The sequence below is a fragment of the Dermacentor albipictus genome, chromosome 4 (assembly GCF_038994185.2).
Source record: "Dermacentor albipictus isolate Rhodes 1998 colony chromosome 4, USDA_Dalb.pri_finalv2, whole genome shotgun sequence".
NCBI classification, from domain to species: Eukaryota; Metazoa; Arthropoda; class Arachnida; order Ixodida; family Ixodidae; genus Dermacentor; species Dermacentor albipictus.
Genome location: NC_091824.1, coordinates 55,285,828 through 55,417,524, shown reverse-complemented (window position 1 = coordinate 55,417,524; position 131,697 = coordinate 55,285,828). Strand labels below are relative to the sequence as shown.

Here is a 131,697-nt window from a genome sequence, read left to right as displayed (position 1 = left end):
CGGAATGCAGAGCGTTCCTTGTCGTCGACTGTTTCGATCCTGTCGACTGCACCAGTAAATTTTCTACTCCTTCCCACACACGTGAGCACCGAGTGCTCCAAGCTGGCATAACCAGCTTACTTGGTAGAAAACTTTTCTTCAGCTGTCGTCGTTTCTCCTCTTCCATCAGAGGTGGGACGCCATAGACGTTGCATTTGGAGAATAGACTTTATGTACACAATATTTACATTGACAGCTATTTACAGTGGGTCTGACGAATGAACGGTGCTATGCACTATCGGCTATGTCGAGTTGATACGTCAGACCCACTGTATCGGCTATGTCGAGTTCATACGTCAGACCCACTGTAAATAGCTGTCGATGTAAATATTGTGTACATAAAGTCTATTCAAGTGCAACGTCTATGGCGTCCCATCTCTGATGGAAGAGGAGAAACGACGACAGCTGAAGAAAAGTTTTCTACCAAGTAAGCTGGTTACGCCAGTGTGGAGCACTCTGTGCTCACGAAAGTAAGAAGGTAAAGAAAATGTACTGTGATTATCATAATGTGATCAAAATATATTGATTGTAGCAGCCGTGAGCAGGCCACAATGCGGAGGCAAGAGCGAGCGCATCTTCGAACCGTTTTCTCTCTCCCCATCTCCTCTCCATTGGTGGAGAGTGGAAGTAGCGGGGAGAGAGAAACCAGTTTGGGGTAAGGAACTTTCTTTAGGTGGCCTTGTTCGGAGGTGTGCTCGCGGCTCACTCTTGCCTGCACGTTGTGGCCTACTTGCGGCCGCTACATGGTAATCCTATATTGATCAGATATTGATAATCGTACACATCAAATACGCACAAAGGTTTGAAGACTGAAAACTTGCAACCTGTTTTCAGCCTGGCACTCCCTCTAATTCATGCTCCAAATGACTGCCAATGTAAACAGTATCCTGAAGTGCCTGTTGTGGTTCTGGAGGCACTTGTTGATTGAACACAGGTGCCCCTCCCTGCAAGTCTCTTTGCTTGAAGAATATAAAATGAAAGTGGTAAAATACAGCACTGCATATGAAAAGAGTAAGAGGCATAAGCCACAGGAGAGAAAACACTTTATTGTAAGGTAAAGGTGTGGTACTGCCAGAGCCCTCTGTGCCGTGCCTCGCTGACGAAGGTCTGCTTTGATGAAGTCCAGCTACTGTTGGCCATTGAGGCTGGTAGCTAGAGTTAACCACGTGGCTGAGGTATTTAGGGTTGGAGAGGGGTGAAAGTAGGGTGTACAGGATGCATTTTCAGAGTACATCCAAGGTAAGAGGCATAATATCCTCAGTTGGAGCAGGGTGAGGGGCCTTCCACGAGTGGGCCATGAAGTGCATGTATGCGGGCAGAAGGTAATAGCGTGTCTGTCTGAACCTGGCATATCGGCATGCCTTGTCCACGAATGAGAGCTGCATGGTCAGTGTTAGGGAACTTCATCTGCAGATAGCACCTCATTAGCATTCAAGTGTGCAATGGCACCTGTGTCTCGCACTTTTACAAGCCCAATTTGTATGGAAGGGTCCGTAAAGTTTTCCAAATTATCGGGCAACCGGTAAAAACAAATTTCAAAGAGATAAAAAATAATTTTGTTGAATTTAAGAGCTGGCGACGAAAAAGAAGATACAGTTCCGTGTAGGCGATATCTTCACACCGGCACTACGAAGCGAGGCTAGAGATGTAAAATTTCATGAAATTCTGAGGGGCGGGGAAAACATTTTGTTCGTGTTTTTTTTTCAGAAAAATACAATTGAAAAAAAAAAAGGACTATATTGCGCACAGAGCTGAAAAGAATAGTTACATTATTGCGCATCACAAAAGGCCCAGCATAATTTTTGGGTTCAAAATTTAAGCATGATTTCACGTCAAGGCATTGGTTTCACATCAAAGCGTCGAGGGTGACATTTGTATTGATCTGTGATTACCTTCCGCTGAAGCGTCGCCCGAAGTGGGATGACACTTCAGGCAGCAGGGAGCGAACGCATCCGAAGCTTGAGATTATGCAACCACCAGTGCTAAACGCGCGGGAAGACCGCGCAGATGGAGCCACAGCCATCTCAGCCATGGCTCAGCCCGCTCAGTCTTTACACTCATCTCGGATTACTTCCAACATAGGGTGCGTGGGCTGCAACTGCGCTGACAGCCGTGCGGCCGAGGTAAACTCGCGGACAACTTTCTGTGGCTGTGAAGGAAAAGCTATGAAGGCAAAGCACGCAAAAGTAAGAGCGCTTCTGAAAAGAGTCCCACGTTTTAATCCATGTGAGGTTAGGTTTAGGAAGAGCAAACATAAACACCTTATTAGCAACCGTTAAATAAGACGGAACACTGCAACAGAATGGACAAATGGGCTAGTTAAGTGAGTTACTTGCATCTTGAAACTGTAAAAGCGCACAAAGACGACAATGAAGAGAGTGGACAGGACAAGGTGCTTTGTCTTATCCACTCTCTTCGTTCTCGTCTTTGTGCACTTTAACAGTTTCAAGATGCAAGACAGAATACACCACTGAGTGTAAAGGTTTACCTATTATGCGACTTTTCCCTTCTGCATCGGGGCAAATGCAAAGCTGTCGCACGTGTAAGATGGTAGAGCGGGTGCCCCGGAAAGGCGGTGGTCCCGGGTTCGAGTCCCGGACCAGGACGAATATTTCTTCAACTATGAGGCTTTTCTTTCGAGGAACCCGTATGCGTTTCCTTTGTAGCAATTGCTACGAACGGGTGGATGTCTGGTTTTCCCTTTATTCATTACTTCTCTCCACCTTGCGGGTTTCTGCAGAACTACTACGTCAAACTCTTGCCTTTGCTTCGTGTTGTCGACAAATTCGACTTCGCCCTGCCATCTGCTAGCCGCCTGGTTAGCTCAGATGGTAGAGCGGCTGCCCCGGAAAGGCGGTGGTCCCAGGTTCGAGTCCTGGACCAGGACGAATTTTTCTTCAACTATGAGGCTTTTCTTTCGAGGAACCTGTATGGGTTTCCTTTGTAGCAATAGCCTGCGAACGGGTGGATGTCTGATTTCCCCCTTTATTCACGTGTAAGCTGCGTCGATTCATCGCCTGTTCCGAGCAACCAAAAGCACTGTGGTGCTGTCAACGCTGCGGGACTACTTGGTGCCGTAACACATGTGCAGCAGCCATGCGCCCGTAGTGCCCTTAGCTTTCCCTTCATAGCCACAGAAAGCTGTTTGTGAATACAGAATGGGAGACGTGCGCCTCGATTCCCACTCCTCTATCAGCGTGTGATAACAGATTAGCCGTTCGTGCTACATTTTGATGCATACAAGCCATGCCACACTGTCTGCATGCGCATTCGTCGGCACACAGGCGCAGCTTGCGCGTGTCCGCAAGCATACGGGTGGTCTGGGCTTTAGGCGCCCATTCCTGCGGTCATTACTGCAGCGAGCATTGGTGTCGGCATCCTACGTCGTAACCGAGCGAATGAGCACAGCAAAAGATAAGAGCAAATGTGCAGTGCAGTGGGGGATGAAAAAAGCAGCGATGGCGCAGAGAGCACGAGGAGGAAAGCAGAGGAGGAGGGTATGACGAAAGCATGAGAAGAAAAGCGTATACTCGCAGACAACTTTCTGTGGCAATGAAGGGAAAGCTACAGGCGCGTGGCTGCTGTAAATGTGTCACGGCGCCAAGTAGTCCACCGGCGTTTGACAGTGCTTTTAGTTGCTCGGAACAGAAGCTGAATCGACGCAGCTTCATGTGCAATGGCTTCGCCTTTGCCCAGACGTGGAAGAGAAGGCCGGCGTTGGGCGTACCCGGTGGTTCTAACGGGTACGTTGCGTTCACCCAAATAGCCAACTTATTACTGATTTGGCTTGGCTCCCGTTGGATTTTTAAAAGGCGGCGGTAGTGCGCTTTAGACATTTCTTGAATTTCTTGTGAGCGTCTGTGCAATAAGGTGTAACCTTTCTCTATGGTGAAAACTTTACGAGGTGTTTCTGCGTTGTATGTTCGATTTAAGTGGTCTTCGCTGCCGTGGTTAGTTAGTTTGGCTGGTTAGTACATGTGCAAACGGTCTTTTGTGATGTTCTGGAGTTGTGGAAGGTCGTCGCCCCTATTGCAAGTACTTGCGTTGTCGCGACATCATTCGAACACTATACGATCAGAGCAGAAACAAGTGCTGTAACCTACCCCGGTTATTGTGTAGGCGTCAGCTCTCGAAGTATTGGTCAATGCACGGTGGGAGCCCGTTTTATCTGCGGATGCGTGCTTGCACCAACTCTGACGAAACTCTGATCATTCGGGACCTATGAAAGCAGTGCTGTGTTGTTTTTGTTCCCTGCTTAGTTCGCCTGTTTACATACTCGCCTGAATGTGTGCTATTGTGGTTTTTAAGTTTTCCCCCGTGGGTCTGTACCAGATACCTCGCATTCAGCTGCTTGTCACCTGTGGTCGTTTATAACTTTGCTGCAGAATTTTGTCCTTAAGTCGAATAAACTTTGGAAGGAAATCGTGAAGCTTTACTCCCGGAAAGCGCTTGTACGTCCATAGAATTTACAGTTCAAATGCAACACATATCCTCATTTAAATTTTAGAAGAATTTACAGTTTCCGTAAATTGAAATTGCAGATAAACAGAATTCAATAAATTGAAGATTTCTATATGCACACCAAATAAGTTCTGCAAAGTAAAACGGTTTGTTACATTAAAGTTCAATATATGGAGGTCTAATTGTACAAAATTGATTGATATAGGGGTTGATTGGATACAGGGTGTGCATATTCACACGCCTGGTTCCGTAGTCAGTTGTTACGTGCCGCTCTACTTGAGCAATAAACAAAGCAACAATGTTAATGTTTTCGAACTGTTCATATATCGGGAGCACACCAAGAAGGTGATCTAAAACCTCCAGGCATATGGTGACTTTCTGTTCCAAAAGAAAAAAAAGTAATAGTAATAATGTGTACAGTGGCATAGCAGAGTACACAAACAAAAAAGCTGTCTTTTTCAGACAATGCTACATTTTTTTTTTCCTAATTACAGCAGCTGTGCAAGGTGTTCTAGACCACTTAGGATATTTGAAAATTCAGTGTGATGGGCCAGTCTGTTTCCCTTAGTGTTATAATGGCCTCATATTCTTGCGAAGTTAATCATATGACTCCTGTATCCTTACTACATTGAACTCCTGAAATGTTTTATTCCGGCCACTGCTCCTCATCCACCATGCTGCTTCTGCTTAATAGTTCTCAAGGCAATTATATTGCCTTCCTCTCCCTATTATTCAGGCAGAGAAACAGATCCACATGGCCATCACAAACTAATTTTCACTTGCACATGCCCTGACGTTCAAAACATTGCAGTTGAGCTGGAAGCTAGAATCAAGCTAGAAGCTAAAGGGAAGCTAGAATTAGCACTAGTGAAATGTGAAGGTTGTTAGCAAAAGTGCCCACAGTGTGTGAGGCCACAGTTTATGCGAAGATAAAAGTTTTGATAAAAATTGTATAAATTTTGCAGTTGATATTGTTGTTTTATTAATGCTGCTCTTGCTTTAGTTATCCTTTTTTTTTAGTCACCATATGTGTTAAATGTCACAGCATTTGATATTATAGCATTGACATATATCAGTGGGGTGGGGGGTCCTCATCTGGATAGTTCATTTCTAATGCATACACTTTGCATGGCTTGTTCGCGTTGCCAACACCTACTGTATTACTTTGCTATTAAAACCTTCACAATTGTTTTTCACACATAAATAAAACAAGCAGTCTAAAAATGCTCCTTTGTCTCATGCAATATAGCGCTCCTCTCAACTAAAGCTGTATGTTCTCGAGACACAAGTTGACAGCTACATGTTAGCTGCAAAACCTCTTAAATTTGCAACAATATTGAATATATTGCGACAGAAAAGCTATCTTGGTGAACATAATGCTGCAGATGCTGACCAGCACATGAGTAGTGCTTCTTTTATTACAAACATTTAATCACATTGCAGAGAGTGTGTACCACTTAAATCACAATCATTTTATTCAGATATTTTTGTGTCATTTGCATGTGGCAGAAGCAGGAAATAGTAAGCTGACTCTGCCTTAAAGCAAACATATGCATGAGAGAACGCTTAAAGCATTACTTGTTCAAACCGAGGCTTTGGTGTCTAGATTTCACGACGAAGAGAGTAAAATGTGAGGTCACACACGCTGTATTCTGAAACCATCTATGACTGGAAGCTTCATTCCACTGAGATGAGCGCAGTGCCACCCCTTGACTGAAGACGACGCTGTGTTTCACAGTAATTGACATGAAGTTTAATTAAAGCTAAGCAACCGCCTGTGTCAAGGAGTGGGGCTGCTGTGCATTTGAATCCAGGTGGAGGGTTGAGTGGAGAATACAGAAGTTAGTCACCTTTACCGATCCTTGAGCCTCTTAAGAGATTTCCTACAACATCTAAGCTCAGCCTTTCTGTTTTCTTACAGCATGGTTATTACAGGTGGTACAAAACATTCCATTGTACAGTTTCTATAATTCTTTGGGAAAACATACATCACCTCACTAAACAGGAATAGGCTCAATAGGTTCACTGGTATCATCTATAGTGTTTCCATCCAAGACCTATTGCTATTACAAGGCATTGCAGACATTCAGTGACGTAGCCAGAAATTCATTTCAGGGAAGGATTCTCCACTGGTCACTACCACTCCCCCATCACTTCTCTCTCTAGCACTACATAAATGTGTGGAGGGTTTTACATCACACCAAGACAAACTCTAGCACTCCCCGGACAGGAATGCTTTAGCAATGAGGATGCACATTTTTACATTGCCAAAACTTTGCTTAACTTCTGACAAAAGTTTTTCATTGCTAAGACTATATATGCCTAAAATTATGCTATCATCCTTGTGCTGTTTTTAAAAATGACTATATTACCATATTAAAAATAACATTTTGTTTACAAATTGATGTATTCATATAATGTATATTATGACCTTGTTGTTACATTACTTAGGAAAGTGAACTGTGCTAAAAACATGACAGCGCTCTGTCTTGTGTCTTCTTGTTTGCAGCCCAGACTTGTTGCAGCCCAAGTAACAGTGAAGGTCAGCGTTATTTTCTTACCAGATCTGCTAGTGAGTGGTTCAGCCATGGCTGTGTATGGAAGAGAGTGGGCACTATTTTGCAAGTCGCCTATTACTTAATTGCAGGCATTATGGGCATGCTTCCCTGACACCTGCCTATTCTAAAGACTGCAAAGCAGCAAGCACAGCACATGCTATGACAGGGTAGGTGAATCTCGGCTAAGGCAACTGGCCACAGCTATCTGGTGTTGAGCGATCGAGCAGTGATGAGACAATCCCCCTATGTTCCATAATTTTTCACTTCATTCTTGATGCCCTTAATGCGTGTCACCACCCTAGCCCCCTTACTGTATCATCCTCCCCACTCCCTGGAGCTCTCTGAAACTCTTTTCAGCTAATCACTGTCCCACTTTTCAACATTCACGGGGTTGTTGAATGACACAGCATTCTATAACATTCCTATATTTATGTTTCTGTGTGGACATCGAAGCCATTCACCTAGCTCCCATAGTTGTGGCGGCTTCTTAGCTTCCCTGGTCCAGCACCTCGTCCTTGATATAGATTGCCGCGCGCAAATCAGCATTCTGTAGGCCTTTCTTTCTTGTCCCGTTTTCTCTCCATTTTTTCATTCTTAGCAGTGTGTACAAACTAGCCTGAGAGCAAGCTCTTCTGAAGTTTATTAGCATAATGAAAGTCAGAGTCAATGGAAAGTAAAAGAAGAAAGAAGAAGGTGGGGGGAGTGTTTTTTATGAGTTTTCTAAACAAGCAAGTTGATATAAGTAAGTTGTATAATAGCAAGCACCAAGTATGAAAGAATAAAAAACACATTTGCACTTCTCGTCTGACGAAATTTACTGTGCTTTTACAGAAATGAAAATCATTGAAAAGGAAGTAAGTGTTTACGTTGAGATACGAGCACGTAATCTGTAAGCCTCGTAAGCTTATGTCAAGTAAAACAACATGAAATCCTGAGAGATTGAGCTTCTTAAGTACACGTACGTGTTATAATAGGAACACCATCCTTCTTCAGTATGATAAAAGCACTGTAGATCAAGGTTCTCCACGTAATGGAAACATTGTTAAATCTGTTAAGATGTGAATGTGGGCAAGTTGGTAACAAAGTTCTAACTTGCTAAAGCACATTACTGTCCTCATCGAACTAATGACTATAGTTTCTTGTACATGTGTCTTGATCACATTCAGCACAACATTATGCATTTTTAGCTTTCTTTAATACATTCTGTAGCCCCTCAATGGATTCAAGATGCTAGAAACCTATGTTGAACTACAAAGTGCTTGCCATTAAAAAAGACAAGAAGTCAGTTCCTGTGTTAGAAATATTTATTAGTTAGAGAAAGGCTAAAATTTAGTATGAACATTAGCCATGTCTTGAAGTTTTCATCCTACTCATTTTACAGTTGAAGCTAGCTTGCTTCTCAGGTTACTTGTGCTTAGAATTAAAGCACAACAAACAGATGAATGGCTTGCCGGGACGTTATTCACAGAAAGTGGTCACTTTTCTCACTCTCCCCATAGAGTTTGGGCTACTGCTGGTACTGTTGGCCGCATAGCAGCCAGTGCAGAGCCACTGAGTGTCGTGTGCCGATGTGCCAGTTTTTCTTAGCATGTGGACACTTCTCCCACGAGTTTCTTCGATGTTGTCTTGACGAGGGCCGAACAGTGAATGAGCCAGTTCATCTTGAAATTTTATAATTGGCGTAGAGTTTCCTTCAAGCATGCCACGAATGTTCCTTGCATTTATGATGACACATCCAACAAGCAACTCAACAGCTACTTTTCTGTACCACTTGAGTCCTTTTCTAAGGCAGTTGTGGTATAACGTCATTTGGTCACTATAGTCGACGCCCTTTTTTGCTGCATTGTAATCGAGACCGGCCTGATGTTTCATGATTGGTGCACCGTCCCTTGTTTTCTTCCCACTGTCCACCAAAGTTGCTTCATATTTGGCGACAGATGTGAGTATCAGAACAGGCCTCTTGTCCATCCACTTCAGTGCCTTCACTCCATTTTTGGACTGAAGTTCGGTAACACTGCCATTTGCAACCTTTACTTCAGTGAGATCTTTTGGCAGCCATTTCCTCACTGAGCGAACTGTGCCACGAATGAAAGTGTCTTCCTTTAGAAGGCGAAAAGTGAGCGGCAAGCTCATGTAGAAGTTGTCTACGGACAGCGGGCACACAACTTCCTTGTAATTTTGCAGGAGTTTCAAGCATACATCTTTGGCATGTCCGATGCCAATTGTTCAGTCACACTTTCCGGCATATACATCAACCTTTAGCCTGTAACCGTCTTTGGTACATGCCTTGAACAGCCTGCCTCTGTAAGAACGAAAGTCTGCCACACCATGGCACTATTGTTTTATCTATCACAACCTCCTTTCCTGGCTCAAGCACAGTGGCAAAAATTTTGGTTCAATTTCTCTACCAGAGGATGGATCTTAAAGACATGATCCTGCAACTCTGCAACCAGTTAATTGTCCGCAAAATGCCGGAACCTCAAAAGTAGGGAGAAGGCGGTCACGGCTCATATTTTGATGAATGAGTTCAACACCATACAGGTTACTTTTTGCCCAGTAGTGACTCGGATAGGAAGATGGACGAGATTAATACAAATTGGTATTCCAACAAATGCTTTCGTTTGTTGGAGATTGGTTTCCATCTAATTTTTCAACTTTGATTTAGATTTGGGAGTAGGAAGACGGAGGAGACCAATACAAATCAGTATTCGAATAAATGCTTTAATTTCTTTGGCATTGGTTTCCGTCCAATTTTTCAAGCGTGATTTAGATTTAGGAGTAGTTGACTTCAACACTTGTGTGAACCTGTTTGTTTCATTGACCATCATTTGCCAAATGTCATCCGTAATAAACAGTGAACATAAAGATGGGGCATAACGGCTAGATGGCAACTGAATGATAGTGGGCGGCCTAGAGTACGTGTGGTGTCACACTAGGCGAAGTGGTTGTTGCCGGTGTCCATTTCTCTAGAGATGGGCTGAGAGAAATGAGAGCATTGTGTCCTGAATCATTCACCTCAGAATCATCAGTCAGGTCTGACTCTCCATTCGACATGCTGGCTGAGGTCTGTGATGGTTCGTAAACACTATCTTTGTCACTGATTTCACTGTCCACTGCTGAACATCTGACACTGAAGCACTTGACTCATCCGCTGGTGATCGCGAAGTTGCTGGTGCATTCTTCTGGCCCAAAACTAAGTTTATTTGTTTCCTCTGCATTGTGCTTTTTTTTTTTCATCCGTAAGGGGCATGAGGATCTATCTATTAGACACGCTGAAAAGTTTGGGAGTAGCAAGAAAAATGCAGGTACTTATTCCAATGGCACGTATTTCAAAGACTGCTGCGAAAGTTTGCAAGAAACCCAACTGAGAAATGCGCCGCCACTCCACTCTCCGAAACAAACATGCCACCCCATGTCCAATGCAATAAAAATATATATTAGTTGCAATTTCAAACCTCAGATGGCAACACAAGAGCAAGAATTCTTGCGTGTGGGTCACTGGTGAGTCACGCCACACACAGCATAAAAACGTTTTCGTTGAGTGCATCGTGGATTGCCAGTGGTTCATAGCATTTAACATCAGTCTACTGGCTATCTATAATCTCACACAACAAAAATCGTACCTCTGAGTTAAAGTGTCATAATGTTATCGCAGCAGCAAGCAGATGAATGCCCGTAACTTTGCTGCTGCATAGGAGCACAGGCTGTGCTGTGATGGCACTCAGAGTGACACGTGACTTAGATTCAAGGCAGCATCAGTTATTTGTTGAATCTGTTGCTGCAGTGAACTAATTAAAGTTTAGAGAAATAATGAAAAATACAACCCGAATGTCTGGGTGCTTTTGTTTTACTTCGCACTGTAGCAAGAGAGATGAATTTCCGTTTCGTCTCCTTTTCCCGACGTTTGCACGCGCGCAGAGAACGAAACTATACGTCATTGTCTACATGTGTTCCAGCATTGCGATCATGAATGCTCTTTTATCCTCTCGCGTTTGCCTCAGTGCTGGGGCACTGACTTATACCGCTAATCACGTGTTCTCGTGTAGAGCGCGCACTATCGTCCGCTACAGGAAACGAGACAAGCGCAACAGCTCGCGCGACACCGTCACCGGAAGTGTGCCGGTGACGGTGAAACAAAGAAAACGGCAGGGTATACCCGCCGCGACCCCTCGGCTCCGGTATGGGGGAACGCAGCGAAGGAAATTTGCTTACACAGGCGAAACGGGGAATGTCGAGAGAGTGTTTATATAGGCGGCGACGCTCGCCTCCTGAAATCATGCGTTCGCGGCACTTCAATCATTCTCTATCTGCTGTTAATGAACCAATTTGAAAAAATGCTTGCGGTAGAACACTTCTTAGAGGGCACGTAACAACTTTCAGTGTATAACCAAAATTTGTTATGTAGCCTGTGAGGCGCCCTTTAAAACAAACTCGGTAAAAATCGGGTGTACTGTGGGATGTTGTTACAGCTGCGTCGAGCTTCACAGCCCTCTACACAAGCATTGCTGTGAAGCCTGTGGCAGAAATAGAGTTTTATTCAATCAAATGACTGCATAGAGCGCGCTCTCGTGTTGTGCTACGTGAATTAAATCATTCGTTCCCTGCCTGCACAAACGTTTGCATCTCGAGTGGATTTCAAGCACACCGTATAATAACGTGCAGTTCCGTCGTGCTTCGCAGCACTATACACAAGCACTGCCGTAAAGCTAGTGGCAAAAGTACGATGTCATGAAACCAGATCAATGCATATACCTCGCTATTTTGGGGCGCTGCGTGAATGGAAACATTGCTTGCCTGCCTGCACAAACGTTTGCATCTCGAGTTAATATCAAACAAATCATATAATATGTGCAGTTTCGTCGAGCGCTTCACCGCACTGCATGCAAGCATTGCCGCAAAGCCTGTAGTATAAATAGGGTTTCATGAAGTCAAATTAAGAGGAAGCTTTAGCTCGGGCCCAACTCCGACGCGGCCTATTCAAATACATGTAAAAACGCAAAAACGTTTTTCTGAGATAACCCCTGGACCTATTTTAATGAAATTTGTTGCATTTGAGAGAAAAAGTTAAATTCTAGTGACTGTTGGAAGTGGAATTTTGATTTAGGGCTTGAATTTTCTTAAAAGGATTTTCAAAAATTCAGACGTTTGAAAAAAATAGAAGCACGAAGTTTACAATCTAATAGCTCTGCATCAAGAACAGATATCGCGATTCTGTAAACGGCATCCATTAGACCATTCAAAGCGGACAAATTTGTTATGTCCGTTTACATCTTACGTGAATTTATTACGTTGTTTACGAGGGTTCTGAAAAAGTTGTAATTACACATTTCCCCATTTTTTGAGGTTCATGTGTAACATATCAATTTTGTCCGCTTTAGATGTGCTATCAGGTACAATTCACAGAATTGCGATATCATTTTTTCTTGCTGAGTTACGGAGTTGTAAACTTGATAGCTTCGTTTTCTGAAAATGTGCGATTTTTGCCAAATTTTTATAAAAAATTGACGACCTAAATCGAAAATTCGAAACCAACAGTCACTAGAGTTTAAGTTTTTCTTTTAAATGCAGCAAACTCCGTCAAATTTGGTGCAGTGGTTGCCTAGAAAAACGAATTCTCCTTTTACATGTATTTAGATAGGAGCACCCGAGCTAAAGCTTCCTCTTAATGCGCAAACCTCGCACTTGTGGTGTACAAGGTAAACAAAGAATTCGTTGCCATGTCTCCGCAGTAGTTGGTCACGTTGATTTGTGTGAGCATATTGGTTCATGTGCCCCATCTACCTCTGTGATGAGAAAATAAGCAAGAATATCAGCTGCTATGTGTCGATGCATATGCTTTTTATTACAAGGTGTAGGAGCAGTACATCTTACTGCATGAGTAAACCACTCATGGAAACAGTACGTTCCTTGAACATTGTAGCTATTTAATAGCCTAGGAAGCGCGCTATATTGGAAGTTGCAATTTTTTTTCTGTTCGCAAAATTCAATAACTCGATGCTTTTTCTAAAAGCAAAAAATTATAAATTTCGCAATGATACGTATGCTGCGTCAGTAAGTTAAGTAGGCAGCACATAATTAGGCTAAACCAGAGGAATATCCGCAGGTATTTATACAAATGTACAAGTATTTAAAAAAAATGTTTTCTAAAATGTTTTCAGTGTGGAGTAAGGAGTTGCATGTGCGTCCAGCGCTGATTTCCAGCGCTTAATTTTTGTTGAACCTTGATGTAACAAAGACGTAACACTCAGCACTCTATTTTGTTACATCAATTTTTTTTTTTACAATGGAACACTGCATTCTACTATACGTGCCGCTCATGCGCCCCAAAATTTTGGCCCCTCTAAGGAAGTCACTGTTCTCTAAGTTTCGCCCGAAACTTAGATATCGCTACTTCCAATTGACACTCGTGAAACCAGCAGCCACGTTGGCTTGCCGCCTTTACACCGGCCGCAAATTACTTTTAAAAAATGTGGCACGCGCGGGCCGTGTATATGCACTCTGCTGCGCGCGGACAGCCATATGCACGGGCATGGCCAGGCAAGAGACGTCGCGCGCTCTCTGACCCTAGCGCGCACTAGCTTGATCACGGGACGTGGACAGCGCGCATAAAGCTGCCATCCTTCTCGGCTCCCAATCGCACCCTTTCATTCGCAATTAACCCCAACATGTGGGATGCAACGGAGCACTATAATTTTTGTCACACTTGGACTTTAAACCAAACATCAGGGCGATGGCGAAAATTCGCTTAGGGTGTCCAAACATTTCTATCGCAATAATACACTATGGAGAAAGGTATTATGTAAATTATCTGTGGATGGGTCGAAACCCCCTAATTTCCCAAACACGCACCCATCCACTGGCACGCTGCACACATGGATCCCGCGCGGCACGCTGCATCATTAAGGCGTATCGTTTTTCGCTAGCTCTATGATCATTTATGCAGTAGTCACTTGGCGAGAAGCTTAATTTCCAACCTATGCGCAAGTGTCGTAGCTGAATTTCGAAAGTACACGGACCATATATATGTTGGAAAAATAATCGGAACTCACTATTTAGACTCGCCAAAATTATAATTAGCTGCTCACTTGAACTCATAAGAATATACTACTCAGCCGAGCTCACTCAGGCTCAAACTCGCCAAAATACTGCTCAGCTGGGCTCACTCAGACTCATGGGATGATCTCAGGGAGTTGACTCATCAGTGAGTTTGCCAGCGTATGATGTGTGCTGAACCACAAACCTGGCTTTCTTGAATAAAAACAGTTGGTCGCTGCAGCATATGGATGCACATAAGTGTAATTCAGAGAGCGCGGCATTGTAAAGGCTGCCACAGTTACCATGCCATGCTGCAGCTCATTTCAATCATGTCAAATGCAATACCCTTGCCAGCTTTTAGTCAGTCGATCAAATGTGATTGCTATTTATCTCATCACAACACCTCATTTTCCTGCCTAAGGCTTTGGGTGAATTTTCCTTGGCATCCATTTTGTTACTCTAACAGGTTACCAGTTATCTGTTGCCTATACGAAATTTGAAGTTGTGCACATGTCATGTGGACTCCATGCCAAACTCGTAGTACTGCATGCGTTTTTGCAGTTAGGTCTAGAGTTACAGAATCGCATGTGGGAGTTACTTTAGTTAGCAGCTGTAGCTTTGGAACAAACACGTGCATGAGAGTGTGCTTAAGTGTTACCTGTCAAGACTGGGAGCACCAAGGCAACTTGTGCAGTAAAGGCATGGGCAGTACGAGCCCACAGATTTTGCTAAGTGTGGCTGAGGTGATGCGTCTAGATTTCACTATGAAGAGAGCCAAATAAAAGGTTGCCTATCCATCATACCTATTCTGGAGTCTTTTCTTGAGCTTTTCTAAAACATTAAGCTCAGCGTGTACACTTTATCACAGCATAATTATTACATGTGATATAAAACATTGTATTGTGCAGTTTCTCCAACTCTTCGTGAAGGCATCTATCCATACATTAAACAGGAATAGGCTCAATGTTGACATATCTCCACAGTAGGATCTCCAGGACCTCGTACTGTCACAATGCATCACAGACATTATTTAAGTGAACTCCAGAAGTGAAGCTCTTCGTTAACATTGGCTAAAATTGTATTTTTATATAGCAAAGTGATCATGCATAAATCTGTAAGTCATGACAGAACACTTCGTTTCTCACGGACTTTAGTTTACAATTGTTTTCAAGATCAGGAAAATTGTGCAGTGTGCTAGTTGGTTCAACATACTTAACACTGTTGTGCGGAGTGACGAAGGGACAGGACTTGAGCGAGAAAACAATAGACACCTGAGCACAAACTATCAACTGGTGATTATCACAAGGCAATGATTCTGCTGAAAAGTAGGAACCAAAGGAAAAGACAAGTCGTGGAAGCATACAACCTCAAGGTGGACCCACAGGGCTCATGTGTCAGTCCGCCGTCTATTTCACTCAGCAATAAAGAGATTAGCATAATCACTGACAATAGAGGGTGTAGGTAGACCGGGAAGAGGACTCCTGTGCATGCGTGTAGGCTTTATGTATGCTTCACTTGCAGAAAAATAAACCAGTTCATAGTTTGCGCTCAGGTGTCATGTGTTGTTTTCTCGCTCAAATCCTGACCCTTCATCGCTCTGCGCAACAGTGTTAAGTTTTCAGGTTGTTCACTATGTGATGTAGGAAGGGTAAAATTGATGGGAAATCCCAATATTCTCGGGCATATCGCGAAAAATATGGCCCAAGTCAAGTGTCATTTTAGGCTTCACTGTCCCCTTATATAGGGCAAATAGTAATAGTTTGAATTCTATGGACGCTGGTTGCTTTTTCTGACTTAACCTAGGCAGTGCTCAGCTCTCAGTTGAAAGGAACAGGTAAACAGGAGGACTTGCCACATAAGCAGAAGGTAGCACTCCAGACTTAAGCTTAATATACTGCGTGCTTCCACAGCCCTAGGGGGCTAGTCTGTAAGTGTTGACTAAGTGGACTGTCCATTCCAGTACACGCTGAATGAATAGAGCACGAGAGCCCATGGTGATGATTGCCACTTGCTGTACCAGCTTATAGCTCTACCTAATCAATGTGTGCTGAAACAGTCCACTTAGTGGATCCTTACAGAATCCTTCCCTAGACTGATGTTTATGTTGGTAGGTTGCAAGTATTGCACTTTCTTTCCTTTGATGTAGGCAGTTCCCATATGGATGCAATTTAACATATTGTATTCATATTGCCTTTGGTCTATACATATCTAATTCATGCTTATAACCAGGCCTACAAGCTCTTGTCCTGCATATTTATATAGCCTTCTTATTGGAGAATGGAGTCATTTTCCATTATACCCTCAAGCACTTGAAGTAAACACTGCAATAACCCCAAGGGAGGGGGGACAGTAACGCAAAAACCTTACTGGGCTTGTGGTGCTGCTGAAGGATGCACACATACCATTTATGCTAAAATTCCCAGCAGACATTCCAAAGTTTGTACGAGTTCGACTTTAGCTGGCTAAACTGAATGATTCATATTGAAGGCAATTCTTGCAACATTTGGTCAAACTGAATGAAACTGGACAGCACAATTAGCTGTATTCATCTACCATTTATATGACTGCTGCCCCGAGCATTTTGCCTGTTACTTTGCCTTTCGTTTCTGTACTATCAAGTTCAAGTACACATGTACTTTATCACTGTACAAGTAGAATGGCTTCAAGGCTTTTCCTGGGCATTCAACAGTCACTATTTATTCCTATAAACCTTCCTGCATGTGAAGGCAAAAGAAACTTATTAATTCATGCTGGAAGTATAAAAAGACAGGTATTTGCACAGAAAATGTTTATTTTGAGCACCGAGGTTCTTGCTGATGTAGATATGGTGCTGGCTCCCTCCTTGCCCGAAGCATGTGCTTGCTGTACACAGCACCAGATGATGGCTTCCTAGGTCAAAAGATCAAAGTGAAATAAGAGGCATTTTGTTTTAGCCCCGGAAAGAAAAAGCAGGATTGAGACATTAACATGTATAAAAAATACTTGCCTAAAGAAAAATTAATACACAAGCAAATTCACTAAAGAGGTTCACTTTCAAGAGCGAAAGTATGGTTACGATGAAAATTACAAGGAAGCTTCACTGCTCATTGAGGTTTCGGTTCAGTAGTTGTTGAGCCACGAGGGTTAGCATGCTACATCTTGCATATTATGTTTTGTAGAACAATATTGCACTTTGAACAATGTAGTGCCTATTTAAATGAACTGACAAGGAACGCTGAAACTCCAGGCTAGTTTGGTCTGCACAAGATATGATACAGACACTGTACTGCATTCATTTAGTGTTTTTATCACTGATCTCGTGCACAAAGGTCATTCACACCTATCCTACATGAAACGCAGTTACTTCTTTGAAGCTTCATCTAGTCCTTGAATTTGCTGCATGCTTATGTCTAAGGGAGTTCGTTTGGTTCCTGTTAATGTAGTACATCTAAGCAACTGTTATCAAATGCCCATAGTGTTCCCTTGCATGTACGAAACATTTTTGGCCCTTTCAATGCACAATACTCATTACATTTGACACTTGGGACTTGTGCAAGGCGCCATTTAGTATTATATGCTTGTCCACATCTGATAATACTTTCATAGCTGGGTCATTCCCATGCCAAATGCCTTGGTTATTACTGTGACCATCTCACACTTTTCCTTTAGAATCTTCTTGTCCACTTTTAAGGAAGCACCCCACGACACAATGTCTCCATCCTAGTGGTGCTATGGAGTTAACTTATGTGCTAGTTGTAGCAGATGACGTCAACTGAAAGCCACTGAAGATAAAACTCTCTGCGACAATTCCTTTTACACAAAAAATGCAAACAATACAGAATACTCAAAATGTAGTTATCTGGCAAGACTGGCTGCATCCATCATCTTTGTTTGGCGCAATTCTGAGGTGGCTCCATGTTACAAGACGCTTGGCGATTATTGCCATGTGACTGTTTGGGACTCTATAAAACACAAGAATTGCCTTACTCCGACCTTTCTCTTTGTGCAGCGGCCAAGGTTATTATTCATCCAATCGCACAGTGTCCTGTTCGTGTGTCCATAGACTAAATTCTTCACCACATTGTTTTTGCGGTATTTCGTGAGTGACCCATGAACTCATCTTGGGGTGGGACTTCTTATCTTTGGCGTTTGCTTCTATCTCTTGTCGTCAGCACCTCACACAACTGGATGATGCCACTGGCAATTCTCTTCCTAACCACGAAGAATGCATTCGTCTCGTCACCTCTTCCGATTACGTTCTTTGGCCACCTAGAGAAAAGATTATAGGTGTCAACTCCTGTAACATTGTGGATGGCGGTGTATTCATTCCACCCTATGACCATACCCTATCTCGAGCAATTCTGATTACCCCTGGCCTTATTCGCTTCTCTGAGGGGTCTGCATTGCTTACTGCAATAAACCAAATCGAACCCCAACTGTTGCCTCGTGGATCAACTGTCACTTGAGCTGTTGACACTCATGTCGTTGCAATTGTCACGAAGACAGCTCAGTGTGTTCTTGCGTCTGTTACCGTGCGCTGAACAAAATCGTGCGCAAAGATGTTCACCCCGTGTCACGGATGGATGATGCACTAGATTCACTCCACGGTGCTGAGTATTTTTATAGCCTTGACTTTAGACCAGGCTACTGGCAAATACCGATGTCCAAATCCGACAAAGCAAAAACGACATTTGCTACCCCTGATGGGCTCTACGAGTTCAGTGCGATGCCTTTTGGACTCTGCAATGTGCCTGCCACATTCGAACGCATGATCGATAAGTCTTGTGTGGCTTGAAATGGAAAACCTGTCTGTGCTATCTCGACGATATTGTGTTTTCAACCATGTTCTCACAACATTTGCAACAGCTTGATGAAGTCCTTGCCTGTCTTGCAAATGCTGGTTTGCAGCTCAACACACGCACACGCGCGTGCGCGCGCGCGCACACACACACACACACACACACACACAAATGCAGTTTGGCCAGCAAGGCCATCAAAGTTCTGGGGCACATAGTCTGCAAAGAAGGTATTCGTCCGGACCCCGAGAAGCTTACTGCCATCCTCGAATTTTGTGTCCACTGCGTCAAAAAGACATGCACAGTTTTCTTGGACTTGCTTCTTCCGGCACTTCATATGCAACTTCGCTACACTTACGTCTCCGCTCCATCAACTCCTCCCCAGTAATGCACCCTTTGTTTCGTCCGACGAATGTGAACATGCTTTCCTGCTTTTGCAACATGCCTTGACGTCAGACCCAGTACTGCGCCACTTTGATCCAACCGCGCCCACCATCTTTCACACCGACGCTAGCAGTCAGTCTCGATGCCATTCTACTACAATGCGACAACACATTCCGCGAACGAGTAATTGCTTAGGCTAGTCGTGCACTAACCAGTGCAGAAAATTACTACACCATAACCAAGCAGGAGTGCTTTGCTGTTGGGCCGTGCTAAAATTTCACCCATGTCTTCATGGCCGCCATTTCACAGTTGTTACCGACCATAACACACTGTGCTGGCTTTCATCGCTAAAGAATTTATCAGGTCACCTGGGTTGCTGTGTGCTTCACCTACAGGAGTACGATTTCAATGTCACCTACAGGGCTGCAAAGAAGCATCAAGACACCAATGCTCTCTCTTGCTACCCTCTGCCGAATCATGACGATTCACCATAACCTCTCCGCGATTGTGTACGTCCTGAGTCCTCTTCATCGGCTTTACCCATTGTAGCCCTCGAATGGCTAAGACACAACAGCCCATCTGTCCTTGTGTCCCACTAACGCATCGACCCATACTGCTGAACTATTCTCCAACGCATGGAAGATTCTTCGTCACCTCCAAACGCCTGACTTCGTCAACAACTTAATCAATTCAAGCTGCACAATGGGGTTTTACATCGCAACATTTATCACATCGATGGCAACAAATGGGTCCCGGTCATACCATGTTCTCTGCAATGTGAGGTGCTTGAAGCCTTTCACGATCATGCGATGACTGGTCCTCTAGGCTACCACAAGACTTACAACAGAATATGAAGTTGCTGCTCCTGGCCTGGCCCATCTTCAGCCGTTGCGAAGTATGCTGCACCCTGCGTTCATTGTCAAAGCAAGCCCAACAGCTCCTTCTGGCTCTTTACAACCTCTGCCTTGTCCCGCTTCGCCTTTTGAAGTAGTTGGAATAGACTTGTACGGTCCTCTTCCCATGATCTCACATGGAAATCGTTGGATTGCAACGGCCATAGACCATCCAACACGCTATGCGGAGACAGCATCTCTACCATCCTGGACTGCTGCTGAAGTCGCCGATTTCTTCCTACACAACATTATCTTACACCGCAGCGCTCCGCGCGTTCTCCTCAGTGACCGCAGCAGTCTTTCTCTCTTCTATCCTTACCGAAGTTCTGTGCGCCTCTAACACAATTCGCAAGACGACTTCCAGTTACCATCCGCAGACCAACAGCTTGATGATTGCGATGTACAGTCACGTGCAATATGAATTGCAACACCGGTGCCCGTGGTCGAAGGGGTTCCAAGGCTGTACGGCTGTGCAGACAACACATGGTAAGTTCCAGACCGAAACACAGCTTCAATTAGTGGTGTCTATTAAACTGCTATTTCGAATGTCAGAGCTGCTGCGCAGCCGTGGAGCCCCTTCAACAACGAACAAGAGTGTTGCAAGTCATATTGCATGCGACTGTACATCTACCCTGGCCACACGAACGGGGATGCAATCCTGTCGTTCATGACATTCGCCTATAACATGGCTACGCAACGTACCACTGGCTGTTCACCAAGTTTCATTCTTGATGTATCATTCCTTTTGACTCCTGTACCCCCTTCAGTTCCTTTCTTGGAACAGTTTGTGTCTCGCCTCGCAGAGTGCAGACGCCTCGCCCCGCTTAACACCGACGTCTCCCAGGACGCTCGCAAGTTTCGTTACGACTCGACCCACTGTGCTGTAACTTTTTCTCCTGGTGACAAAGTTCTTTGGACTCGTCGGGCAGCGAGCACAACCTGTGACACCCATGTGGCCACAGTGACGAGAGGCGGCCTGCGCAGCTGGCCGGTTGGGGTCATCAGGTTGTCGCCGGCCATCCACTGATTATATTGTTCACAGACACGGTCTTTAACAGGCTTGTTGAGCACGACGTCCAGTGGCTGAAGTGTTGACGTCATGCCTCCCGGAATGACGGCGAGTTATGTCCTCCCGTCGCGGAGTGCCAGCTTCAATCCTGCGGTCAAGTGCCCGCGAAAGGCATCCAAGACGAGCATGCTCGGACACCGCAAGAGTGCCCCTGGTTGCCGATTCCAGACGGTCTTAATCCAATTGAGCATGAGGGCCTCGTCCATATAGCCCTTTTCATTCACGCGAACGACATCCTGTGGGAAAGCCTCTTTCGGCAGCATCTTCCCCTTGAATATTATGTATGGGGGCAGCTTTCTGCCATCTGCAGTACACGCGAGCATCACCGTGAATGCTCGTTCCCCGTAGAAAGAAGCTCGTCTTCTTTTGTGCCGCGTTCGCACACTGTGGTGAGCGACGGCATGTCGAACCACACCGGCATTTCATCAGCGTTGCCGATCTGTACCAACATGTAGCCATGCTGCTGCCGGAGACGGATAACATAGCGCTGGAATTCGACCAACTTGTCCTCGTATGCCTCTGGCTGCTTCTGCCAGATTGATTTGCGCTGTCGAAGTGCGAATCCCTTGCGTTGCATGAAGCGACGAACCCAATAAATGGAGCCCTTGAATGCAACCCCTTGGGCAGTCCGGGCAGTCCGGAGTCCGGAGTCCCCTTGGGCAGCCCTTGGGCAGTCCGGATTCTCGGGCGATCTCAATAGCTTTGATGCAGATGAGTTCTGCTGCGACTGGCAAAGATCTGGCACGATGCTCGCGGACAAAATCCGCCACCCTGTCTTTGAGCTCCGGGTGCACTGCGCCATAGAATAAAGAACTTCGTCAGAATAAAGAACCGCGCAGCGCCCTTGGGCCGCGTCGGTCACCAAGGGGGCGATAACAATGTGGATGCCGAAAGGTCTGCGCTCCTACATGCTGCCAGACGACTATTCATGCTGTGCCAAGGGCCGGTATGTAAGTCAAGGGGTGAACTTTTAGTAATATTTTTGGGAAAAAACCTCAACCTATATTCCGCACTATACGGTACTCGCACTGCTGGAGACATATGCCGTGGTCGAGAACCTACGGCTTCCCGACTACTCGGGTGCCACCACCTGTGCCACACGCAGTTGCACTGCGGCACCCTGCCTAGATGGAGTCCATAAGCCAGGAAAGCCACGCACGGCAATCTATGTCCGCAGCACCCTGGCGCGTGCTCTTCTACCTGTTGCTGACATCGCCGGTGGCCCCTTGGAGTCATGCGCCGTTGTGGTACGCCTTGGCAGCCAGGACACGGCTGTGGCGAGCATCTGCATCCGTCCAGGAAAGCCGTGGGATCCCTCCAGCCTTATCCAGCTGGCTGTTCGCCTTAATGGGCATGCAGTCCTGTGCAGTGACTTCAACGCACACCACACGGATTGGGGAAGCCGCAGCTGCACCCGCTGAGGCAAAGGCCTCACAGATGCCATCAGCTGAGCTGGCCTGCTGACCTTGGAACACCAGGGAGCCCACCTACGTCTACCGCAGAGCTCGCACGGCCATTGACCTCTCCCTCAACACTGAGCAGTGCTCCTACTCCTGGGCCACAACTTCGGACAAATGGGGGTCTGACCACTTCCCTATTGTGATCAGCCCCAGGTCTGGGAGAAGGCCTAGGTCAAGAACTTACGTCACAGACTGGTCCCTGTTCCGGAAGCACTGCAGCAAGTTGGACGATGGCCGTGACTTCCTGAGCGCCATCGTGGATTGTGCTCAGGCTGCCACCGTTCAGTGCTCTACCCAACCAGATACCCCCGCTCCGGACCTCCACCTGCTCAACATTCGTGCCTCCAGGCGCCATATGGAGCGTGGAGCAATCCGGACGGGCAAGGCAGAGCATTGGACCGAGTACAGACGTGCAGATGCCTGCTGCAGACGCCAAGCCCGGCGCAGGAGGAGCCTCTGCTCTGCCATCGAGGGCAGGTCCAGGGGACCCCTGGCTTGGAGACTGCTCAAATCCCTCACCAGCAGGAGAGGAAGCCTACAACCTGTCCTCGCCGTGGCCATCACGCTGAGCATCAGCGAAGAGGCCCTTGCGGAGCTCCTCGCCAACCAGTTTGCGCTGGCTGTACCACGCACTGCAGCCATCCTGAAGGTAGGGCAGCCTTCCGTCAGCCTGCCTAGCTGCCTGCACAACCACCACACAGGGTCTTCGCTTCTGTAAATGGCCTGTCATCCAGTCTTGGGAGCCTGGCCTCACAGTTCATTGGCCCAGAAAGCAGTCCGAGCGCTTTTTCGCTGCCTGAGGGCAACAGACTTGAGTGCCCGACTATAGACATCCTACACTTAAGTTCTCTCTCTTCCTCTTTCACTCCCCATTCCCCTCCCCACGTGTAGGGTAGCAAACTGGACTCAGCCTGGTTAACCTCCCTGCCTTTCCGTCTTCCCTTCTCTCTCACCACCCAGGGTGGCCATCGAGCCAGGTTATGGCTATCTACCAGGACCCGCTGACGCTGCACGAGCTCCAAGCATCGCAGTGCACCAGGAGCCCAGTGCACCAGGAACCCAAATGCTTTGCAACCTGGCCGCCAGCGAGCAGCTGCACCTGCTTGACTGCTTGAACATCTGGCAGTCAGGGCAGGTGCCTGAGTCATGGCGCACAGCCTACGTGGCCCCCATCCTGAAGGCCGGCTGAAAAACGTGAGCTCCTATCGGCCAGTCTCACTCACCTCTGCTGCTTGCAAGCTGATGGAGGCCATTGCTTTCTGGCCGATGAGCAGATAGGCTTCCGGCGGAGCTGATGCAGTGCGGACTCCATCGTGGAAGAGGCCAAGGCCTGCGGTGACGCCGTGCTCCTGGTGCTTATCGGCATGAAGGGGGCCTTTGACGGCCTGCCCTATCCAGTCGTTCAGCAGGCCCTGGACCTATTTGGTAGAGGGCGTCCCACAAGGATCAGTGGTGAGCCCTTTCCTGTTCAACCTGGCCCGACTGCCTGCTGTCCTGCAGACTGACCCCCACAACCACGTGAATACCTCCATCAACGCGGACCACATCGCCCTATGTGTGCGAAATCCACCACACAGCCGCAGCAGTGCGCGCTCGGCTCTGCAAAGAGCCCTCGACACTGCCGCTGCTTACCTGATCTGCATTGGCCTTGCCATCTCGGCAAGGAAGACGGAGGCCATGCTGCTCCACCCAAGAGCAACCGCCCGCTGCACAGCTGCAACTGGAAGGCGACCTTGAAGCCCGGCAGTGACGTACCCGGGGCTACACGTTCATCACCGGCTGACCTGGCTGCCTGCTGTCAAGACCCTGCATGTCCAGGTCCTCCGGGTCCACAGGGCAGTCTCCCAGCTTGTTGCCCGAGGACAGAGCTGCACCACTAGGTGGGCTCTGCGGCTGTACCATGCAGTAGCCACCTCACGCCTGCGGTACGTCCTCCCACTCGTGGCACTACCACGTGCCCGTCTCAAGAAGCTGGAGCTGCTGCATAGGGCCGAGATTAGGTTCTGCCTGGGCGCTCCCTGCAGCTCTGAAATCGCTGCAACCTTGGCCGAGGCAGGAGCATGGTCCCCATCACTCCTGTCACAGCCCACATTCTACAATCAGCCACAGCTGTGCACATCGCTGAATGACACTGCGTTCAGGAATATCGGTCACATACCGACCGCACACACAACCCCCAACACATCTGCACTGAGCATTACGCTGCGGAGAAAGCTTATCAGTGAATGGCTACTGACAGCGCAGCGAAATTTTGGTTCTAAAGCAATTTTTCCCGACCGTGCAATGAGGCCGCAATGCGAGACCGCAACGAGGCCGCAATTTGGTGACTTTATTCACTACCGCCCTTAGCCGGCAGATCTGAACCATGCATCAGGAATGTGCATTTCCATTGGGGAACAATAGAAACTCTTATTTAGGCTAAACAAGCGCGCGTACGTACGTACTTACATGCCGCACTCGGGACATCTGCCATTCAAATATTCTGCCATGTAGCAGCACCGTAACCAAGTAATGTTACTGTTACGTGCTTCTGACAAAGACTCTAAATAACTCTGAAGGAGCGCAGTTCCGTGTAATATACGTTCTCTGCATTAGGACACTGTAGCACTGGCTGGCCGGTGTGGCGGTCCCTGCAATGCATCACAAAAGCTCGTGAGGAACCTGGCTATAAAGTATCATCACAGAACACCTATATATGGCATCATGCAGTCGAAAGATTAGCTACGCGTAGTAGATGCACATCAAACGCAAAGACGAAGTATACTTACGAGAAGCAAAAGCCCGAAAAATAAGCGATCCACCGCTTCGTGCACTCCGAGCCTGCCATATGCCATATTATGCCGCCAAAAAGGCCGAATGTGACATCACGGACGTGAAAAAACAAAAACCGGATGTGGCGTCCCGGACGTGACGTTTGGGTGAACCTAACGCTTGCGCTGCGTTCACCGGGTGAACGCAGACACTTTCGGAAGAGAAAAGCCGCAACATAAGTAAACTTTTACATTCACTGATGTGTTTTATTATATTTAACTGTTGCTAATAAGGTGTTTATGCTTTCTCTTCCTCAGCTTAAACTAACGTGGATAAAAACACGGCAGCGCTCTCACTTGTGCGGGCTTTGCCTCTGTAGCTTTCCCTTCATTGACACAGAAAGTTGTCCGCGAGTATTGGCCTCGAGCTCCACCACTGGAAAAGCTGGCGCCACCGTCGGCGTGACGTGCTAGGAGGGATCACGTGGACATAGCGGCCGCGTCGGCTGCTTCGGGCGCGCCGGAGCGAGCTGAAAACGAGTTTAAATTCCCTCGTACGCTGCGGTTTTCATTTAGTGGCGAAATTTTCCCGCTTCGAGTGTCTCCTTTACAACGCTTGAAAGCACTACAATAGGTAGTGGCTGCCTTTGAAGGCGCGCGACATGGTATGCTACTGCTCGGTGCCGCAAGGCCGGACGCACGTAACGGAGGCCGGTGTCAGCCTTATTCACACGTAGCCGCAGGACAAGAAGCTGTGTGAAGCTTGGCTCGCGAAACATAAAACCGGCAAACAGTCATCGGCTACAAATCGGGTATGCAGCAAGCACAGACGCGAGGAAGATTTCTGCTACGGCGCCCGGTCTGCGATGTTCTGAAAACGCGCACTGAGACGCACGCCCGAGTCCGCTGCCCGACTAATGTCACGACAGTTTGGTCTATGAACTTGTCGATGCTATAGATACTGGCAAGTTCAGTGGAGTGGAAAGGCAGCGGTAAGAAGCACATTTAAAGAAAGCATGGCATATGGTCATGTTTGTGTTATGAATTAATGCACTGGATTACAAAAAAGGAGCAGCGGGAAATTGCACGCTGAGAACGCCGATAAACATACAGTGCGACGCAACTCGAGAAATAGTATCGAAAGATCAAAGAATTTTGAAGAAAAAAAAGATTGAATCGTCGCGACGGCACATCACAGTCCCCCCGTAGGCGTCCAAGTCTCTACAATGAAATGATTTTTGAACAGCTCTGATAGCGCCCACGCAACAATGGTTGCTTGTATACTGTCAAATGCTCACATTCTGCGGCCTAAAGCTCATGGCACGGTGCGAAAACGCGCGCGCGGAGAAAGCGAAACAGTGCGCGGACAAGCATACAGACGCGCAGTCGGTCGCTGCGAATCTGCGCGATCGCTGCATTGAGGCTTCATTCTATTACGCTCCATTTAGTTATACAAACACTGTAAGAACATATTTGACATAGTTTGCTCTCAGCGTTTACCTACCTTTCACGCAAGAAGCCGGTTCGGCAGACTCCATCGCGGAGACCGCGCGCAGTGGCGTTCACTGTACGTATTCGGTAAAGAGATAGCGACTGTAAACGATTGTGTGCTTTCAGTTTGCCCAAGATTATTATTTAGCCAGTAAGAAACTTCTCTCGTTTCGAAAGTACTTACAGAAATGTCCGGGAAAGCTCGCGCGTGGTGTTTTCAGTGAGCGCTGACAGCAAAACCTATGAGGAGCGCGCCACGTGATCCCTCATACTACGCCAGCGAGGCGCTTCCGATAGAGGGCGACTCCGTAACTCCTCGCCGCCAATAGTATCCCGCATGAGGGGCTTTGCAGCGATGATGGCTACGAGAGGGCGCCAGAGTAGCATGTATCGTATGTATGGAAACAAAGTGCTGCATGAGTGGAGATTGTCTGCAGTGGCTGCTGTGAATCGCACCCATGTGTCACCCACGCGCTTCCTCTCACGATGTCCCGATTAGCGAGGCTCCACTTCGCTCCATTTGCAACACGCTGCATGAGACAGATTGTCCGCGCCAGTCAATATATTGAAAAATGAGAACATGTATACAGCTGCACTCAAATTTCGCATTAAGGAGTATCGTAACTGTCGGTGAATTTTTTATTAGGCCACAGACGAAGGGATGGAATGTGTAAATCATTGTCAACCTTACAACTGTCCTTCATGTGCCTCACATTGTATAGAAACAAGTTGACCATGAGAGCAATAGCATGCCATTTTCCACAATGCTTTCATCGTGGCAGCTAGCATATTGAGACGCTGTGCAACATTGTACTGTGTTTTTAATTAGCCCAGGCCATAATGGAACAGCTTTAATGTTTCTTCATCGTCATACTGTTGTTGTCACGTTGCTGCTGCTGTCATGCACATGCTCTTCTTAGACAAACAAACATGTTGGTCCATCTGGTAACGTTTTCCAAGACTCCAAACGATGCTGGACAAGCTTTAAAACATGCCTTGCATAACATGATTTCCACAGTGCATGGGATATCTGCACATTTTTCTCTCTTGCCCATTCTTTTCATGCTGGTTTGCATGAAATATCTAAAGGCTTCAATTATGTTCCTGCACTATTCCTTTTCTCCCATAGCTTTTTGTATCAATTCAATGTCTTTGCTCCCATTTTTTACTATATATATGTATGCATTTTTTTCTCTGTTGGGCAAATGTGCAGATATGTTGTGCCTTTTGTGGTGGCAGTTGCCACCCAGCTCTTTCCTCTGTGATCATTTTCTTAAAGTTTGCAACATTAGTATCAAATCCACAAATTGGAGGAAGTGTCCCAAGCTTCCAATAATAGAAGTTGATATTTATATAGTTTCCTGCAAAAATTACTAGAGGGCACTCTAGAGCTAGTGTTTACTGAAAACAGACTGGAAGGAGAAGCGGCAATAAATTACATCCGAAAAATAGCAGCCGAATCTTTCCAAGGCAAGGTTGTATTTGAAGAAAAAAAGAGCATGAAAGAGACCCTGGTGGAAAAGAAGCTGGTGCTGACAAACTTCAGCTGGAAGAAAGCGGAAGAGAAAATTCCTAAGTGCACAGCCACAGGGCTAGACGAGGTTCCCGTTAGGCTGACTAATGAACTAGAACGAAAAAGTAAGGAAACTCTAGTGAAAGCAGTGGAAGAAACTTTAAAAGATGGACGAATACCAGACAGTTGACGACAAAGTAGAATTAATTTAATTTATAAAGGTAAGGGGGAGAAAGATAGAACTCACTCCTATAGACTGTTTTGACCATTACATCGGTAATATACAGGCTAGCAATGTAGGCAATCAAATTAAAGCTTCAAGCATGGGCAGAGAATAATGGCATTTTGGGGGAACTTCAGTATAGGTAGGCATTTAGATAACTTATTTGTTCTTACTCAGTGTATTGAAATATCAAAAGTAGAAAGCAGACCGTTGTATGTGGCCTTTTTAGACATTATAGGAGCCTACGACAACGTAGACCGCAACATTTTGTGGGATATTTTGGAAGGGGAAGGCTTAGGTGACGATTGTCTAAAGCTTTTGTGAGAGATTTACCTAGAAAATGCCGTTTGCGTTGAATGGGAAGGGATGAGGAGTGAGGAGAAAGTTCGTATCAACAAGGAACTGAGGCAGGGGTGCCCTTTATTCCCACTGCTGTTTATGATGTACATGCTGAGGATGGAGAGGGCGCTAGAAGGAGGTAATATCGGGTTGAATCTCTCATACAAACAGGCAGGTACAGTAGTGAAGCAGCAGCTTCCAGGTTTATTTTATGTGGACGATATTGTGTTGCTAGCTAACAAGCAAAGTGATTCGCAACGCGTGGCTAATATCTGTGGACAGGAAGGCAACAATTTAGGTATGAAATTTAGTGTTAGAAAATCAGGTGTTATGGTATTCAATGAAGCAGTGAACAGACAGTGGCGATACAGGGCCAGGAAATACCTCGGGTAACAGAATATAAATACCTTGGCATATGGATAAACGAAGGCCATAGGTATATGGAAACACAGGAAAAAACAATAACAGTAAAGGGGAAGAGAAATGCAGCCATAATGAAGCGCAGAGCGCTATGGGGATACAATAGGTACGAGGTCCTCCGAGGTATGTGGAAAGGTGCAATGGTTCCAGGACTTACTTTTGGAAATGCGGCTGTTTGCTTTAAATCAGGGGTACAATCAGCACTCGATGGGAACCAAAGGTCAGTTCGCCTCGCACTGGGCGCTCACGGGAAGACTACAAATGAAGCTGTGCAGGGTGATATGGGCTGGACTAGTTTTGAATTGAGGGAAGCTCGCAGTAAAATTATGAAAACGACTGAGGAATATGGAAGAAAGTAAATGGGCTGGGAGAGTGTTGAGGTATCTATACTGGAAAAACATTGATTCACAGTGGAGGAAAAGAACTAGGAAGCTTACCAGCAAGTATGCCGCCTGTAGGGTGGGCAACACAGCAACAAAGAATGTCAAGCGGAAAGTCAGAGAGGCCGAAATAATCTCATATATGGTGGCAATGGAAAAGAAACCTGCCATGAGTAACTACTTAAGAGCAAAAAACGAAATCAGGAAAGAAACAATTTATGATAACTTAAAGGGAAGCTCATTACTTTTTGAAGTGAAATCGGGATGCCTTAGAATACGCACCTATAAAGCGAGATACTATAAGAAAAAAGAAGCAGCATGTGCTTGCTGTGGTAAAGCTAGGGAAACTATGAAGCATGTTTTATTAGAATGTGAAGACTACCCAGCAGTCCATTTAGGCACCACTGGCCTCCTTGAAGCCTTAGGGTTCAGCGAGAGCAGTGGAATAGTAAACATGTCCACAATAGGGATTAGTAAGAGGCGATAGGAGGATTCGTGGAATAAAAGTAGGGACACAACAAAAAACGGAGACGTACAAAGGCACAGTGTGCAATAGGTGGTTAGAAAATTTGGTTGTTAGAGTTCATATGGGTGTTTTTTTTCTTGTTTAACCTAGGTAGGACATTAGACAGTGTAATAGCAAGAGCTTGGTGACGCAACCCACCGCCCCGTTCCAAAGGGGACGCTCATAACATCCATCCATCCATCCTATGAGAGCTGCAGGTATGCAGCATGGTGGTTCGGCCAGCACGGAGGATTGATGGGCAGTACATTGATTTGGCTAAACTTTGTCTTTCCGACTTCAAACAGCTTTGCGATTTTGGAAATTGATCATTTTCAACAAAATAGCATGTTGTGAATGAAGAAATTTATAATGGTTACGCACTGTGGCACATAAACTTCTTGCATTCAGAAAAACATGGTTTCTAGATTTTTAAAGAAACAGCATAATGTAAAACACTACAGAAACGTCCGAAGCCAGAAGCATCAAGATTGCACATCACTGTATTGTGCCCGTCACTCATGGTAGCTGAGCAACCTCAGTGCTCAAGTTCCATCTACTATTAATCTTTGTAAGAAACTATATGGACATTTTGGCCTTGCATTAGCATATGCAATTTCAAGTGTAGTTGCCATTCTATCTGCTTAGGACTATCATTATCCTTCACTGCAGCTGTGGTATACTAACGAACACTGTTGAGCAATTGACTGTTTTGCATCTTCTATACACGATGCACACACAACGAAAACAGGTAACATGGAATTAGTTAAAAGCTTCATACAAGTAAGTTTCTGAAATATGTGCCCATGCACCCTTCAACATACCCAAGCTATCTGTTCCAACAGTGGTAAAAGGCTGCTGTAGTGGGGCCTGCCAATTGCAGAAGTAGCTGCTTTGTTTAGCTTAACCATTTCCTTCTGTTCAGGATTGAATTAGGTTCAGGCACATACAAAGCATACTAGCATACTCTGCTTCAGGCAAAGTTTCGTTTAGGTGTGGTTTTCTGAATCAGTTCTGTGTGGCTCCCTGCAATAGACAGGAAGTGTGTCCGTGGATGCTTTCATACAGGATCTTGTAAGAGAGAGAGAGAGAGAGAGAGAGAGAGAGAGCTAAAATTTGTAGCAAGTTTTATTATTCTTTGGGCAAGTATGCACTATTTACAAAACATACAGGACTCTGCAATGAGCGTACTATTCTCCATGGGGTGCAGCAACAACAAAATATCTATATGGTTCAGGCAATTTATCTCTACAGATCACCAATTCATTGGTCACAAACAATACTACACATGACATTTAATACAGTTGTGTATTGAACTGTATACAGCACGAGCCATAGGTTTATAGTGAACTGCCTTTCCACTGCACGAAAGCTTGGCACTAGTCCACTCATCAGTAGGTAATGAACACACACATACACATACAAAAACCTACAAATGCAGTTATGATTTCAACACAATTGCCAAATGCAATTTTCGCTGCAGCACAACATGCTGTTACGGATTCCTACGGTTAAAGTGTTTCTTTACAATACGCACCATCGTCGGCAAAAACGATTGAGATCCACTTTTTAAATTGAACACTCGTATTCAAGAGCGATGATAAACTGCTATTCCAGCAGTCTGTCAGTGATGTACAGGCACATGCCCTCCTACGCAACACTGCTCTACAAAATACTTGGTGTAAAGAACCATTCCATAAAAAAAAACTCAAAATATGCATCATGTTACGCACATTTACAGTCGAGTCTTAAATGTCAGCATCTGCTAAAAAATGTGATGACACGTTCACGTCATGTTATCCGAGAAACAGTCCATAGCAATTGGTACGTATGTGTTTGTAAGAAGTGCCACTCGTGTTGATGCATGTGTGCGATTCACTCCGAAGATTCTTGTTGTACAAAATATGTGGTGTAAAGTGCCAGTCTGTAAAAAAGCTACAAAAACTTTTTTTTTCTTGTGTGTTCTCAGTCCTCAAAAGACTTGCCACCTTAAATGTAGGCACAAATGCAAGCACAAGCTGCATGTGGAACCCTGCAGATAAAAAAAAAAAGAAGAGTTGGCAACATTGATTAATGTATGCTTGCAACAGTTTTAGTTGCACTCTAGTCAATTGCAGACACTTACTCGGCATATTGCAGAGGCCAATATGACGTGTGAATGGCACCGACTTATTTTGAGCAAACATTTCTGTTGGAAGTCATATTGGATGTGTTCAATAAAGCACAAAAACCTTGAGCAGGTCTGGAATATTCAATATAGATAAAGTGCATTGGGTGCTTCTTGTTCTTTCAAAAACGATTAAGTGAAGATAACATGGCCCTCACCACCAGTCAGTTTTCACCAAGTATCAACCGCAGAGCATAGCTTTTATCTTATTGCAACATTGCTCCAATGATGTTGGGCACTGAATGAGACTGAATTTTAATTCCTCCCATGCTGGAGCTGCGAGCATGTGAAACAGTGGTAACATGTTAAAATACCTTGCCCATGCCTACTTTGCGGCACATCCCATAGAAAGAAAAAAAAGGGAGGGGGAGAGGGCTACTGAAACTTTGCTCTTGTTTCCCCACAATCAAATAGTGAATTCATAGTACTCGCAAAGTTTAGTTACAAAGAGAAAATACAAAACTGTCAAGAGCCTCTAGACAAGTGAATCTGCTGAAGATGATCTGCCCAATTTAGATCCCTTGCTGTCTCAGGCTGCCCAGTAACTTGTCAATCGCAAGAAACACACCTGTATATGGTATACCACAATGAAGCGCTGCTTAAAGCGAATTGTATGGCACAGTCGGTGTCGAAAGATTACACAATGAACGTAGTTGCACAAAAAAGTCAAATTCGAGTCCAGTTTTAGCTTACAGCCTGTAGAACAGCACAACGCTGCTTTTCGTGTATGCCAGAACAGGTAGCGGATCTGAAATAAACACTGCATAGCTGAGCTCGGGAAATATATATATATTTTTAAGAGATCCTGTGCCTCGTAAACTTTTGATGTCAACTGTACACAAGCAGGCCTGGAGTGCACAGCCTGCAAAGTGACCACAGTGCCCGATGCGCTGACCGCTTCCTTGTGTCTTGCCCACAGTGGATAGGCGTATGTGTACTTCCTTGCATGCTTAATAAATGGCAGGCATAGCAACTGATCACCAATATTGCTTTAAGACTTTCTCAAATGCAGTTTTCAGTGAACATGTTTGTAGAACCTTATATTGTGGTCTTGCATCAAGTCTGCCAAACAGGATCCTCTTTCTGAACATTATGGCAAAACAGCTGCAATTTCAACCGCGCTGGACTGGTTGCCGCCGACAACTGCACTGGCAAAATGGGGGCTTGCAGATCTACCTGACAGCAAAGTGGAATGTCTTAGGAATAACTCTTCACATTATTGTTTATGTGATGTTGATCGCTAACACAATAACGTTTGCCAAAAGTATATACACATACACACGCACACATATATATTTTTATGGAAAATTCACACGCTTGATACTACTACTACTACAGAAAAAAAAAGGCAATAAATACATTTTCCCCTATGATGAGTCTGTGGTGGCGAGTTTACTTAACAAGCAAACACAGAGGAACATGGTCACCCTTTTGAACCTGCTGTTGTGGCACGTCTACATAGGAAACAAAATCTGCCATGTTTCAGTCAGTTTCGCCAATATAACAACCTCCTTCAAGAGAACTGCAGACCGGTCTGCAAGCATAAAAAATCAATGGCCCCTACATCAAAGTTAATGTTTAGAAGAAAGGTATGATCACTATTAAGGTCATTTCAGAGCTCTGTTCTGATCAGGCATAATATAAAGGTAAAAGGATTTTGTTCAGCAATAGAAAGTAGGAATGTAAATTGGACCATGGTCACTGAAGCAGCAGCACTTCAACATCACTGCTACCAATATGCCGTGCCGCGACCTCATAATATGCAAGAACAAAGAAGAAACCTCTGTTCTTATTCGTCAAATGTCAACCATGGTATGCCACGGTAGAGTCCCTCCCAGCAAAGTAACATTTTCAGATACTTCACTATCTTTAAAATAACAACCAAACATATGGCCTACCTTGCTGGGATAGTATTGCAGTAACATGCCTCATATCAAACTAGCACCTAGCACCAGTGGCGTAGCGACGAGGGGGGCCGTGGGGCCGTGGGCCCCAGGTGCAAGGGGCCAGAAGGGGGGGGGGGGGGGCTACACCCGGAGGGGGGGTGTGACAGAAGACCTATGGGCCCCGGGTGCCAGACGACCTAGCTACGCCACTGCCTAGCAATACACTAAAGTACTATACTTTGTGGCATATTGCTATAATACTCTGCTTTTAAGCCTACTAATGCAGCCAAATCCATTCGTAACCATTTGGCTTATAGTGTATGCTCGGTTATTACAAAGACAGCCCAGCAACACTTGTTTGATGCTAAGCTATGGCATTAAAGACAGCCTGACAGTCAGAATTTGCATGCTGGAAGCACCTTTGTGTCTCAGATGTACTGAACATGTGCAAATTGACTTGATTAGAATGACTGCACCAGCCCCTTCTACTTATGCGTCACAGTCACTCTGGACACTACACGCCCAATTTCACTCTTCATTACTCTTGGATTTCATTCTGACATCAATGAACAGGCTACACATGGCAAGTGAAGGTACACTTTCTTTACAGAGGTTCGCTATCAAAGTGATAAGAAGCAGAATGGGACAGACACTTAGGTTTTGCCTAGTTTCCAGCTTCCTTGATCGTTTCACCAACGGCTCAATTCCATCCTTTTCAAACTTATTGTTGATGTTTGTGTTAAAGTGTTTGGTTGTCTATTATCTTCAGTCTGCTTATCACATGCATGACATCAGCGAAGATGTGTTTCGTCTGTGACTTGCACAGTAAACTGCAAAAAGAACTGGAGGTGTTGGTGAATGAGAGCACCACCGCTATATGCCTTTTTGCTTGACACACACACACGCGCACACACACACACACACACACACACACACACACACACACACACACACACACACACACACACGCACACAAATTTGTGTGTGCTTCTGCATTACCGATTTGCTATTTCAAAATGAAATTTTGTCAGTTTTGGCCTGGCTGTCAAATCCACCTCCTGAAGCCAGGTAAAATCAAAATAAGGCCCACATAGGCCATTTTGGTGTGATGATCACACTCGTTACGTGTAAGTTCAAATGAATCGCATCTTTCATGCATATAGGTAGGGACTGGCACAAAAACAAAACTTGGGCAGCTACTATACAAAAGTCACACAGTATCTTGGTTAGCATCAGTTTAACGTGCCTGTGTGAAACACACCAATGAAGCTCTACTGGACCATATTTGCTGCTTCGAAGAGAGAAAAACTGGGCTAATTAGAACAGAAAGTGCATGCTACGAATAGCCAACGGTACACTACAAAAAACAACTTACTAATACCACTACACTAAGTCAGACTATACCGTGACTCGGCCCTCCCTGCCAGTGCATAACGTTGGCTCGTTGCCAACTTTAATACAGGACTACCTGCCACATTTATAAAACAAGAGCAAAGCTCAAGATTCACTCGGGTCGTAAGGTTTCCTCCCCATTTGCGGATGACATCGTGGGAAGTTCCATGCTGCACGCCATAGTGGAATGATTGGCCGTAGGTATCCATGAGCTGTCGACGTGATACAGAGGCGCCCATGGCAGCTGTCAGGTGCGCTGGAACTCTCTCTCAAACCAGCGATGAGCATTCTGTGTTGTCTCGGTATTCTATAACTGCCCGAGCAGTTCCTTTTGGCTACTGTGGCCAGGGTTATGCGCAACACGGCAATACGCAGGATCCAGACTTGCCAGTAGGAGCACCGCAGTCACACTTTTGTTTCAGACAGGGGTAACTGCAATGTGACAGCTTCGCAGTATGGTGGCGGAGGGTCTTCTTGAGATGATGATGGCCTCTGTACAAGGAAATGATGGCGGGGAAAGAGCAACATACAGGGCATTGTAAGTCAAATTCACAATAGTAACTATACATAACAATACACATGGTGCAGTAGTATCTTTGCAACATGATGGTGGCTGATACAGACTTTGGTTTATTAAACATCTTGTGCAAGTTATGCCCAAAATGCACAAAGTTCGTTCTGTCATACTTGAGGATGTGTAATTTCTCTTGTGAGCCACAATGCATTACATAAATGGCCAGCGGCTAAATGGTGTTACGGGCTTCAGCAGATCCCTTTTTTTTTCTTTGTGCTTTACCACTATCACCTCAGGCAATAAGTAATATTTATTTGCAGTCTGTTGAAAGCTGCAGTGTCTTCTCATAATGACAAAGAGGGTATAGCTGTCCTGCTCGCTTGGAAATCATGACGAGGTGTGCTAGTTTGCCGAAGCAAGTTTGCTGTCCGAGACAGTGATGCATTTCACAGCCTCTGAAATAATTAAAAGATTGTGGTTCTGGGCGCATCACTTCTACATGAGCACCTCTTACTGGATGTGGAAGTGCAAATTGAAACCACTGCAGTCGCACAGGAGATATGCCCAAAGAAAATAATTATAGAACTGTTTTGCATACATTTACCGAATGGTCATTTGTAGAGCTCTGTCTAGTGAAGTGCAATTGAGTTCTAAAGCATACTGCAGTCTTGATGCAGGATGACCAGTTATACAGCTTTCCGCTTAAGGAAGGTTGTATGGCCAGACAGTAATGGAAATGAACTTCAGAAGCATGGCAAAGGGAGCGAGTTAGGAGGATTCCATATTTATCAGCGCTCATGAAATCAAACAGAGACAAACATAAGCACTGCAGTTTTATCAGAAGATATGTGGAATAAACAAAATTGAATGCAGAAAACTTGAGCGAAAAAGGGAAATGTGATTGCGCAGTTCATGAGCTCACCGACGTGAATAGCATTGTCAAATACAGCCGACTTCCATCATTTCGACCCTGAAGGGATCGACAAAACTGAATTCTATGGCCGGTTGAATTAAACAAGGTTCAGAAAACACGCCAGAACATACCACTGATTCATTTGGCAGTACTTTCTTGAGTTTAGGATACATCCGAATCAAACACGTGCCCACTTTCTAGGCGTCTAAAGTAGCAAACTAATGTAGAAATTACTTAAAGCTCCTAACCAAAGTAGAAATTAAACGTGCACCCGATTCTTTAGAATGGCGGTCGGTTTTCTAAAGTCAGCTTCACCGCATGATATGTAAAGTCAACTTCGTCGCAGTACAGTTATGTTGTGTGGCAAAGCGTACACACGTCGCAAAGGCCGTTTTGGTTCGACTGCACTGCAGCCAATTTTCGGCCCAAACGCCTTGGAAAACAAAAGGCGCCCATTAGAATTAGGTAAGTAACATAATCATACATAGTGAGCTACTGTTATTGCTTGAGAATCTTCCTAGGGCGGGCCGGAAATAGGCGTTTTCAACACGAGGCGACGCGTGTTCAACGCATTCACTGTCCCCTAAGCTCCGCCGAGACAGACGCTGCCACTGAAACAGTCATTGGTGTCACCATAAGGGTCAGGCACATGTGTGCGGACAAGTCAAGTTTGAACAGGACCAATATAACGATCATTTGGGCCCAGAGAAATGCATGGGCGCCGACTGGTGCATTCGATCGGGATCGAATTAACTGAAATATCGAATTAACCAGAGTCGAAGTAACCACGTTAACCGTATAAGGACATGTTCATTAAGTATCGACAGCTTAACTGAAGGAGAAATCACACTTTCGGTCAATTCGTGATCGTTTATTAACTTATGCTTTAGTGTTGGCAGTGTTATTGTGCTTTTGTCATCACCCCTTCTTGCTTATTTAATTTTGCATATTCCATTTACCTTTGAATGAAACTTCAGCTGCCGAACAGTCCATCTTTGTCACTGCAGCCAATGGCGACAACAGAGTGATCGTAAGAGAGCAGCGTTGGCACTCCTGTACCATTTGCCCTGAGTGAATAGACCCCACTGCTTGCATTGATTTAGGCAATTAGTGTCTGTAGCTGAGGGAATCGTCTTCACAGGGGCTGGTATTAAAATATGACAACCTTATTTTGCCAGACAAACTAGCAAAAGACTTCCTTGTCATCATCCAGCATGTGGTTCACATTTTCGAAACACGGGCGTTGTTTTAAACAGGATGCTTTGAAACCAAGTAGTCTATGGCATGTTAACATTTAATGCCACATCTACAGCTGCTCGCAAAGTCATCCTTGTGAAGAGCTCAAGCAAATTTAATCACTTTAGCAGCAAAAATGGCAATAAAATTATGAGAGTAACGAAAAAAGTGCTGCCTCAAAGGATTAAACCATGTGACTTGCACTTCGTACCAGATATAAATGCTATTGTATTTGGTTATTTTCAGAGGTTATATGAAGTGATGCGTTACATGCATGAAAATATCATACTTCATGGAATTGGCACCGGTCCTGCATTCCTTGTTCTTATGGATTTGCCCTGCTTTTGCTTCAAGCTCTGATGTCCTGATGGCACATTTCTCTTCAAGATTTCTTCGGCAATAATGCTCTTACTGAAGTGGTATTTTTCACTTACCTTTAGTGATACTGCCGCTTCATACGAAGGCAATGTGTCGGAACTCCAGGAGTCCTGAGTCCGGACAGGTGCGTGCTCTCGTGTCACTCTTGAATTAGTGCTGCCACTGCTTTGTAAACTGCTCAAGAAGCCACTGCTGTTGGCTCTGCATGTGTGGAAACAGAGAGAAAGAGAGAGAGAAAAAAAAATAATGCTTCCAACGTAATTTGCATTAGCAAAAAAAAAAAAAAAACAGTACGTCTGGGCTACAGATTGCACACAACTACATGACCTTATTTGGCCTACTAGAGCTAAGTGGATCGCAATCAGTTACGAAAGTGGTGTCAGCGAAAGGAGTCCACCTTTACAATTTTGTTCAGAGCATGCATGGCCATCCAGAATACATGTTTTGGCACTTATCAATTGCGACTGAGTCAATGACCTTCAAATCTGTCAAACTATGAGAATTTAAATAGGTCTGTTGCCACTACACTGTTAACACAATGGTAATGGATATTATTGCGTTAGCATTAGGAGTGTCAAAATGGAAAATATGCATGTGAAGTGTGGGAAGATGGTCACATGGTAAAGATATGTGTGTGTGCACGCACGCACACACACACGCGCGCGCACACACACACACACACACACACACACACACACACACACACACACACACACACACACACACACACACACACACACACACACACACACACACACACATCGTCAGTTGCACTTCACCCCTCAAAGAGGCAGGACGCGTGTCAAGTGAGCTCCTGCAGAACACTTAGCAATTAGTGAACGTGGTTTAAATAATGGATATGGGACCTCAAAGAGGTGCAACATTATGTTAACACCCCTCTCACATTTGCCGCTAAATTGCCACTTAATTTTTATTTAAATATTCTTTCACCAAACACTTGTGGTGCTGCTACCAAAATGCATTCTAATCACAGCAGCTGTTTTATTTTTCTAATCTTCGAGGAGTTCATTCATGACAAAACATTTAGTCACATTATCACTGCATTCATGCACTTTTTCTGACACAGGTTTGTATTTCTTTAAATGCCCTTGGCAACAATAAGGCTGCACTATTTCTGCACAACAAAATGGTGTGGTCTCCCACACATTATTTAAATGCGACAAAGTGTGGGATGTTCTTTTTTAAACAATACATATTTTTTTCATGATTATATTGCACTTAGTGTTACAATGACGAACATAAGGGACAAGATGCAGACATACGTCAGTGTAACACTAAGCACAATATAATCCTGAAAGTCCACTAACTAGCCACGTTCATTGCTTTACTAAACATATTTTTTTATAAAAGGCTATGACCATGAGACACCTGTTGTCTTCACAGGCAGCCCGGGCTCTATGGCGAGGCAGAGATACTTCGCCACAGCTTAAGTTACTCTGAAAAGACTAATTAAAAAAAATTGTTAACTTGAGGGCAGTCGGTCTATATGGAAAATTTGTGGGGCATCAGAATTTATAGCATACCAATTTCTCAGGAATAAAAAAAAAAAAATCCCACGCAAGTTGAGATATTCACCATTGAAATTGAAGGCCAAATCCAGGCAATATTGAAACCAAGTGCACCGGGAGCACAGAAAAGGGGGCCACTTTGTTACGTCATACGGAAATAACCCTCGACGAAGGGAGTGATGAAAGTTGAACGAGGGCACATTGTGGCGGAATTTTGTCAGGGAAAACGGCAAGTCATCTCAAATGGACTGCTTATCCTTCGCACGTGATGTCTGGTGCTTATTTGATTCCTTCTCACCTAAAGTGTAAAATAGGTGCAAGGCATTCTTTCATGCTGTGTGCATGCGGGAGAAAGTGCCGCAATGGCTGCCCAGGGAAGTTTGCGCTACTCAGCGAAGGAAAAGGCGGTAACGGCCCTGGCATGCACAGAAATGAATGGCGACTCTAGGCTAGCCACGAGGTTGTACTCGTCTTGTAACTCGGGTCTCCCAATCACTGCATATGCCACAATTTCTACAAGCAATTGCTCAAAGCTGGTTTTATATGCTACTGGAGGCTTTATAAAGGAGCTGAATGAAAATTTTGAGACTGCGGTTCTTGCAAAGAAGTTCTGTGGAAAGTTGGTATGGGATATTCGGGGACTGAATACCCGCACATTAATTTTAGTTCTCTTTGATGAAAAGGGTTACATAAAAAGGTTAAACTAGTTAAATTATGAGTATGTCATAGCTGAAACCTTCAAGCCAGCGGATACGTTGAACACAGTCGTTTGTTACAATAGTGCCCTGGGCCAGTGTAATGCAGTGCTTCTGTTCGCTTGATTCGATTCCTTTTTACCGCTCAAGAGGAGCCAATCCTGGTAACAACTTAGGCAGAGTGCTACTCGGGGCCAGTGATGCAGCATAAGAAAGAAAAGAATCGGAATTCACTAATGAAGTATTCCGTCTCTATTTTCTTAACTCTATTTTAGTTAATTTTGAAGCAAGAGATTAATAATCATGATAACATGATATGCATACCAAACCTCAATTTTTTTAAAATTTCGTGCCAAAACCGCAACGTTAGTATGTCAATGTGACATCACAAAGATGTCAATGCACTTAATCGCTTTTGCATGAACAGAAAGTTGCAAGGTTTTTATAAAGTTCATCTAACATTTCAGGCGACTTCAGTGTTTGCCTTTAGTGTTGCATTTAATTCAGCCTGCTGATAATTTGAACAATTCTGAATGTTGGTACATTAACGCAAAGCTAATTTTGTGAAATTATACATGACAGAGGACAGAGTTACGGCTTAGCAAAGCAATTTGCTTTGCCTGGGGCCATTAAACTAGCGACCTCTTTTTAGAGAGCAAGGCTGCCAGAGTTTTAAGTGCACTCTGTCAACAAGAATAGATACTAGTGCCATAAATTGAACAGTGAAAGATAGGTGTGTGCACGCATGCATGTACAGTCAAGAGCAAATGTTTAAAAACCACGATATCAGCAAAAAATCTAAATTTATTATAGCCACAGCCGTGCAACATGAAATTGTTGTAATGCATCACATTGATCGAAGACGTACGCATGGGCCTCGCCATTAGATTTCAGACTTCATGTCTAGGCTGCGAAAGAGAAAAGACAATATCGCAGCGCCTATGGCCCTCAGAATTTTGACACGACTGTACATACACCCATTCACAAAACCAGACTGCACACGTCTTGGTCAAAAAGCAAGAACTTACCGTTTACAAAGTCGCCACAGGGCGAGGAAGCAGCAGAGCATGCTGGATAGTGCTACTGAAACGCCAACAGCCATGGGCAAAAGTATGTCTGGAGACACAGGAGCCAGCTTCACTGCAATGCAAAAACAAGGCACGAAAGGCTCACAATAAGGCTGCAAGAGATGCACTTATTTGTTCACAAAGACAACTTTTAAAGTATATTCAAGTTCACACGAACAATGCTTGGCAGCTGAGAAATTCAGGGAAGTATCTGCTCGCAACAAGGAGAGCAGCACAGCCTTTGCCAAAAGAAATGGAACCACTAGGAACATGAGTGTCACCGAGTTATGGCGGCACTGCATGGCAACCCTGGTGCAAGAAGCTGAAGAGGGCGCCTCTACAGCTCCACATCACAGCAAAAGCATTTTCACTTACGTAGAGCACTGTGTAATACACACTCATGTCGCTCCTCTCCTCACATGCTTCTACATGTCTGTGCATGTCTACACGCCCTCAGGCCTACTTAAGGACACCAATAGCCATTACAGGAGTACTAAAAGAAAAGCCACGTCTTGCAGCCTTTGTGTCCTAGAGGTGAGTAGATCCTCTAAAGAGCTCTTCTCATGAAAAGTGGCGCACACAAAGTGTTTGAAAACAGAATGTTACGAGGGTTTACATAAAAAATCCTTGACATAATATTTGTTTGTTTTGCTCTCAGAATGCATATAAAGTATGTGACTTTCGTAGTGGGCAACAAGCGAATACTAGACCGTGATGGGATGAAGTAACATGCTGCTTGAACCTTATGTGTGTTGTACACTATAGTTGGCGACGAACTAAGACTTCAGCACCAGTACCACCCACAGGATTGCACCGCTCCTGCCTTCAGTGTCTCAACACTAATACCCGTGTCACACGGGCGTTTGGAAGGCCTTCCAACCGATAGTCAGCTGACTCAAAGGTCAAGTTTGAGCTACTACACGGGCGGTTTCGAAGGCCGCCGAGTCAATAGACCATCGAGTCAACGGAGCACCTTCCACTCTACCGAAATCTCGATGGCCTTTGAGCAACGGAAACAGAAACAGCGCGAACATGCCCTCTCGTTCACAGGGTGCTCATACTCACGGTTAGAAAGAACAAATCAAACCAAAATGCTCTAAAATACTATATATGAGTGTTATTAATTATTCAATAAAGTATTTTTGCCACTTGATATGTGCGAACTGCACGTACTCTCCACAACAGCGACGTGCAGCAACGCAAACGGTGCCGCAGTTTCGCTACTCAAAAACTTAAAAAACTAAACATATATGTATGGCAATGTATACAAAAATTTGTTTGATGTATAAACAAACATAAAAAAAATTATAGTGCTTTTAAATGGTTTTAATGTTGTTTAACTTTTTGTGACATGAAAACAAAAATAAAGATCCGCAGCACTACACAATTTTGCGAGAAACGCCTGAACCACTGAACGGCCTTTCAAAAGTGCCGTGTAGCAGTGCGACAACTCCTTTGAGTCGATAAAGTTGTGGCGTTTCAAAGGCTGTTGACTGGAAGGCCTTCCAAATGTGCCCGTGTAACACAGGTATTAGGCACGGTCTCTCAAAGTCTCAAGCATTGCAAGATGTTCACCTCCGCTGTGACGTCGTGAAACTCATCATCACTATCGGCCTATCTTTATGTCCACTGCAGGACGGAGGTCTCTCCCAGCGATCTCCAATTACCCGTCTTGCACTAGTGACTCCAAGTTATGCCTGCAGGTTTCCCGAATTCATCATACTACTTAAAGGGCAATTCCGGTGATTTTTCAATGTCAACGGATATCAGTGAAATTTTCTGGGCTTTCTCCTCTGCACACTTCGGCCATGTCCTCAAAAAAAGCAGGCTTTTGGAGTTGTGCAGATTTTTAACAAATTAATTTAACTGCCTCAAACACCCTACCTTAGTTCCTCCTAAGTTACAGGCCACATTGTGTGCGACACGAGGTGCAGTAGACGCAGAGCGTGCCGGGATCGTGCGGACGACAGCTACGAGAGCGTGGAAGAGCCGACGATAGTGAGCTAGTGCTTGGCATGAGAAGTTGCTGTCGCGAGAAGTTGCATTCCCTGTGGACGGGCAAGAGATGGAGGTGGCAAATGTTGTTGTGTTGTTGGATGCACGAACCATTCAAACAAGACAACAATAAAAAAAAGTTTGCTATGACAAGTTTTGTTGTGACAATGCTCTTCACGAGCAGAGGATCAGTGCCATGCGGTTAAGCCTATCACAGTTGGCGAGTTCGAGTGTCTACTGCTGGCAGACCTCAGCGACTGACCTGAAGCTAATTAAGCGTTAGGATGAAGCAAACTGCTTCTGTAGTTCAGTTTTGACCATACGGATATGAAATCAACCATTGCTCATTTCGTGCAGCGCACACGCAAAAAGCTAGAAACGATGACATGGCACACTATCAACATCCATACGTTGCCATTCTCGAAGGTGGTCAGTCATACTCGCCGGCACTTCCCTAAATTAAATGTGGCTACATAGAGATATGTGTATTTTTACATATTGTTATGATGACTCATTATTTAGCTTCCGAGGTGCACCGTTTTCCTCCTATCCCAAACGGGCAGCAAGCAGAGGCCTCTTCAATACAGCAACGTAAACAACCGCCTCATTCAGCTGCCAACTGTGCCAATACTGGCATCAGTGTTTCGGCAAGAAAACTGCACATTCTATAAATGAATGATCATACATGCAGGGTCATAACCTAGGTCTACTTTACGGAACACATGAATTGTGTGCATCAAGAGAATACTAAGAATTACAAGTAGGCAGCATAACAATGCTCCCATACTACTCTCTCCTTCTCGCTGTTTTCGAAGGTGAGTGGTCACTCACATCAACGTGACTCTGAGTGATGCAATGGTGCTTACATGCACAAAACCTGCATGTTTTCATATATTGTGACACTAATTGCTGTCCCCAGTGAGCGGCTAGCATTATATGTCAAGCGTACGATGAGTGGTAGCTGTGCCTGCCAATGTAAACAAATGCACCGGTCTGTGCTTTGGACTGTCGGCGGTGTTCTTGCGGGATACAAATGCAGAAAGTCGTGCTCCACATCTTATAGCGTGTATGTGAAGCGCTTCCTTGAGAAGGGGTAGAACACCCACAATGTCAAGCAGCACGTGTAAAATCAGTGGTTAGGGCTAACCTTGGTATTCATGTCGCAGCACGATATGTTGTGCATAGGTGCTGGCTTTCGTGGTGGCAGGCCACAGGTGAATGGCGATTTGTGTCTACTGAATTTGTCAGAATCATAGCTGCCGCTGTTCTGACAGATTCGACAAGCTAGTGCAACTGACATTGTCACCCGTAGGTCGGGTGCAGTCATGAATCAGCTTAGCAACTGCTCTTCGTTTCTTTCACCCTGCGGCTAAAACCGGCATACCTCCCATGACGTTACACGAAGATGTTTGCTTGGCAGCTTGGTCAGGTTTCAGTTTCGCTATTGCACTTTTTTGGTTATTTAAAATTATTTTAGAATTTGCGGAAGGATTCTACTATCAGGCGCGTGATAAGGGCGTCTCGAAAATTAAGTATTTCGTTACCTTGATATGGTTAAAAAAAAAAAAAAAACTGCCGGAGTTGCTCTTCAATATTCTGTTGTCCTTGACTACACTTCCCCTCCCTTGGCACCCATTACATGACTCTAATGGTCCACCGATTATCTGCCCTATGCAATGCATGTCTTGCCCAACTCCATTCCTTTCTCTTAATGTCAATTAGAACATTCGTTACCCCTGTCTGCTCTCTAATCCACACTGCTGCCTTCCTATTTCTCATCATTAGGCCTTTAATCTTTTTCCCATTCCTCATTGCACTGTCATTAGCTTCTTCTCAAGCTTCTTTGTTGTTAACCTTCAAGTTTCAGTCCCATATGTTGCACAGGTACAGTACTCACGGATTGAAATAGGACATTCGGAGCGCGTGGCCCTCGTTACATGCAGCGCCGCTCGTGGGTGCCCATAGAACCAAAGTGCTGCATTGTGGTATAGCGCGAGGGGGAGAACATATACGGAGCAGAATTACTCCTTCCGGTCGCCGACGAGCCGGCCTGTGGTTTAACATACTACCAGTGTGGCGCTGCAAGGCTTGCGCGCCTTCGTGTGCCGATTGAAATGGCTCGACGGTGCACACCTGCGCGAGCAGACGACGCTCTCATTGCACGCGCTTTGGCGATGCGAAGCAAGACACGGGATTCAGCTGCGAGATTGCGCCTTGTGTGCGTTCGTAGATGTGATAAACATCTGTACAAAAGAATAGCTTATTTCGTGCGAACACCTGCGGAGTAGCCGACGAGAAACTGCCTTCTTTATTCAGCCCCGAAATGAAAACACCCGGCATCGTTGATCGCACTGACGTCAGCAGAAGCCGCGCCACAGGTAGTTATATATCGTGAACACAAGACGCGCCTCCGTTTCAGACACGACCAGCAATGCCAGGCATACCCATCTCGGAACGGATGCAGATTGTGACTGTCTGCAACAGGTTTACCGCAGCAACAAATCGCCGATATGACTGTACGCCCCCGCTCGTCGGTGAGCAGGATTAGGCGGGCTTTCAGGACGGATACTTGCTTGACAAATCTGCCCAGAGGACACCGACCAAAGGTCACGACCGACTCTGACGACGAGCGTATAGTTGAAGCAGCGAGACGAAACCCGAAGATGACGGCGAAAGAAATACGAAACGACCTGGGGCTAGCAGCCAGCACACAAGTAGTATGCGAGAACTTTCACACAAGTGGCCTTCGTAGTTGTGTGGCGGCGATTAAGCCCTTCATCTCTTCAGAAAACAGGATCAAAAGGCTGCTGTTTGCACAGGAGCATCAGTCCTGGACAGCGGAAGTGTGGCAGAATGTCCTTTTACAGACGAGAGCACGTTTACATAAAAATGGGACCAGCAGCAGCGAGCGTCGAGGACACGAAGCACGAGGCAGGTGGACTCCTTCACAAATCGGGGGTTACACAGCTTCACTAAAAAAAATCCGCCAATGTTTATCTTTCTTTGCATTCCCGTAGCGCATGATAGATGGGATAGATGGTATGTAGCGGCTAGGCATGCGTTTTCATCAAAAACTAGGTTTTATATTCCATGCACTCCGCTACCACGAGGAGAGAGCGCACGCCAAAAACTTTTCACCAGCGCCTTGTTTCGTGGGTTGGACACAAGCAGTTCGTAGAAATGGTCACTAAAGGCAGTGCATTCTGCCAACATTCAAGAGGCAGACCCCTGTCGTCGCGGTTATCAATCGCAGTGAAGTAAAATAATGTCTTGTGTTCTTTCCGCTTCCTTCAGCCAGGTTCGACACCCCAAATCTGCATCGTGTTGCAAGCAGCGGTCGATGTAGCGTCAATGTGTGGGGGTGTATTTACAAAGAAGGCTTGGGTCTGCTTGTACGCCTGGACGGCCGCTTTAATGCCGCAGCATACTTAGACCTCCTCGACACCGTCCTTATGCCGTACGCCCTGGTTGGCCCATTTAAAGACTGCTTGTTTATTACTTCAGGCACGACTGGAGCCCAGTTCACACCGCAGCATCCGTGACTCGCCTGCTGGAAGACAAGTGTGTGATGGTGTTGAACAGGCCTCCGCAAGGTGCGGAAATTAATATTATTGAGAATGTATGGGCTGAAATAAAGAAGGCCCTGTCTCGTCAGCCGCTCCACAGGTGTTCTTCGGACAACCTGTGGTCGGCTCTTCAAGAAGAATGGGAGAAGCTAGCGCCTTCTTCCTTGGGCGATAGCCTCTACGAAAGCTTGCCACGCAGAATGGCCGCCGTATTCGCTTCTAGGGGCGAACTAACAAAATACTGAGACTTCGTTTTAATGTTGCACGAGGACAGGCATGTGAATGCTTCTTTTCTTTTTTGTCGTTACAAAACGGACGAAATAAACTTTCTTTTCTTTTGTGCAAGTGTTGATCATGTCAACGAAGGCACGTACGGCGCTATCACGTAGCTGAATCCTGTGTCTTAATTGCACAGCATGCGTGCCGCATCGCCCAAAAAGCGCAAGCAAGATGCGCAAGCAGACGCCGCCGCAAAACGGGCAATGCGCACCGCCGAACCATTTCGGTCGGCAGACGAACGCGCAAGCCTTGCAGCGCCACGCAGGCAGTGTGGTAAACCACAGGCCGGCCCCTTGGCGACCGGAAGGAGCAATTCTGCTTTGTAGATGTTCTCCCCCTCGTGCTATACCACAATGCAGCACCTTGGTTCCATGAGCATCCACGGGGGGCGCTGCATGTAGCGACGGCCACGCGCTCCGAATGTCCTATTTCAATCCGTGGGCACTGTACAATGAAATGATTACATATTTTTTGGTTCAAGGATAGCAGTAAGCTGCTGATGATGGGAATGGGCAAATGTAATAGGCTGGTGCACGTACGCAGATTCGAGTTGCACAGCACTGTGGTTGCCATTGCATTCTCAAAATTTCACGGACTATAACATGTCTGTTGCCTTTCTCCTACGTGTGAGGCCACCATGACCTTCATGCAGAGTCTCTACTCTTTGCTAAAGGCTAGTCTCTGTGTCCATACTTCTCCTTCCACAGGCTAGTACCAGTATACACACATAAATGTGCAGTGATTTGTCACTGGTGTCTGCATGTAGTCACCGTATCATGAATGCCAAATTGCAGCCTCAATACACTTACTAAGTTCGCAGGATCTTGTCTCTTCATTATAGACGAAATCGTCATGGCACTCACAACGACTCTGGGACGACGTTCGAGAGCAGTACGTATTTTTGTCCGTCTCTGTGCATTCCTTGTTGTCTGTGCACACTTCCAGATGACGTCGACCTGGAGGAGGAAATGGATATGAATACATACATGTTAACACTGCATAAAAAAAAAATACCCACAGTAAGCAACCATGCAAGTACTTCCGCATGCACACGCACTTGCACTTGAACAGACTGTTAGTGCAGAGTAGTATTTTACATCTTTGTGCTCTCCATCCTATCAGTGTTAATTATTATTGCGATAACAATTACACGGACATTGCAGGTGCACTTATGCCATTGCCATGATGTACTGCATAAAGTCCAAGGGCGACAACATTGTTGCCGCGCCGTGTGACGTATATACGAGTGCAAGCATGCAAAGGCGAGCCGACGATAGTGGCTCAATTTCGTGCACACAAGGGAGGAAGGCGGGGAGGAAGTGCACCATTTTCTGCGGCGCACAAGGCACCGGGAGGAGGAAGGGAAGAGGTGTTTGTTCTACTCTGGTGTCTGCTGCGTATGGCGTGGCCGGGCGGGCCCTACCTTGAAAGTGACCTGCAAAGGGGATAGAGTATGTCGAGTGCTGATAGCTTCTAGCTCTAGCAGCTTGGTTCATGTTGAAGCAAGAGGCAGCATGAAGGTCAATTCACTCGCTGTTGCTGCCATGCTTTCTCACTTCAGCCTTACAACATCAGGTGCGCGCTGTCATTGAGTGAGATATATTCATGTTTGCTCGTGCTCAGTGACACCATGCTTGTTAATCTAGTTACTAAGCGAATGTTGACATGTTTATATAGCAAATAAAACTACTATCCTTACTTCGTATAGCTGTCTACCAATTTGCTATCGCAATCAATGCCTTGCATATCAAGCAAAACCAACTTTTTCATTACATGTATTTTTGTGAAGACTCTGGGCCAATCTGAGCAACATCTTCATGCATTCTTAAATTGCTGTACCACATTCTCTGTAATTTCAACACAGAGCTTCAGCCTGTATGTACGTGTTTTGGAATTATTATTCTATCAGCACACTGGTATGGAAATGGAGACGTCTTTTCATGCTATAGTGTCAAAAAAAGTTATGTGGCAGGTCTGTGTCGCTAGTTACCTACAGAACTGCTTAGCTTCACTAGATTTTTTCAGACCTCTTTTGCTTGTGTAATTCTCAGACACTAGTTCAGTATTTGAGAGAGGAAAATCCTGGTGATTGTACAGCTTTTAGAATTGATATCGAAGACCTGTATTACTCCTTGCCGCATGACGGGTTGCTAAATTCTGTAAATGAGTGCATTAAAGAACAAGTGCAAGAGTCGGCTTTTATTGACAGATGCGGTGTTTCCACGGGAGCTTTTCTGGAAATTCTTTCAATGTACTTAAAGTCCACGCTGATTGGGTGGAGAGATGGCGTGTTTCTGCAGAAATCAAGCATTTGTATTGGCTTAAAAGTTGCCCCTATTCCTAGCGATATTTACCTGAGTAAGGTTGACAGCTGCTTAGAGAAAGCCTTAGGTGATTGCATTATCAAGATATTCCATTACATTGATGATTACCTGATTTTCTGCAATACGGAAGAATTCGATTCCGCTGCTACCTCAATAAGTGAGCAATTTAAACTTTATGGAGGAGGATTAAAGTTTACCAAAGAATTTCCTCAGCGATGTGTAATTCAGTTTCTAGAAATTTCCTTGCTCTTCGAACAAAATCACGTTTGTTGGCAGCACTCCCCAAGATCTTCGAAGCCGTTGTTAAACTTTCAATCCAAGCATTCAGAAGTAGTAAAAAATGGAATTGCCATGTCGTGTCTTAAGTCTTCTCTCACCAGATCCTGCATGCACAAAATGAGCACCAGCTTTAATGCACAGGTCCGGCATCTATTAGAAGAGGGTTATCTTAGCGTTGCAGAGGCCACTGTGGCTGAACGCCTAAAGAAGTCGGTTTCGAGGGGGACAGATGTGATTACAGAAAGCAGTAATAGCAAAAAAAGAGTAGTGGCTATTTCGTACATTCATTCAGTATCGCACAGGCTTAAAAAAGTTGGAAGTAGATATGATGTTAATGTTGCTTTCACTGCTCCCAATAAGCTAGATAAGATATGCACTGCCGTGCAGAGGAAAAAGGAGCAGGTAAAAGGCAAAAAAAGAACAGATATTGGTCCAGTGAAGCACAATAAGAACAAGTTTTACTGACTGTCGTATGGGTGTGGTTTATAAAATTCCCCTTAGCTGTGGCCAGTTCTACATAGGGCAAACGGGGCGGTGTATCAATCAGAGGCTAATGGAACATAAAAGGTCGTTAACCGGTGGATCGCCTTCTAATCTTTCCCTACATTGCCAAGATTGTAACTGCACGCCAGAGATAGATGAATGCGCGATATTGTACAGGCACAAGAATGGAGATATGCGTCTTATGGTAGAGGCATGGCATATCTATAATGGTGGAAGTGCGTGCGTGAGTCGGCCTTCAATTTACATAAGAGATTAACTGCCTTAACAGTTATCTCTCACGTAGACTGGCACATGCACCCGACTGAAACGTGGCGATACCATTCCGGGGCTTGCACAGATAAGTTTTGCATCTTCTTTCTTCTTTTCGCCTCAGTGCTCCCTTCAGTTGATAGTCGGCGTTCGTGTTGTCCACTTCTCTTTTCTTGTGTCCTGTCTGCATGCCTCACCTTTTTATCCATAATGAGTCCTCGCCAGTACTACTGTTGTAGGTAGCAACCATGCTAAGGAATGTTCAATTCAAGAATACCCTTGTGCCCTGTTCTAGGCTGGTGTCGGCCCTTGAAAGGGTACATGCCACTGCTTGCTGAGCATTCTAGGCAGTACATTCCCCTAAATTTAACTATGCGAAAATAAAAATGGCCGTTGCCATGAGGCAACGGCCATCTGGTGATGCTGCCTGCCCACAATCATTGGCGTGGTGCAAGTTATCGCATTACTTCAACAGACTTTGCCCCCAGCCACCAAAACAAATATAGCATATGTGAGCCCAGACACAATTATGACTGCAGAAACTCTGTTGAAGAGCTCAAGAAATTTTCACATGTCCTTTAGAAACATCTGCTCTGCTGACAAAAGTCACCTCTGCGAGTGTTGTTTGCAAGTCACTGTGCATTGCAGTTGTGCCAGTTTGCCAGCAGGTAAATAATCTTTACACACCACAGCAACTCCGTGCCTGCATTGCAGTACTATCATGGACAACAATACAGGGGTGCACTTGTGCACTGGAATGTTAAGGGCTGTTGTCAAGTGCTCAAAGAACTTGTGCAGGCGGTGCTTTGAACCACATGCACGTTGAATACAGATATTTATTCAACAAGATGATATGCTAGTGCAACCGTAGTTAAAACAGGCTGATGTACTAAGTGAAAATGTAAAAACGGGCACTGCAGATGAGAATAAACAGTGCATGATGTCTCGATAATTATCAAGTCACTGTGGTTTTGATAATGTGAAAGAGGAATACAGTTTTCTATAGTTTAAGCGGTGAAGTTTAGCTCGGATTCGACAAAGGCTGTTGATAGTCAGGTCATGTTCGTGCGACTATCATAAGTGCACAAAAGGTGCTGCCGGGTAGCTTTACTAGTGCTCATTGTGGAAATTGCAATGTGGAACTGCAAATTCTACCCACTCTGCATTCTTAAAAGCCTGTAACAGACCAATTTCGTGCGAGATTAGTTACACCGTCACCTACCTTTGGCACACCTGAGCGGCGAAACCTGTACAGGATAGTCTGGCTTGCACCTGCAGATATTGTTGGCATCGCAAGCTGCGTGCCTGGCGAAGCGGCAGCTAAGGAACACGCATTTGCTTCCGATTTGTGCACTGCCTGCGCAAGGAAAGAAAAGACGGTAGTCGAGTCGGGTACGCATATGCCCGGATGACGACATCAAAACAATGATTGTCAGTAGGCACATGGTTCGTACAAACCTAAACAAAAACGTCCCGCTCGCGCTCTTCGATAGTGTAGCAATTATCGACTATAACAGCTGCAGTATCTAATCAATTCAGAGTTGACCAATCTCACATTTGCGTGCAAACATTTCAGTGCCAAACGATGCGTTACATTAACAGCGTTAAGCTAGCAGAATGACTAATACGAGATTCTTGAACAGAAAGCATAAGCTCACGCTTTAACCACTGCGCAAAAGCGACATCGCTCGAACTAATGCTGTAAATCATGCGGACGCCGTTAACGTCACTAAACTACGGGCGACAAGATTCCATGAACGGAAACACACTTTCATCTTTGTCAGTCGACGACACAAGTGGCGAAGAGTAGCTACAAAGCTATGCAGGCTGCTCGTCTCACCAGCGAGTGAGTGAAAAAGGGTAATTCTCGGCACACGAACGCTAGGTCCACTTTCCTGACAACAATTGCTCGAGTTCAGAGAACTTTCACTGCTGACACGGAGTAAACAAGGGCCTAGGCCGCGCCTTGCACAGGCGCAACACCGCCTCAGCGTATCGAAGAGCGAAGCAATGCCTAGCTACTCACAGCTTCCATAAAGCAGGAAGAAAAGGACGCAGCCGTAAATCCGTCCGCACTCCTTATACATGATGGCACAGCACAACGAAGTTCTTCAAATGACCACTTCCGCCGACAACAACGCGTTACACAACATTAGAAAATAAACTGACGTTCAAAACATGACGTCTATTTGATGAAGCACGTTTAGAAGGTAGTGCCATCTAGAAACAAGTTCGCAAGCCTTTTCAATAAGGCAAAAATTTCTTAACACATTAGTATGATGTTAGTATGCGCTACCCCTATTGGTTTACTATGCTCGAAAATATTATTAGGTGTCTTTTTATGTGTTCGACGGCTCAAAGTCGTAAAGCACACCGGACATTTCGTCAACAAGATCACCTGGGTTGTGTGTGTTTCCGGCTGGCGTTCTCTGTGGCCTCCATTCCTATTTTAGCCTCCGTGATCTGAAAACGGATATTAGTATTTATTTAGAAACTCTATGCATGGAGCGTAGAGTTTCTTACTGCTCAGTGAGATACTCTATGGCATGGAGTGATGGAATTTCCTACAATAATTACTTCTATGAAACTCTATGTTCTCGAAAATATGAGGTCTGTTCGACTCGCCTGCACTTCTTTTGCACAAGTTCACTGCACAGTTCCCAAGTTTATTCAGCGCCCGTTCAGAAGTGCAGCCGCAGCGCGACACTATGGCTTGAACGCAAAAGTATGGTGGCTACAATAGCAAAAATGCCAATGCATGTGGTGGAAGCAGTGCGCACCTTTCGGCGCTGGCGTTGTCCAGCGTGTACCGTGATTGTATGGTGGTTAGAAGCACCATGGGCGTCTTGCGCTGGAGTTTGAGGTATAGTAGCGGCGCCTGGTGGCGGCGAGGGAAACGACATCTGGGTCGTACCAGCTTGGGTCGTATTGAGCCCTGGCTGTGGCGAAGCACGTTTCTAGGCCGATTTTTGCGTCGATTCGCACTTTTTTCTGCCCTGTTGCGAGTGCGAAAAGGCTCGTCACTTCTCACAGACCATGCCGACCACGCTGCGAGCTCGCCGCAGCTATAGTTTAACGAAAACGGGCTCTCCGTGTGCCGTGGGACGTATGGCTGGGAGCAGACGGAATCGGTGACGCCGATCCGGAGAGACCTAGCCCAGCCTCGAGAAGGCGTCACCGTCATTACTTCTGCGTCGTGGGCTGCCATGAACAAGAAGGCCTGAATCCCAACATCAGATTCTACTGTTTTCCTTCAAGGCCTCACGAAGTGGAGCATCGGGCGCGCTGCATAGCTGCAGTTCGTCGCGCTGAGTAAGCGAAACTTCGCGCCATGCTGACTGCTTCGCCTGTCTTGAAGCTTGCTTGATTATCTGGGTTCTAAATTTTGGTCCTTTGCACCTACAGTCCCGACAGCACACCGACATAGCAGCAGGCATGGCTGGTAATTCACGATTCGAGACCCGGCCACAGCGGCAATGAACAATTCGACCGATGCGAAGTAGTTAAGTGACCAGGTGTGTGCAAATGACCACAAATGGCCGGGCTGATTCGGTGACAATTCACTACCCCACTACGAGCAGCACAGGTTAGAGAGTTAAATGTGCTCATACTTGACCTCAAGTCAGCATGTTGAGGCAGCGCAGCAAGGTAGTATTGATTACAGCAGATCGATGTTCGAGCGCTGTCATTAAAAGCTACGTCAAGCGAGCAGCGCATGAGCTCGCGCTGCAGCGCGATTCGCACGTACGTGCGAGCTCATATGCATTGCATCAGTTATTACCAGTTACTAAACGGGACAGATGCCCGCAACGACAACGCAGGCATAACTACTTGTTTAGCGGCATGCAGTCAACAAAGATTGCAGGAGGCCCACCGTTTCGCGGCATGTCGAAAGACCGCTGCCTTCGCGGCGCGTACGATCGTGTGCTCGAGCAGTTCCGTACACATGATGTCTGCTTATCGCTGCTGTGGATTCATTTATAGCAAACATTTCCTCGCGTTTGTGCGCCTGAATCTAGCAGCGTGCAAACCTAACCTGAAGTTCCACTTCGTACGCGACTCGCTTCACTTGCGATTGACACCGCGCTAAAACTTCGCCGCTTAATTCTTGAACGGCATACAGGTATTCCGCACTGCATAATTTCTTGCCTTTACGCAGCGTGCCACCCCTGAAAAAATCTTCGGCACCGGATATTCGCTGCAGGCCATGATACAACACAACCGAAAGTGGCGGGTCCATATTGTAAACGTGCTTTCCGAAGCAGACCACCGAGCTTGGTACGACCCATTTTAGGACAGAGGGCGCTTTTTAGCACCTTTTTCGCAGCGACCCCTGGGCAATGCAAGAGCCCCATAGCCACCATAGCCCTCTAACTACCATAGTGATTGTTCAAGGAGGATATATAAAAATTTTATGTATCCTCCTTGTGATTGTTTCGGGTAGGGTGCCTAGAGCAACGTTACTAGACTAGCTTCAGTTTTAAAACTCGGCGCCGTTGCGCGGAACCGCCACCCGCTCGCGCCTTCGTGGCGCTGCAGTCGCGCCCGGCTTCACTTCCTCACTAGCCGGCTACGCGGGCGGGCCGGGCTAAGCGCGCGGTGCAGCGTATTGTGTGGTTCGTTGTTGAAGGCGAATTTCAGCAAGCATGTAATCCGCGAAACTGTAGCTTTCGCCGAGTTTGTTGAGAATATAAGCAGACGATGCCGACGTGCTGCGCACCTGGCTGCATAGGCGGCTATCGGAACGATGTCGACAGTTCGGCGCGCTGCTTTTTCTGTGCCGCCAGCAATGCGACGCTTCGCTCGGCGTGGAACAGAGCGATTCTGTTGTTGTTGTTGTTGTCCTGAGTGGCCGTGGCACATACCCACAGTGGGGGATTGGCCAAGAATCGGGCGGTTTAATTAGGTGCCTAAAATAATAATGATAACAAGGGAGTTAACAATTTGGGCGTGTGAGTTTAAAAGTAAACGTTTTGTGTTTGGAGAAAAAAAGAAATAATCAGATGAAAACCGGGTATAAGATAATAATAATAATAATAATAATAATAATAATAATAATAATAATAATAATAATAATAATAATAATAATAATAATAATTAATTAAAGATAAGAAATAAAAGAAAGCTATGGTTGGGAGGGAGAACGATCAATCTAACATGGAAATCGATTAGTTTCAATGAGGTAATTTTGGATCGCCAAGCAAACATTTCTGTTGCTGAACCCAACAATGGAGGTTCCAAAAGATAGGATCACAGGCACTGATAAAGTCAGACCAATAGAGCGAAGCGGGATTTCGAGTAGTCGTTTTCTTATAATAGAAAAACGTCTGCAAGACAACAAGAAATGGTCGATTGTCTCCGCTTCGCCACAGAATGAGCATAGTGGTGAGGGGACCAGACCAGACCTGTGGAGGTAGAAGTTCAATGCAGGTATACGGCAGCGCAGCTTCGTGATGGACACTTCAATTTTCCGTGTTCGGCAAAAATCTCTGTTTCAAGGGTGCAGGAGATGTCCATACTCCACAGAGTTAGTAATTTCGGAGCCTGATACTGACTGTATAATGATACTCCTACGAAATCTAGCTGCAGTTACATAAGCAGTCAAAGGGCAGCAAGGAAGAATCGGGCCACTTATCGATGCCTTGGCTAGAGAGTCTGCAATTTCATTAATGATTAGTCCTTTATGGCCGGGCACCCAAATCAAACACACGCTTCTCAAGTAACCAGGTACCAATGATTGAAATGTCCTCATCACGCGAGAATCACTAGAAGCAGTAAGGGATGAGCACAATGATAAAGAATCAGTAACTATCACGGCTGACGTAATTGATGGTCCTAATTTGCGTATTGCTAGCACCACGGCCATGAATTCGGCTATTCCTTGTGCCGACCGGCACACGCGCTCGTGCCACTGCTCCTACGTTCATCGTCGTCTTCCACAGCTGGCTGCGTTGCCGTTCATCATTCCAGCGTAGAATTTCACTTCTGTCATCGTAATGGGGAGGCCGCGTTTACGGTGGGAGGGGCCATTGCTTAAGGCAGTATGAGCCACTCATTGTCTTACGTAACGGATAGATTTAATTTTTGAAGAAACTTAATTTTGAATAATCGCAAATCGGGCGAAAGCAGCTAATCACGCCTCCGAGCAAACTCGAGACATCGAACGCAAGCGACAACGGCGGACTACGGGCATATCGTCAGTGACGTCGTTCTCTCCGTCGCAGCTGATTGTGTGTGTTACCGCATAATTCAGAAATACTTTACTCAATCCTCTAGATTAACCCAGTGATAAACACGGGCCGCACGTTTCAGCTTCGCTGGTTAACCACCATCTTCACGGAGTGGAAGAGCAGATGATATTTTTGTGTGTGTGTGTGGCTTGTGTGTTCAAAGACTGACCTCATCTTTCTTTTTGTTGCGCTTCTTTGGTGTGGCGAGAAGCCTCGGTGGGGATGAAGATCATCCTAATCACACACTTTGGCCAAATGTTCAGGCTTCTGAGCCTAAACTGCGCGAAACGTTAAGACGGCAGGAAAAAACACAGCTTCCGCGCTTCGCTCTATGCGTTTCTTTGTTTCGTGCAGTTTACCCTTATTACAGTATGAACCAACTGGCCCGATAAATCTTATTGCTGTAGGTGGATACCGCTTTCTCATGGTATCACTAATTCGGACAAGGGAGAACGCCAGCGAGCGTGAAACACGCGCAAACTGCCCGTCCGCACGGGCTGAAGGCTGCGGCGAGGCGTCTGCAGTGGAGCCCGATGGAACGGCGCTGCCATCTGGCGGCTGTCACAGAAGTGGCGACACCGGCTGTAAGCGCGCGGGCGGAGAGTTTTACAACTGAAGCTAGTCTAGTAACGTTGGCCTAGAGTGCTTCGATGCGCACGGTCCCCTCCGCCGCCGTGCAGGGTGAAGACAAACCCGTCGTCTGTTACGGCGTCCGCCATTATGATGCCCGCTCCGTAGGCAGTCAACGGGCGTCGCGCAGCTGCATGTACAGTTCACTTTGATAGCGTGTGCTGCTTCAATGATTTGTCGAGAACACAAAATTTTCGCATCAACAGTGTAAAGGTATCAATTTAATATTCTGCCATGTTTATTTTTAAAGCGGAATTTCCAACTGGACTTGCTGGCAGCAGAAAACTGCCGTCCACGCCAGCTGCGCAGACCTTAAAAGAACGTCTTGTTGGGCTAGCTGGAGGCTGTTCACCTCGGTTAAAGGCACTAAACATACGCAGGCACGAGTCCCGCCGTTTTCGCTGTGTCTGTGTGAGTCTCGTGCCTTTAACCAAAGCGTAAAGACTGTTTGGCTGCCAGCTGAAACCCGAATTTATTTAACAAACCGCGTGCCGCCACGGGACAAAGAATAATTGTCATCGCACACCCTACTTTCAAATCTTGTTTTCGAATCAGTCATCAGTTAGACCATTTACGGCTAAATGCTGCAACGCTGAGTAGAAAGCAATGATCGTAACACTCAACCACTCTGCGGTTGAAACGAGACCGTGTGTAAGTGATGCTCTGCCAATGTTGAATGATTGTTTCGGGGTCACGGAAACTGCAGTGAATGTGGCAGCTTTTCATTTGTGTCTGTGTTAGCTGTCTGTCTTACCTGTTTGTATCTGTGTTACCTGTGCTGACATTTGCGAATTTTTTAACGTCGCATATTTCAACCAATATCACCACTACGGCCTTTCGTTGTGATTTCGTAGCATCGGGTGTGATGGATCCGTGGTAGAGGGCATGGGAAATTTCGACCACCTGAGGTTTTTTTAACATGCACCGATACCAACCTAGTACACAGCACCATGCGTTTAACCTCTGTAGAAACTCGGCCGCCGCGGCTGAGTGGCTCCCACGTCCTCAGGATCAGCAGTCGAGCGCGATAGCTACGGAGCCTATACATCCGGGCCGCTTTTATTGCTTTATTGTAGTTCGAAACATAATTTATATTTGTTCTGTAGGATATTACACACTAATACTACGAAATGAACCATTTCTGGCGCATTTTTTGTTTAGCTTGAGTATATAGCATGCCCTTTCACTGAACGTTTTATTTTGTTGCCGTATTCTGTTTAGCAGTGCTTCCATGGTTATTCTTAATTTCGTGTTGAATTCTTTTACCTTACTGTAAAGATGCAGATGAGGGTAAACAAAATATTGAATGCATACCAGATTATTTGGTGCCTTACGTGTGGCTTATATAGCACTACATCACGACTCTCACGTAGTAATTGACTATAAAGCCCTGTTTAGCATATTTTCTGCACGAATATATTGTCAACTGGTAATTGATATAAACCGGTCATCGATGCTGCTAAAATAAAGTGGCCACACAGCTGAGAAAAAGTGCATTCAATAAGTAGCAATTTCCGATGTGATAGCCTGTTTATTTGGTCGGGAACGTTAAGGATTTGAAAAAACAAGTGCGACAACTCGCTACAAATTAACTGCAGCGCATGCCTTGCGTCCATGCCCGCTAATTCTCGCATCTTCGAGCTGGCGCAGGTGAATGCGTAGCCTTACTCTTGCATAACTTAATATCAGCATGCGTTCCAGAGAATCTTTGTGTCACTGGCATGCCTCCAGACTGCACTGAGCCCTCTTGAATAAATATTCTGTCACAGCCTTTAGAGGAGACCTCAGGGTGAACAGGTTGTCAGTCCAGGACGTGATTCCTTTAAACTGCTCTTCGCAGGATGTGAGCAAGCTCATAACTTCACCGCTCGGATAACATAAGTTCTTACCATAATGAACACACTTCTTTAGTGCAGTAAAATATGCATGCTCATGGCTCGTCGAGCCCAGCATTGCAGCCCTGTACTGCTCGCAGTTTTTTTTGTTTTAATTCCTTTCACAAGAAAACCACGAATAGGGTGCAAAATGCTGCACTCAACTGTAGTCAGTGCTTCTTCCAGTCATTCCGTGAGTGGTTCGTGCACTGGGGCACGCAACACCCGGGCCTTTCGGACCAGAAAGCGCCGTGCACGTGTTTCCCTGGACCGACCGCAACGAAATATAGGGAGCGCAATGGCGACCGGCGGTCGGAAGGCGGCACTGACCCCTTCACAGAATGGCTCCACCCTTCGAGGGGGCGCGCGCATCGAGGCACCCTAGTATCGGGAACGCCCACCGTCATATTCGTGGCTGCCGTGCCGTGAGGAAATTTCTTTGCAACCACTCCGACAGCAATGTGAATGACGGCGTGTAATTATGCTAGTAAGACCCAACGTTACTAGACTTCTAGTCTAAGTCGGGTACAACTTTAGAAAAAAGGGGAGGCTCCGCCCAGATGACCGAAGCGCGACAGCCGATTGCCTCCGCGACTAAAATAATCCCGCTAAAAAAAAACGTGCTTCTATAACCCGTAATTCTGGGTATAAACAAAGACTTTCGTATTTTGATGACTGCTTTGGTAGAGCTTTCGTGATATAAATGCTACAGCACGTCCGATCGCGAGAGGAAAATAACCCCGTGAGAAAAATAACAGCGCTGCGCGCCGTCTGCTTTTTATCTTCATTGCAAGGGACAAAAGAAGAAAGAGCAGCTGTGCATGGCTTTTGCGTTGGTTTACATGTACACGACACATTTATTACTCGTTTTCCGAGCTCGAAATGAATCAGTTGCTATTTAACGAGTAGTTAAAGACACCATGGAACAAACATGCAGGATGTTTGTTTGTATACCGGTGTGCAGCCGCGGGATACTGTTTTCAGACGAAGCGTATAGCGCAGCGTCAGCGATGCTCATTGCAATCTTTCGTCGCTGGATCACGGCTCAGAATAAACGCATGCAGCACGAATGGTGCATCGTAATCTCGCGATAATATTTCCGGTTTGGTAGACCACCACGAACAGTTTGGGAATTCATTCTGACGAGGGGTAGCCGCACACGACGGACGCGACTCGGCCCCGTTCGAAGGCCGGGCGGCCATCTTCTCCGTCGGCGGGGTCACCGGCCGTCCGGCGCATGGCGTCAGTCTAGAGTGCGCGCCCATTAGTGGATGCTTGTGTGCATCCGCCTTGGAGGGGTAAGCGCCCCTTTTTTCTAAAGCTGTACCCGGCTATAGTAACGTTGAGTAATACCTACGTAAAAAAAATCGTATACCTATTTAGAACTCGATTTCAAGCGCCTTTTTCGCCTATCTCGAAACTCGCGCGAGGGTCAGGTGGACATGGACGCCGTCGCTAACCGCACCAAACAGCCCAATTTATGTCAGAAGCACGGACGTTTTTCTTCTAACGTCGCTGCTGCCACGGCGCCGGAGAAATCGTCTGCTGCTTCGGCACTGTAAGTTAATTATCGGCGCTGATTATCACAGCGGGGCAAAAAGTGTATTAACTGGGTCTGAACCTTTCCTGCACGTTTTTGCACCGCTGAAACGAACGATAAGGTGCAGAACTGCCTGATCTAGTTCGCAAAGTGCAAGTGAACCGAACGCACCTGTCACTTTTAAAGGGCAGCTCCGGCGATTTTTGGATGTCCACTGATCTTCATAAAATTTCGACTATACGCTTTCTTTTGAACTCTGATTATCTGTGCCAAACGATATGGCTGCAAGTCATTTAGTTCGGAAGCTGAATTTTAAAGATTGGTTGCGTTGCGGACTCGTGACTTTTTATTGACCAGCCTGTGATCATGACGTCATGGACTACACCGCCACTGTCGCTGAAATCGCCGCTGTCTAGTTCGGAAGATCTGTAAAAGCTCTCTGTGTCGTCAAGAGACACCATCAGCTTCGCTTCTTTTGCGTGAGCGCCACATGTGCTGCGTGTTTACATTATGGTAGTGTAGAATCTGACGTCAACTCATTGTGACCTTACACGAAGCAGCTACCAGTTTCGGTTTCGGTATTTCGTTTATTGCTTATTTAAAATTATTGATGCATTTCTAAGCAAATTGAACCATCCTACTAGTGAGAGGACTGTCAATGCCAGTTGAGAATGACGATATCATAATATGGTAAAAGAAAGACAGCGCGAGAGTTACCCTTTAAAAGTCTCTGAAACAGTTCGGACCAATTTTGTAGAAGTGTAAGGTACAGCTACAGTAAAATATTAGCGCTTCAATTTAACTGAAGCGTCTCAAATGAAGAGAGCTACAGACGACTAGAAGTTATCCGCCTCCCTAGCCATGCTTTTTTCACTTAACTTGTTCGCCCAGTGATAGGGGCTAAGCTCCGCCTTATTTGACTCTGCGTCATGATGTGATGTCGTGTCGTCTACACCCGATTGTCTTGGAGCCAGCGCACAAAACCACAGAAACATACAGCGGTCACTCGCGCGGCCGACCAAGTAAGCGTCTGACCACCCGACAGGCGGCGCATGTCCGCTTTCAGTTCACCTCAAAGGTAGACAGCTTATCATACATCCACCGGGTTGCGTCCACGCGTCCCGTTTCTATAGAGACGACGATGCTGCGCCGGTCGTGTGCTTCTGGTTACGCCTACCCCACTGCGCTTTTCTATGCGTCGCCTCGCTTTTGCGGTAAGTTGTGTCCTTTTGTCTACAGAAATAAATTTACTGTTTTATTGCGATGACAATTGTATGGACACGCCAAGCGAATTACTGGCGTCGCCGTCGCCGTGAGAGTCCGTATAAAGCCTAAGGGCGATAACACCGTCGCCGTGCGCCCTACGTACGCTGTATGTGCGAGTGAAAGCGTGCCAGGGGAGCCGTTGATCGTTGCTGAGTCTCGACCGAGTAAAGGAGACCAAAGAGGGGAGGACGTGCGCAGTCTCGTCGCGCGCGAGACACCCGAAGTTGCGTGGCACAGAGGGTAGAGAAGGGGGGGGGGGAGGGGCGTTCTACTCTGGCTGCAACTGCGCATGTGGCGGCTGCGCGCAGTCCTGCGGCTGTATCAGACGAGATGTTCATTTGAGGGATCGCCAGCCGTTCGTGCGCAGGCGCGAGTAAGAGTGGGCGTGAGCATAGAGTTACTAGAGGACAAGCTACCCATAGCATAGAGTTTCCTACAAAAACTCTATGACCCATTGCATAGAGTTTCCTACAAAAATTACCAGAGGGAACTCTGGCGCTAGTGTCTACGGGAGCTGCAATGGAAGCGGTTGTCCCAGCATGGGAATTATGGGAAATACATGGATTTGCCTAAACGTCGTCCTTTTGGCTTAAAACGCGGCTTTGTGACTTTGTACACTCGTTATTTTCAACAGTACATTACGTAATAAATAAATAAACATCATTATAATTGCCCAACGGCAGGATTCGAACGTAGGGACTCTGGCACAGAAGACTGATATTGAAACCATTAAGCCACGGACGCATGTCTCGACAAGCGAATGAAACACCCTTATGAATTTATCACAGGCATGCCAGTGCCTTGAGACGCTTGGCGCGTTTAGATTTGGCCACCTGGACAAGCTCAATCGTTGCAATTAATAGCAATTGTACGCGTTCCCGGCGTCTTCTGCCCTTCGAAGAATATAGATTGCGCTGACATATAGGACAATAAGATTTATATAGCGTAATATACAAAGCCACAAGAACGTCTGAATCCACAAGCACGAAGATAAGACAAATCCATGTACTTCCCATCATTCCCATGGTAGGACAATGACTGCAGCACCAGAGTTCCCTCTAGTAATTTTTGTAGGAAACTCTATGACCCATAGGGCCCATGCATTGAAATCGGGAACCGCAAGAGCGCCGCCATGTTGCTGCGCGCTGAGGTTGCCAGCTCCTGATACGCTTGCTAGACTTGGTGCCAGTATACACCACAACACACACACACAACAGGCGCTGACGTGATGGAAACATGAATAACATGGAAACATAAGCACGCTATTCAGCGTGCTTATGTCCGACGTATACTAACCTGACACATGAAGAAACCAATGAGAAACGCTGGACTTACTTCCATGGAAATACTGCCGGATCTGTCTAGCGTACCTGTAAAGAAAGTTGGAGGGACACGTCAGACGCACCTTTAGCCATAGCCTTAAAATCTGCGCCATAATAGTTTAAGTGCTCGCAAAATGCTTCATGCTCTCGCACTAGGAAAATAACATCTCGTTTTCGCGCCGTAATTTGCACATGCGTAGCTGACAAGATGGCGCATTCTCGCGATGAATACCGCCGATGGAATTCTCACGTTTTGGCGCTGTGTGTGGACTTGACACTTGCAAATATCAGAGCAGTTGCATAGTGCGCAGTTTGTACAGTTTCTGTTGAACAAGGTACTGCACCAGTATGCACTAGTTGACACTTGTGCAATGCACCTCAAAAACGCACTGTGAAAATAAAGAAAGCAAGTTTATTTATTTGATTTGTTTTATTTACAGATACTGCTGCCTCAGGTTTGAGACATTGCAGCAGTGGTTACATAAAAAAAAGGGCAACATCAAAACACAGAATTAGACACTTGCTTTACAAACTGTGCACGTGGAAGTTGTCGCAAATAACTATCAAGTTTATTCCAAGTGTCAACTGTGCACGGAAAAAAGAATATTTATGACAATCAATAAAAGACTGGAATGGCACAATGTTCAAAGGATCGGACCGGCGGGTCACAGGTGTAGAATGACCAATGAAAGAAATATGGGCAGCTACACAAACGTATTTATGCACAATACTTTGTAACATGATAAGCCGATCACACTTTCGTCGATGTTTCTAAGCAATTCAGTGGTAAAAACGTGGTAACATTCTAAAAGGGAAAAGTTGCAGTCGTAACCATTAAAAATGAATCTGATAGCTTTCCGCTGGACAGACTCGAGTTTATCTTCGTCATGTGCAAGATGAGGTGACCACACCACTGACGCATATTCAAGAAAAGGCCTGACCAGCGATTTATAGGCTGTTAGCTTGCATTCTTCAGTTGTGCCCTTTAAAGTTCTTATTTAGTAACCTACTTTCTTAAACGATTTTCTGCAAATAAGGTCAATATTTCTGTGGTCCTCTAAGTTAGAATAGAATACAACACCAAGGTACTTAAATTCCTGTACTCCTTCTAGTGTGTGTTCCGCATTTCCATACTTAAATTGCAAGGGTTGTTGATTATTACTGAATGTCATTCTCACCGTTTTCTTTAAGTTAATCTCCATTTGCCAAGTTTTGATCCAGCTGTAAAAAAAAAAAGAAAACACATCACTTTGTAAAATCTTGTCAGTGACACCACGGACATTAGACTACTACAAAGCGCAGTCATCAGCGTAGAGACGAAGCTTAACTCGAGTGTTAGTCACAACTTGGACAACATCACTGATATAAATTATTTATTAAGAGGGGTCCCAAAACAGATCCCTGTTGGACACCCGAGGAAGTGTGAACCGGGGATCCCTGCTGGTGATTGCAGCTAACAAACTGAGTCTTAAGGCTCAAATAATCTGTAATCCAGCCAAGTAATTTATCAGCATCATCGTCATCATCAACGGCCTGGCTACGCATACTGCAGGGCAAAGGCCTCTCCCATGCTTCTCCAACTAGCCCGGTCATGTGCGAATTGTGGCCATGTTGTCCCCGCAAACTTTTTAATCTCATCCGCCCACCTAGCTTTCTGCCGCCCTCTGCTACGCTTCCCTTCCCTTGGAATCCATTCCGTAACCCTTAGTGACCATCGGTTATCTTCCCTCCTCATTACATGTCCTGTCCATGCCCATTTCTTTTTCTTCATTTCAACTAAGATGTCATTAACTTGCGTTTGTTCCATCACCCAATCTGCTCTCTTCTTATCCCTTAACGTTACACCCATCATTCTTCTTTCCATATCTCGTTGCGTCGTCCTCAATTTAAGTAGAACCCTTTCATAAGCCTCCAGGTTTCTGTCCCGTAGGTGAGTACTGGTAAGACACAGCTGTTATACACTTTCCTTTTGAGGGATAGTGACAACCTGCCGTTCAAGATTTGAGAATGCCTGCCAAACGCACCCCAGCCCATTCTTATTCTTCTGATCATTTCAGCCTCACGATCTGGATCTGCAGTCACTACCTGTCCTAAGTAGATGTATTCCCTTACCACTTCCAGTGCCTCGCTACCTATTGTAAACTGCTGTTCTCTTCCGAGACTGTTAAACATTACTTTAGTTTTCTGCAGATTAATTTTGAGGCCCACTCTTCTGCTTTGCTTATCTTATCTCATCTTATCTACTTTGCTTATCTTATCTCCCTGTCAGACTCCCTTCTTTATTGGGCTTCCGTTGCCTTTCTTTATGGAGGACTACGGTGGCTGTGGAGCTGCTGTAGATATCTTTCAGTATTTTTACATACGGCTCGTCTACACCCTGATTCCGTAATGCCTCCATAACTGCTGAGGTTTCAACTGAATCAAACGCTTTCTCGTAATCAATGAAAGCTATATATAAGGGTTGGTTTTATTCCGCACATTTCTCTATCACCTGAATGATAGTATGAATATGGTCTATTGTTGAGTAGCCTTTACGGAATCCTGCCTGGTCCTTTGCTTGACAGAAGTCTAAGGTGTTCCTGATTCTATTGGCGATTACCTTAGTAAATAGTTTGTACGCAACTGACAGTAAGCTGATCGGTCTATAATTTTTGAAGTCTTTGGCGTCCCCTTTCTCATGGATTAGGATTATGTTAGCGTTCTTCCAAGATTCCGGTACGCTCGAGGTCATGAGGCATTGCGTATACAGGGTGGCCAGTTTCTCTAGAAAAATCTGCCCACCATCCTTCAACAAATCTGCTGTTAGTTGATCCTCCCCAGCTGCCTTCCCCCTTTCCATAGCTCCCAAGGCTTTCTTTACTTCTTTCAGCGTTACCTGTGGGATTTCCTTTCCAGATCAGTGAGCATGCATTGCAGTTGGCCCCCTGAGTTACTAAGCAAGGCAATATCATCAGCGAATCGCAAGTTACTAAGGTATTCTCTATTAACTCTTATCCCCAATTCTTCCCAATCCGGGTCTCTGAATATCTCCTGTAAACACGCTGTGAATAGCATTGGAGAGATCGTATCTCCCTGCCTGACGCCCTTCTTTACTGTGATTTTGTTGCTTTCTTTATGGAGGACTACGGTGGCTGTGGAGCCGTTATAGATATATTTCAGTATTTTTACATACGGCTCGTCTACGCCCTGATTCCGTAATGCCTGCATGACTGCAGATGTTTCGACTGAATCAAACGCTTTCTCGTAATCAATGAACGCTATAAATAAGGCTTGCTTATATTACTCACATTTCTCTATCACCTGATTGATAGTGTGAATATGGCCTATTGTTGAGTAGCCTTTACGAAATCCTGCCTGGTCCTTTGCTTGACAGAAGTCTAAGGTGTTCCTGATTCTATTTGCGATTACCTTAGGAAATACATTGTAGGCAACGGACAGTAAGCTGATCGGTCTATAATTGTTCAAGTCTTTGGCATTCCCTTTCTTATGGATTAAGATCATGTTTTTATATTTAGATAGATAGATTATATTTATCAGCATAGCAGCCAGTAAGAAAGGTGCGAAGTTTAAGGAGAAGTTTCCTCTGGCACACTTTATCGAAAGCTTTGGAGTAATCAATAAATAAAGCGTCAACCTGTTCATAGTCGTAAAGTTATGAGGCAATATCGTGCATGAATTCAATCAACTGTGTAACGGTGGAAAGACCACTACGGACACCATGCTGATAATGTGAAAGGATATCTTTATTAGTGAAGTATTGAATGATGTGCTTGTGAATGACATGCTCCAGAAGTTTACAGCATGTAAATAAGAATGAAATTGGTCTAAAAATAGTGATAGCTTCCTTTTTGCCCGATTTGGAGATAGGAACGACATTAACGACCTTCCTAATTCGCGGGACTCCTCTGGAATCGAGTGATTTATGAAATATAATTATTAGATAACGGGCTCACCATTCAGAGTACCTTTTCAAAAATACTTTAGGAATATTTATTTATTTGGTTGTTTATTTATTAATTTGTTTGTTTGTTCGTTCGTTCGTTCGTTTGTTTGTTTGTTTGTTTGTTTGTTTGTCAAATAATGCTGCCTGCCCATTAGCGGCCAAGGCAGGAGTGGGTACAAGTGGAAAGTAAAGCAAAAGCAAACATACACTACTGGCCATAGCACAAAGTTATAAAATGAATACTGTCCATGACACTGAGCAAACAAAGTTGACAGAAGTTAAGGAACACGTGAGAATTCACCAAAGAGGACAGCAGATATAGTTTAGAAAAAGTAAGCAAAAGCACTCATGCAGGAACAAACATAAAAAAAGGCAAAAGAATACAATTACTGAGCGCAACAGCGAACAGATTTTGAACAAGAGCTCAATGATTTATTCTACAGGTCGCGAAAATTAAAGCAAAGTTAGCGTGGGCTACGGCACATAATCTTTCAAGACAGTAAGGAATTAATCGATTGATGGCACGCTCACAATCTCTGGTGGCAAAACGTTCCACTCTGCTATGGATCGGGCAAAGAACAAAAAGCGATGTGCATAAGTTATTGGCTGAGGTGTTACAACAGTTTTATCATGTTTCCATCTGGTTGGCCCGGCTCTGTTAAACCGCATGTAAGTGCTGCAGTCTATATTAGTGTTATTGTTGATTATATTGTGGAGCGTTTATAGCCGATGAATTTTTCATAGCGTTTCGAGTGTTCGAATGCCGTTTCTTTTCATGAAATTGCTAACCGATATGTGCCCGCTGGACGGGTTTAATGCGGGTCCCAAACGACGTCAGCATATTCCAGTAAGCATCTTATTAGCGAGACCCTTATTAACATTATCCGGACCGGCACTTTTAGTAATGTAAGAGGTTATGAATTTCAGAACAAGTTATATCGATATCTGGGAAAGCTGCAGGTGCAAAAGGAGGGGCGGAGGAAGGAACAGTGCCGTTATCAACACAAAAAGCAGATTTGAAATAATTGCTGAAGGCTTATGAGATCATGTGAGCGTCAGAGCAGGTTTCATTTTCAATAATGAATGAAGCAGGGTTGGCAGAAGGTAAATTAATTGTCTTCCAAAATGTAATCGGATTTCCCTCATGAACGTTGACAGAGTACTGCTGTAATAAAATTCTCCAGCTTCATGCATTTTACTTTGGAATGTTTTTTTTAGCGTGCACAAAAGTAAATCCTGGTTTGATTTGCATAGGCATCGACGATGTAGTCGCTATATGCGGCGAATAAGCTGTATTATCTCTCTATTGTACCATGGGTGTTTAGGACTGCGTTTGACACACTTGCTGGGCACAAATTTCGATATACATTCAGACACAATCGCATGAAAATGTTCCACTAACGCGTCCACGCTGCAGTTGATACTGTAAAGCAGAAAACCATCACAGGAGTCCGCTAACATAGAAAGTACACCATCATCGTTAGCACGTGACAAAATCAGTAACGAATTTATATTCTGGTTTCTAGGTTCACAGTCAACAGAAAATTTAACAAATACTGCGTTATGATCGGAAAAACCCTCTATAATTTCACACTCAAGGTCTTCATTCGTGAATTCACCTGTAACGAGTTACTGCCATAATTCATCTGCTAATAAACTGTTTTCAGTAACGCTAACCTTAACCACGCACTAATAATTATTCAGGCAAAGCTGCACTGCATAAACGAATTCAATACCTAATCACAATGTTATTAAGCACAGTAGTGTCAATAGCTATCTGGGATTGACAGCCCGTCATTGCGGTCGCCAGATTTGCTCCTTAACGCCTGCTCAGTCGCAAACGCAAGCGCGTGATTCTTCCCGTTATAACCGAGCACTCTTACACCTCTGTCATACGGGCACCCACGAACTCCATTTTTTTTAAATTGATATGATATAAGGAGATGTTGGCGCGCAATTTAAGGCGCCGGCTACTCCTTATCTCTTGGGTGGTTCCCTCATACATCATTCAGGGTTCAACTCCGTTGACATGAAACTCCCTGATGGAGATTTACGGCAATGGAGTTGCGGCCGCGCTACACGGCACAATGCGAGCTTTCGACGGGAGCCGCGTGGGACATAAACGGCCCTGCTGCGCTTACTTTCGCGTGCAACTGCTGACATATACAGTGGCCGTCAAAGGTAGTTTCTTCTTTAACGCAGCATGTAGTCTAATAAAATCACAGCGAGAAAGTTTGCTGCATGTTACCGCAAGACTTGTTTTCCGAGCGTAGCGAAATTCAAAGCGATGCTGACCACACTGCGCTCGTTGTTCGACCGGTGCATGTGCTTCGTGTTGCGATTATGTGCTGTGTGATTGTGCGTGTGCGCGTGTTCGCGGTGAGGTCAACTGTGTCCACACGAGTGACGAAGCGGATAAACAAAGGAAACGTCGGAACGACATTTCCCCACGCGTCACTGCAAAGCATTGGTGTAGGGGGTACTGTCACCATGTCCTTAAAAACAAATTAAGAACTCGCATTGCGTGGTGTATAAACCAAGGCAAAAAAAATAATATTGCTAAAATTTGAAAGTGAGCCGGTTACAACGACTTGAGTAGCGTGGGTTTCTTCGCAGCTGTAGCTATGTGGGAACTCCATCCAGCCGTAATGGTCGTTGCCGAACACTCTTCGCCAAAATCTGCATTTAACTTCCTGGGCACAAGGGAGACCGTGGAATACGGAGCGCAACTCCCTCGACGGGAAAACAAAGGTGTTCTCGGGTGCTCGTGTGACAGGGGTATTAATAGCACTTTCTGTTGAAAGGTTTCACGGAGGCACTTTGTGGCTACGAAACTCAAGTGAGCCGGGAACAGAGATGTTATGCGGAAGTCTGGATGTGAGAAAGGGAGTACGGATATAAGGATGCTACCAGGAGGCATGGTATCATCGACTGGATTATCCTACTCGCGGGCACGCAACCCGCAAGCCCCTCTTGTTTAACGGCATGCACTGGCAGGCACCATCAACGGCATATATATATATATATATATATATATATATATATATATATATATATATATATATATATATATATATATATACTAGCCTGCTCTCACATTGGGAATTGCCGTTCACCTATACACACGGTAGCGACACACAGTACACTATCAAAGCGAAAGCTCTGTTACACCACGTACTACACCGTTGGACCAATTCGGCGAGACCTGCAATCAGCCTCGCAGACAAACGTTTTCTTCTACTTGTCGAAACGTCCACTACGGTTTAAGCAGTACACGCAGCAGGAACAATGCCCGACGGCGCAGCTCAACGAGGAAGCTATCAGGCCCACCCGGTGCCGAGTGATCACCAACCATGACCGAGTTTTGGCAGCTGCTGTGCAGTGCGAATCTCACCGAGAAGGAGTCGTTTTTTTTCCGCCAGCAACAAAGCCTGCCCCGTCGAAATCATAACCCAGCTGTTGCTTCCTCGCCGCAGCAACCTCCCTCTTTTTTGTACATGAAGACGTCCATTCAACCGCGGAGAGAGGAAAGATTGGTGCTTACGGTGGCGATGTTTTGGGGGCTGATTCGGTCTCCAGCGCAGAACTTTTTCTGCCGCTTAGACTAAAGCCTCCCCCCTGCTACCCCCCCCCCCTTCCCCGATACAAGCTTCTAGCAACTCAAGCAGCAGGAGGAGTGCGTGTGCGATTCGATCACGATTCTATATGAGGTGGCTCGAAGGAGCAGAACGAAATACAATGGGATTCTTATTTCAACCTTATCGGCACCCGGACTCGCCCGTGGAAACAAAAGGAATCACGGACCAGTCAGTCGCCCACTCTGCTTTCTTGCTTCACTACCAACAGCGAACCGACTAACCGAGGAAGTGCTTCCTGTCCTCCTAGCAGAACTGCCTATACGGAGTGCACGAAAAGCGAATACCAGAACTTGAGACGAGCATTTGTTCATCACATAACACGGGGACCTCCATTTTGGTTCTGTGCTATTCGTACTGGCGCTGAAGATTTTCCAACTTGACTCAAAGCAGGCCGCCGTCTATTTATCGCAAGCGTCAATCAAATGCGTGCAAGACGATTGACGCCGTACTGATGGCGCCAACCCTCTTCGAAGTTCAGGTTATCGAAGCACGAAGTTCAGCGCAATGTTTTTCCGTACTGTGCTTACCGTGGCTGTTTCGAGCCCAGAGTGCATTGTAGATCGTGGCGTGTTCGTGAAACCGTTGCATTCGTGCGGCGAGAGGGCAATAGTGGCACACGGCAGTTTCTTCGGTGTCGTGTCAGTAGTGGCAAGCCAACCGAGATTGACGGAGGGCAGTACCCAAAATTAACCGCAATGTATTTTGCTCCCTTCATGTATGCTTTCAAACTTCTTCGAACATAACGGAGAACTTTCGCGAGCGTAAGGCTCTCCGCTTCAGTGCACCAAGCACCGGGGCTCAAAGTTGAATTGTTCAGTAATTGTTTCGGACATCTTATGTGCACCCATTACAGGGATGAATTTTCATGACCATGGCCACGGTGAACGGAGAGGAGGAAGCACGATATCGTTTTTCTAGATTGTTTTGCGTCTCACTTCTTTTCCCAATGGAAATTTTTAGGAATGTATCCTCAATTTAGGGTGGCTTCATGTAGTAACAACTTCCCCCCTATTCATAAGGCGACAAACAGTACCTGGCCCTGTGTGTGCTCTAAAATTACGCATATGTTTTATAAGTTACCTGCCAATATTCCGGGTGTTTCTTGGAAGACTTTCGGTAGTATTTAAAGATCATCTGTGGCAGACAGCGTAATTATAATCTTTGAGCTGGATTGCCCAAACAGGAGGAGATTATCTGGGCGAGAAATTGAAACGCATAATTGCATAAAACACACTAATTATATTTTTAACTAATTACTTTACAGCACATATTGCAATTTATAAATTGTAGCCTGGGAGTTCGCAAGGTAGATACAATTGAAACAAATTCTCAGGATGGCTCCAGTTTTGAGATATTAATCTCTGAACTTTGCGAAGAAATACATTGCCGGTTCAGTTACTTTTGCGCCTCGATCCATAAAACGGCATCTTGTTAAAAAAGTACTTTGAAGGACATTGCATTTTTATAGCGCCTGATGGTGGATCTTTCGAAAATGATGCCATCCACAGAATTTTTTTCGAGTAGATATGCCTGGCAGAGTCACGAGCTAAAATATGCAAATTGTGATATGTGAGGTAGGTAATTAGTCAGAATTTAATTGCTAAAGTTTACAAATTAGTAAATTAGTCACTTCAATTTGTTGTGCAAGTAATGTCTGCCTTTTCGAGTATAGACCGGCTCAAGGACTTGAATTGCGCTATCTGCCACAGATGATTTTTAAAAGTTACTAAAAAGCTTCACAGAAACACCTGGTACAGCTTGACGGCCGTTTAAAAGTCAGGTCTTTTGAAGTGCCACACATGGTTTTTCGACCTAGTCAGTTGATTCCATGCAGCATTGGTCTTGAAGTCTGCGTCATTTCTGCTCGTCCCTAGTAGACAACATTTTGGTTTGTTTTGACACAAAACTTCGCCTATTTTGGAACACACAAAAGGATTCGTGGAGATGTAGTGTTCCATATACGTATATTTGCTATATCTAGAAAAGTTTTCACAGAGACTTGGCCACAATTAAGGTAAATCTAGACCCGTTTTCACTGCATCTAACTGAGTCGTTACATGCGTTGAGCAACCATGTATTGAGAACAATGGTGGGTTCAAACACCATTGTCCGTTCTTATCCAGCCGACCTAATCCAGTCAATCTGTGCCTACAAGACACGACTGCGCTGTCGGAAGGGGTATGTATATAGGCTTCTATACATCAGACATGGTGTGTGTGGTGTTCCTTAGCACTACAGAAGCCGGCTAGACCCCAATCTGTCCATAGAGCACAACCTCTTCAGTCACAAAGGCAAACAATGTTTTCCTTTTTTTTCAGTTTTGACAATTCGTATCAACTGTCTGCTGTTGTCTTTGTAAGTAAGCTCAAAGACGCAGAAATCGTTGGAGTCTAATGATTTTTCTTTCCCATTATCGTGACTTCACGACTGCTGGTATTCTTTTACGCGCTATATATTCTACGGTGATGTTAAAAAAAACAAATCAAAAGGGTATTTGCCCCTATCCTTTACAGGCGTCGCGTTTATCGTCGCATTACTCGTACCTCCGTCCAAAAACAGGTTAAAGGTATTGCGCAGCAACGAAGAGAAGGCAACAGAACAACCTCCTACATGCCCTTAACGAAGCTCGAATGATTTAAAGACCCTCGCGTTCAAAAAAAAAAAAAGGAAATGAGAATAGCGAGCAAGAAATCGCTGCTCCAGTGCGTTGCGAAATATTTCCATCTCCGCATTCGTTCGCAACCGCTCTCAATATGTCGGGACGCTCGTTAGATTTCTTGTATTCTTAGGCTCGCTTTTATCGCTCCTCATTTGTACGCCACTTTCTACAACGCAGGACATTTTTTCTCTCCCTGTAGTCCCCTCCCCCACTCTAGCCTCCTCGTATTGTCCTACACCGCTGCCTGGCTGGTGCGGTGGCCCGTAATGCGTTTTCTTCCCGATGATTTGGGGCCCGGTTTTCTTGTGCTCGGCATTAGACGGCACTCGTCCGTTCTAAACCTCGATTTTCGATTCTCGCTTCGCTGGTCAGGTGCCTGTCGAGCCGTAATGAAAATTTCCCCCAGGCGCTGTCCCGGTGCGTGCCAAACCCGCCGTCGCCGTCGTCTTATTCGGCACCGGGCGCGAATACGTGCGTCGCATTTGGGGTACCAAAATACGAAGAATGATAAGTGGGATGACGGAGCCCATAAGGGGACGGCGCAAGCCTCCATTCGGCGCGTATCAGCGCGGCGGTTTTCCTATATTTTTTCCTCTCCTTTTGTCACTGGCATAATCGCGTTAACACGTGACCTGAGTGGCGGTGCGCATCCTGTGGTTGCTGAGGATCCTCTAAGCCATAGGAACTGAGAGTCGTACATTTATGCGTCGCATTGTTTCTTTTCATTTCTTCTTTAATAAACCACTTTATTCTCTCCGAGTTCGAGTTATAACAACGAAGACGCGAGGCTTGCTAACGCTGATCTCTAGAGATGGGGAAGACAGATATCACATATTGCGCTAGCTCGTCCTCTATTGTCATGCGCAACACAGCCGGTAAATTCGCGCATGCTCCGATCCATGTGACTGAAAAAAAACTATCGTTAATAAAGCGCTCTGTAGCCTCTGCTGTGCTTTCTTCTCTTTTTTTTTGCTTTTTTCGCTTTTGCCTTCTGCTGCACTTTCATGTAAATTAGTATGCTCGGAACTCCCACATGCGTGTGTATCGTGCAGTTCATTCATTCATTCATTCATTCATTCATTCATTCATTCATTCATTCATTCATTCATTCATTCATTCATTCATTCATTCATTCATTCATTCATTCTGAGTGAGTGAGTGGTTGCGGCATGTTTGCCTTTCTATTCCCTAAGTGCACCTGTGGAGAAAGAAGTGAGTTATGAAAGCAGAGAGTAGGAAGGCGTTGTGAAGTCGTTGAAGAGAGAGAGAAAGTTTAGCGGAATCTGCCTAGCGACAATCCCGTAGAGTAAACGATTATTTCAATGACTTACTGAGACGGGGAGAACGCGGCGTTATAATGCTAAGAAAAAAGTGAGGTGTTCAACGCGAAGAGTGTCCTGCCCGCTATTCCACCTCTGAGTTACTCAGAGTGAGCAGAGAGAGATAGCAAAGAGAGTAAAGGAAGGGAGGTCAACCTGACGAGCGCCCAATTTGCTGGCCTACACTGTGGATAAAGGAAAGGGGGACCAGAAATAGGAAAAGAGGAAGGAAGTCATCACTGTGTGTACAGCGAAGCGCTGTGACACGAAGCTCAAGCCCCAAAGCTGATGATGTGCGTTGAAAACACCTGGGATGATTCAAGGGCCAATGGCCGTTGCGCGAATAGACGGCTGCGAGTGAGCTATGGGGCTTAGTCGAGACTTGCAACCACTGGATTAAGAGCATCCGGCACTTGGACTGTATTTTGCGCTGGCGGGGTATATAACTTGCTTAAGAGTAAACGGAGAGTATTTATGAGGGACTGAAGCATCACAATGACTTGCCGGTCTTCGGGCAATTTACCGGGATCCGGCGCTGTGGACTCTACCTCGGTGCGCTGTACCCTTTGATGTGACTGTGGCTCTGGCTGTGACATCGGCTGTGGCATCTGTAGTGGCTCCGGCTGTGGCTTCGGTAGTGGCTTCAGCTCTGGCCCTGGGCTGTTGCCCCGGCTGTGGCACCGGCTGCTGCCCCAGGCTGTGGTACCGGCTGTGGCACCGGCTGTAGCACCGGCTGTGGCACCAGCTGTGGCACCGGCTGTCTCTGCAACTGTGGATTCAGCTGTGGGATCGGCTATGGTTTCGGCTATGGCTTCAGCTGTGGCAGCGGCTGTAGCTTTGGTAGCGCGGGCCGAGCTTCAGTATTGGAAAATATTGGCTAGTCTGCCATCCGCTGACGGGACCGAGGGCCCGTTTCCGAATGACGGTGGTGGTGGCACTGACGATAATAATATACGAAGGCAATATATACATTGAAACACAGGAATAATAACAGTAAAGGGGAAGAGAAATGCGGCCTTAATAAAACACAGAGTGCTATGAAGATACAATCGGTATGAGGTTCTCCGGGGTACGTGGAAAGGTGTAATGGTTCCAGGACTTACATTAGGAAATGTGGTTGTTTGCTTGAAGTAAGGGGTACAGTTAGGACTCCATGGCAAACAAAGGTCATTGGGACGCCTCGCATTGGGCACTCACGGCAAGACTACAAATGAAGCTGTGCAGGGTGATATGGGCTGGACAAGTTTCGAAGTGAAGGAAGCTCACAGCAAAATTGATTATGAAGAACGGCTGAGGAATATGGCAGAAAGTAAATGAGCTGGGAGTGTGCTCATATATTTGCACAAGAAAAACATTGGCTCACAGTGGAGGAAAAGAACGAGGAAGCTTAGCAAAAAGTATGCGACCGGTATGGTGAGCAACATGGCAACAAAGAACGTCAAGCGGAAACTCAGAGAGGCTGCGATAATCTCATGGGTGGCGGCAATGCAAAAGAAGCATGTTATGAGTAACTACTTAAGATGGAAAAAATCTGAAATCAGGAAAGAAACAATTTATGATAACTCAAAGGGAAGCTCCTTACTTTTTGAAGTGAAATCAGGATGCCTTAGAACACGCGCTTCTAAAGCGAGATACAACAAGGAAGAAGAATCACGTGCTTACTGTGGTAAAACTAGGGAAACGATGGAGCATGTTTTATTAGGATATGAAGATATCTGCCCAACGGCAGATTTAGGCCCCTCTGGCCTCCTTGAAGCCCTTAGGTTCAACAAAAGCAGGGGGAAAGTAAACATATCCGCAATAGAGATTAGTAAGAGGCGACTGGAACATTGGTAGGAGAAAAATAGGGAAACGGCCAACAACGGAGGCGTGCAAAAACAAAGTTCCCGATAAGGGTTCAGAAAGTTTGCTGATGGGAATTTTCCGTGTCTTTTCTTTTCTTCTTTAACACAGGAAGGACATTAGGCAATATAATAACAAGAGCTTGGTGGTGCCACCTCCCCCTCCCCCCCCCCCCCCCTCCCCCGTTCCAAAGCGGACGCTCATAGAATCCATCCATGCTGGGGTGCGGCGCTCGGCCGCCCGGCTGCGTGTTGGCGTTCAGCGTAGTTTGTGCATTCCTCTCTTTACGACTTTCTGCCACCGAGTATTTTCGCCGCACTATAGCAATATTTGTTACGGATGTAATGACAGGTTTTGGCTACGTAACGTGGTATTCGTTAGGAAATACTTTTTTTTCTTTGCTGAGCCGAATCAGAAGCCTGCCTGTGAAGTGGGGATACGACTCTTCCACCTTGCTCGCCGACGGACTCGCAGCCAAATGGAAAAAACATCGACAACTTTGTTCAGAGAGAAAAAAATATTTTAGCACAGGAGTCAATAACGAAATACTAGAAAGTGAACGCAAAAAACACTAAGCGATTGCGCAGCCTTGAATAGGTTGAGCAGCGAATTTATTTATTAATGCAATACTGCCAGCTGCCCTTTGGCGGCCAACGCTGGAGTGGTTAAATGTGAAATAGCCAAGTACAGGTGTGCGATTTGGCATAGTAGAGCGCACAAAAAGAAAATCAAGCCCAAGCTCGTTCAATACCTCTAATATACAAAAACAACAACAGTGAGCAACAACAGTGAGAGGAAATATCAGCACATAATAATAGATAAAATTGAAAACGGCAAAAGTAAACAAAAGCGGAAAAAATAACATTGGCGAAGCATGCGCCGCTGATGTGATGCAAGGAAATCACGTGACAAATTGATATCACGCGTTGTCAAAGAGAGCACTCGATTATGTTTCGACTTTAGATAAAATTGTACAAGCACGTTCCACTCAGCAATAGTTCCGCGGAAGTAATCAAGCACATGTGTAATCAAGCACACAGTCAAAACAAATTATAAAGACAAGAATGTAGAACCTTTAGAAAACAGTGTAAACAAATTACAGCGCACAATCACCGATGAAATGGCAAGAGGTTCCTGAATGAGATGAAACAGTATAGAAAAAGAAAGACAATTGCAAGGTCGCTGAGCGTGCGTCCCCAATGTGATGCAATTGGCGAAAAGAAATTATTTGCATCTTCTCATTTTCGAATGCTTTAGCTTTTCTTTCTTGTAGTGAAGTCGTCTTAACGGACAGTAATGAAGCTTCTTAGAGGGCCTGTGGGTTAGAGCAAGCCTCCATTGTCAAACTGCGATGTCAAGGCTGAAGCTTCGCTGTTAGCTATAGCGGGTTGCTTTCAACTGTCAGCAGTAACGCACATTCTTTACATGAGGTGTTCTTTAATATCTTCCTTTCCGTGAATCCTGCTACATGATATATGAGCTTGTCGTGGCTTTTTGCAGTCACAAGAGCAGTGTGGTCTGAGAAAATGTGTCCGGTTCAAGACACCCACTTTCCGTCTTCAGTTTAGGGCACTCTTTTCAGGTAGCATCGCGGGACACAATGCAATTGCGGAATTTGAGAACCGTGCGCAGCGGGAGCAAGCTCTCGTGTTCTCGCACACAGCGCTCACGTGTCCCAGCCTCATGCAATTGCGGCATTGGTGTGACCTTTGAATAAATAGTTGCACGGGGTGTCTAAAGTGGCCCAGTGTGAGGGAAAACAATTTACCCTTACAAATTACCTTCACACAATGGGATGTGCCAAGTCTAGACACGTGAGTTATGGCGAAACCATCAACGGCTGGCTTCATTAGAATCGGCATATCAGCACTTCAGATGGAGACGTTCACGTCATAGAGGACACCAGCAGTGGTGTCACGGTCCGGAGGAATGCACGAGTGGACCGTCATGCTGCCAAGTCTGCTCAAAGTGCTCAGAGCAGTCTCATGTACAACGTCAATAGCCAAGATGTTCGCTCGTGTGTTGACTCTGACGTCCGTGGCTTGAGTTGGCGTCATCGCTTCAAGGAGCACCGAGACGGACTGTCTGTTGGGTCGCCTCGGGTTGCTGGTAGCGAGTTCTGGTACAAATAGAATCGTACTGGCTGCATTATTCCGAGCAGGTCCTACAGTCGACGTGCTTGAAGACGGGTAGGCCCTGGTGTATCTGCGTTTCGCCTTGCGGCCCCTCACAAGCTGAAAGTCGTCATCGGAGATCTCCTCACTGCTGAGCGAGTAGACACTGGTATCATCGCGGTCGGTGTCGCTCTGGAGGCCGGTTCGCTTCCTAGACGCGGCCACCGCTGAAGTTGCCATCCTCAGAAGAGGCGCGGGGACGTCAGCCTTGCATTCGTGCCACAACCCATGGCGGCTCCAACAAGATATACACAGAAATCAGGCGAAAACAGCAGAGCTAGAGAAATAGCGTTCCGGATTGGATTTAGTTTCCTTCTACGATGGCGTGTACACCCTGCGGGAGATTGACCGAGGTTTGGATAGTATAAGGAAGGTGCTGTTAATACTAATATTGGTAAAGTTGTCAGGAGGATGTCAATAAAAATAACGTTTGGAGAATTGAAGATAATCGCCCTGAAACAACTATGAGTTCTCCCGTGACTGAGCAAACATCCCTGTGGCAGTTTCCAAGAGAAGGAGGCTCCTAGAGAAATTATATTCAGAATGGAAAAGTTAAAGCCAAGTTGTCTGAACGTTGATTCTAAAATGTTCTTCGTTAAAGAACTTAGTCTTCATTTATTACGCTTTTTCTGACTTCATTGGCCAAAGCATTAAAGGCCTATTTCTTAAATTGTGCTTTTTTTAAGTATGAAGGAGAGTGAGCAAGTGAGCATGTGTCGTATGTTAATAAATTGCTACGCGAGGGAGTAACTGTGAACTAATACGCGGAATGAATGTCGTTAGTAACCCAGTGAAAACGTGCACGCGAGCATGCATCGCCCGTTCCAACTCTGTTCTGACAGAATAGGCGCCGTACTGCAACTGATCGCCTTACGCATTCGCCTGTGACATCCCGTCCGGAGTGCAGTCCGCGAAACTGAAGCTTTATACGATAACTAGAGAGAATTATGGCGCTAGTGTCTACTGGAGCAGCAAACAAGGCGGTTCAGCCAGCATGATGGTTGATGCATGGATTTGCCTAAACTTCGTCCTTGCGGCTTCATACGACTTCGTGACACTGCAAAATGATCATTTTCTACAACGTACTGCGGTAAAATTAGTTCATCAAACATTATTGAAATTGTCCGATGGCAGGATCTGAACACAGCGCCTTCAGCACGGAAGCCCGATATTGAAACCATTAGGCCACGACGCACAGACAAGCGTAACTGGGGCAATTAGCAGCAATTCTGCGTGTTCGCAGTGTTTTATTGCCTTGCGCATTAAAAAAAAAAACTTAGATCGCTTTAAAATTTAGGCCAATGAAGGCAGATAAGGGGTAATAAACGAAGACAGAAGAACGTCTGAAGCCACAAGCGCGAAGACGGGACAAATCCACTTACTAAATATTTCCCTGGTGTCTGAACGATCGCAACGCTAGAGTTCCCTCTAGTAATTATTCGAGGAAACTCTATTGCAGAACCAAACAGAGCGCCTTTACAAGATGCCTACTTGATAATAATTTTCGATCACTCATGGAACGTTTTGAAATCTTTACTTTTGCGTCAGCCGCGGGCACGGTAGCACGCCATGCTCAGAAAAGCAGCACCGAAGGTTCCACAGACGCAAGCTGCGTAACTCGGCAAGAGCGGCGCCTGCCATGCATGCACACTCGACTTAGATTTGTTAAGTAAAAAGTCGTAGTGGACTGCGTCGTGCCTGAAATTATTACGAGACGCGCATAAGACACGAGCAACGCCGTTCGTAGCCGCAGTGCTCCAGCGTCTTCTGAATACTGTTCACATCCGAACAGGGGGATTGTCTTCATTCGCTTTATAGCTGTATCCCCTCTTGAAGCAAAATTTTCTTTACCTTTCCGCACCGTCGGGCGTTCCTCGCTTCCTCGCCGGAATCCTTTGCTCTCGAACAACCGTTTAAAGTTCGCGCACTTAACGTCAATCTCCGTCGTCTCCTGATGGCGCAACCCACACTGAGCTGCGGGTTTGGTGACGTAACAGCTGAAAGATAGAACCTCCTTGCCAAACGAACACCGACGGCAAGCAAGCGATAAGAACTGGCGGAGCGGTGTCGCGATGGCTCTTTCATTTTTTACGCGAGCTCCCGCAGTCTTTAGCGAAAGATGGCGTCATCCTAAAAGCGCCGCAAACTCAGGTCTATAGGAGTGAATATATATATATATATATATATATATATATATATATATATATATATATATATATATATATATATATATATATATATATATATATATATATATCCACGTGCCTTGGATATTTAACAGCACCGTGACGGTGCTTTTGCCGCCGGGGAGTAGTATTACGATATGCTCAAGCGATGCTCAAGAAACGAGCCGCCGCGAGAACGACGACGAAGTTGGTCGGTGCGCTTGGCGCGAGCGAGTGTCAGCCTGGCTGCCTGGCTCCAGTGTAAATAGCGTGTAAATAGCATCTCTCGTCTGTTTCTTTCCACACGCAACAATATATATATATTAACACGACTCTGCGCACGTCGCGGTAACGGTTTCTCCTGGTACAGTATCTGTCGTCGAAAGCTTCTGCCGAGCAACGTTAGTAGTTAATGCAAATTTTACGATCAGGCTTGCAACCGGCAGGGCCCATTCGGCCAAGCTTGTTTGAGCCGTTTAGCTTTACTTTGGAGCAGTGAACGTGAACCAAGCCAACACCTTAATTTGTGCGAATCGGTTTGTATCCACAGCGCTCATTGGAGCGCTAGGGACGAGATCGACAAAGAACACATACGACAGGATGAGCGCTCGTCCATCCGTATGTGTTCGTTTCGCCCTTGCCCTTATCGCTGTTATGAACGCTGTCGAAGCCGGACAAGACACAATAGAAGTTTTTGTTCGCTCATTCATTCATCTCACCAGCTGTGGTTGACAGACTTTACACGGTCCTACAGTGCTTACGTAACTTCTGTGTTATACCATCCTTTTATTCGGAATCCTCAACTACAGTTGGTGCTATCGCACTTCATTCATCAGCACCCGAAGTCGCAAGAAAAGTGTTCATAGCAGGGCTGAGCCCGTTAGCATGCCTCGAAGCTTTCTTCTGGATCTGCTGACAACAATTCGGAATGAGAACGTTGTTTGCGCATATTTCTCGCACACGAAACCGGAGAGAGTGCGGAATGTTTGTTTCTTACTAAAACCAGTATAGTGATATAATGTACCTATCATCAAGAATCTCATCCTCGCTGTTCCTTCAATGTGAAAGTACCACTTGAGTTTTCAACGACAAGTGGTAGAGAGTGATGGTAACGCATACCTTCATATAAAATTGAGAGGCACAACATTTTTATGGCACAATTCTTACCCGCTCAAACTGGTGTCCTACATTTTTCTTTTCGCTCGCCATCAGTCACATCGCAAGCTGTCTGGCCATCGGCAGAGTGACCCGAAAGTATTTTTAATTGAAACTGATGGACTCGCTTGCTGGGCCCGAAATGGCTGCGAATAGTTCCTACGTGAACTACACGAGAGGAACAAGAAAGAAAAAGAAGCAAACGCTCGCCGAGAGAAAGAGAGCGGGTGAGCTACGGAGGCTCCCGCTTCGTTCGGTTCCCGAAATCGGCGGTCGATAAATCGAGCGAGACCGGAGGAAGTACAAAAGGACGCAAGTATAGGGAGAACATTTGAACCACAACGGTTCGACGAAAGAGACAAGAGCCCGGGGAAACCGTTTCCGACGGCCGACGGCACCTTTTGTTGCGCTCGTTTCTTTTGCTTTGCCCCTACTTTAATCGAAGGCTTTGCAGACAGGAAAGACGTGTAGTAGCGAAAAAAACAACAACGGGGAAACACGAAGAGGAACAACCGGAAGACTGTGGCGCGAAAAAAAAAAGGAGATAAAAAAGAAAGCTGAAGTTGAAACGGGCCCCACGCCAACGCGCCTCGCTTCCCTGTTCTGCGCACACGCCGGCTCTTTTTCACTCGACCCCAAAGAGGTGAAAGAGTGCCAAGTGCACGCAAGAAAAAGAATGCGCGGCAATTTTTGCATTGTAGACAGAGGAAAACGGGAAAAAAAGGCGGGTATCGTGATAGCTCTGTTGAGTTGCTAGCACTGGCTGAGTTATGAAGGTGGTATAGAGGCCGAGAGCGTCAGCATTCTGGTTTTATTCGAGAAACGCTAGACTTTTCTTCTTTTTTTTCTGGTGTGCGTGTGTGTCTGAGTGCGTGAAAGGGGGGTTGAGTAACGATAAGCTGTACAGAATCGAGATGCTTATTTTCACAACCTCCGAGTTTCAGGTGTGTTGCCAGTGCTTTCTAATGATGGATAATGACAACCTACTTACCCTGTCATGAAAAAAAAAGTTTCTGGGATTTCACATGTCAAAGCCACGATATCATTATGAGGTACGTAGTAGTGGGGGACTCCAGATTCATTTTGACGACTTGGGTTCGATTTTTGTGTGTGTGCGCCCTATGCACAGGCTTTCTTGCAGTTCACCCTTATGTAAATGCGGCCCCCGCGGCCGGGATTTGATCCCGCGCCCTCGGATTTAGCAGTGCAACACCATAGCCAATACGCCACCACTGCGGGTTTACTGTCATAGCATCTTAAAGGCACCCGTAATTACTTCTGTTCCTTAAAATCTGCAAAACTAATGCAGTTCTTGAAAGATCGGCTTCTGCTTGAGCCGACTTATATTTAATCGCGCAGTGATCATCTCTTCAAAGTCGGTGTTGCTAAGTTTCACACTGACAAGCACTGCGAATCTTTGTGTCGCCGACTATACCAGTGATTTGAACCATCTTTTTCTGGTCCTTCGCTGCCTTCACTGACACCATCGCCTTCAAGAACGTTGTCGCTGATATATTTCTAATCTGGTGACCACACAGGGTCTGCCGCACCTTTCCGTCAGCCGCTGTACAAAGAGAGCTAACCTGGAGGTTAGCAGCTGGTAAGGCGAGGCGAAATTAACCTACAACTCGAAGCGCGGGAACTCGACCTACCATCTCTTAGCCTCGGATAGTTCAGCAGGTAATGTGAGTGACCCAGAATGGAGGTGGCGCAGGGCTTGATACCCCCCCCCCCCCCTCCCCGGCGACTAAGTCGAACGTTTCTTTAAGTGCGAAGCTTCCTCTCTGAGCAACGCGTATTGGTTTCCTCTGTGTTTTCGTGCTAATCAAAGGTGAAAGGTAACTTTGCTCTTATCGGGCATTTGTTTTTCTTCACCTAAACTTGTCAGCCGGCATTTTTTTAGATAGAAAGGAAGGTCAAGCATGTAAAGAAGAAGGAAATGGAAAGAACGCTACACCGTGGGCTTCGACAGTTGGCCTGAGACCGCGCTTCAAAAAAAAAAGAACATTTTGCGCTGCACCACACTTTTAGCCAACACTTTCATTTGGTATACATATATATATATATATATATATATATATATATATATATATATATATATATATATATATATATATATATACCAAATTAAAGTGTTGGCTAAAAGTGTGGTGCAGCGCAAAATGTTCTTTTTTTTTTGAAGCGCGGTCTCAGGCCAACTGTCAAAGCAGGTGGCCTGAGAATATATATATATATATATATATATATATATATATATATATATATATATATATATATATATATATATATATAGTGTCTCAAAACATCTATTCATCAGCAATTGCACTCCTTTATTCACAAAGGAGAAAATGGGCCTGGTAAAATGGGGGCTAGGCAGAAGTGTGCTAGGGCTGTTTTAATTAGCTGCAATATGGTGTCTAGACGGCCCAGGAGTGCGGTTAAATTAACGAACGCTATTCTTTAAGGTCCGTGGAATGTCAGCCACTACATTCAGTTGAATCTCTCCGCAGCGACAAAAAGAAAGCACTAGTGGGAGACACTACCTTAGCTAAGCAGAATGAAGAATCAGATAGAAAATTAATTATTCCGACATAATTGAGAACAGCGTAGATGGCTTTGTGCCTGACCACGTCAGACAATCTTTCCTTTCTGTTAATATACGGGCAAGAATCACCCTGCCAACGCCAATAATTCAGTTCCATTCAAAATAGTGTCTGCCTTTAAAGTCTCTGTTCAATTCAGTGCTCCTTTCCTTTTATTCAGCTGGCTCTGTCCGTCGCAAACGACAAGTAATTCTTCCTGTTTTCATTGCTGTTCTTTCTTTTTTTCTCTTATTGTTCACTCAGGTTTGGCTCATGCCAACGCGGAAGAATGGGTCTCTTGCAATATTGCCAGCACAGTATTCGGCAGTCGGGGAAGAAAATATTAGTTTCAAAAAGCAGCGGCACGTTACAATATCAATGCCGAGCAGTCACCCCAGGAACTTCTCTAGAGAGGCGCCTTTAATATTGCCGCCTCCTGAATATTTCAAAAGCCATTTCCACGCTTATGCGAGAGTGGCGTCAGCCGTCTGGAGACGTTTCCTTTTATACTGGCAGAACAAAACTAAGCAGACAAAGAAATACTTTTCAATTATGAAAAGAAAAGGAGTACAATGGACAAAGTTATTATTTTATTGTTTTTGTGTGAATGTCATTCATCACAGTACCAGCGTCATCTCTGTAATTCAGTTAGTAATTTATACGGCTTCTGAGCACTGTGAAGAACAAACAGTACCACCCCGTCGGATACAAAGGTGATGTTATATTGGTCGGATGTACCACGACATCGCGCCTGGCAAGGAACAAAGATCATTAGAAATAAACGAGCATGCGGTAAATTAAAAAAAAAGAATAAAGCCAAATCAAACAATAACACCAACTGGCTGAAAATTTAATTTTACAAATGCTTTAATCATAAAAAACGCCAACTTCATTTTTCTTCGCTACAGATTTCTAGAAAATCCCAACATTAACACTATTCAACATAGGACAAGAAAACTGATGAATTGATATTGATTTTTTATTCTGGTTTTAGATGAGAAGGGGATAAATTTAAGTTAGAGCAAGGTAATTTTCGTAGTAATAGCTTCACGGCGTGTTTTTCGCAATGCTTTATTTCATATCTAAGTTTGCTGTTTCCTAGAAAATTTACGTCGCCTGAACGTCTTACAAATTTTTCTTCGCGAAAAAATATTTTTAGTAAAACTAGAAATTGGAATAGTTAGTGTTCGCTAATCTTGTAATGCGTTGCGTACCACTGAGTAAAACTAATAGCACTAACAATCCTCGTCTGATGCGCCCTGTCGTGTTATTTGTTTTACTGAGTTGTACTCGGTGCATTACAAGATTAACTATATTTTGATAAAAAAAATACTGTTTACGTAAGTGTAAAAGACACTAATCTTTCGAAAGAACCTGGTTATGGAGGAGAGGCAAGGTTGGTGCAGTTAGCATGGTTTTACGCAATTGTAACATTTTACTGCCGGGGACTGCGCCGCTTCTTTCACGGTAACGTATTTTTGCATTCCCCTGTAAAGTGTACTTCTCCTTTGAATTCTCGGTGCAAGGAGAAGCACACGCAAAGAAGAATTTCTTGTGAAAAATTCCGTGGACTCTTTCTTTATCTTTTTAGAGCGCAGCTCTTTGGCGTCCGTTCCTGGGTTTCGCGTCGTCGTCGGCGTTGTCGTCGGCCTCGTAACCAGCTCCGGGTGTTCTACTCCGGGCGTTCTACTCCGGGCGTTCTACCCCGTTCTACTCGCTTATTGTTAGAACACCGTCTGAGGAAATCGGGAGCAGCCAAATGGAGCAACGGTGATCCTTGCTATCACTCCCACTGCTTCTCCCTTCGGGTGAAACTGCCTTTCTTTTTAATACGTAAGCATTCTGTGGCGAGTACCTCAGAAAAATTTCTCGGTCAGGCGAAAAGTGTAATGCCCTGTATCTGCTCAACAATGCGTAATATGCGAAGACATTTAAGCGTTATGATAGTATACACGTATATGATTATAAGCCATATATAAGCCATTATAAGCCATAAGGAACAAATGAAACCAAAATAAAAAAAGATTATCAGAGAGAAAACCGTTCTCGTCAGTCCGCCTTGAAACCTTACTTGCCCGATATATGAGTGTATGTACAGAGATGCTGTGGGGATGCTGAGTATACAGAAAAGTCTTGGAGGACGCTTAAGCTTCGCCTTTAAAAGGAAGCTTTAGCTCGGGCCCAACTCCGACGCGACCTATTCAAATGCATGTAAAACGCAAAAACGTTTTTCTGAGATAGCACCTCAACCAACTTTAATGAAATGTGTTGCAGTTGAGAGAGAAAGTTAAATTCTAGTGACTGTTGCAAGCGGAATATCGATTTAGGTCCCGAATCTTGTTACAAGAATTTTCAAAAATTTGAAAGTTCAAAAAAAAAAATAGAAGCACGAAGTTTACAAATTTATAGCTCTGCATCAAGAACAGATATCGCAGTTCTGTAAACGGCATCCGTTAGATCATTGGAGGCGGACAAACTTTTTATGTCACTATACATCTTAGGTGAAATTGTTACGTTGTCTACGAGGGTTACAAAAAAGCTGTATTTCTATATTACCAAATATTTTTTAAATTCATATGTAACATATAAATTTTGTTTGCTTCAGATGCACTATTATATGCAATTCTCAGAATTGTATTACCATTTTTCGCTGCTGAGTTACAGAGTTGTAAACTTTATAGTTTAGTTTCTTTAAAACTTTCGATTTTTGCCAATATTTATTAAAAAATTTACAACTAAAAACAAAAATTCAAAACCAGCAGTCACTAGATTTTAAGTTTTTCTTTGAAATGCAAGAAACCTCGCCAAATCTCTTGGATTACTCAAAAGCTTTCGACCGCGTTTCCCACAATCACCTACTTCAAAAACTCGCATCTATCGGAATCCCAAATAGCTTGCTTACCTGGCTTGAACACTTCTTAAAAGGGCGCACACAGTTTACCTCTGCAAATAACCATAACTCATCTCTTAGCAGCGTAACATCGGGTGTGCCACAGGGCGCTGGTTTATCGCCTCTGCTTTTCCTCATCTACATCAATGACTTCCCTGCTAACATTGAGAATAAATTACGTCTTTTCGCGGATGTCTGTGTCCAATATTCCCCAATCAAAGGCTCGAATGGAATCACCGCACTACAACAGGATCTCGATTCCATCGCAGTATGGTGCGAGAAATGGTACATGCCGCTTAACCTTACTAAATTCAAAGCTCTGTCATTCACCCGCAACCACAGCTTAACCAGTAAGTCACACTTACACAATAAATTCAGCTCCTATCAATCATGCCCCGTCTTAGAGCAATAAACGTTATCCTATCCTATCCTATCCTATCCTATCCTATCCTATCCTATCCTATCCTATCCTATCCTATCCTATCCTATCCTATCCTATCCTATCCTATCCTATCCTAAGACGCTGAAAAAAAAATACCCAAAAGCACATTTTATTTCTCAACATAATTGCATCACTTTATTGATACGTAGGTTGAAAATTATAGAGCGATATAAGCAAACACATATTGAATTTTGCTTTGGCTACCAGTGTCATGGCGACGCTTTATTGCCGATACCGAAACTAACCCCCTGGCCACCCACTGATACCATGAAACTGTATAATACGACTGATACCAACTCTATGACTGAAACGGCACGAGACGTTTATATGAGGGATCGCCAGCCGTCTGTGCGCAGGCGCGAGTAAGAGCGGGCGTGAAAGAAAATCTGGGGCCTTTTGCTCCTTGAATATATGACTCTGCCTAGGCACTACGAGGGAGGCTTCTTAGCGCGTGTTGTATGCGTTTGTCCCCCAAGACATGCCGGCATTGCGGATCAGCCGGTGGCTGTCCGCGCGGTGAGGCAGTGCAGGCACGGACGCCCCATGTGGTGATCGCTGTGTCTGAAGGGGGCAAGGTTCTGACTGGTGTTGCATAAGTCGCGGGTCACTTTTTTCGTCGCGACGATAGATTGGATTATTTACAAGCACTGCTACAAACACGATTTGATAAATATAATAACGTCCAGTCGCCAACTTGTGACGCCAAGTTCACCACTGCAGCGCCCCGCGACTTCTGCAACACCAGTCAGAACTTTACCTCTGGAGGTATGTCGGACAGACTTTCTGGCGCCTGCGGCGCTGGTGCTGAGTCAGGCATCGTCACCGGGGGCCTTTCAGCCAGTTGCGTTGAGCCGCGGTTGCTAGATTTTCAGTATATGTGGCCCAGGCTCTACTACGGTCGCTACAGCTCCCACACAAACATCTGTGATGTTATTTACAAGGTACATCGCCGTAAGGCGCGAGAAAGCTATAGGATCCGCCACGGCTGACTAAGCACGAGCGCCGCAGGTGCGAGACGGTCTGTCCGACACAGCGGTGGCCAAATCGGGCGTCAGTGCGCGCTGTTTCACCTGTTTTACCGCGCCGGCAGCCTGCATCCTAGCGTAAACAAACTCGACCCCACTCCTCGTTGCGGGCACGCCTTGGTACAAATGCCTACAACACGCGCTTAGAATCCTCCTCCGGCAGAGTCGCGGGCAGAGTCATTCAATGAGCAAAAGCCCCCAGATTTTCTCTCTCGCTCCTATGCATGGAGTTAATATAGCCGACTCTAGAGAAAAAGCTGGCGCGAAAAAGTGGGAGCCGCTAGGGCGCCGCCCTGTTGCTACTAGACATTGTGGTCAGCGCCGTTACTATTGAAAGAGCTGAAAACAAGTACAGGTCACCTTATGCTATATCATTTAGAAACGCATACCTGATGGCTTTATGAAGGTGATGCGTTAATATTAAGTTTACAGAAAGCGCTTGGTAAGTGTGTGACTTATATAAATCACGATGTACAGTACGCATTCATGCAATAAAGGATGACGCAAATTTCTGTTTCGAAACTATGTTTCTTGGATGCGTAGCAGTTTCGTACAGTTTAGGTTTGACATGCGGTCGCGCGTCAACATCGGATGCTATGGCGCATTCGTGCCTTTTGTGCCACTCAAGCCCCGAAGTGCTCTGGCATATACCTTCACATGTAAGTAAACGAATGTATCTTCTTGTTCAGAACATCACGCGAGTAGACAGCTCTTGTGATACATCACAATCGTTTGAGAAGCGTCACAGTAGAACATTTTTTTACATGCGGAGCGGTGTTTTTATTTGCAGGTTTCCCTTCAGTAGGAAATTGCTGGACAGGTGGACCGGCACACCGGAATTTTGCTGGCGAATCCACAAGCAAGTCATAGAATATGTTTAATTGTTGCACTCTGAACAGTCATGCTACTACAAAGGCCACAGCAGAAAAACAGCCTGATGCCGAATTTCTCTGCCACGAAGCAATCAAGAGGCGGGTGCCTAATACGGACGAAATCGAGTGCATGAACCCACATATTAATAGCGTAGGCGTTTTATTAACTGTGCAGTATTTTAAACACTTCCTTGCATGCCATTTGATTGTGGCATATCTTTTCTGGTCACAAATGTGTGCAGCGAATCTATTTGCATGATCGACTCCGGGCCCGTGGGACCGTTCACTTGCACTTGATACTGAGTCTTTTACATGTATCCATAAACTGCAAGTATGCAAATCACATCCCTACGAGCTCTTTCAAAATTCAGTTATTTTAGACAACACACACATATGCAATACTGACATAATCTTAAATACCACTAAGCAGCTGGGCCACATGTTTGTTGAGTATACTCGCAGGTAAAATAAGTGTATCATGTAGACAGCTCCAGCTCATTTTCCTTAAATCAGTGTGCGCAAGGGGTATGCAAAAATATTTTTTTTCTCACGCATCGATTATTTTGCTGTATAAGCAAGGGAACCCACCACGTTAGTATAACATATGTTGTACATACTAATATGTTCTTTAATTTATCAAGTGAGATGAGTTACTTTTATGCCTCATTCAGTCAAATCACGCTGCAAGCTGCATTCATCAACCATCTATTGGATTCTGCAAATGTTTAATGAAACATGTTTCCCTGTTATGCAGACACACAATGGCAAGCCTTAGTGTGTGTTCCAAAGGTAAAATTTAAGCTCTAAATTAAAGAAGAAATTTCCAGTCAGAAACAACAAGCAAAAATGGTGAATGCATAGTATCAGAAGCGGAAGGTACAGAAATTATGAGAAGTGTCAAATGACTTTAGGTAAAGAATATTTGAAAATTCAAGACTCTTTAGTGGAGGTCAAGCAAGTCAATATAGGTAGAATACTCTGCAAAATTACGTGAGTATTGGATAGCAAATAATGGGTCAGGAAATGTGTTGTTTTTCTGCAAAATCAAAGCTGATGATTGTCATTACATGAGTCACTTTAGCATCATGAAACTGCTTATTGATAAATTCAGAAACAAACAAAGAAACAAGCCACGCAAAAATAAAAAAAAATTTAATGATGCTCTCTCCACACTAGGATAAACAAAAATAAACGGATCATATCTAACGTGGACATATCAGACACCTTTGTGAAACACTAAAGAAAAAATTCAGTTTCGAGCTATGGCACTTGCCGCATAGATGTGAGGGGCCTTGCACCAATAGTGATAGTTAACACTGCATTTAGAAATTGAAAGTATTCATGCAGACAAGGATGATTCTTTATATTTTTGGCTACCACTTGTGGGGATGCGCGACTCTCGCGCGTCACCCGATGTTTTTCTCGCATAGCACGTCTCCTGTACTCCCGCTTCGCCGCGTGGCCTGCGTGACGCCCGCGCGGTCGATGTGGTTGAAGCGCAGTGCGAGAGATGGCGCGAGTGTTGCGCTGCTAACGCCGCCGACCTGGGCGCCGAAAGGAAGGCGCTTGCTCTCTTTGGGTTCGGGAAGCAAGCGGGACGGACATGCCGTGCCGCGTGCCGACCGATGCTTCTGCGAGACCGCCTCGCGTGGCCGCCTTCGAACGCACCACCGTTGGCGTGACGGAACACGCGAACGACCAGGCGTTGGGATCCAGCATGGGGCGAACATATTCGCTCGCTTCCGGTCGCGGTGAGTCGGACTTCTAGGTTTGTCGCGTGCCCATCGGCATGTTTCGTGGATAGCAACTTGGCTAGCAGGCATTGATCTATGAAAGGTGCAATAAATGCCCTTGTGATTGTTTGCACTACTGTGTTGTCGTTCCTTTGTCCCAAGAGCACGGGAGGAGACCCCACATCTGGCTGCCCAACATGGGACTCTTGGGGCATCGGACGATAATTTTAACAGTTTTGCTTCGTTCGAGATCTTTGTTTGCACCGAAGCGTAGGCCTAGCGTGAATTTTGATCGCTAGCGTCGGCGGCATGCTTTCTTGAGCGAGGTGACGGTGGCTGTAGTGTGTTTGAACATGTCAACATGCTAAGCTTTTTCGCAAGTGTTTTTATGCGAAGCATATTACTAGAGCTCAACCCAGCTCCTCAGGCGCGGCGGTGTCGCCTTCAATACCACGTGACACCGTGACGTCACGACAGAGGAGAAACGGGGCTCCAACTCGCGCAGTCGCTCGCGGCGTCGCCTTCAAGGCTGACCACGTGACACCGTGACGTCACGACAGAGGAGAAACGGGGCTCCAACTCGCGCCGTCGCTCGCGGCGTCGCGGCGGTATATAAGCAGCTGCGCTTGCCTCTGCTAGACACTCACGAGGTGAGATGCCTCCTGGAGACAGAGCTGCTCGTTGGAATGAGAACCGAAGGTTGCGGCATGCTGCAGAGACTGTTTCTAGGGGGCTTTGCTACGGCGCAGCGACAACGCGCCCCGCATCGGACGCGGTGAGCGTCGAGCAACGCAGCCTTCGGCGCGACAACGAAATGTGCGCCTGAGCAAGCGCCGCACGTCTGAGCCGACGCCGACGACACCGGCTTTTCAGCGACACGAGCTCCTTAACGCTGTCGCGTTAAAATAAAGGCTAGTATGCTTCGCATCCTGGGCTTAACCTTAACTAAGCCACAGCCATTTTTTTTAATGACATTCGTCGAGACGAGAGCCGCGTGGTCTGCATCCTGGGAGAGCGAGGCATAGCGCCCGCGGAGCATATTGGCAAGCCTGAAGCGAGTGAGTACGGAAGCCTCGTGGGTGGTCCGAATTTCTTATGTAAATAGCTTCTTCTATCTCTTTGACTCTGATGAAGTCGCGGCACTGGGAGCCGGGTGGCCGCGGGCCACGGGTGCCACTACGGGCTGACTGGTATTGCGGCCTGGCACCGGGCGCTCCGACATCGTCTGGGACGGTGGGCGCCGTCAACTCGGATGCTGTGGGCACCGAGCGGAGTAGGACCACCTCACAGAGCTGACGTCTCCTCGCGGCTGCCTGTTTTGAGCCCATTTTGGGTGTTGTTTGTTGGATGCCGGTTGTTGTCAGAGTAGCGACGCTTTAGGCCTAAGGCTTTACGAAGCTGCCTGTCACACGTGGAGAGACATAACCCGGTGGACCGTGGCCTTGAGGTGTTGCACTTTGCGTCCCTCATTCTAGTTAGCCTCGCACGAATTGAAATTACTCGTTCGACTCAAGAAAGCGAGCTTCGTTCACGTGAACTTAGCATCTGAGTAGCTGCCCGATCTTTTGCTAGCCGAGTTGAACATCGTACCATGTGGGCGATGCGCATGAAGAATTCCTCTCCCTTGCACTACTTTAGTGTTGGCCGAGTGTGTTGAGTTTACGCAGCGTGATTGGAGTCACCCCTGGCTTGCTGTCACCTGCACATCGCCTGCGCTGCTGCCCCGGACTACGATCGAGCTACCCCGGGCGATGGTGATGCTGTGGCCAGTTCGGCGCAGCGACTTCGGCGGCCTCCTGTATCCACTCACAACCCTCGGCGGCGGACAAAAGAGCCGGCGGTCACCGACAGCTACGGCGGCTCTGCCAACAGGGCGCGTCGGCGCGAGCGACGCTTGCTCGTACCGACTACTGCGTCGTCGTCTCCGGAGACCTGGCCTGGAATCGTGCCGTCGAGTCTACAAAGCTGCTGCTGTGACCGGCGGATGCCAGCGGTGTACCCAAGGACAGTCGGCTCGCATGTTATGGACAGCCTGTAGACATTTCTTCGGCGCGACCACTGTTCCATGTACTATCTTGTTCGCGAAGCACGGGTTGACGTTAGACCGTGTCACATGTTTCGCCGGAATAAGAAGTGATTTAAGGTTGGGGGGATGTGGGGATGCGCGACTCTCGCGCGTCCCCCGATGTTTTTCCCGCATAGCACGTCTCCTGTACTCCCGCTTCGCCGCGTGGCCTGCGTGACGCCCGCGCGGTCGATGTGGTTGAAGCGCAGTGCGAGAGATGGCGCGAGTGTTGCGCTGCTAACGCCGCCGACAGGCGAGGTTACCTGGGCGCCGAAAGGAAGGCGCTTGCTCTCTTTGGGTTCGGGAAGCAAGCGGGACGGACGTGCCGTGCCGCGTGCCGACCGATGCTTCTGCGAGACCGCCTCGCGTGGCCGCCTTCGAACGCACCACCGTTGGCGTGACGGAACACGCGAACGACCAGGCGTTGGGATCCAGCATGGGGCGAACATATTCGCTCGCTTCCGGTCGCGGTGAGTCGGACTTCTAGGTTTGTCGCGTGCCCATCGGCATGTTTCGTGGATAGCAACTTGGCTAGCAGGCATTGATCTATGAAAGGTGCAATAAATGCCCTTGTGATTGTTTGCACTACTGTGTTGTCGTTCCTTTGTCCCAAGAGCACGGGAGGAAACCCCACACACTTCAAATGCCTCCACCAAGTGTTACAATGCTACACGCAGCCATACTAAGGATCTCAAAGCAACACCTGCAGGTAAAAAGCAAAAGCAGTCAAAGTGCTGGCGTACTCTGGACACTATCTTTGAAAACATTTAGCCAAGAACAGTGCAAGAAGTAGACATAAGAACTGCATTTATTTGCATAATTCCCCATTTTAATGGCCTTTTCTTTTTGCTTAGACAATGCCTAAGCCTAGCCACAGCAGCTCCCTCATGCAGACTCTGCAAGCCAAGAGGCCGTGGAGGCAAATGCAGGTAAGAGGCAAGCAATAGCACTGGTATCGACATTCATCTAATTTCTTTCTTTTTCTTTCGTTTAGGCAGCCAGCACACCTCGAACAGCCACCTTGACTGCAGGTGTGTCACCCTAGTCGCCAAGGAAACATTTGAGGGAAAGCGACAGGCAATGTGAACAGCCACTTCTCCATGTAAACGATTCTCTTTCTCTCCGATGACTCCTATAGCAAATTCCTGAAGTACATATGCTCATAATAAACTTCAGTAAACTTAAACTTGATAATAAACTTGAAGGCAAATGGGACATTGATGCATTGCTTTTTTGAACATTTAGTGTACACGTACATGTTATACTTTGCAGTGATACAGAGCGTACTTTGACGCTTCCCTCTATATTTTTCACCTTTAATTACGTATGTGTGGTGTGGCCCTCAATGTAGTTCATGTTGTAGCAGCTGCTTTGTCTGTGTATTGCACATTGGACTAAGCTTGTGATAACCACATGTGCAAAAGGCCTATACTTCTCTCACATATACAAAATAAGGTTCTATGTAGTTTTCAGTGTTACAATAAAAAAATAAAAGTAAACAATCCCATTGTGGAATTGTGTTTATTACAGTCATTTCTATGACAGTTATCGACAAGTTGACAACTTGCACTGGTCAATCCGTCATGGGAAGGAATTGTATGTATACATATACAGAAAAAAAGAGATATGTATGTGTGTTTGATGGGGGGAGGTGTAGGATTAGGGCGGTACGAAAAAAACGTGCCAACACCGTTCTCTAGACCCATTCCTTTAAGGTACCGTAAGAAAGCGCATTATGCACATAGTTCATACAACTATCTCTGATATTACTACATACTCCCGGCGACGCGAGCTACATATGCTACGACTTGCATTCCCGACTGCACCGGATGCCCTCCATATTATTCTGGTGAATCGTGCTCATTGCACCGAGACAAAAGAAAGATCATGGGCGCAAGGGCCTTTAAAGTATCTCGACCCTGCGAGGCGCCGCTGCGCGTGGCAGGGAAGCTGTCCGTGCGAACACTCCCTGGCACACACCTGCATCGGCGGCCCCAACCTACGTACCGTTCTGCTTCGAGCTTTGATCCTCCCACTGTCCCTCGGGTGCACTGGAGTTCCTCCGCCGCCTAATTTATTATAATCTCAGGAGCTCTCCTGAGACTTCCGTTTGTCGGTTACATGTGCCCTACAACTGGATCAGTACTTGTAAAAAAAATCCCGATCTATCGTCGCAACGAGCACGCCACAACGAAAAAAGCGCCCAGTGGCTTCTGCAACATACCGCGCCTGTGCGAAGAGAATTACGCAACGCCAACGAGGAATCTGACTACTCGTAACCTCATCGAGTGACACTCCTGCAACAGGCGTGTCCGCTGAAAACCGCATACCGCCGGAAATTTAACAAGATCATCCTTCGGTTGCATAACTGCCACCTGCACGGGCAACATCGACCACACTCACACAATTCCACAACATAGAATAAAGAAACAACTTATAAAGCCCAAACACACGGCTGCACGCACACCACATCGCCACACAAGCGAGACGCCATGGTGCTACGCTGCTACGGTTGCCAGAATAAAACTAAAGTGAGAAGTTTCGCAAAATGCGGTTCTGGCCAGAACAACGCTCTCCTTGTGCATCTGCCCTTACACCGTATTTTTAAGGCGACAAACTGGATTGTTCGCGCGTACGTTCGACGTAGTTAAAGACACATCGAAAATTTGAATACACTTAGTACAGCGGGGTGACCGTCGCTATACCGTTGTGTAGAATCGACTTTTGATCGTTTGGCGTCGTTTTGCATTTTTTAGGGTGTTCGAGATTTTTTTTAAGGCTCGGAGACTTTTTTGTTGAAAAAAAAAAGCTTCAGATATTTAGCTTGCATTGTCAGACAACGGATCATTCGAAATGGAATGAGCGCGGAGGTTAGCCGAGCGCAGAGACAGGACTGATTTTGCTTAAGCGAGTGTGGAGACTTAGAACACATTGCAGGGTTGTCTACGGCGGGCATTCACCACGTTTTGTGAGTGTGCCCTGATACTCAGAATATTAGGCACAGGATACACAGGGCGGCCAAAGCCAAGCGTAATGTTCCGCAGGAGTATATATACCCATTGGATAATGGAAAACAAGTGCGTGAACACATTGATGCAGTACCTTCGTATATTTGATGCCCTTTTTCTTCTTTTTCTACTACATATACCTTGCGGCAAACTTCCTAAAAAGTCAAGACAGTAGTGTGGAAACGATTAGCTAAAGAAAAAAAGCATTTCTAAGAGATGGATATTCCTTTACGAAAGGCTGCTTTCGAAATGCAACATTCTCTGCATAAACTCTGGAAATAGATAAACCTCGATTAAATATTACTGCAATTTTTGTAAGGAATCACTCTCTGTCGCCGATGAGATGACTCAGTTATTTAATATATGACATTATTCAATGGCACCAGCTGCATGTTAAGCTCAAGCCGCTCGCGACATATTCAGGAAAAAATCGGAGAGATTATTCATGCCGGCTTCGTTGTCACTGTGTCTAAGAGGATGCACTGGAAGTAGACTGTAGGATGAGACAGATTTTGCCAAATAGTGTTCGTGCAGTTTTAGAATTTTATTTGGTACTAACTGAACCCCAACCGGCCTTTACGTCCGATATGTGGCTGTCGGCTCTGACATGCCTCACCCAACGCACTTTTAAATATTCGTCGTTGTGTGGTTTTTGCTGCATCACCTTGCGGTTACTTTCACTTACCTTTAAATAAGAAACTTAGGGTCTGATACATATTAAACTTTCGTACATCTGTAAAAAAAAAAAGCAGAACCCCAGAAAGGACTGACAAATTGCGCTTTCATCATTCCTAGTGTTCTTCTTCTGACGTTAATGCTCAATCTGCTAATTCTCAAACACGTTCGAGCTCACGTACATAATAGACCCGAGTTCGCGAAGAACTCGTCAGTATATTGAAACGATGACAGTGTGCCTCATTTCGACGTCGATCCTGTAGCCCACTGCCTGTAGGAACCGAAAGCAGGTGAAGGGAAAATTCGAAGTCGCACACGAACAGGCGCCACACGGACGACACCTCGGAGAGCACGCCGCGGACTCGCCCGCCTTCCGCAACGCGATTCCCGTGTCATTATCGACGCTAATTCTTACCATCAGCGCGCAACGCTAACTCGATTACGGACGCCACGCTCCCTAGTCGGCAATAGGGGCGTCCTCATCTGACCGCCCGTAGTCACTAATGTTCGCCACCCTGATTGCGGGCTGATCACACTCGGCTCGCGTTGGAGGAGCTTTCTTCTGCGCCAAGTACCAATTCTATGATCCCACTGTTGCACTTTTGTTTTTTTCTGTACACATCGACGTTTTTTTCTGGGCTAGACATAGAAGACAATGAGGAAAGAAAATAGAATGTGATTAGGAAGCTTACGTACCGCTCTAAGAAACAGTGCTCTGTAACAAACTCGCGGTAGAAGAATCGGAACGTTAGCGGGTGAAGATAATAGGTATTTGAATGTCAGAACTACTGCGTGCAGTGAAACGATGTTGGCCTTCGCTTCCTATGATGGTCTGTGAGCAAGTGTTCCTTCGTTGAGCACTTGTCCCGGTAGTGGTTGAAGCTTCAAACTGAGAGAGAGAGAGAGAGTAAACTTTAATGAGCACCAGCAGTTCAGTCGGCTGGGCCTAGGCCTCCCACGATGGGACGTCGAGGTCTTGCCTCTTCGCCGCTTCGTAGGCCTGCTGGGTCGCCCAGAGTTGGTCGTCGAGATGGGAGCTGCGCAGGGCGGCGTGCCATCTCGACGAGAGGGTCACGGGATTAAGGTCTGGGTATTGATGTTTGCACTCCCATAGCATGTGAGGGAGTGTTGCCGATTCAGTTTGGCAGACCTTGCACGTCTGGCTCGGGTAGATGTCGGGGTATATAGTGTGATAGCGTGTGAGGGAGGGGTATGTATTCGTCTGTAACAGGCGAAGGGTGGTTGCCTGTGCCCTGTTTAACTTGCGGTGAGGGGTGGGGAAGGTTCTTCTTGCAAGGTAAAATGACTTTACAAGGTCGTTGTACCTGGTAAGGCGGTCGCGTCCTGCGGGTGCACCTGCACCGTCTCCGGCACGGTTGACTAGTCCTCGTCCTACGGAGTGTGTAACCTCGTTGAGGTTGGTGAGGTGCGGGTGGACAACGCCGGCGTGTGCTGGGATCCAGACGAGTGTGATTTGATTTTCAGGCGAGTGCGGGGCTTGTCGTAAGATACGGAGTGATTGATGAGAAATACGACCTTTGATGTAGTTGTTGACTGCTGTGCGAGAATCACTCAGTATAGTGTGACAGGCTGGGTCAAGAGTGGCCAGAGCGATGGCCACTTCCTCGGCCGTCTCGGCATTTTTGGTAATGATGCTGGCAGCATGTCGGAGCAAGCCGCCTACTGTGGTAACCGCCGCAAAGCGCCGTCCATCTTGGTATTCAGCTGCGTCGACGAAGGTGACGCCCGCGGTGTTGGCGTAAGCTTTGATGAGGGAAGTAGCTCGTGCCTTCCTACGTTCTTTGTTGTAGTGTGGGTGCATGTTTTTTGGAATAGGGTCGGCGTGTATCCATTGCCGAATGTCGCGTGGTATTGGGTGTTTGTCTCCATGTTGACGGTGGTAGGTGATATTAAGCTTGTTTAGAATGCTACGGCCCGTATCCGTGAGAGTAAGCCGCTCTAGTTGAGATCGACGTTGGGCCTCGATTAACTCGTCTAGCGTGTTATAGATACCTAATTGTAATAGAAGTTCCGTGCTGGTGTGGTTGGGTAGTCCTAAGGCCTGCTTATAGGCTCCTCTAATGATGATGTCCAGTTTAGTCTTTTCAGCTTTGTACCAGTTGAGAAAGGGCGCAACGTAAGTAATGTGACAGACGATAAAAGATTGGACAAGGCGGATGAGGCTTTTTTCCTTCATACCCCCTCGCCGGTTGGTCACTCGTTTCAGCAGTCTGGATGTATTGGCGATCTGTCGAAGGATCTTTGAGATAGCCGTAGAGTTAGCTCCGTTGGCTTCTATGGTCATACCAAGAACGCGGATGCAAGGGACCACGGGTATGGGTCTGCCATCCCTCAAGTGGAGTTCGATTTCCTCGTATTGGCGTTTAGTCGTGGAGCCCCGCGGGGGGCGTCCACGGAGTGTGGGGCGATATAGGAGAAGCTCCGACTTTTCAGGGGAACAGCGGAGTCCCGTGCCTTCAAGATAATTTTCTACGATTTCAATGGCGTCTTGTAGGGCAGTTTCGATTTGGCCGTCACTGCCCTTTGCAGCCCAGATTGTAATGTCGTCGGCGTATATGGTGTGTTCAATGCCGTCGAGTTTTTGTAGTTCCTGTGCTAATCCAAGCATAACCAGATTAAACAGTATTGGGGAAATGACAGAGCCTTGCGGTGTGCCCGTGCTGCCGAGGGAGAGTTCCTCCGATCGGATGTCTCCGACCAACAGGAAGGCCTTCCGATTGGATAGAAAGTCTCTTACGTAGTTGTAAGTGCGTTCTCCAAGGTTGAGCAAGGAGATACGCTCGAGGATGGTGGAGTGCCTTATATTATCGAAGGCGCGCTCGAGGTCGAGGCCCAAGATCGCCTTCGTGTGACGAGATTTGCCATCTAGGATTTGATGCTGAGGTTGGAGCATAGCGTCTTGGGTGGAAAGATGCTGTCTAAAGCCAATTATCGAGTGGGGGTAAGCGCATGTGTCTTCGAGGTGAGTGTTTACACGGGTTAGGAGTGCGTGCTCCATGACCTTGCCTACACATGAAGTTAGCGATATGGGCCGGAGATTGGCGAGGCTAGATGGCTTACCGGGTTTGGGGATGAGAATTACTTTGGCCGTTTTCCATGTCGAGGGAATGGATCCCTGGCGCCAGCAGTTGTTGATGTATTCGGTGAGTTGTTGCACCGAGGGGTCATCTAGATTTCTTAGTGTTTTATTCGTAACACCATCTGGGCCTGGCGCCGAACGGCTGTTCAGCTTATGTAGGGCAGCATGAATCTCTGCCACGCTGAAGTCTTCATCAAGGGCAGGGTTGGAGGTCCCTGTGTATGGGCCGTGAGGTTGAGTGGGCCCAGATGGGATGTAATTTTGACATAAGCTCTTCTTAACGTGGTCCTGGCCATGCGTCTTGCTTTCTGTGAATAAAAGCTTGGTGAGGCGATCTTGTTGATATGAGCGGGTGGTGGTGCTATCAATCAAATGTTTGAGGATTTTCCATGATCGGGGGTGGTGGAGTTGCCAGTCTAGAGAGTGACAGAGCTCTGTCCATTGCTGTTGATTTAGAACGCGGCAGTGAGCTTCAATTTCCTTATTGAGAAGTGCGACCTTCCGTCTGAGTCTTCTATTGAGCCGTTGTCCCTTCCATCTAGAGAGGATGGATGATTTGGCCTCGATAAGGTGAGCGAGTCTACTGTCCATGCGCTCAGTCGGGGCGTCTGTTGTGATAATGCGGGTGGCCGATTTAGTATCAGACAGTAGATCGCATGACCATGATTCTATGTCGGTAATGGGAGTGTCCGTCGTTGCTGTTATACGGCGTTTACGGAACGCATCCCAGTCCGTCCAAGTAAAGTCCCTTGTTCTTCTCATAACGGCTGGTAGGTGTGGGAGAGTAATTTCGATGATAGAGTGATCACTCCCGAGGTCGTGTTGGGTGTTGCGCCAATGGGCGTTGTCTGCGTTTTTGGTGAAAGTGAGGTCTGGCGTCGTGTCTCGTTCAGTAGAAGTACCGAGGCGAGTGGGGAAGGCTGGGTCAGTAATGAGTGTAAGCCCGAGATCATGGGAGTCTTGCCATAAGTTACGACCTGCAGCAGAGCTGTGTCTGTAACCCCATCCTGTGTGCGGGAGATTGAAGTCACCTCCGATGATAAGGGGGCTGCTGCCTGCGGCGTTAAGGGCCTTTTTGAAGAGGGTTAGAAATCGGCTATGGCGTTGAGATGGAGTATTGTAGATATTGAGGATAAATATTCCTTCCTTTCGTTTTCTGTGCGGGATGAGCTCAATGAAGAGGTGTTCGGTGCGCCGATCGTTCAGGTCGTATTCGATTGCGGTAATTCTTTTTCGAACGAGTGTGGAGACTCCGTGCGGAGCGTTGTTCGCAGTGAAAGAGTTATATCCTGGAAGGCTGACCGGATTATTGTGCGTTTCCTGGAGCAAGATTACGTCGGGTTGACATGCAGTAGTACGGAGGTGTTGACGGAGAACGGGTTGTTTATGGAGGTAGCCTCGGCAGTTCCACTGCCACAATGTTGTGTCAGTTTTAGTGTGGGCCATGATGAAGGATAGGGGATGCCACAGGTGGCAGGGTGGCGGCGACGGTTCCTGTGGTGTCCATGGCTACGGTTTGAGCGGTGGAAGCGGTGTGCGTGAAAAGGGTTTGAATATTAGCTTCCATGGTGGTGACTCTGTGCATAAGGGCGATTAGAGAACTTTGTAAAGTTTCCACCGTGCTTTGGAGTGTCACGAGCATATCCTTGACCTCGGAGCGTACTTGGCCCTGAGCTCCTTCTTGGAGGGCTCGCTTATTTGGGGCTGGTCTTGAGAGTTCTTCGGTTTGGCTGCTGGTAGCGGGTTTTGGGACGTTAGGTGTGGGTTGGGTTTTGGGTTGTTTGAGGCTGTGAACCTCCTGGGTAAGCTTTTGGATTAAATCACGCATAATTGCGTTTTCTTTCTTAAGGTGTTCTATGTCTGTGTTTTCTGTGTTGGGTTTAGGCAGTGGGGGGGATTTTACGTGGCCCTCTCGCGAGACGCCCGTCAAGGCCTCTGCGAAGCTCACCTTTTCTGAGGTATATCTGGCTCCTGGAGTCGACGTGGATCTTGATCTGGACCGACCTCGGTCCGACCTCGGTCTGGAGAGGGAGCGGGACCGGGACCGGTGCTTGGTCTCCATGGAGGGGAAATCTTCTGACTGAAGGGCTGAATGCCGTGCTACTCGGCGTTCTCCGAGGCGTCTTCGTATAATCTACGGCGTTTTGTATCTGGCAGTACAAGCTTTGTCCGCTGTGGAGTGGGGTCCACCACACAACATGCACTTGGGTGTACACTGGTGATCTTGATCTGGGTTGCGAGCTCCGCAGCCCCGGCAGATCTTGTTATTAGGGAACGGGCAAACGTCCATGCGGTGCCCGAGACGGCCGCAGTGGTAACAGATGTCGATCTGTTTGCGGTACAGGGAGCATGGGATTAATGTTGCGCCATACCGAACCATGTATGGCACGTCAGGTCCGTCGAAGGCAATCACGATGGTCGTGGTGGAACCGATTCGCTTTGCGGCCAGGGCTAGAGGATTACGCTCATTTATGATGTTAGCATCGACTTGTCTGGCGTCATCGGTGAGAGGGATGCCTCTGATGACTCCTTTGGTGGTATTATCTGGGGCGGCTTCGTACGCGCTGACCTCGTGGGTTACCCCGTTGACTTGGATGGACTTGATTCTTACGTACCGGTCCGCATTTTGCGGGCTGGGCGTGCTGATCACCATGATGTTTTGCTGGTTGTTCGAGCATATTGTGTCGTTTTGACTGGCTTCTGAGCTAAGTTGCGCTGCTTGAAGAATAGCTGCAGTCACTGTAGGGCTGCCGACCTTGGTAATATTGAGTGCTCCTTTGGGTCTGACGATGATCTTGATCTCATTTGCTGGTAGTGGGATCATGCGCCCGGCCTTGAGAACCTGAGTTCTAACTTGCTGCCTGGGTCTATAGCGAGAGCGAGAGTCTTGCGTCCTAGTTTGCTGGTCTTGGGATAGTTTTCGGCTCCGCTGCTCGTCTGGGCGACGGGCGGTACACCGACGGGAACGGGCGGTACACCAGCCCATCTCGGCGGTTAACTCTTCTGGGGAAATATCGTTGCCACATACTTGGACTTCCATGCTTCGCAGATTTGGCCAGGGGCTTGTGCGTCGTAGCAACGCTCGCACGGACACGCGCGGGAACGTGCCAGGTAGCCTGGTAGGCCGAGAACCTGGCGCACGCGCTTAGCCTTAGCGCGGCGACGGCTTGATCGTAACACAAAAGTGGTCGCAGTCCCGGAAAAATAAATGTCCCACCTGATAACTTGGTATCTACAGAGTCCTGGTGGTCTCACGGTTCGAATGGTACAAAATTAGAGCTGGTATGCACAGAAAATCGCGGCGTGTTAAAATAATGCGAGCGCATTCCCACTCAAGTGTGGACTGCTATTGTGCAATCAAAGTCTTCCCGTATGCATCGATTGATGTTTCGTTCGTTTCGCTCTTTAGTTGATATTTAAGGTGCTTCACTCTTTGAACGTTGAGCAAAACGAAAGCTACGAATAAATGTATTTTTAGCGACCATTCGCGCTTAATATGGGATTATCCAGATTGTGGGATTCACAGGGGAATATATATATATATATATATATATATATATATATATATATATATATATATATATATATATATATATATATATATATATATATGTACACACGACTATTGTCACAATTGCGAGGAAAGAGTCACCAAATGCATTCATATGATCGAATTGATCGGTGATCGAACTGATGATACCGATGGCGACAAGGAATTATTTACTGGTATTGACAAAAATACTCATTACAATTAAGCGATCTTTTATTTCGGCTCTGAATTCATTCACAGCGACAACAGCGTCATCTCGGTCAGTCAATGTTTCCTTGTTGCTTGTTCAAGCCACTGGGCTCACTAGCTACGATGGCGGAAGGAAAAATATTTCAAATCTTCTAAGTTTGCAATCATTATTCAAATGCTCGCCGAATTTGTGCCGTCGATGCTGGTTTAACGGCCATGGTGGCGAGGCACTGTACGCCAACATATCACCATCTTTTCAAGGGCAGCTTCTGTGTGATGTGCATATAGAACGACAACCTTGTCCGTGACACTGTTGTCTATTGTGGCCTCCAAAATACGTACGCAAACGCCGCTCCTCTTAGAGTCGGTGTCGAGCGCGGGGCGGTGCATAAATTACCAAGCGCGATGTCGACAACGCAGTTGTTAGCGTGTTCAACCTTCATGTATGCACTGCTTGGGTGTCGAACCGTCAAGGGTAAAAGCAGACGGGCAAAGGGTAAAAACAGATGAATTCAAGCTGGTGCTTGCAGACAAATATACAGCACTAAAGTAGGAAGATGAAGGTAACGTAGAGGTAATGAATGACACCGTAACCAGGCCGATTTCGGAAGCAGCGCTTGAAGTGGGAGGTAACGTACCAAGGCAACGAACAGGTAGGCACTTTTAGGTAACAAGGGCCTAATAAAGAAACGACAAGGCATGAAAGTGTATAACTCAAGAGATGAGATAGAATTCGTTGAACTTTCAAAGCTGTTAAAGAAGAAGAAAGTAAAGGATATTCGAAATTATAAGGTCGGAAAGAATGAGGGCAGCACTAAAAAATGGCCGCCGCGCAAGATAAGTGAGAAGAAAACTTGGCATAGGACAAGGCAAGATGTATGCAGTGAAGGACAAGCAGGGTAGCATTACCAGCGATTTCGATGCCACAGTAAAATCAGCAAAAGAATTTTGTACTAACCTGTACAGCACTCAGAGCAGTCACGCTACCTTCATTCGAAGTGATCAACAGGATACTGAGGCTCCTTCTATAACTAGCGATGAAGTACGAGGGCCTTGCAAGTCATGACCCGGCGAAAAGCGGCAGGAGAAGATGGAATAGCCGTCGATGTATTCAAATATGGAGGAGATATGCTTGAAAACCTTGCGGCCCTTTATACGCAGTGCCTCACGACTTCAAGTGTACCAGTGAGCTGGAAGCACACCAGCATTATGCTAATCCATAAGAAAGGAGACGTTAAAAAACTGAAGAATTATAGGCTCATTAACTTGCTTTCAGCATTGCATAAAAACATTCACCAAGATAATTTCCAATGGAATCAGGGCGGCAATACTTGACCTATATCAACCAAGCGAACATATTCGCTTCAGGGAGGGATGTTCTACAATCGATCATATTCATGCCATCAATCAGGTAATCGAGCAATCTGCGGAGTACAATAAACCCCTCTATATGGCTTTCATAGATTATGAAAAGGCTTTTGATTCAGTTCAGGCACCAGCAGTCATAGAGGCATTGCGTAGTCATGGAGTACAGGAGGCATATACGAATATCATGGGAAATATGTACAAAAGTTTCACAGCTACCTTAGTTCCACACACACACACACACACACACACACACACACACACACACACACACACACACACACACACACACACACACACACACACACACACACACACACGCACGCGCGCGCACATACACACACACACACACACGCACACACAGACGCATATACGCAGATGTCCGGACACACATACACACAGACACTCAGATGCTGGCACACACACACGCAGACGCAGACTCACACACATCACACATACAGGCACACAGATGCAGACACACACGCAGACGCACACACAGACACATGCATACACATGCATACACATGCGCAGGCACATACACACATGGAGACGCCGACTCACACACACCACACACACCGATGCAGACAGACACGCCGACGCAGGCGCACGCACATATACACACGCAGACACACACACGCGCAGACTCACACTCACACACACACACATACAGGCACACAGATGCAGCGCAGCCACACACACGCATATGCACACGCAGACACACGCGCAGACACAGACACACGCACACGCTGATGCAGACGCAGACACACATATACACACACAGACGCAGATACACACACGCAGACGCAGGCACACACACGCGCAGACGCAGACGCACATACACACACACACACTCGCGCAGACGCAGACAAGCAGACGCCCACGCAGACGCAGACGCAGACACACACACACTCAGACGCAGGTGCGCACACACACACACACACAGACGCAGGCACACACGCACGCAGACGCAGATGCGGACACACACGCGCCGACGCACACGTAGACACATGCAGACGCAGACGCACACACACGTCCACGCAGACGCAGACACACATACACGCACACGCAGACACATACACACATATACACACAGGCAGACACAGGCACACACACAAATATTCTGCATATTATATTGACCCCAAATAAAGAATGCTCGCGGAAGAGAACACATAAACGACACGGGCGGTACACACATATACGCACGCAGACGCAGACACACACACGGAGACGCAGGCAAACACACAGAAACACACATGCACACGCAGACGCAGACTCAGGCACACACACACATAGAGATGGAGACGCAGACAGACACACACATGCAGACGCAGACGCAGACACACACAGATGGACCCAGACGCACTCACACATACACACACGCATGCAGACGCACACAGACGCAGACGCACAAACACACATGCACACACACGCAGACGGAGACGCAGACACACGCAGACGCAGACACATAGACATGCAGACGGAGACGCAGGCACACACACAAACACACATACACACACACACGCAGACGCAGACAAACACTCACAAACACACATGCAGACGCAGACACAAACACACGCGCAGACGCGCGCACGCACACGCAGACACAGACACACAAATGCACACGCAGGCAAGACACACACACATACACACACACACAGACCCAGAGACAAACACACGGACGCAGACGCACTCACACATACACACACGCAGACACACACATAGAAGCAGACACATACACACGCAGACGCAGACGCACACACACATGCACACACACGCATATGCAGACGCAGAGGCAGACACACACACGCAGACGGAGACGCAGACACACGCAGACGCAGACACATAGACATGAAGACGCGGACGCAGGCACACACACATATACACACACACATGCAGACGCAGACAAACACACACAAACACACATGTACACGCAGACGCAGACTCAGCCACACACACACACACACACAAACACACACATACACACACACACACGCAGACGCACACGCAGGCACACACACACGCAAACGCAGACACAAACACGGACGCAGACGCACTCACACATACACACACACAGACACACACACACGCAGACGCACACCCAAATGCACACACGCGCAGATGCAGACGCACACGCAGAAGCACACACACACACAGAGGCACACACACACACGCACATGTGCGCGCACAGACGCACACTCACACACGCACATGTGCGCGCACAGACGAACACTCACACACACACACACACACGCAGACGCAGACCCACCCACACACGCGCAGACGCGCACACAGACGCAGACACACACACGCGCACACTTGCGCGCGCAGACGCAGACACACGCAAACACACGCAAATGCAGAACCAGACACGCACAGGCACATATACAGACACACACACAGACGCAGACCCACACACCTTTCTTGAACGCGGTAGAGCGTTCGCGCAAGTCCCAAATGACCAAATGTTGGATCGTCATGCACAGCGCGCAAGGTGGAGACACTGAGACTGTCCCGCACCGCCAGAAGATATCGTGGGCTTGTAGCAGAATAGTTCTTTTAAAGCGAAAGCTTTACTGACCGCGAACTTGTGATTTCGCCGTGGTGGTGCTCCGAGGAGGCACATGACGTCACAACGCTCAGCTCGCCGCGGATATTTCTCTCTCTCTCGCTCCCTAGTCACTACTGCGCATGCACCACTAGTAGCACCGAGCCACAGGTGTTCCGCCTCCGCCGTTTGGTACGGTCATACCGCGTTTCTCGTCGTTGCGCTCGCATCCGCAGCGTCGCATGCCTGATAACATGTCGGAGGATTGAAAGGGAGAGCTCGCGTGCGTCGCAACCACAGTTGAGGCGGCAGTATGGACGGCGACAATTCTGATAAGCAGGAGGAGGCCTGGAATCGACATCGGGACGAGATGAAGAGGAAACGAATCGCCCAAGAAACAGACGAACAGCGCGCCGAACGACTGGCTAAACGCGCAACATAGCTAGACAACCAGACAAACCTCGACTTGCAATCAAGATGAACCAAGGCTAACCATGCTATGCCTTAGCTTTCGCTACGTAGATCCTGGTATCGCCGAGATAAGCCACTGCCAATTTTTCGTAAGGAACCCCATCAAGAACGCAGAAATGAGTGGACAGTGGACAGAAATGAGTGGACAGAAATAAGTGGCAGCAGTGATTAGTGGCTCGAAAGGTCCGCATTTCTTGTAGCTTGACCTTGAAAGTATCTATATCAGGAAATGCTTGCTTCGATTATGCGATATAGTGGTCGAAGCTATCCGCGTAGCAGTCAGTCATTGGAAGCGGCATGCGCGAGAGGCAGTCAGCGTCTATGAGAAACGGTAAAGTCATATTCCTGTAGACAATGTGTCAAACGCGCAAGCCGGCCTGACGAATCACGGAGGTTAACCAACCAGCAGGAAGAATGATGGTCGGTCACCACAGTGAAGGGGCGCCTGTACCGGTATGACCGGAAGTGCTGTACGGCGTAAATCACTGCAACACATTTTTGCTCTGTGACGGTGTAGTGGCGCTTGAACTTACTTAAAGAGACTCGCATAGGCGAGGGCGTGTTCTTTGGGGCTGATGCCTTGAATAAGGACAGCGCCGATGCAAATACCGCTAGCGTCCGTATGGACTTCTGTGGGAGTCGCATGGTCGAAGTTTCGGAGAATGGAATGGGACGTCAGAAGAAACTTCAGCTCACGAAAACTAGCCTCACATTCAGGGGTCCATTCAAAGGGAACGCCCTTCTGGAGGAGGTATGTCAGCGGATACGAGACGTTGGCAAGTCCACGTACAAACCGGCAAAAATAGAAGCAAAGCCCCAGGAAACTACGTAGCTCTTGTACATGGAGAGGTTGCTTGAAGGCTTCCACAGTGGCAGTCTTCGCTGTATCAGATCGTATGCCGTCCTTATCCACAAGATGGCCCAGAAATAGTGTTCGGCGCTCTCCAAAATGACATTTCTTCGAATTCAGCACCAAACTCTCTTTTCCCAAACAGTCTAACACAAGATCGAGACGTGCGTTGTGCTCACTGAACGTGCGCCCGAAAATCACTAAATCGTCTAGATGGCACATGCATACTTCCCACTTCAAACCACGCAGGATGTTGTCCATAAAGCGCTCGAAAGTTGCAGGCGCATTAAAGAACCCGAGCGGCCTAACATTAAATTCAAAAAGTCCATCTAGTGTTAAAAATGCTGTTTTCTCTTTTTCTGCCTTGTGCGCAGGAATCTGCCAGTACCCCGAACTCAAGTCAACAGACGAAAAGTAAGACGCTGATGAAAGGCAGTCGATAGCATCATCAATACGCAGCAGAGGATATATGTCCATTTTAATGATGGTATTGAGGCGGCGGTACTCAAAGAAAATCGCCACGTGCCATCTTTCTTTTTAAGCGGAATCATTGGCGCTGCCCACGGACTACAGGATTCTTGGATTACATTCTTATTTAGCATTTCGCGGACTTGGTCGTTGATAACCTTGCGTTCCGATGGTGAGACTCTGTACGGCTTCTGTCGCAAAGGTTGCGCTGCTACCATATCTATGTGATGTAGTATACGAGAAAGGAGGAAACGATGGTGGCCCCTCTTGCTTCGAAAAGTCACATTTAATTTTCATTTTATTTCATTTTATTTGGGCCCATTTACAAGCCAATGGAGGGGGCCAAGGTAGAAGCAGCTTAGTTGCAGCTTGAGTGGTCCCTGGCCCCCTTTACACATTGGCAGACCGCTGCCAAAGAACACTTTCAGAAATGAAAAACAAATAACAGTGGGTTACATCAATTAAAGGGAGTAATCAAATTTTTTTAGCTATGAATACACGTGGTTTCACTGTACCATGTTGATTTAAATCATAGTTTTAGCTAGAAAGATGAGCTCCGATGGTTTCAAGGCATGGATGTCAATGCCGACTTCTAGAGAAGAATTTAGTAGCCGTGGCAAGCTGTTTGAGACCATTTTATGGCCGTAATTTGCTCTCAAAAAAGGTATGAGCCATTGTTGATGGCTGCGCATGTCCTTGTGGGTGTCTATATATATATATATATATATATATATATATATATATATATATATATATATATATATATATATATATAGGGGTTCTTTATTGTCGTGCACCAATATTTAAAAACATGGAAATGCTAGGTCGCTGAACAGAACCAAGATGATGTCTGTCGTCGCTTGAAGATACTCAGATTATTGTTTGAATTCCGCCTAATTACATAATTAGTCTTACTTAATTAAGCAACTTCTCAAATATTAAATTTAGATGAAAGGTGCCAATGAGAAAATTGCAGAGCAACATGAAAAACCCCTGATACAGTTTTCTGTAGCTCAATATGTGCTACATAAAAGGGTTTTTATGAGCCCGAAAGAAGTGCGCGAATTTCACGTAAAATTGCCGCGCGACTGGCCGCTCGAGGCACTTCATTCGTTTGGGTTCTTCGAGGTATGCGGCACAGAAATTGATGCAGGCAACCTTCGCGCATGCTAGGAAAATACCAATGAAGTGGCGCTTGCGCAAGGCGCCGGAATTAACGGCACATCGTATTTTCCCCCTCTTTCGCTCGCGGTGCTTCCAATGAGCAGCATATCTTAATGACCGACATCGTTAAAAAAATCACACAACAAACAAATATACGAAACATGCTTCTAAATTAGCCAGCGCGTACGTATTCGTCCCGCTCTCTGTGATAATTCAGGCACATAATCTATTTATTTATTTAATTTTTAATGGCAAGGCATGTACGCGAAACCCACGTGGGAAAAAGGGGGGTTTACTGCGCTCGACGTTCAAGATCACCGCCTCGATTTGCCATGTTGTTGCGGATTTATAATTTGTTTTTTACCGACAGCACGTCGTCTTACCGAGAGGGGTCGTCCGCTCCTGACAGCTAAAGCTCTTCGGTGCTTGCTAGTGAAATTTAAAATGCAGAGTGGCCCGGTGTTGCTTTGCCGTTGCTGTAGCTACGTGGAAAACTGCTGCCGCATGTTCGTGGTAGAGAGAGAGAGATCAGTTATGAAAAAAATTAACGGTGAACCACGAGTCACTGCGATAAAAAATGGAAAATGTTAGTGCTAACTGAAGAATAAGAAAAAAAAGAGAAAAAGAAAATAAATTGTATGCCTACATACATTCCCAGTGGCGCAAAATCAAACAGATTAAATAATAAATCGGGGATTTGCGGAAACATGTCTCCTTTTATGACGCACACACAGGCGGGGCTTGTATTGTTGCGCATGCGCAAATATTAGCTTTAGTTCGTCTCTCGACCTTAAGAAGCGAGGATCTAGTTCTGCGCAGGAAGCCCTTAAACCAGCCCCAAACTGGCAGCGGAAGCTTTCAAATAACGAACTCTTTGTCCTAGATTACCTTCCCATTTTTTTCTTCTCCCATGTTTTTTTTTCTTGCTCATCGTGTGCACATTCTCCGTCGCCGACTTTATTCAAGCTCCTTGATCTTGCTCCTTCGATTCTTTTCTTAATTCTTTTCCCCCCAAACACCTCATTACGAGCTGATGTATTCCGCATGCCACTCGAGACTTTCACGTTGCATAGTTGCTCGCTCAGCGGTTGCTATAACAACCGTTATAAAGCCGGTTGCGGCTTTAGGAAGGAGTCTGCCCGCTCGTTCTTTTCTTGTATTTTTTCCGCTTATTTTTTCTCCCTGGCCCGATACGTACTCCTTTGTTTTATTTATTTTTGCTATACTACTCGTGCCATCGCCGGAACAGCTTCCACGATGGTGGGTGTAGCGGCGAAGCTTTCATTTCGGTTCCTAACGGTCCTTTCTTTCTTTTTCTTTTCTTTTTACTCTCTCGGCCCGTCTTAATGCGAGCACTCTTTCAGTCTGACGGCAATTAGCGAGATCTGCCTCGCGACGATTCTTCGGAGCATTCTGTCTAGTATACAGTTCATTTGCGCGTCGTTTCTGCGCGCGCAAATCTGCGACGCTTCCGGTCCTGTTCATACCTAAATCTTACCACCGGTTGCGGCTTATGCAAATGAGCGTGGCTGAGCAAGAATAAATTTGTTCGCGCGAAGGAGGAGGAATGCGAAGGTTGCGCGCCCGCGTACCACGGGTGCGAATATTTGCGCGAATGCCGAATGAAAAGGTGCGTATAATTGATTCGAGGGCCGCGATTTGGCTGCCGATGCCCCGCTGGATTGGTTCTAGCGACATCACGCGTAGATGCTCTCGATGCACGCCCACCTTGATGACGTGGAACTGCAGCAGTGTTGTTACGGCTCGAGCGTTCGTAGAAACGCGCTCAAATCGGAGAATATTATGGAGCGGGCTTAAGCACTTAAGCTATGTGGACACTGATTGTCGGATGAAAATAACCCTTAAACGAGCGACCGTTTTCAGCAAGAAGGAAAACTGACAAAACTCTTGAAAGTGCGAATGGAGATGTCGTCACGGGCTGAACCGAGAGAACCAATTGGAATGAATATATGCGTGACTGAACAAAGGGAGAGATAGATAGATAGATAGATAGATAGATAGATAGATAGATAGATAGATAGATAGATAGATAGATCGATAGATAGATAGATAGATAGATAGATAGATAGATAGATAGATAGATAGATAGATCGATCGATAGATAGATAGATAGATAGATAGATAGATAGATAGATAGATAGATAGATAGATAGATAGATAGAGAGAGAGAGAGAGAGAGAGAGAGAGAGAGAGAGAGAGAGAGAGAGAGAGAGAGAGAGAGAGAGAGAGAGAGAGAGAGAGAGAGGACGAATCTGTAGAAGCTTACTCGGGTAGTGTTTACGCCGATTCTTTTCGCCAAAATAAATGTTAACCTACGATGACTGCAATGTGTCATTTCAATAAAGGAATGCAATGCTTGTAAGTCTTATTACGTCTTTCCAAGGAACGAAGGAAGAAAAAGTGGAGGAGGAAAGGCAGGGAGGTTAACCAGGTTAGCTTAACCGGTTTGCTACCCTACACATAGGAGCGAGATGGGGGGGGATGAAAGATGGGGAGAAGATATAGAGAGAGCACATAACACGGCACACAGATCGACTGTAACCAACGTTTTTTTAAAAGATGCTAAGCGCATAGCCAAACAGACGCTAGTCGGACTCTTGAATGAGTATGTGGAACATTTTCCCTCATACAATGTGACGTCCACGGAGAAATCGGCGATAGTCATTTGATCTGCAACGTTGTCATGGAGCTTTGCTATTCGCCTTCAGCATTGTACCGCGATCATTGTGGCCCAATTCATGACCACTTGCTTGGCCTTATGCACAATTTCCCACATTATGTCACATATAATGATGTTCGCACACTGTCTGTCAGGTCTTATGTCGCTAAAAAGCACGAATAATCCTTTACTGCACCAGTCGCTACAATTTTGCATCTCCTCTCACGTTAAAGACATTCTGTTTTTGCATATACGTGGATATTTTGGACTGGCCCTTCACGAAATTGCGGATAGCTTGGCAAAGGCAGCGCTTGATTAGCCAGTAGGTTTACCTAACCTTGCCCTGCTGGCGGTGACAAGCTCCCGAAGACAGCAAGAATTCCTCGGTCGGAAAAATAATCCCCTCCTTGCTGAACCATATTACGGACATTTAGCGTTCCCCTGGAATGTCTGGTTGTGTCTCTTGGCAATGCGAAGTTTCGGTTACCCAATTACGGTGTCGAATACTGCAGTTAAATCTGTACATGGGTAGGCGTGAGTTCACATCATCGAACGTGGGGATATAGAATCACAGGATAGTTTCCTCCTGTATTGCCACAAGTGTAATTCCGAAAGAAAGACTCACTTACTTAGAGCAACCCCTATCGCGTATGCTTCTTCCTCTCTCAGTGATTAATGTTTCATTTCTTGGTGAAAGTGCCCTTGGCCTAGTCCTAAAGGAAGTGTGTCAGATCGTGCATGAGTATATATTTGTTACAGGGAGACGGTCAGAACACGCTTTCCTCGTTGTTAACATTAAATTGCGTTTTTGTTCATCAGCTAGCGGCTTTTTCAAAAATTAACATGATCACTCTTCAAGAAAGAAAGAAAGAAAGAAAGAAAGAAAGAAAGAAAGGAAGGAAGAAAGAAAGAAAGAAAGGGGACTATTTAAAATCATTATTCTATAAATCAATATAGGTAACCGAGGCCCAAGTTAAGGGGAGCCAATCAGTTAATATGTTTCCATTGCGAACATTGATTTCCTCTTTCTATTCCCCTTTCCTCCCGCCCCCAGTGTAGGGTAGCAAACCGGGTGCTCTTCTGGTTGACCTCCCTGCCTTTCCTGTACTTGCTTTTTCTCTCTCTCTGTATTGATTGATACCCCCCGCCCCCCTCCACCTCCTGTCGTGGGTACGTGCCATATGTTGAATGCGACACTAACAACAACAAGGTGGAAATGACGCCACTCGCCGTGGTGTCATAGTAGCTATGGCGTTGGACTACTAAGCCCGAAGGCGCGGGATGGTATGCGGGCCATGGCGGCCGCATTTTGACGGGGGTGAAATACAAAAACCGCCGTGAGCCTCGCATTAAGTGCACGTTAAAGAACCCCAGCTGGGGGAAATTATTCCGGAGTTCCTCACTATGGCGTGCCTCATAATAAACTTATCGGATACGAGAACATCCGAATTAGCAACGTAATATTATGTTCCTTGGAATTTATATGAAGGCCGACTGCATGAAGTTTCAGTGATTCATCTTGCGTATATCCGCTATTTTTTCGTCGCTAGAATTGCCACGCGGCGTAACCTGTGAAGGAAATCGCTTGAAAGCCATGGGTGTCCGTTTTATGCAGAAAATACAAGAGTGAATCGTGATATGCGTTGATCCTAAGCGATCGCCTGTAACAGTCAGATTGGTTACTTCTCATGCAGAGAAATCACTAAGCGTACAACAGATGTGTACATTGATCGCTGCTAAGCCAGCCCATACTTAAATGCTTTGATATACCCGCAGATTATGTTTCAAGTGGAACATTATTTTAACCTGCTGGAGGCACGGCTGCTGCAATGAGGCAGCGATAGGTCAGAAATAATCGTACGGCGCAAATAATTCATTTTGCGCAAATATTTGCAGTAACATAAATAATGTTTATTGGCAGGTGGCCTGCCGTGCAGATTTATTATATTTGAATTCTTCCAAGTATTGTTCCGGTCATAGAATGCGCTGTGGATGTGCTTGTGGCGTTATTGTTGTATGCATTTCAACATTCCTCTGAACAATGCACAAACTTAATCTTATCTGCGTATATAGCCAACTGAAAGTCCTACGCTGCGTGTAATCAGGCAGAGTACAGCCTTATGCAAGCATGGTCACGGAATTAAGCATGTGTACACACAGCGACGCCTTTCATTTTGCTACTTCAATCTTGGTCCGAAGCTATCTAAGCAAACAATATTACTGGGAATCTCAGTAGCGCTAGAAAGACTGGGACAGACACAGGAACAATACACGATGCTATCTTCCAGCTGTTTATTACGGAAGGACACCATGTCTTTTCATGGACTTTCTACGCATGTTGTGCACAAAGTTGTGACTTAATGTAAATGATGGCTCGTATAAGGGACCTTTTAAACAGGCCAATTCCTTATGCGATATTGACAGGGATGGGGTGCTCACGCACCACAGTCAACAAACTTATTCTTTTTCTGCCAAAGTGCAGTGCGAAAGAGAGCACAAAAATAGGCTTGTTGATTATGGCGGAGTGCGTCATCTACCGATTGCCTCTGTCATGCGGTATATTCTACGTAGGACAAGCGGGACGACGCCTGAATGATCGAGCCCGGGAGGTTAACAACAACGCAGATATTGACCGGTAGGTGGTTGGGGTGCCATTATAGAGATTGCGCACTGGTAAAACAACACCTTTGTTTTACCAGTGCGGCATCGTGGCCAGAGCCGGACGAGTACATTTTCCTAAGCACACCGGTAAACTAAGGGGTCCCGCCACCTACCGGCAGCAGGCTGACGCCAGCTACCTTCCTGACCCATTCCAGCCGAGTAGAGCCGGACAACAGGTGGCACGTGAGATAATGTGAGCTTGACAGGTGCGTTATTGTGCACTTGCGTCCCTGTCACTATCCCATAAGAAACTGGCCTGTTTAAGAGCTGTTGTGTGCTTGCCTTCATTTACATGAAGTTACACCTTTGTGCACATGCGTGTAAAGTCCATAAAAATGCATGTGCCTTTCCGAAATAAGCAGTTTAAAGTTAGCGCCATGTGTTGTTTCTGGGTCTGTCCCTGTCTTTTTAGCGCTACTGAGGTTCCCGGCGTATGACAGACCAACTAACCTGAATCAATGCCTTGATCAAGCAATATTAATTCGCAAGCTCAAATATCGATTTCAGGATTCTTTTATGCAACACTGCACTTCGGTGCGTATCAAGATGCTTTAACGTTTATAGATAATGTACATCCTTCTTTTGCCTCTTTTTAGGCAAGGGGTGCTTAACATTGATTCATTTTCCCTTTGAGCGCGTGAGAGCAATATAGCCTACAATAAACAAAGGTAGCACGTTATCTGACATAAGCACTAATGCATATTTAACCAGACTGTTCCCGTGTACCCGCACGTCGATGACATTTTATTCATGGAAATGCTAATCTCTTGGTCGTTCCGGTCCGTTTCAGTTTAGCCGACTCGTTCTTAGCTTAAGGTAGCCGCATGTGATGTCTCCAAAGCTCTCACTGTATGTACATAGTTTATTGACATGGATCAATGCGACGTTCTTAATGTTCAAACGCGGTGTTCCAGAATGTTTTCCATTTTTTTCTAAATGAAGTTGTCGCATAGAATTAGATTATCGTATATTTATGGTTAGAGAGCTTGGCGGTGAAGACACTGGAGTATGCTAATAGTTTCAACTGCATTGAAGAAGAAACGTTTTAAGTGGTGAACATACGTCTGAATCCAATACCGTCGGCCGTGCAGCAGCTGATTAAAGGTCTTCACATCACTACGCTCGTTCTCCGAAGCTGTAACTATGAAGAAATATGTCGCAGGTACTGGAGGCTTTGCTTTTCTGTCCACCATAGGACTCCTCTATAAAGCGAATGGAGATCCATTAGCGCAAACTTGTTCAAAGGGCTACAGCGTTCTTTCTTTAACATTCAGATAATAAATCCCATACGATAGAATGAGCACGTATTTATTAATAGTTGGCTGCAGGACATCCCAAAAAGAAAATTATCGCGACAAATAATAAAACTGTGCTTAATAAATTCAGCTTCGTTGCACAGTTTCTAGCGAGCATGTAGCTACTCCCGTTGGATGTCGATTCGCGACACAGGCAGTGTTTTTTTTTTAGGTTGGTCCCAGGCACTCACGAAGGTACATCAGTATATTGAACGTAGGGACACACCAGCAAGGAGCAGAATTAAAACGCAAGGAGTCAACAAACGACGCACGAAAAACCAGCACATAGACCCTATAATTTGTTGCATAAACATGCACCAGCAGCAATGTGCAGCGACATCCACATGTGAACCATAATGGCGACTAGTGGGATCATCATCAGCCTATTTTGATGTCCAGTGCAGGACTAGTGAGAAGCGCTGCAGCAACTAACACTCATTCTGGCCTCTAACCGGCCCAATCCTGAGCAGTTGTTTCTAGCGACTCAGTTCATGCGTCATCGCCAATGCAGCTCTATAAAAAAGTGTATCTTCTCGGTGAACACTGCCCCCCGTCGTTGCATCCATACCTGTCTCCTCTCCGAACACAAAGCACGCCGGGGAAAAGAACGGGTAAGAAGTAAAGGGGGCAACGGTCTTTGAGACGCAAGGGGTACGCAGGCGGGACGAACGTGTCGTCTGCGCACAGCGAAGGAAATGGGAGGTGCGTCGTACCCGACCCAAACGGCGCAGCGTGACTTGGAACATCACTTTGCAAAGTGGAAAAGCTCTGTCGCGTGCAGCTATTATCAAGCATGCTACTGGAAGCGAGCGGTGTTTCGTGAAGGAGTGCACTGTGTAATTTTCCTGTCTTTAAACACGCGCAGCTACTCGTAAAAGGGTTCGTCGAAAATATGTGCTCGTTCTTTCTTTTTTATCTCTCTCTTTTTCTTTCGGATTCGCCTCCTCGTTTTGTATAATGTTCCCGGCGTAGCAGAGAATCGTGCTTGTCGAGTCAGATTACCTCTGCGCATCGCGTGATTCAAACTACATTTACACTATCTTTCTTTCTTTCTTTCTTTCTTTCTTTCTTTCTTTCTTTCTTTCTTTCTTTCTTTCTTTCTTTCTTTCTTTCTTTCTTTCTTTCTTTCTTTCTTTCTTTCTTGCGTGCTTGCTTGCCTGCTTGCTCGCCTGCTTTTTGCTCCATACCATGATACTGAGTGGTACGAAAGCATACTCGATCCTCAGAGTCGCCCGCTTCGTCTCGACCGATTTTACCTCTTGCTTGCTGATTTGAATGCAAAAATGAAAGCTAGAGAGTGTGCTTCGAACAATACGACATGCACTCTTCGGATGCCGAGATGTAGAACCCTTTCGGCCTCTGCTTCGTTGTTGCAAGGCTGTTTGAGTCCTGTGAAAGGATCGGATAAAGGAAGGAGAACAATGGACATGTCGCTGGCGTGGCGGCATGTAACGAAGTGAAAAATGGCGCGCAGAAGGACTCCGCGATGTTGCCTTACTATAGAAAGGCGTCTCTTTTGTGCGCGAGTTCAGCATGCATTTTTGGGTAGGGACGCGCATAACTATGCGTGCCGTGTCTCCATCTGTGCCCCACTCAATTTTCCATGTTCATAGTAGTAAACTGAATAGCTGATGTTCCCTTCAGGAGATGCAAAAATCTACATTTATTAGTTACGTACGAGGGCGAATCAGAATGGCTTTTCCCCAGTTTTGTTTTAGCCAAACTATGGCTGTAACTGCGAAGTCAACATATGCATCACCAGCGGTGGACCTTTCTTGGACCGGCCTAGCCTTATCTACCGGTAGCTTCACTGCACGGCGCCGCTGCCAGTTGTTGAAGATGGCGCTTGTGCTTCACACGTTCGCGGCTTACGAGCAGCGAAGTGTGATTGCTTTGCTATGGAGCAAGGAACGAAAACCTATCTAAATCCACATGGAAATGCAGCCCACGTTTGGGGAAAGGTGTCTCGCTTTGAGAAATTTGAAGTGGTGGCATTGTGAGTTCGCAAAAGGGCGTGAAGCCAAGACAGCAGTCCGACGGTGGTTCCACAGTCAGCCGGGCAAATTCTACCACAGGGGCAAATCAAATTTAATGCTGCGATGGGACAAATGTCTAAACCGCTTTGGGAACTTTGTGTAAAAATACTGTAAGGTACGTAGAATCGTACGTTATATTTGTAATTACCTATATGTACCTTATTTTGGCTAATAAAAAGACAGGGGCAAATACTTTCTGATTCGCCCTCGTACATTCCTTAATTGAACAAAAGCTCTCCTCCTCCTCTGTTCGCAGGGAACAGTATACTTTCTAAATTTTGTCTTTGCGTCTTCTTCGAACATCTTTGTTCGTTTTATTTTGATAAGGCAAGTGCCTACCAGTCCAGATGCCTCAACAATACAGCGCCCTAGTAGAATTATAAAAAAGGCATAAACAAACAGACCAACTTGTTATTAATGAATACCTAATTAATTTCTGCCCAAGTATACGAGAACGTAACTCAAACGAGGAACGGAGCTATCAAATGAAGACTGTCTTTTGCTTACACCTTCAAGAAAAGTGATCAATTAGCGCTTTAATAACCTCGACAATGCGACAATGTACTCAATAATCCTGGGCGGCTCCCCAATGGCGGAAGGAAGTCATAAACTGTTCTGCACTGCGCACGTGCTCTCGGCTGCTTGACCGGTCAAACCAGTCAAGGTTTCGAGCTTCTGGACATTACTTAATTCCTTTTCATCTCGGGCTTCCGCTTTATTAAACTAATGTTGCTCCTGAGTTGCTAAGAATCGTGCGACCCGTCCTCTAAAAAGATGAAAAAAAAAAGCTCGGTTTATCAGAACTGCGCTATTTCAGCAGTGTATATTTTTATTTCTCAGAGAGCGCTTGTGGTGGGTTAGAACTCTCTAGAAAAAACGGTCGCTTATTGATATCAATAAGAAACATGCGATCAGCACTAAACCAAGTGACTGAAACTTGGAGGAGAACAGGGAAACTCTGGGATTGGCTAGGAACCGCGCAACAAGGGATTGAGAGGAAATATCACAGGTGCAACATTTAGAGAGAGGAAGAGCGCAGCGTGGATTAGAGAGTAAACCGCAGGTAGCTGATATTCTGGCGGAAATTTAGAGGAAAGCGTGCAGTTGGGCAGGTCATATAATGTCTAAAGCAGATAACCGGTGACATAAACGCACCAAAAAGCAGCAAAAATATGTGCAATAGAATATACGCGCAGTCGAGGAAGAACTATTATTAGGTGGTGTGACGAGAGAGGGAATGAAAGACGGGGAAGTTAGCCAGTGTAAGTCTGGCTATCTGGGCAGGGGAAAATCGGTAAAGGAAATAAAAGCTGATAGAAGAAACAAATAAAAAGTAAAGTGAGAAAAATTCACACAATTACTCGACGCTACGCGCGGCAACTTTCAAAGTCAGTCGCACAATTCACTATTTTAGCGAAGCTATATATGGCTGGCAGATTCATCCGTCCGTCACCTGTACACTGAAAACTCCTCTGGCGCAACCCCATGCGCATACGCAAAAAAAAGAGAGAAAGAGAGGCGCGTGATTGGCTGTGCCAGTAGTAGCGATGTCGTTGCTCTCCATCGTAGCCGAGCGCACGCGCAGCAGTTTCTCTCCGGCTCCGAAATGGATAGGCCACGCGTCATACGTACTCCTGAGGAGCAGGCAGCTTTCGATCAGCAACGCAAAATGCAGAACCGGGAAGAAGCTCGTCCACGCCGTGCCGATGCTGCAGCCCGGGCACAAGAACAAGCTCGTGCAGCCGAGCGCAAGCAGCAACTACGTATCGAGGATCCGGCAGCCTTCCAAGCCGTCGTTTAATGAACCGTAGGGATTAACCCAGTGATAAACGCCGGGACCGCACGTTTTAGCTTTGCTGTTTAACCATCTGTACGGAGTGCTAGGGCGGTGGTATTTAATTAAATGATCTGATCATGAGGCACACCTTAGCGGGTGACTCCAGATTTAATTTTCACAACCTGGGGTTCTTTAGCGTGCACCTACACCTAAGTACGCGGGCGGTTTTGCATTTCTCCAGCACCTTAATGCGCCCGCCGCGGCTGGGATCCGACCCGCGACCTCGAAATCAGCAGCGCAACGCCGTCGTCCCTGGTCTACTTCGGCGGATGCGTGTACCGTGGCATCTAGTTATTGCGTACGCAAGTCTCTTACCTCCCCGAATCTAAAACTATCTAATACCAGCCTTGGACCTCTTCACTCGCAACTCGCATGCACGGGGAAAGGCGGGAGAGGGAAAAGGCGACGTAAGGAGAGGAAACGCTGCTACTGGACACGACAGCGGTTGCGGACAAACTGGATAAAATTAAGTTCAAGGTACGGAACTGTACGTTTCTACTAGTTCTGAAAAATAAACGCCCTGCAGATTTGTCAAGCGGACAACTGACGCACGGCGTGCAGACTCAAAGCCACCTTAAAGCGCCGTAGCGTCTTGGCGACATCGTAGCACCGTGGCGTCTATGCACCGCAGGTCAATTGACCACTTCTGTTTTTTCCCACCGTGGTAGCTTTGCTTCTGGTGCGAGAAACGTACACTCGCCAAGGATAAAATAAAGAATAAAAATAGTAACATGACGTTTCGGGCTCCGTACGAATCCCTGGATGTCAATCAAGATGCAAGCATGGGCGCGCTACTACTTGTGGATGAGGTGGCGCAGCGTGCGGGTGTATATCTCGGCAAGATTACACCCAGTCCTGTTTATTGTGCGTTGCGTTGATTGAATGTAGTATGATCATAAAAGCAAACGGGAAGATGAATGCTTCTCGGTTGCGAATCCCAGTCAATGCAGCGGCCGGTTACTTCGTGATGTTCATGCAAAGCATTCGCGGCTGCGTGGCCCTTGGCGATGTTATTTTTGTGTTTTTCTAAAAGTAAACGCGCAGACAAATGTTTCTCGTTTTGCTGCTATGGCTTTGCTCAAGGTCGCGGGTTCGATTCCGTTCACGGCAGCTACATTTCGACGGGCGCGAAATACAAAACGGCTCGTCTACTTGGATTTAGGGTCTCGTTAAAGAACCCCAGAGCGTCAAAATTAATCCGCAGTCTACCCCTATGGCGTGCCTCATAATCTGATTGTGGTTTCGGCAAGTACAGCCCCGATGCCACGATGCGATTTGCCGCGTGAGGCAATGACAATACTAACCTTGTCGGGTGTTACGAACAATGGCGCACAACGCCTCTAGCAAGCACGGCTCGCGTTGTGTTCTATTTAGGACGCAGAAAAAGAGCAGTGGTGCATGCAAGGTAACATTTACCATCAAATCACCAATTTCGCATTGCATTAAACTGGGAGGGAAATTGAGCATTCGCCGTGAACATCACCGCTAATTACCTTCAACAAAAGCAAACAGCACAGAAAGCTTCGCTTACGTGGATTCCCAAAGTGCGTGGGATCCGCATAATTTTTTAACGACAACGATATCTTCTGAAGTTCGAAATTTCTAGGTATTTCATTCCAAACAGTGGCTACACCAAAATTTAGCCGATAATGAAGCAGGAAAGGTTTGGACGACAGCGATGCCAAGGTTTGGCTTCATGCAAATGACATCGAACAAACTGCATTCCTCTGTTGTATTCGCTTGACTTTTGCATGCTTCACAAGTTTTTCGCAGCAACAATTAAGACCGAAAAATATCAGCACAGATACTCCTCAGGGGGGAACTGTTGCGTAGTATTTCTACTAAGCATTGGAACAACTAAAAAATAATTATTCTTATGTGGAATACTTCGCAGGTGGGGCAAGTAAAGGTGCAGATATATAATTAAAGATGCGTTTTTTTATAATGTGATGTCTTGCGATCTTGCGATCTTGCAATCCGGCAATTTTACAACCTTGCAAAAAGTCCGCAATCTCCTTTATCGAGCTAAATTGACTTGCGTTCTACGAAAGATGAACCATCGACACGGATTCTGGGTTATCGTCTTTAAGCGCCATGATATACGTACGCTATATAGCGAGGAAGTCGCACTGGAAAGAAATTCGTATTTCACAACCGCCGTTCTCGCAAGATAAAAAAAAAGGAGACTGAGAAACAAAGTGAGGCCGTATTCCTTTTTTTCTCGTGTGCTCGTTCATGCTTGAACAAAAATAAAACGCAATAAACACCGAAGGAGAGATTCGCGCTTCACCCCCCCCCCCTCCGAAAAAAAGAAAAAAAAAGATGGAAAGCAAAAATAAAAAGACGGGTCCCCTTGGGCTGCCATTGAAAAAGAAATGGTGTGAGCAGCATGAAATATAATGGTCAGGATAAGACTAAAAGCAACGCTTGATTCTGCCGACCTGCACACGAACTACTTTGTTTTCCTTTGCTTCTTCAATCCGCTATGAGCGTTATGACTCGATATTTGTTACATTCTCAGCGTTGTCCTTCGTGCAGTACGCGTATTTGCGGTCGGTGCAATGACCCGAGAGAAATCGGCTTGGCACGTGAAATCCAACTTGCCGCAGAGGGCGGGTGACGAGAATCGAAGGTGAAGAGGATACCTCGCAGGCGCTCGCATCAAGATGATAAGTATAAAAGCGTGCACGAAATAAAAAAATGGCAGGACGGAGCTTTTATTCCGGGAGAAAAAAAGTTTTCTGCAACGTCGGCTGCATTTCGGCCGTCGTAAGTAATACCGAAGCCTTCGTTTCCCGCACAGCAATCGCATTTTGAGCAGCCGAGTTCTGCGCCGACGCGAAATGCTTCGAGAGAGAGAGAGAGAGAACTGGCTAGCATGTATGCTTTGCCCAGTCTATAAATGAATAATACGCAGAACATCCCGCATCCTGTATCTGGAGTTCTAGGCTTTTTGTTTTCGCCATGAGTGATTCGTACTCGTGCCTTTGATTATGTTTTCATTTCCATGTATTCTTTCATTTTGTGAGTGCGTGGTGCGCCGTCCACACAGCGTGATGTACTTTCTCCGGACAACCGATTTCATGCCATAGTGACCACAGTTTCGTGCGTGAGATGTGCGTTAATTAGCACTTTTCTAATCCCGGCCTTGGACTAATTAGTTCGTGGAAGCATTACTTTAGCTATTGAAGCTGGTAGGAGACTACACGAGCAAGGCAGAAACCAATTTGCTGCCAGGAACTGAAAACAACGAACCTTGAAACAGCGAAGTATAAGAGCTTGACAAAACTTGCAGGTGCTGCTACACATTTTCTTTCTCTCTCTCTTTCTTTTCTTATCTGACGCCGGCTCTTCAAGTTGCGTGCTGCGCTTGCAACTTTGACACAGGCTCAGCTGCACAAACTTAATGAGTGAAACCTAGAGAACACACGCATTAAGATAATTCTGTGCACTCCGAACCATCTTAGCGATCTCGTTGATTCCGCGCCTTTAATGCCCGTCGCTGCTGATGGCGACTGGCAGTGCCGAATTTTTCGGCTTCATGGACGGATGGATGGAATAACTTTACTGAAAGGTCCTGCGAGCTATGGCCTGGACAATTCGTTGCACAGAGTGACATTCACGTGGTAGATAGCGGCCAAATGCTAGACCAGGGCGACGAACCTCTGACCCCTGGAAATAAGTCCTTCTTTTGTCTACCTAGGAATGCTTTTTTGTAGTTGAAATCCTCTCTTTCATAAGGCATCTTTTGATATGATTAATACAGGAGCGAAAAAAAAAACTGGCCGTTCCACTAGCACATTAGCCAGACGCTCGCTATTATTATAGTGGGCTTGAAATTGCCTGATTTATACCGAAGGGCATTGCAGCCGGACGTACAAGCTCGGAAATCAACCATGACACCATTGTTTAGTGCTAGAAAGTTTATCAGCGCTCGTACATAATCCACGGCACGAAGTCGTTGATTAGACCGGCTTTGTCGAAGTAAGGTACACAGAAAAGATGACTAAAAAACAAAATGCACTACTAGCAGCCGATATAGATTCTGCAATTGTCCGTAGCCGTTTTGCAAGAAGTAGACAAATCCTAATCTTTAATTGTCTTTCAGTTCCCTGTACCTTGTACAGGGTAACCTAGCTGGTTCATCCTGGTTAACCTTTCCCCTGTGACTTCTCTCTCTCTATCTGTCTCTCTTTCGTCTGCAAGAGTCTACCTAATCTCAAATACTGAGGGCTCAAGGCTCTAGGGGAAATGACCCACATGGACAGTTTCTTTAACGAAAAAAAAGAGATATGTTCGAGGCAATCAGAACTAACCGTAGATAACAATGAATCAAAGGGGCCTGTAGGGCGAAAGGCAAAGGAAAACGACTGTGACAGCGCACACGAACACACCCGGAGGTGTTTCGTCTGTCCTCAGACGTATATCCAGCTTTGTTTTTTTTGTCTGTTTTCTTTCGAACGAGCTCATCGTCGTTATTACCAATCTGTTCCCAGAAGAGCGGTTTTCGCTCCAAACTCGTCCGAATTCCTTTTGCGGAGGCAGAGTTCGCCACGCCCAGCCTATAGACTGTCTGATTGAGCCAAGAGTTACGAGGAGGTCGACACGAAGGGAGAACGGCGCGCTCTCGACGGTGTGATTGGCGTGCGAGAGATCCACGTTAGCTGCTACGGGACGGGGATGCACGTACGTCATGCGGAGTACTCCGTTGGGAACTGATGCCGCGACAGTCCAGGATTTGCGGACCGGGTGAAGTGTCAACGGTCAAAGAATCTCCCGGCTGAGTCGTCGCAATGACGGAAGACAGACGACGAGAGGAAGAAGGGAGACACGCTTTAAGCGAATTTTACGGCAAAGTAGGGTAGGAACGACTGAAACCTAGAAAGCACAAGGAAACAAGAAGTTTTCAATTGCAGAGGTGCGTTCATTTTTGGTTTGAAAGCACAAGATGCTGTTTTCTGATTTTTACGTACAAACTCCAGTGAAACTTTGAGACAGAACTTTTGTCACCGCTAGCGCACAGATATGGATCGCTCAGAGACCTTTGCAGTAATCAATAAAAATGATTGAATGTTTATTTCTCTCTAGCTTTGCAAAGAAGGAAATGGATCACAGACAAAGAACTACAGCACTGTCGCTTGAGCAAGCTTGACACTCACTCAAGCTGCAAGATTAGAAATTTTGGTGTAATTTTTAATGAAACGTGGTACACTAAACCACACAAAATGAAGGATGTTCGATGTAAGAAATATTTGCCATCCGCCTACGGAGGGTCCATCTTCGCCGCGTTAAAAAAGCAGCCAGCCTCCACAGTAGATATCGTCTATGCTCTTTAACCTGGCTCTGATTGGTTTTCCTAGCAAATTACAAAGAATCGACTTACTTAACCACACAATCTATGCACACGACATCACGCTATGGATAAACAAAGGCAGTGATGGATCGATTGAACAGAGACCACATGAAGCAGTCGAAACCGCCTAAACATACCTAGAAGGCACAGGTATAACCTGCTCGGCCGAAAAATCTTAGCTGTTGCTATACAGAGCAACGCTAAAGGGGAGACCCCCCCCCCCAAGAACCACAACGCACAAACCTACACAGACAGAAAATGCAGGACCCAAGATGGACAACTCATGCTGAATGTCGAGAAGGTAAGGGTGTAGGGAATGATAAGCCAAGGGCACCAACGGAGAAACCATTTGCCAACTCGAAGCCAAAGTTTCTCAGACGATGCGACTGATCAAGAGAATCACCACTAGGCACGAGGGCATGAAAGATACAAGCGTCATGAGAATTATCCAGGCGTTCGTCAGAAGCCAGATCACGTATGTGGCGGCATACCACAGATGGTACGCCGCAGAAAAGAAGCTAAACGGCCTGATTAAGAAGGTATATAAACAAGCGATTGGGCTCATGCTAAGCACAAGCACGAAGGAGCTCCTAGAGCTGGGACTGCATAATACGCTAGAGGAGCTAATAGAAGCGCAACGTATAGCACAATACGAACGCCTTTTTAATACAACGGCGGGCAGACACATCCCAGTTAAACTGGGCATCCGCTACCACACAAAACAAGGAGACAAACGGGACAAACTTAGGGAAATAAGGGCCAAGCTCACGGTACTCCCACTATCCAAGGGTATGCATCCTGTACACCACGAGGGCAGGACAGGAAGCAGGGCAAAGAACATGGCGAAGAACTAGAGAAGAGGCAAGGACGCGGTCTTTGTAGGTGCTGCATTTTACCAACACAAACGTAGCTTTGTCGCAACAGTACCTAACCGCTACAGACAATGCTGCACTAGCTTGACTATAAACGCGGCACGCATCGAAACGGTGGAGGAAGCGGCTATAGCGTTAGCCATAGCCCAAACCAACGCACACTATATAATCAGCGACTCGCAAGCGGCAGTACGCAGCTTCGTGAATGGCCGGATCTCACCTGAGGCGCTAAACATTCTCAAAAAAGGCAAAACAATCAGGGAAGGCAGATGTGTCCAAATACTATGGATACCAGCCCACACTTCTGACTCAACGGGAGAGGACAACCTTGACGCGGCGGCACGAAACGTAGCTAGAGGACTCGATTTCCGAGCTGCGACGAACGTAGAACCTTCGACAGGGCTCTCCCAGGTATGAGAATGTGAAGACAGAACGGCAAGGTTCAACGACATCGCCAACAATTTACAAGATGCAAAGATACATTTATCCACCACCCCATCCACAACTCAATAGATCGCAAGCTGTCCAGTGGCGAAAACTACAAATCATACAAGAATGTGACACTAATGCATGCTATTATCCAGAAATGGACACAACAGATAGATGCAAAGTCCAGCGGGCCAAGGAAGCCGCTGGGAGACAAGAACTCTTGGCCGTTCTCAAGTGGATAGATCCACTTTTTTTCCAGCCCTCGTCTCCTACAAAAGAACAGATTTGTGAATGGCATAAAGTTTTTTTGATTGACTGATTGATGTAGTGTTACCTTGAAGTGTTACACGTTACATTGCGTGCACCACTGCTGTTTGCTTAGTTCTGTTTTGTTTGTTAACATAAGGCGTGTAAAGGGTATTTTTCAGATGTATTCACTGTGGGAGCTATAAGACCTTATGAGTGCTGTCAACTCTGAAAGTGTACGTAGAAGTCCGTCTGAATCGTATTTATATTTTCTGGCTAGATTTAGAGGGTACAATTTATGCACAGTTACAAGATTGTATCTTTTAAATAGAGGTTTTGTGTGCGCAGTTTTTTCAACGCATGCAATGTGACGAAGTGCTTTCTTTTGTAATATAAGCAGCTGGTTCAGGTTCGTTAGCGTGGTTGTGCCCCACACTAGACAGCAATAATTTAAACGTGAAAAAAATAGCGCGTTATAGATATAAGTTTGACAGCTGCTCGTAAATGGAACTTGAATTTCGCCAGAATTCCTACTGCCTTTGCAATCTGCGTAGAAATACGGTTAACCTGGATGTCTCAAGACAGATGCTATTGGAAAACTACACCGAGTGACTTTACTGAGTCAACAATTTCTATACGTGAATTCCCTAAGATTAGATTCAAAGTGGAGGTTGCAGGGGACTGTCCAGGTGTGAAGATAATAGCGTTTGTTTTAGCCACGTTAATTTCAAGCGAATTTATTATGCTCCACTTGTGTAGATCACGGAGAGCTTCATTAATATTACTTTGAAGAGTTTCATAACGATGGCTGCGAAAGAAAATTGTTGTATCAACTGCATAAGTTATATACTCTGCGCCGTGGTTACCGTCTGTAATGTCTTTTACATAGAAATTAAATATAAGCGGTCCAAGTATGCTTCCTTGGGGGACACCTGAGGTGTCCTGAGCCTTGGGGGACACATGAGGCTTTGCACGGAGATAAATTTGGTATTGTCTTGTTTGTTATGCCCGGCTATTTTTACGGATTAAGCACAAAAATCAGGTAATGGTGTTCTGAAGGAAGCATGTGAGGCTAGGCGGTATATTTTGCAAAGTGTATACGAAAGTTACAGTGAAATGTATTAGTGTGCTCGATCTCCCTTACCCTTATTGCAATGATAGCATTGCCTGTAAACAATACTATTCAAGAAAGTGAACACAAGGCAAATTTATTGGACTAGTGTTTTGGGGGTTTTCTTTCCATTGTACCTGATTTTGACTTCTCCATCAGAAAGACAACACGCCGTCTTTAATTTCTGCATCGTGTTACATTGGAAGCAGCACTTCTTCGTTGCTAAGGTTTGGCAGTTTCAAGCGGATAGGTTATCATAATCATATTATTTCTTGCATATATAAGAACAAAGTTTTCAGTTGGTCCGTCACTGCCTTTTAAGAATGCAGATGCACATATATTAACACAAGCTGTTCATGCACGGATACCACCATGGCTTCCCGTATTTCCGTTGCAGTATCGAACAGCCTCGTATGCGTGCCAAGGTTTGGATAGATAATCCTGGGTGGCTGATGAGAACTGTGCATATCTCAACTAGTTACGATAGTGGTAGGGGCTGAAATTACACACCAGGCTTAGTCAGCAATGCGGAATAAACCTGGGATTATAAATTAGTTGCAACAATGGTCTTTTGCATGGGCGTTTTTAATTGCTTTTGTCACCTGCCTATCTCATGTTTATTCCGGATACCTTGTTTTCCTATGGACAGAAGAGGGCACACGCCAGCAAATGAAGAGAAACAAATGAGCCCGCTCAAAAGCTCTGGCGGCTTGCGCGGAGATTGCGATCTTTAAGAAGAAATGGAGTTCAGTTAGTATTTGTTATTATTGCTTGGTTGACTTCAGGTACTGACACACATTTTCTGCTTTGCATATGGAGCTCCTCTGGTGGCCCAAGACAGGCTTCAAGTACAGTACTGAAAACTGACCTTCACATATTCGTATTCGTATTCACATAACGTTTATCGAGTATCACTTAATACGGCATGAAAATAATTTGCTGGTGTTACATAAGGAGAAAGCTCACTGATAAAAGTTGAGCTCCTGATACCCATATAAGAGATAAAAAGGTGGTTTTATTCATTATTCTAGCTAAGATATTTTTTTTCTAATGACCTCCTGACTGTATAAGCTCCACTTTAATTAGACTACCCAACAGATGGCTGCAACACTGGGGAATGCTGCACAACACAGAAGCGAAGGAGACATACACACGAGCACC

General features: G+C 46.0%; 1 protein-coding gene and 3 long non-coding RNA genes across 5 annotated transcripts; 1 reads left to right on the top strand and 3 right to left on the bottom strand.

Moving 5' to 3' along the window:
* The first annotated feature begins 3,794 nt into the window (after nt 1-3,794).
* On the top strand, nt 3,795-7,854 carry LOC139059082 (uncharacterized). The gene is made up of 3 exons (XR_011513894.1): nt 3,795-4,006; nt 7,010-7,042; nt 7,148-7,854. It is a non-coding gene; the product is annotated as an uncharacterized lncRNA (long non-coding RNA).
* Nucleotides 7,855-16,834: 8,980 nt separating this feature from the next.
* LOC139059081 (uncharacterized) lies at nt 16,835-25,664 on the bottom strand. The gene is made up of 3 exons (XR_011513893.1): nt 24,307-25,664; nt 23,898-24,175; nt 16,835-16,982 (listed from the first exon to the last, which is right to left on the bottom strand). It is a non-coding gene; the product is annotated as an uncharacterized lncRNA (long non-coding RNA).
* A 5,732-nt stretch (nt 25,665-31,396) lies between these two features.
* LOC135909136 (uncharacterized) lies at nt 31,397-53,542 on the bottom strand. Its single transcript, XM_065440953.2, has 6 exons — nt 53,292-53,542; nt 52,488-52,622; nt 48,719-48,865; nt 42,031-42,142; nt 38,835-38,979; nt 31,397-36,229 (listed from the first exon to the last, which is right to left on the bottom strand). Exons 1-6 carry the CDS (start codon nt 53,350-53,352, stop codon nt 36,143-36,145), a joined length of 687 nt encoding a protein of 228 aa, XP_065297025.1. The 5' UTR covers nt 53,353-53,542; the 3' UTR covers nt 31,397-36,142.
* A 120-nt stretch (nt 53,543-53,662) lies between these two features.
* LOC135909161 (uncharacterized) lies at nt 53,663-81,677 on the bottom strand. 2 transcript variants are annotated; one of them, XR_010566616.2, is made up of 4 exons: nt 81,554-81,677; nt 65,306-65,348; nt 64,141-64,175; nt 53,663-53,728 (listed from the first exon to the last, which is right to left on the bottom strand). It is a non-coding gene; the product is annotated as an uncharacterized lncRNA (long non-coding RNA). The 2 variants fall into 2 exon arrangements; XR_011514263.1 differs by lacking the exon at nt 81,554-81,677 and adding an exon at nt 76,210-76,267.
* Between the last annotated feature and the right edge of the window lie 50,020 nt (nt 81,678-131,697).

Bases quoted from the DNA above. Each gene is read 5' to 3' on its own strand.
- LOC135909136 (XM_065440953.2), bottom strand. From the start codon at position 53,352: ATGTATAAGGAGTGCGGACGGATTTACGGCTGCGTCCTTTTCTTCCTG. The intron at 48,866-52,487 runs GTAGGTGACGGT...TTCCTCCTCCAG, and splicing joins GCCGCTCAGGTGTGCCAAAG to GTCGACGTCATCTGGAAGTG. The intron at 38,980-42,030 runs GTAAGTTCTTGC...CCACACATGCAG, and splicing joins CTGTGGCGACTTTGTAAACG to AGCCAACAGCAGTGGCTTCT.